Genomic DNA, 144179 nt, shown 5'->3' with positions numbered 1-144179 from the left:
AAAATCCTATCTAGAGATGCTGGGGACTGAACCAGGGACCTTCTGCATGGAAAGCAGAGGTTCTACCACTGAGCTACAGCCCTTCCCTTAAGACAAAGGAACACAGGAGGTTGCCTTATACTGATTCATATCATTGGTCCTGCTTGCTAATATAATCATAATAATATTGCTTGCTCAATATTATCTACACTGACTGGCTCTCCAGAGTTCTCAGTCCTACCTGGAGATGCTGGGGATTGAACCTAGGACCTTCTGCAGGTAAAGCTGATGCCCTATCACTGAGCTACAGCTCTTCTATTAATATAGGAATTGCTGCCTTGTACCATCTAGCTCAGTGCTGGCTACACTGACCCCAGCAGTGGCTCTCTAAGGTTCCAAGCAGGGGATGTTCCCTATCTGGAGATGCTGGGGATTGAACCTGGGACCTTCTGCATGCAAGGCAGAGGCTCTCCCCTTGAGCTACAACCATACCATGCAGGAGGACTTCTATAAGGGCATACATAGCTAGGCTCTCAGCAATTTAGGAACAGAGGAAGCTGCCTTACACTGAGTCAGACCATAGCTAACTTCTGTCTATGCTGGCTAGTAGTGACTCTCCACAAGTGTATTTCCTCCTCCTACCTAAAGGATGTTTGGGACTGAGCCCAGGATCTTCTGAGGCTCAACCACTGAGCTACAATGGCTGAGAATATGTCTGCACGGGTTCTTCAGGTTTCTCTCGCAGCATTCCTCCCAAGTCTCTAGATATTAACTCTTCTTCTCTCTGTCTACATGTCTTAAGAGTATGTATTTCTTTATTTCTAGCACCCAGGGCTGGCTCCAAAGGGTGGCAAGGTTGACCAATTGCTAAGGTCCCAGGAGCAACAGCGTGCCCACTCCCCTGATAGTGCAACCATTATCGGTTTGCACAGAGTGTCCAAGAAGATTGGATGCAGCCAAAGAGAATTTCAAGGAGGATGTGGACCAACTGAAACACACCTACAGGAGGTGATATCTTAATGTCATCATACAAATCCATGGTGCGGCTGCATTTGGAATTTTGTGTACAGTTCTGGTCAACTCACCTGAAGAAAAAAAGAATACTGTAGAGTTAGGGAAAGTCCATAAATGTCATGGACTAGTTGGATGCAGAAGAATGGTGAGGGTAACCACCAAGGGAAGAAGACTCAGAGCCAGGGGAGTGGTAGTAGGACAATGATGAGTTGTTAGAGGGAGAAGATTGGGAAAAGGAGATGTTGGAAGGGGAGGAGGTAACTGTTGGGATATGAGTGCAACACAGCTGCAAACAAGCAGTTCGATGTTGACATCACATGATGTGACAAGTCCTGGGAAAGAATGTACCAGGCAGTTCTTATCAGGACGGTTCACAGAGCTTTGTTCTGTGTGTAATATGAGACCTTCCTGTTGCGTATGTGAAGGAAGTCTTTGTCACTTGCTCGGTGAAGACTGAACAGAACGGACATGTTTTTGTGCAGCTGTAAAGTCAGAAATAAACTGTAGAGATGTGGATTTTCTGACTATCTTCTTCTCTCCTGCTGGTATGCAAGGGGAGAAGGGGGTGTGCACCTTCCACGCTGGGAGATGTCGCCTATAAAGTTCTCCCTGTACTTGCGGGGATGCCAGCCAGGGCAGAACACTGGTAAACAAGCCCCGGGAGCCTGGGAGAGTTGCCAACCTCTCCCGAGGGGGCAAGTTTTCCAACGGTAACAGGGCAGAGTGAACGGGGAGAGTCTGTGCCAGAGGGAAGTCCAGAATTGGGGGCAGAAGCTGAAGCAGGAGCGTGAGAGGAGGGAGGCCAAGAGGCAGAGATGAATCAGGCTGGTGAAGAGTCATAGGTGTCTTCCACTCCTGCTACGATAAACTCCCCTCCCCACTTCTCTCCCAGAACCAGAAGAGGCATGAAAAAAGGAGAGGAGAGACGTGCAGACACAGCCTGATTGCTCGGTGGGAAGCCTAGAGAGGAGGGAATGTAGGCAGCTGTGGGGAGGTGGGGACCTTTGGTCTCAGCAACTGTTTCGTGGGAGCAAGACCTACTGGAGATGGATTTCTGTGCTCATCGGGCATGAAACTCCAGTGCTGATCGTGTTTTTGCTAACAAAGAGTTAACTCCGAGTTGCATGGTGTACCTTGGGTTAAGAACTTTGCTTCAGGATGAGAACAGAAATCGTGTTCCGGCGGCGCGGCAGCTGCAGGAGGCCCCATTAGCTAAAGTGGTGCTTCAGGTTAAGAACAGTTTCAGGTTAAGAACGGGCCTCCAGAATGAATTAAGTACTTAACCCGAGGTACCACTGCCCACCTAGCAGTTCGAAAGCACTCTTAAGTGCAAGTAGATAAATAGGTACCGCTTTATAGCGGGAACGTAAACGGCGTTTCCGTGTGCTGCGCTGGTGCTGGCTCGCCAGCTGCAGCTTCGTCACGCTGGCCACGTGACCCGGAAGTGTCTTCGGACGGCGCCGACTCACGGCCTCTTGAGCGAGATGAGCACGCAACCCTAGAGTCGGACACGACTGGCCCGTATGGGCAGGGGTACCTTTACCTTTACCACTGTATTACCATACTTACTGGATAATGTGTGTGTGGGGGGGGGTCCTGCAACAAAATGTTGCAGCAATGAGAGTTCCCTGTTCACAATCCTCCCCCTGCTGAGTTCTGCAAGGGCAACACTGAAACTGAGGAAGTGTGAGAAGCTGATGGGCAGGAAACCACCCTCTGGGTTGTTGTACAGAGGAAGGCAGGCAAGCAGGTCGGGGCTGTCTGCCGGCAAGCTGAGGTTGATGGGGCAGCGCCCTTTTGGCCCTGGCGGACCAGCCTCCCTTGGATCATGTCCTGGGTAATAGCTTTGTCGCTATCTTGACCTGCCTGCAGGCCTGTGACCCCCTGCTCCATCAATTTCTTAAGGAGTATAAGAGGCGGTTTATTGCAGCTACAGAAACCCACTCCCCCCCCCCCCCGCCCTGGCAACCCTCCTCCTGCTTCTCCCACCTCCCATACAACCCTGAGTCCAGCCTTGTTAAGTTTATGGCCCCCTCCAAAGCCATAAAAACCCACACTCAGCGAAACCCACAGCTCCTCAGGCTGCCGGCTGCCGCCATGGGGAAAGGGAAGGGGGACACACACACACACACACACACACACACACACACACCCCGACGCGCACACCCCGACGCGCGCGCGCACCCTCCCCCTTCCCCCCTCTGCCAGATCAATACGGAGAGCACGAAGCTGACACTGAGTCTCATTAGGGGTTAGTTTTCATCTCTCTGCTCCCTGGCAGCCTTCACATTATCCCATAAAATTTATTTACTATTTCATGAATACATAAGCAGCAGGCAAACGCTGGCTTTTTATATATTTACACTGTATATATTTCACCGGAGAGTTATGTATGTCTCTGAGGCAGAGCAGAGGGAGGAGGCAGGGAACTCAAGCAGACGGGGAGAACAGCTGTGAGAGAGAGGGAAAGGAGAGAGAGAAAAAACGGGGAGGGCGGGGGAAAGGTAGGAGATGGGTATCTGGGCACGTTGGTCCAGTGTCCTACCTCAGCGTGGAGAAATGACCAAATTCGTGGAGAATGAGGCTATCAGGTGCTACTGGCCATGGTGGCTGTGCTCTGCCTCCATAGCTGGAAATTTCAATTTCCTGGAAATTGAAGGTGGGGAGAGAGCTCTTGTGCTCAGATTCTGCTTGCAGGTAACCCATAGGCATCTCAGTGACCACAGGATCCTGTCCTAGATGGGTCACTGGCCTGATCCAGCAGGCTCTCCTTATGTACCTTCCAAGACCTTCTGACCACATTTGTCCATGTCCTTGGTGCCAACATGCACCATGACCGCTGACTACTGTAAAAAGGTAACATTTGCATGTCATTGCTCCACCCACTTTCCCCTCTGGCTCTGCCTATCACTGGCATGTGGCCTTGGAAGGTTACTTAAGAAGGGAATGTGCCCCACAACCCCGGGCTAAATAAGGTTCCTTTTGACATCTTCTCCTGAGCTTTAATAGAAGCTCAGGCCTCCAGCAAGGCTGCAGAGTACAGACCATCTGAAAGACAGCTTGCAGCGTGAAAGGAAGACACTTGCAGACATCTCTTGGCTATCTCCAAGGTGCGGCAAATGCAACAAAACAGAGGCACATTGTCCTTCATGCTGGAGGTAGTGATAAGCCATCGGTAGCTCTTTCCTCCTTGAATTGGCCAAGCCCTCTTTGAAAGCTATCCAAGTTGGTGGCTCCATGAAAGCTCCTTTATCATTTCTGGACACAATTCCTTTCCTTGTCAATGGACGGAGAAAATTCATGGGAGGAGTTTTCAGTCCACCCCTGTTAGAGAGGAGCAAAGAGCTCTGGCGATCTTCTTGATGGAACCCAAGAATGCTGAATTGCTTTTGTCTTTGCATCGGGAGAGCAGGGCCAGATGCCATTGGCCACTTCTTTCTCCTAACCAGACCTTGCCTTTAAACCATCAGTCTGATGGAACAGCACAGGCTTTGTGGTGAAGGGCTGTAGCTCAGTGGTAGAACATCTGCTTTGCTTTCAGAAGGTCTCAGGTTCAATCCCCAGTGACATCTCCGGGCAGGGTTGGGAGAGACTTGTAGAGCCACTGCCAGGTAGTGTAAACCATGTTGAGCTATAGGCCAGCAGTCTGACTCAGGATAAGGCTCCCTGCCTCCCTAGTGGCACGTTCTCCCCATGACCCATCAACTGTATCTCACCTGCAAGCCTGCTATCTTCTGCACTCGCTGAAATCAGTCTGGCCCCCTTCCAGATTGTATCTATCCTGCCTGCTCTTCATCTGCAGTCCCTGCTTCTCTTCCCAGGCCTGCCTGCCTCTCTCTCTGCTTTGCTAACCCAGCCATCGTCCATCCATCAGCCTTCTGGGCCAGCCACATCTTTTATCAATCAACGTCTTCCTCCTTCCGGGGAAAAGGGATAGCTGTGTGTAAGCTACACAAAGGCATTGGCCCACATGGAGCAACATATGTCTGAAAGGAAGCAGAGGAACTTGCCTTACACTGGCTATTTGCACAGTGTTGTTTAGAAGGGACGTATCTCAGTCTGCTTTGCAAACAGAAGGTTCCAGGTTCAATCCCTGGCACCCCCAGGTAGGATTGGGAATGTCCCTTTTTGGACCTTCTGGAGAGCTACAGTCATTGTGGACAATACTGATCTAGATGGAGCAATGGCCTGAATAAATATAAGGTAGCTTACCTGTGTCTTACATCTATTGGCGATGGATCTCCGGAGTCATCTGCTAAAAGATCCCTTAAACTGGAGATGCCAAGAATGGAACCTTCTGCATGCCAAGCACATCCTTTAGCTAGCTACCTGAGCTGTGGCTCTTCCCCATGAGCTCCAACACAGTTGGGAATCTGGTTGGGATGGAGGACTGCACTTGAGAGTGCCAGCAGAATCCAGGGAGCAGGTGTGCCTTGAAGTGGCATGGGTGGGGATGCAAGGTCAAAGAGGCAAGAGGATGGAACAGCTCACCTCTGAGGAAAAGTTTGCAGTGTTTGGGGCTTTTTCGTTTAGGGAAAAGGTGAGTCAGGGATGGTATGATACAAGTCTATAGAATCATACCTGGCACAGAAATAGTGGATGCAGAAATGTCTCACCCCCTGTCTCATAACACTATAACGTGTGGACATTCAATGAAGTTGAGTGTTAGAAGACTCAAGAAGGGCTTCTTTACACTGCCCATCATTCAACTATGGAACTCCCTCCTGCAGGGGAGGCAGTGATGGACACCAATTTGGATGGCTTTCAAAGAGGACTGGACAAATTCACGGAGGATAAAGCTATCAATGGCTGTGCTCTGCCTCCTTGGTTGGAAGCAGGAATGTTTCTGAATACCAGTTGCTAGAAGTTGCAGGAGGGGAAAGTGCTCTCATGCTTGGGTCCTGCTTGCTGGTTTCCCATTGGGGCATCTGATTGGCCACTTTGAGAACAGGATGCTGGCTCTTCTTACATTCTAGGAGGGGACGACCAACAACCAGAGGCAGAATATGGCCAATTGAAGACCAAAGAGTGGTCATTGGCCAAGCCTGACTTGGAAACATTATAGTTCAGCCAGGTCAGGTAGAAACAATGTGCTCTCTGGAGAATGTCCTTACGGTGTATCAATTAGTTTTCTTTCTTTTATATTCCACCTTCTTCCATTGTAGAACTCAAGGCTGTCCAGTGGTACCTCGGGTTAAGTACTTAATTCGTTCCGGAGGTCCGTACTTAACCTGAAACTGTTCTGAACCTGAAGCACCACTTTAGCTAATGGGGCCTCCCGCTGCTGCTGCACCACCGGAGCACAATTTCTGTTCTCATCCTGAAGCAAAGTACTTAACCTGAGGTACTATTTCTGGGTTAGTGGAGTCTGTAACCTGAAGCGTATGTAACCTGAAGCGTATGTAACCCAAGATACCACTGTATACATGTGGACTCCAGGCAGTCACCCATTTATCCACTGACCAGGTCCAGAGCTATTTTGCTTCAGTAAATTTCCATTTGTTGCTCTGCTCCCTTTCTACCTCTGGCATTGTTCACTACTCACACCCGCATGGCCCCTGGTAGAATGCCCAGAAGGGAATGAGACCCTCAGGTTGGAAAAAAACAGCCCTGCCCTATTATCTTGGGAGCTGTAGTTTATGCCCCATACAGCTGGAATTCTCAGCACCCTTAAAAAACTACCACTCCCAGGATTTCCATGGGGGAAGCCATGTGGGTGATGTGGATGTGACCTTAGAGCCACCGTACCTGATTACCATTATGGTGCAGCAGTGAACCTTAAGAAAATAGTAAGACTCCAGCAATCTCATGGGTAGGGCATGGAGGCAAAAGCCCTCCTTTACTGGACATAAGTAGAGCCTTGCTGCTGGTCAGGCCAAAGGCCCATCCAGTATCCTGTTCCCACAGTGGCCAACCAGATGCCTATGGGAAGCCCACAAGCAGAACCTAAGAGCCTTCTCCCCTCCTGTGGCTTAAGACCATAATATAAGAGCAAAGAGAGAGCCTGCTGGTCCATCTATTCCAGCATCCTGTTCTGACAGGGTCAGCCAGATGTGCAAAAATTGCCTTGATTGAGGGGGGTGGAGAGAGATGCTCAGGGACCACCAGTGAGGAGCATCCTGCCTCCTGCCCCTCTGAGCACCAGCCGTTTGACACTCAAGCTGCTCGGCAGTTTGATGGACGAGGAAGTGCTGATACAGCCAGCACTGTCTTCCGACTAACATCGCTCGATACTTTGCCGAATGCATCCATTTATACGCCGTGATATATAAGGCTATCAAGCGGGTGCAGTAATAGCTCCTGTGAGGATTGGGTTGGGCTCCCCTCCCCTCCCTTACCGCGGTCCAGGGAGGAGGCGTAAATTTAGCAAAACAGCTTCACTAACCTTTGCCTGTCTATTATGCCCAGGCCTCTGGGGCCTGGTTGGAAATTCACATGTTGCCTAGGCTGGCCAAGAGTGGAGACGTTGGGGCCTCTGCCTGGCTGTAGCCAGCCCCACATTGCATGGAGGACTGGTCTGCTAGGAAGAATGAGGCACTGCCCCCACCAACCTCACTCTGCGCTGAGCCAGTCTTCACCTGCCTGCCTTCTTACACAAGCAGTCCAGAGGGTGGCCCTAGCTATTAGCAGCCTCCCCTTTCCATGCCCTTGTAGAACTCAGTATGGAGGAGGGGAAAACTAGAACTGGCTCTGCCTGTCATTGGCTCTGGCGCCACCTACTGTTGGCCTCCTGCCTTGCACCCTGCTTTTCCCAATGGATGCCAGGCCACGGCCTTCACTGGCCCTGCTGTGCACCCTCCTTGAGTGTCTTTGGCTTGCTGGTTGTGTCCTTGCCTCCTGCTTGCCTGGATGGAGGCTGTGTGAGAGTGTGCCTAGAAACCAGTCTGCCATCTTTCTCGCTCCACCCACGTTTGCCCCGTGACTGGCATGTGGCCCCCTGAAGGTCGCCCAGAAAGGAATGTGGCCCTCAGCATGACAACAGTCCTCCACCTCTGCCATTTGTTAAAGGTAGAATCTGGTTCCACACCATCATTCTTTCTGCTGAGTAAGTTGCTATGGCTCTTCTGGAGAGATGGCTCTGTATTGTTGCACCAAGCTGGCTCTCACTCCATTCAATCAGTCAATGACTCAGTTCAATGACAGGCAGAGGGGGGGAGATTAATTGGACTTTTTAGTGTCAAGAAAAGGCAAGTAGAGACTTAATCTCAGGGGTGTGGGTTTGAGTCCCACATTGGGTGAAATATTCCTGCATTGCAGGGGGCTGCGCTAGATCAGCCTTTCTCAACCTGTGGGTCCCCAGATGTTGTTGAACTATAACTCCCATCACCCCTAGCTAGCAAGGCCAGAGCTCAAGGATGATGGGAGTTGTAGTCCAACAACATCTGGGAACCCACAGGTTGAGAACCGCTGCGCTATATGGTCCTGTGGACCCTAACAACTCTGCAATTTATGACTGTAAAATTATGCATGAAGAAGAGTTTGGAAGAAGAAGAGTTTGGATTTGATATCCTGCTTTATCACTACCCTAAGGAGTCTCAAAGCTGCCAACAATCTCCTTTCCCTTCCTCCCCCACAGCAAACACTCTGTGAGGCGAGTGAGGCTGAGAGACTTCAGAGAAGTGTGACTAGCCCAAGGTCACCCAGCAGCTGCATGTGGAGGAGTGGGGAATTGAACCCGGTTCCCCAGATTACGAGACTACCACTCTTAACCACTACACCACACTGGCTCTCCACTAGATGGGCCACTCTTCTGTAGCCCACAGCTGGAAAGACAGTAAGATTCCTACCAGAGTGGAATGGCAAACAAAGTTGTTGGACTATGAGGAAATGGCAAAAATGACCAGGAAAATCAGAAATCAGACCAAAACTTCAGCAAAGGATGAAGGAGATTTATATTATATTTGGGAGACCACTGTAAACAGCAGAATTCTTTAGCAGGTCTTAAATAACTCTTGTAACGAAACAAAGTCTTTGGACATAATGGAGAACTGGAAAATTAAAGTGACTTATAGTATGCAGTTGAAAAGGTTAAGTGAACAACCCAAGGAGGGGAGGAGGGGAGGAGGGGAGGAGGGGAGGCTAGAGATTCGGAATAACATGGTGCATTTGTTATTATGTGTGATTTTGAATGTGAATATTAATTTGTAGAACCAAATAAAAACTATTAAAAAAGAAGAAGGATGGGTCACTCTTCTTATGCATATTAGTCGGTTTAATGATTATCACCTAAAGCCCTTGACTGGCCAACAGCCCTCCCTTTGACAGATGAGTTAAACCACAACCCTTCTGGTTTCTAACTGGCAAAATTGGCAGAGAGGCATGGCTTAGCCTGGCCTTTGTGGACACCTCCCTTTCAATCACAGATTACCCTGCGGATGTTTAACCAGCCCGGCCACCGTGGCTTTTTTGTGCGAGGCGTATAACGTTGGCGGCTCCATCTCATCCTCCTTGCGCGACAGCAGATAACATTCTGGGGTCAGTTTGCCCGGTGGGGTGTTTTCCTTGGGGACAGTCTTCGCCGGCTGCCAATATTGTTCTTCTCTTCCAGAAGTGAAGCTTCCCTCCGCCCCCAACCTTTGAAGTCCCCAAGGTGTGGTGGGGGGCGGGGACGGTGGGAGGGAGGGAGGTATGATTCCAGAATCAAATATTCTGATTGTTTTGTGGGGAGACGATGCCATGCCACCCCTGTCCGAAACAAAAGAGGAAATCACCATAAACTGGGGGTGGGGGCTACACACAGCTGAGATTAAAATGCAGCAATTGACTCGGGTCCCTCTCAGCTGTGGGGCAGGCCGAGTGGGATTAGATCTGATTCAGAAAGGAAGGAGATTGTTTTATCGGGGGCGGGGGGGGGGAGAAGGAAGCAGGGCCAGGAAGGGTCTGCTCAGAACACATGTCAAAGCCCATCTTTACATTCCAGTGTCAAACCGTTTTGCTGAGAGAGAGACACGGCAAGGCGAATGGCATTTAACTGCCTGGTGAGAAGAAGGAAGAGGCATTTCGAAATCAGCTGCATTTCAGGGGCTGGGAAGAAGGCAATGCAAAAGCGAGAAGGCAGTAGCTGAGTTACTTGAAAGGCTATGTAACCCCACCATGCAGGACTGGTGGTGGTCCTACTCCAGGTGCTCTAGCTCAAGGAAATTCAGCAGTTATCCTCTAGGAGCCAGGCTTTTTCACAATTCCTTACTAGCAATACATACCCTCCAACATTTCTCTGATGAAAATAGGGGTTAATAATAATAATACCCCGGTCATCTGACTGGGTTGCCCCAGCCACTCTGGGTGGCTTCCAACATATATAAAAGCATAATAAAACATTAAACATTTTAAAAACCCACCTTCCCTTTACAGGGCTGCCTTCAGATAGCTTGGGGGCTGGATACCTCCATACCCTCCAACATTTCTCCAATGATAACAGAGACATCCTAAGGAAAAGTGGGACATTCTGGGATCAAATCAGAAACTGGGACAGCTTATGTAAATCCAGGGGTGTCCGTGGAAAATAGGGACACTTGGAGGGTCTGGCCATATCAATATACCTCCCTCAGTGCACCTACATTCCATTTCTAAACAGTTGATATTCTGTGACATCACAGCAGCTCAGCGAATCGGTTTTGAGCATGGGAGGAACTTGCCAATATCTGCTAGATGGCAAACATTTTCAAAGCTCTCTCTCTCTCTCTTACCCACTCTCTCACAATATCATAGCTCAGTAATAAGAACACCTACTTTGCATGCACAAGGTCCCAGGTTCTAGGTAGGGTTAGGAGATACTCCTGCCCGAAACCTTTGGACAGCTGCTGCCACTCAGCGTGGGCAAGAGTGAGCTGGATGGACCAATGGCCTGACTCTGTATAAGGCAGCTTCCTCACATCTGTGTTAAAAAAAGGCTTCTGAGTCTCACGGCACAAGGCAGAAATTGGAAACATCTGAAATGTATGGATGAGTGTGGAGAATATCTGGCCGGGGTTCCATGGCGAAGAACTTAAGAACAATACAGGACAAAACTGCCTGTGTCTCTTTGCAATTGGATGTGCAGCTAAACAGGCCCCTGCAATTCTAGCTCCTTGCCTCCCGCTAGCTCAGATAGAGAAGTTTGCTCAGGCGGCCTGACGCTGTGCACCTCAGGATGCGCAAGGCTGTTAAACAGCTGCCCAGCGTCCTCCAGGCCACGTGCCCTGCAGGCAGCAAGCCTGCGCCTGCGACAGCTTTGCAGTTTTATCAAGTGCCCAATTAAAATACTCTCACTCTGGTCGAGAGACAGCTGTGTCCTGCAAAGGCTGGGGTGACTTGACGTGTCCAGTCCAGCCTCTCACACTCTCCCATTTGCAGTAACAGGGGCTGCCCTGTTCCCAGACGAGGGTCCCCTCCTTCCTTCTTTCCCGCCCTGCTGAGTTTTCAGCTTTGCACATCAGATACCATTTTTGTCTGAACTGCATGCGGTCATGACGATCGAGGCTGGAGGTTTCGCTCCGCAGGATCATTGCCGACCATTTACATAGCCCCTTTCCCCCCACCCTCCAGATGATTGCTGCATCTCCCCTGAAGTAGAATATGAAGCCCTGCAGAGGCAAACCAGCCTTCTGATATATTGGAAAATATTCCTGCAGAATTGCAAGAAGGGTATATAAGAAAGAGCTCTGCTGGATCAGAGCAATGGCCCATCTAGTCCAGCATCCTGTTCTCACAGCAGCCAACTAGATTGCTCTCCCTTATTGTGGATTCTAGCAATGATCAAACCTGTCCTGCTTTCATCAGACTACGAAGCCCATAATGCAGTGCGATTGTGAAGGACAGACCCCCCTACTGCAAGAAACTGCTCAAGCACTGTACCTGCACACACGCCATACATTTCAAGCACATGGCTTCCCCCAGAGAATCCTGGGAACTGTAGTTTACCCTTCATAGAGCTACAAACCTCAGCTCCCTTAACAAGCTACAGCTCCCAGGAGTCTTTGAGGTAAGTCATGTGCTTGAAATGTATGGCAGGCGCATGGCCTTAGATAATCATCTGCAGCTCTGCTTCATCTTTTCTTCCCCACTGTCTGAGATTAGATTCCTGGTAAGCAAAGGCAGTGTCAGGAGTTCAGCCTACACTCGAGTAGGACTCTGGCAGAGACACATGGCCAATTGGCATGTTCTCTCCCTCCTGTTCGAGTGTTCGGGAGCTTCATAAGCTTTCTTCATCCCGAACATCACAGCAACTGATGCCAACAGACATCGGCACACTTAGGGATCCACAGAGTTTGTGCATCTTGTGTGACAGACCTCAGCAACTCAGCATATTGGCTGATCTACTTTATTTACATATAAACACACACGGAGCACTGCAACATGGCTCCCTCTCTCTCTAGCATCAGACAGCAAAGAGAAAAAACAATAGTCCCGCTTCACGGAACACAGCAACACAAACATCCTGTCTCTGTCACTTCCCACTCTGTGGATTCAAAACATATACCGTCATGTGAAAGACAAAAATCCCATGACTGCAATCATAGATCAGGAATTCTAACAGGCGGGGCCTCCTCAGAGGTGGCACCATGCTTATGGAATGCCCTTCCCAGGGAGACTTGGCTAGTGCCAACTGCGTTATGATTCTGGCACCAGGAGAAAAATGTTTTTATTTGCTCTGGATTTCCAGCATGCAACATTTACTGGTTTAAATGACTGTTCTATCCACCTTGCTGAATTTTTATCTGATCTGCAGTATTCTTTTAATAGTGATTTTTATCTATATTGGAAGAGTGTGTCCTCTTAGCCGATGGCACTTTTTCTTATACAGAGTGCGCAGTGTTTAGCTAGGGAATCTTGTCTAGAGAGCAGACTTTAGTTGTTACAAGCACACAAACACTCAGAGACGCTTGTAGGTAAGAAAATAATAAAGTCGTCTGTTGTAGGAAATGCAAGTTGGATAGAAAAGTTTCTAGTTCTCACCAAACTAATCTAGAGAAGGGCAGGGAGCCATGCTTGTGCCTTTGTTCTCTCAGATGATAGCTCCTGAGTGACCTCTCATCCTGAGATTCAAGAAGTTGTAAAATAAGATGCCTCCTAAGACCTATCAGTCTAAACAACAAAGAGACAGAGAGAGAAGTCAGCATAGAGATCAAGGTATGGAAATTAGGCTAGAAATCTGGAGGTTCCTCACCTTCTCTGTCTTAACTCCATGCATTCCAATCTTTTGCAAGATGAGTTACACCCAAACTTCTAACCATCTACAGTGGTACCTCGGGTTATGTACTTAATTCATTCCAGAGGTCCGTACTTAACCTGAAACTGTTCTTAACCTGAATCACCACTTTAGCTAATGGGGCCTCTTGCTGCTGCCGTGCCGCTGGAGCACGATTTCTGTTCTCTTCCTGAAGCAAAGTTCTTAACCTGAAGCACTATTTCTGGGTTAGCAGAGTCTGTAACCTGAAGCATATGTAACCCGAGGTACCACTGTACCTATTATTCATTCATTCTGTTGCTTTCTCTGTTTTTAATTCCCAGAGTACTGTGCCATGAAGCTCCTGATATAGCTCAATTTCTGAACAAATATGGAAGAGTGCTGTTAGACTTCCTCCACATTATGGAGGCCTGGCTGGCCTCATCTACAAGTCAGGCATGTAGTGTTGCTGGTGTTATAAGAATTCTAAGGTCCCAAATATAAAATAAACATTCCTAAATGTACAAGGCAAACACATACATAAGTATATAAACCACAAGTGTCTGAAATAGAACAGGAGAGCAATCCTGAAGCCATTTTGACTCTTCCAGTGACCTCAAATATTTCTCTGCAAGGAGGAAGGAAATGGCAAACCCTCCCCATTGTCTACTGCTTACCTGTCTAAAAGGCATATGCATGTGTGAATAGGGTGAGCCTGTGACCTGGATTCAGGAATTAAAGTATTTACCATCACAAAAGAATGGCCAGGCTGCCCAGGTAAAGCAATCAGTGACCATTATCAAGTATCCTGGCAAACAGGATTTCTGTTGGAGACCACCTCTTTCTGTGACGTATGTATGATGTTTTCTTGAGTTACAGGGTGGGCAGTTTCAAAAGTCTATATAAGGGCTTGCACACTATTGTTCTGGGTCCCTCCTGCCTCCTGTGTGTGGTCGTGAGCACCCTGCTGCAACAGTTAATAAAGATCAGGCTTACTAGCTGCCTTGCTTCTCAATATTCTCCGATTGGCATCGCTTCAGCCTTTTGGCTAAGATCAAGTGTAGTCTCAATATTCTCCGATTGGCCTCTGTTATTTTCTCCTTCCGATAGGGGACCTACTTACAGACTCTGTACGGGCTCTTGGATACCCCATAAGGGGAAAGGAGCAGTATTTTCTCATAACACTGGTCTCATGCGATGGAACACTCTTCCAGCAGAGATTCAGCAGGCACCCTTGCTTCTGACTCCTAAGAGACTTATTTTCATGTTGATCTATCCAGTCTTCCTCTACCCAGTCTTATGGGTCCACTCTTTTGTGGATTTACTAATTTAATTTATTTATACTCACTCGTGAGAAAGGCTTCAGGAGCAAACCCTGAGGGGAAGTCCCAGCCCATTGCCTTGCAGAAATCTTCAGGAGAGTAGAGTCCTTAAGGCGGTTGCACACCTCCTTTCAGCAACTCCTGCAGCCAAGCTGGTGCCAGATGTATCGCTCTGCTTTCCTTTGGACCACATCAGTGAGGCTGAGAGGGGACAACCCAGGACCTCCATGCACACTGCCCAGGCTTGCACCCCAGAGAGGTCATTTTTGGTGCTGCTAATGCAGGGGAAACAATGCAGGAGGCAGCAGTGATGAGTTACTAGTCTTTGAAGCCACAGCAGGTGCTGTGATTCTCCAGCAGTTTGACTTCACCCTGGAGGTGCACTCAATTGTCTCTCAAGACAGATGGACAACAACAACAACAATATATTTGTGAAATATTGTTGCACACTGCCCTGATGTTATGCATGAGATGGTGGTCTATAAATATTTTACAAATAAATAAATTTGATAAGAAAAACCAACAGCCTTGCCGATTCTAAGGGGGGGAGAAGTCTGGTAGTTTTGAGATTTGGGGGGGGTGTTTGGAGGGGGTGGTGCAACCTTGGGACCCCCTGTGTTCCATATGTGAACTATTTATTTTATTTATTTCCTGAATTTTATATTCTGCTTGATTGTAAAACAACAAAATTATCAGTAAAAACAGTGAAAAACATTTTTTTTAAAAAAAAGCATTCAATTTTTAAATGAATAAATTGAAATTCAGATTAAAATATTTGGAGAGGCTTGCCTAAACAAAAATAAGAGCAGAAGAACAGCCTCCTAGATCAGGCCAATGATCCACTTAGACCAGCATCCTGTTCTCACAGTGGCCAACCAGCTACCCTTAATAGGAAACCAGTAAGCAGAATTCGTATAGTAAAAGCTATGGTTTTCCCAGTAGTGATGTATGGAAGTGAAAACTGGACCATAAAAAAGGCTGATCGCCGAAGAATTGATGCTTTTGAATTATGGTGCTGGAGGAGACTCTTGAGAGTCCCATGGACTGCAAGAAGATCAAACCTATCCATTCTTAAGGAAATCAGCCCTGAGTGCTCACTGGAAGACACATCCTGAAGCTGAGGCTCTAATACTTTGGCCACCTCATGAGAAGAGATGTTAGGAAAGATGGAGGGCACAAGGAGAAGGGGACAACAGAAGACGAGATGGTTGGACAGTGTTCTCGAAGCTGCCAGGATGACTTTGACCAAACTGCAGGAGGCAGTGGAAGACAGGAGGGCCTGGCGTGCTCTGGTCCATGGGGTCACGAAGAGTCAGACACGACTAAACGACTAAACAACAACAAGCAGAATTCGAGCACAAGAGCACTCTCCCCTCTGTGGTTTCCAGCAATTGGTAGTCAGAAGCATTTTTGCCTCCAGCTGTGGAGGGTGGAGCATAGCCATCAACTCATGGTCTTCTCCTCCATGTCTCCATGTCTTCACCATCCAAGTTGGTGACCATCACTGCCTCCTGTGGCAGTTCAATCGTTTAACTATGTGCGGTTTGAAGAAGTGCTTTCTGTTGGGCAGAGAGAGAGAGAGAGAGAGAGAGAGGTTTGGAAGAGATTCTTACTAGCAGAGTTAGCCCAATGGCAATTACTTCGAGCACATTAAAAATTGGTTAGATTTTCATCTGCCCTCATCCACCTTTAAACAAACATTCCACACCAAAACATTTAGGTTAGAATAAATCACAGGCATTTAGCTTTGTAAACAGGTGGACATTTTCACTTCCAAAAGTTTCAGAAGCTACAGCAACCAAATCTCCATCCCCTGGCCGTAAAATAAGAAAAGGGGTTCCAAGCGAATTAAAGGATTTAGTTTCTTTACAATAATAAGATAAAATCATGTGGTCGTTGCAAATGCAGGCAGTAGAAATATCATTTTAGAGAGATTCATTCACTTGTTTTTTCTCTACAGCTGGGAGCCATGCTGCAGCTCCAGCTTCTTTGAGGAAGCTCAGAGAAAGGGAGGAAGCAAAGCCTGCTGGAAGCCTGCTAAGTCTCACCCACTGGCTACTTGAGCTCAAGGCTCAGGTTAACCCTTTCATGAACATGAGCTAATAACTAACTGTTACAACATTCCTCCCCACCAGGTGCCAAAAAGAGTAAAGTGAAGGCACCTGCCTGACATCAATAGGCAGGGAGTTCCAAAGTGTGGGTGCTGCCACCCTAAAAGCTTGATTTCATTATATATATGTAACATCACTAACAACAGAAAGTGTGGGTCTTTGCTCTGAGGAGCTTGCAATCCAAATGTATACAGTAAAGGAAACCAGAGAGGAAGGTTACAGGTAAGAAGGATCAGAATATTTTTCATTTCTGTGGGGGGGAAATTTTGCAGATCTGTTTTTGCCTGAAGTCTGCTTTTATACTTTGAATACATCTGAACGACAAAAATCTCAAACGAAAAATCTTATTTGAATGCATTTGCATAAAAATTGATGCTGTATATAACACATTCTTTCTCTGAAAGTTTCTGATATTCCTATTATAGGTATCATTGGGTTTAACAGTTTTAAGAAAAGAACTGAATCTTGTGCAACTGAATATGTTAAATATTGTTGCCTTAAATCTCACCACCTAACCTCACCAAGATAAATTACAAGAGCAAAACTTGGAAGAGTCATAAAGTTGGAAGGGAACCCGTAAGAGCCATCTAGTCTAATTCCCGGCAATGCAGGAATCACAGCTAAATAATCCCTGTTTAAAAAAACTCTAAAGTTTAGGTAGTTAATTAAAAAAAAAATTCGGATGAGGGATAAGAAAATATTTTGAGAAGCATTTCAAATTTCATATTTCATATTTTGAAAGACACACACACACACACCACTCAGAGTAGAATTGAGTGGAGAAACCTTATGCACCATTTCTGCTGATGCGAAACTTCATTCAAAAAATCAACCATGAATCAGACCATTTTGACAAACTTCTCGTCTTGTTTCAGCTCATTTCTCAACCTGCTTTTGGTGCTGGGGGTAAATATATGTCCCTGAAGTTCAGATTTTTGGTTTTGTTTGTTGGGTCACATAATCAAGAAACTGGGTTCTTGGCTAGCAAACAATAAAGCTCCAGTATTCAGCTCTCGGTTTCACTGTTTGGCTTGTGTGTCCTGGTGGACCAGTGAAAGAGGCTCCAGTGGAAGTCTGATAGTTTAGACCACTGGTCTTCAACTAGTAGGTCAGAATCCTCTCCTGGGTCACAGCCTGAACCAAGGTGGGTCACAACAGGAGCACTACCACCAAGCAGATACAGTGGAACCTCAGTTTTTGAGCGTCTCAGAAGCCAAACGATTTGGAACCCAAATGCTGAAAACTTGGAAGTGAATGCTTCCATTTTCAAACGCGCCTCAGCAGTCAAACAGCTTCAGGGGCGCATTTCTCCATTTTCTCAATGGACTTTGCCAACCGACCATTGCGCCTCAGTTGTCAAACATTTTGGAAGCCAAGTGGTCTTCCAGAACAGATTACGTTCAACAACCAATGCTCCACTGTATAGGGCAAAAGAATAAGCAATGAGTCTCCAAATACATAACTGGGTTTAAGGCAGGTCCTTGGTCTGAAGTGGTTAAAGTCTAATAGTTTAGACTACCTTCAAAACTGGATCAGGGTTTGATTCGATACCCCCCCCCCCAAGGTTTAAACTCCAAAACCCACAGCTGGACAACATCTTTGTTGTCTAGACTGCAGACCCTCCAAATGTCCCTATTTTCCAGGGACAGTCCTTGATTTACAGAAGCCGTCCCAGTTTCTAATTTGATGCAGGGGTACGCATACCTCAAACATTTTGTGAATCTTTGTACTTTTGTCCATTTACTGTATTTATTTTCCCCGAATTGAACTATAAAGTGGTGATTTTCTTGAGTCAAAATGAGAGTACCTCTTAACATTTTTTAAAGACAAAAAAGCACTGGATGTCCCTATTTTCATCCAAGAAAAGTTGGAGGGTATGGAGTTAGTGACCCCTGAGCCATAGGTAACTATACAACCTTTAGTAACTCTGTCCTCCGAGGAGATAAGTACTGGTAACTATACAACCTTTAGAAGACATCTGAAGGCAGCCCTGTACAGGGAAGTTTCTTTTAATATTTTGTGTTTTACAGTGGTACCGCAGGTTACAAACACTTCGGGTTACAGACTCCGCTAACCCGGAAGTAGTACCTTGGGTTAAGAACTTTGCTTCAGGATGAGAACAGAAATCGTGCAGCGGCAGTGCGAGGCCCCATTAGCTAAAGTGGTGCTTCAGGTTAAGAACAGTTTCAGGTTAAGAATGGACCTCCAGAACGAATTAAATTCATAACCAGAGGTACCACTCTATCATGTTTTTATATGTGTTGGAAGTTGCCCAACATGTATAAAAATAATAGCCACGGTTGGAGGCAGCAATGCTGGTATTCAGGGGAAAACCAGAGGAAAGGGCTCTTCAGCATCAGTTTGGCCGCTGTGAGAACAGGATGCTGGAATAGATGGACCATTGGTTGGATCCAGGAGGAATCTTCTCATGTAGAGACATTCTAGGAGGGTGAAGGCAGGGCAACCCACAAAGTCTTGATCGAGGGTACATGGGGCTGGTCACCACGAGAGCTGGACGCGGGGACATATGGGCCATTGGCTTGATCTCGCAAGCCCTTCGTGTGCGCTCATGCATTCCCATGTATGGGCTCACGGTCCTTCACCCCAAGATATTCACAGCCTCCCCCCCGCCATAGCCCCAGATGGAACCATCGCCCGGAATGGAGAGGTTGCTGGAAATGGCAGGCAAGGCAGGCCAGAAGTAATCAACCCGCCGGGCGACCCTTCACCCCTTCCTCGGCGTTACACATGCCCGGGCTAATACACTTGAGTCCAGCTGCTTGAACAGCTGACCCCCCTTCCTCCCCCCCAAAGGCCCCCTTGCTGACAAAAGGCCTATCTTCTCTCCACCTAAATGATTTAAATTCTAATCAAACATCATTTATAGTACATCTCGCAGCCGTCTCCTGGGAACGGCTCCCACGTGAGCTGTTGCCAGGGCAACCAGGGGGTCTCATTTCAGAAATGTCAGATTGCATTATTGTCTTCACACTTCTCTGATAACCTGGTGTCTCTCTCCTCCTCTCCAACATCCCTGTGGTTTTCACTGTCTCCCCCCCCCTTCAACTCCTCCCCGCACCAATCCGCCACCCCCCTCTTTGCAAACCCCTGCATCCCAGGAGAAAATTACCAGCTCTATTTCATTACCTGCTCTAGCCTCCATCATCACCCCTCCTCTTACACACACACACACACACACACACAGACACGCTTCTCCCCTTTGGGGCTAGACTGTGTGGTCTGGTGTCATTTCATTTCACTAGATATGAAAATGAGACATGGATTTTGTGTGTGCGTGCACCAGCGATGATAGCAAAAGCACAGTTGTTCCTGCAAATCTCCCTGGAATCGGGCTGGTATTTTTTTGGGTGGGGGGGGGTCAGGAGGCTACAGGTTCTAGACCTAGTTCCTGTCACCCATGGCTAGGAGACCCAGGAGAAATGTGGGGCTATAGGAGCAAGGTGCCTCTTACGTGGCTTTTAAAGATCCGTTTCAAAAGGGAAAATGTATTTTCAGCAAGGACCAGGGCTGTACATGTGTCATAAGGCTGTGCATGTGTCATAAAACACACACATTTCGAAGACTCCAGGGAACTGTGGTTTGTTAATGGTGCTGGCAATTGCTGCTCCGTGAGGGGTAAACTACAGTTCCCAGGTTTTTTGGGGGAGTATGTGTGTGTGGAATGTGCTTTAAATTTGCAAAAGAGTAGTCTCTGTATAGGAGAAAGACCTCAGAGCAAAAGCGCAGTCTCGCCTAGGAGAAAGACTAGTCAATCCCTCACTTTGATTTACTGCATTTTTTGCCCTACAAGACTCACTTTTTCCCTCCTAAAAAGTAAGGGGAAATGTGTGTGTGTCTTATGGAGCGAATGCAGGCTGCGCAGCTATCCCAGAAGCCAGAACAGCAAGAGGGATTGCTGCTTTCACTGCGCAGCAATCCCTCTTGCTGTTCTGGCTTCTGAAATTCTTCATATTTTTTTTCTTGTTTTCCTCATCCAAAAACTAGGTGCGTCTTGTGGTCTGGTGCGTCTTATAGAGCGAAAAATACGGTAGTCTGACACCTCATTGCATGGGACTGTCCTTTGGTTTGAAGGAGCCCAGAGCAAAATGCCCTCTGCAGAACGCCTCCTATATCAGTGAACCAGCAGTGGGTGCCCAATTTTGCCTCACCAAAGAAGGATGCACAGATTTGCATGTGCTATTTTCCCCCCTCTAAATGCAAATTTAGAAAAAACTCCCCCAAATTAAAATAGAAATACAGTTCAACTTGCTGTACTGAGGAAGGTTGTCCTTCATTTGTGATGATTTGTGCTCACAGCAGTCACACATGAATCTGCTTTCTTTTCTTTTCTTTATAAATTTTTAATTACTTTTTCAACGTATCATTTTCAACAATAATTAAGCGTACTTTATACAATTTTTTTTACTTCCATCAATCACATCTGAAAATTTTCCAATCTATTCTCTTAATTTACATTTATTATTTTCACTATTACAATGAAATCTCATAACTACTATCTCTCTTCTTTCTCTTCTTTGCAATATTTCATATATTTCTCCTTACAAAACTTCTTGTAGTCCTACTAGCGTAATTTGTTGATTACAGTTGCTCTTCAAATAATTTGTATATTTCTTCCAATCTTCTGTGAATCTCTGGTCCCGCAGGTTTCGAATCCTTCCTGTCATTTTATCCAATTCTGTGTAGTCCATTAATTTTGTGTGCCATTCTTCTTTCATCGGTATTTCTTCTTGCTTCCATTTCTGAGCCAACAGTACTCTTGCTGCTCACACACAAACCTGCTTTCAACACCATTGGTGCCTGCAAAAGTTTGCACACCCCATTGCTTCTTGCTGAAATCTGGTAACTTTTTAACATCACAAATGTTCCAGTTATTATTGATGACACTGATATCCTGCCATTCCTCTAAGTTGCTCAAGGAGCTCTCCTCTTCCTCCCCTTTTTAATCATTAGGATGACCCTGCAAGGTAAGCTTAGACTGAGAGACTGTGACTAGCCTAGGGTCACCCAGTGAGTTTTGTGGCTGAGCAGGGATTTGACCCCTGGTCTCCTAAGTCGGGACGCAGGTGGCGCTGTGGGTTAAAGCCTCAGCGCCTAGGACTTGCCGATCGAAAGGTCGGCGGTTCGAATCCCTGCGGCGGGGTGCGCTCCCGCTGCTCGGTTCCAGCGCCTGCCAACCTAGCAGTTCGAAAGCACCTCCGGGTGCAAGTAGATAAATAGGGACCGCTTACCAGCGGGAAGGTAAACGGCGTTTCCGTGTGCGGCTCTGGCTTGCCAGAGCAGCGATGTCACGCTGGCCACGTGACCCGGAAGTGTCTCCGGACAGCGCTGGCCCCTGGCCTCTTAAGTGAGATGGGCGCACAACCCCAGAGTCTGTCAAGACTGGCCCGTACGGGCAGGGGTACCTTTACCTCCTAAGTCCTAGCCTGACACTCTTAACCACTATGCAACACTGCCCTTCTCTTGTTGCACTGGGGCACCAGGGTGTCGCTCCCGACAGCAAGAATGTGGTAACGCTGGAGAAGCATGGCAGAAGAATGTGCAGCACGCCTGGCATAAATTCACACTGCGGCATTATTATTGCATCCATGACATGTTTCAGGCTACGCCTGCAAAATACAGTGGATGCTCGGGTTGCGAATGTGATCTGTGTGGGATGCACGTTTGCAACCCGCAGTGTTCACAACCCGCGTCTGCATGTCTTCGCATGCGCGGGTTACGATTCGGTGCTTCTGCGCATGCGCAAAGAGCGATTTAGCACTTCTGCGAATGTACAACCGCCAAAATCTGGAAGTAACCCATTCCAGTACTTCTGGGTTTTGGTGGTCCATAACCCAAAAAAAAAAAAACGCAACCTGAAGTGGCTGTAACCAGAGGTATGACTGTAATCATAATGATACCAGTCTTCAGGGTCCTATGACCAGGAGGTCTATGGCCCCATTTTTAGCTTGAATTTAAAGTGCTATGATATCATTTTAACAGTCATGGCTTCCCCCAAAGGATTCTGGGAGACTTAGTTCGTTAAGGGTGCTGACAGTTGTTAGCAGGCACACACACCCCATTCCAATCACAGAGGTAAAATTCCCATAGTTCCCTGGGAATTGTAGCTCTGTGAGGGGAACAGGGGGCTCCTCACAATTCTCAGCACCCTTGCCAAACTACAGTTCCCAGGCTGTTTTGGGAGAAGCCATGTTTAAAGTGTCACGATACTGCTTTGGGTGCATAGTGTGGGTGGGGCATTAAAGATCAACTTTGTTGGACTGGTCATGTTGTTCGGATGTCTGATTATCGTCTTCCAAAGCAACTACAGTGGTACCTCGGGTTAAGTACTTAATTCGTTCCGGAGGTCCGTTCTTAACCTGAAACTGTTCTTAACCTGAAGCACCACTTTAGCTAATGGGGCCTTCTGCTGCTGCTACGCCACCAGAGCACGATTTCTGTTCTCATCCCGAAGCAAAGTTCTTAACCTGAGGTACTATTTCTGGGTTAGTGGAGTCTGTAACCTGAAGCGTATGTAACCCAAGGTACCACTGTACTCTATTCCAAACTTAAGAATGGAAAGCGTAATGCTGGTGGTCAACAAAAGAGGTTTAAAGACTATCTCAAGGCAAATCTAAAAAAATGTATAAACACCAACAATTCGGAAACACTGGCCTGCGAGCACTCCAGTTGGGGAACAGCCTTTACCAAAGGTGTCATGGGCTTTGAAGACACCTGAACTCAGGACGCAAGGGAGAAACATGCTAAGAGGAAGGCATGCTTGGCAAATCCACACCATGATCAACTCCCACTCGGAAACCTATGTCCCCACTGTGGAAGGATGTGTGGATCCAGAATTGGCCTCCACAGTCACTTATGGGCTCACTGTTAAACCCGTGTTTATGGAAGACAATCTTACTCAGCTATGAGTGATCACCAAAGAAGAAAAAAGATTTATAAAATGCCATTGGAATGTGGAGCAGTCAGGGCTTGAAGTTGCCCACCCACAGGTAGCACCTTTATAGCAGGCAGATCAGGCACACAGCTTATCATCTTCTCCACGATGGGGAGATATTCCATGTTTTTATTGCCCCCCCCAGCCATTATTTCTAAATTTGCATCTATACTTACGCTCTAAAATTTTTGGGCACACCCCCATAGCACATTCCACAGAAAACCAATCCTTCGCCCTTCAAAATTTAGGAAATGTTCCCTGAGAAAATTACACATTGTTTTAGCACATAGAACAATCCCATCTGTGGGCTCTCTTAATTATTCTAAATATTTCCTCTACAGAAGGAAATATCTTGGAGACCCCTTTCCCAATAGTTCTTTCCCTTACAAACCCTACAAATCCTGTCTTAAGAGCATATTTTGTGTGTGAATAGGGTATGCCTGTGACCTGGATTCAAGAATCGAAATATTTGCCATCTCAAAAGAATGGCCAGGCTGCCCAGGTAATGCAACCAGTAAAACACTCTCAAATTTCTGTGATAGACCGCCTATTTCTGTGATGTATGTATGATGCTTTTAGTGTGGTCTTTGGTTAAGGGGTTGGGCAGTGTCTAAAGTTTTTAAAGAGACTTGCATACCTATGCTCAGGTCTCTCTCACCTCTTTGCAAGGTGGGGGTGGGAACTCTGTTTTGCAACAGAAAAATAAACACCTGCCTTGCTTTTCTGGATCCTGCCTCCATTTATGCTTCTCTGACCAATCATGGACTTAGGGGGCTCAGAGTCCCTTGGTAAGTTGGGCAGCAAAAGCCACCCCCCCCCCCCCATTTTTCTACAACACATATACATTAGATTTTGTGCAGCTTTTGTGCAAACTGGTCTCCTTTTACTTAGTGAGGCATCAGCGGCCAACCTGTTTAAAGGGCACCCCATATATATCTTCCCCAGGGACAAAATAAAGACACTGTTTCATCAGGGGCAGGGACCAGGAAACAAGGATTGTCCTTGGTTAGGGATGGGGGCAGAAATTAGATCCGGTTTGCATTCAAAGGCAAGCCTGCCTGATTTGCACATTCCAGACCAAAGCGAAACCGCAGCCCACCTTCAAATTTTGCCTTTCTCCAAATTCTGCAAGGAAGTTCCTCCAGCTAAGTAAAGTGTGCAAAGCTGCATGGGCGCAAAAGTGTGAGTAAAAAGACATGCGTTCGTGAGAAATGAAATGTAAAAATTCATTGCATTGGGAAAACTGCTTTGCAATTTTGCAAAGTGTGCATTAGGCGGAAACCACAAACAAAAAAGGCCTATTTTCAGCACAGTGAATGCTACAATGCTGATGATTTTTCAAAAGGACTGTTTTTATATATTTTAAAAATTGCAAACTGCTTTGAAAATGTGGTGAAGTAAGCTTAAGCATGGGGAAAATGAGCTGCTGAAGGAAACTAAAAACTGGGAGATCCCTATCCCTAGTAAATAGGATGCATGGATTTTGGGCAAATCCCCTGTTCTTTGGTTGCCCTTGATTTCCAACTCCTTCATTGGCAACCCTTTCCTCATCCCTCCTCTTTCCTTTTCCTTGTGTGTCATGTGCTTTTAAATGCTGGCCCGTAGGGCAGGGCCCTTATTTACACACTGTGTGTGTGTGTGTTAAGAAGAGTTTGGATTTGATTTCCCGCTTTATCACTACCCGAAGGAGTCTCAAAGTGGCTAACATTCTCCTTTCCCTTCCTCCCCCACAACAAACACTCAGTGAGGCGAGTGGGGCTGAGAGAATTCAGAGAAGTGTGACTGGCCCAGGGTCACCCAGCAGCTGCATGTGGAGGAGCGGAGACGCGAACCCGGTTCACCAGATTACAAGTCTACCGCTCTTAACCACTACACCACACTGGCTCCCTGAGAATCTTTTTGGCAAAGGGGTGTGGGGGATTATTATTAATGGCACTAATACAACATATGCCCCCTTAAAATCCCCCAATGCTTTTGGTTCCTGCCTGGCACCTGTGTGCGCCTAGGCACATTAGAAGGGAACACGTCCACTCGCAGACTGGCACTGCCAAGTCAGAGTGGGTGGGCTCTCTCTGATGAATGTGTGCGCCTGTAATGAACCTTCTCTGCAAAGAATAAACCCGCCCTGGCCCAGGCGGTTAATATTTAACTGAATCAAGAGCCATAAATATGGAAAATGGGACTTTTAATTAAATAAGCAGCTTTTAAAAAGACCCTTGGGCCGGAGAGGCTTTTGTTTAAATATGATTGATTGGTCTCCTTTTCTTGTCTGCTTGTTAAAAGTCCAACGAGAGGGGCTGCTTGGTCCCTGTCACATTCCAGAGGCCTGGCTGCTTACAGGGATGTCTTCCAGGTGGGCTGGGCACAGGGGGGCAATTTCTGAAAGAAGGAGAATTTCGTATTTTAGTGGGGAAGGGCCTTAGCTTGGTGGTTGGAGAATCTCCTTTGCAGGCAGAAGGTTCACAGGTTCAATCCCCAACATCTGCAGGTGGGGCTGGGAATATCACCTGCCTAAAATCCCAGACAGCAGCTGCCAGTCAGTGCAGACGATACTGGCCTGGATGGGCCAATGTTCAGACTGATAGATGAGAGCCTCCTATGTTCCTATTTAATTCAGCGCTTCGTTTATAACAGTGAGGACTAGAACCTCATTTTTCTTCCTTTAGAGGAAGGGCTGCAACTCATTTCATTTCACTTTTAATTTGTATACAACCTTTCTATATTACTAAAAAAAGGTAAAAAGGTAAAGGACCCCTGGATGATTAAGTCCATTCAAAGGTGACTATGAGGTTGTGGTGCTCATCTCGCTTTCAGGCCAAGGGAGCCGGCGTTTATCTACAGAGAGCTTTCTGGGCCATGTGGTTTACAAGCTGAAGAAATGACAAAATATACAACCATCACACACCTTACAACAACATGATCCAATGCAAATAACAACAACAACGTAACTTTAACAACTTATATCAAAGTAATATTCAATAATCCATTAGACTATAATTCAGTGGTACCTTGTTTCTGAACGTAATCTGTTCTGGAAGACCGTTCTTCCGAAACGTTCAAAAACTGAAGCATTTTCTTTTGGAAGGATTTACTCATGGAAAACTCAATACGGAAGCCGCTGGCATGTTCGACTTCTGAAAAGCGTTCAAAAACCAAAGCAGTTACTTCTGGGTTTCCAGCGTTCGAAAACTGAAACGTTCAACTTCGGAGACGTTCGAAAACTGAGATACCACTGTAGTACGCAGAAAACAAATATCAGCAAATAATAATTAGGCATAAAATCACTCTTAACAATTACAACAATCAATTACTAAATGATTAGCAATGTAAATAACAGCAATAAAAATAATGCAATAAATAAAACAATACAGGGAAACCACGTTAAAGGATCAAATTGAGTGTCGGCCAGAGGGTGTTAAAGAAGGATCGGACATTTTTTATGTATGCAACAACAGCAGCAAGGATACTTATCGCCAAGCACTGGAAAATCCAAGATTTGCCCACACTGGAAGAATGGCAGATGCAACTGATAGACTATATGGAATTAGCAGAAATGACTGGCAGAATCCGAGACCTGGGAGAAGAGGCTGTGGAGGAGGACTGGAAGAAATTTAAGGACTATTTACAAAAATACTGTAAATTGTATGAGTGTTAAGAAAGATGTAAGATTATTAATAATATGGCACCATTAAGATAGTTAAAAGGAGTATGAAGATAAATGAAAATATAAGAAAAGACAAATTTTGGATAAATATTATGCTAAAATTAAGCTTTTAAGGTTTGGGTAAAACTATCTAAAATTAGGGACACAATATTGGAAATTATAATATAAGAATTGAAACAAGGTGATAAATTGCTGGGTAAAGTTCGAAAACTTAGAACGCAGGAACGAGAGATGTGAGGAAGTCCAAAGAAGTGAAGAAAATGTGGATATTGAAAAAATTATATGTTATTTTGTTTGTTTGTTTTTTGTTGTATTGAGAAAACCTTGAATTGAGAAACAAAGAGATATAACTTGCAAAATTAATGTTTTTTTCAATCCCTGAACTACTACTCTCTCTCTTCCCAGCTGCTTCTGCTGTTCTTATAGTCATCATCTGGGAGAGGCTCCTTGAGCTGGAGGGTGGGGCAGGGCAGGTGGAATAAACCATTCCTTGATAGCCAGCACAAAATCTCTCTTTCCTCAGTAGTAGTGCATCTGCTTTGCATGCAGAAGGTCCCAGGTTCAACCCCCAAGCATCTCCAGGGGTGGGTTGAAATATCCCCTGCCGCAGACCCTGGAAACCCTGAGGCAGTGCCGGATAAACAAGCTATAGCTTAGGGCCCAAAAAAATTAAAGGGGAAAAAACTGGATGTACATTTCCAAATTATAAGATAAAAAACAAATAAAATAAAAGCTACATAGAGCAACAGTGTTTTGTGTTGTGTAGGCTCCTCCGATGTAAGTAATGGGCCCTGCCTGCTAGCCTGCTCCCTAAAATATCACTGGTTTGCTCATTTCTATATATAGGGTGTCTATAATCTGCATGGACCGCTTGCATGGCAACATGTGAAAAGGGCTTTCGATACCTATTAGGTCCATAAATTACCATATAGCATATATTCAACACACAAAAAAGTGACAATTTGTTGTTGACAAAGGACAGCTGGACATATAAAGGGCCCCATAACCTTCCGTAGCTTAGGGCCTCATCAAACCTAAATCTGGCCCTGCCCTGAGAAATAGATGTGAGCATGCTGTCAAAAGTTGTGATGGCTTGAACCCTGGACAGGAATTCATACTGCAACAATTTGCCCGATGTCTCATTTCTCCTTGTAATACATCAGTAAAGAAAAAAATAAACATTTGCAGGTGGAGTGTGCTGCCTTAGCTCTGCACCACCGAACAAAAATTGTATGCAGAAATGCACAAGCCATGTGCTATTCTAAAAATACAGTTGGTTACTTTATATTAAGTCAGAGTATCAGTCCACCCTGTTCAGCTCACACAGACTGGCAGCAACTCTCCAGGGTTTTGGGCAGGAGGCTTTCCCCAAAGTATTTATACACGCAGCCTATGGAACTCCCTTCCACATGGGGCTTTGATGGCCACCAACTTGGATGGCTTTAAAAGAGGATTAGGCAGTTTCTTGGAGGCTAAGGCTAGCCATGATGGAAGCTAACAAATTTATGAGTTTGTTGTGAATAAATAACAAACTAATGAACTTATGATCAATCTTGGTTTGAATTATGCAAAGAATAAATTTTGTTGGGTCAAAGTTAGGACTCATTTTCCAGAGGTACGGCCATACTAAGTTTGACTTGCAAAGCAACTAATTTTGGATCTCAGAAGTATCTCTTAGTCAAATGACCAGGACCAGCCCAACACGTTTTGCTGCCTGAGGCAAAGGTCAATATATCCCCTCTCTCCTGTTTCCATGTGCAAAAGCCAACCAGTTTGGCAGCTGCATCTTACTTTGGCACTGTAACTGGGTCAGGATCCCCTGCTGCACCTGAGAGATGCTGGCTAGATTAGGGCTGTCCATGTGACATATGTTTAAATGTCTCCCCATTAACTTGTCAGCTATTACACCTGAGCTCAGACAACTGCACTGGTCATCGTTTTGCTACCAGGATGAGCTCAAGGTGTTACTATTAGCATGTAAAGCTCTCAACATCATGAGACCAGTTTACTGGCAAGATCACCTTGCCCACTTCAATCAGGTTACAGGTCCCACATAACACCATCTTTTGGTATGGCAACACTTACAACTTTGGAACTCCTTGCTTGTTGACGCCAGGAAGACACCTTCACCATATTCTTTTTGGTACCTGCACAAAGCATTCTTGTTTAGACAAGACTACCCAAATGCTTGGGACGCGGGTGGCGCTTTGGGTAAAACCTCAGCACCTAGGACTTGCCGATCGCATGGTCAGCGGTTCGAATCCCCGCGGTGGGTTGCGCTCCCGTTGTTCGGTCCCAGCGCCTGCCAACCTAGCAGTTCGAAAGCACCCTCGGGTGCAAGTAGATAAATAGGGACCGCTTACCAGCGGGAAGGTAAACAGCGTTCCGTGTGCTGCGCTGGCTTGCCAGATGCAGCTTGTCACGCTGGCCACATGACCCAGAAGTGTCTGCGGACAGCGCTGGCTCCTGGCCTATCGAGTGAGATGAGCGCACAACACTAAAGTCTGGCAAGACTGGCCCGTACGGGCAGGGGTACCTTTACCTTTACCTTTTACCCAAATGCTTACAAAACTGATGTGAGTTTTAATCAGTTTTTAGTCTATTGCCATTTTAACTTTTCATTATTGCTCATTTTTCTTAGGTACAGTCATACTTTGGTTTTCAAACAGCTTAGGTCTCTAACATTTTGGCTCCCAAACGCTGCAACCCTGGAAGTGAGTGTTCCAGTTTGCGAACTATTTTTGGAAGCCAAACATCCGACAGGGCTTCTGTGTCTTCTGATTGGTTGCAGGAGCTTCCCACAGCCAATCAGAAGCCACGTTTCGGTTTTTGAATGTTTTGGAAATCTAAAGGACTCCTGGAATGGATTCCGTTCAACCTCTAAGGTACTACTGTGTGTGTGTGTGTGTGTGTGTGTGTGTGTGTGTGTAAACCGCTTTGAGGTTTGTTTTCTGCAGTCAAGCAGTGTATCCCTTTTATGATATAAAATAAATTGCTGCCCACCCATCAAATTATGAGGCGCCCATTGAAACCAACCAAATAGTCACAGACAGTAAGCTGCCTTGCGATTGTGCTCAGGGCCTTCCTATTGTGTGCCCTGGGGAGACTAGGACAAACCCCTTTGCCGCATGAATCATTTCGAAGTGGACAGTGCCCTCCAGATGTGAAAAGAAAACCCATGTCAAGTTCAAATGGCTTGATGAGGAGTAATTGCCCCCGGCTGTTTTAGGAATAACAGAACTGATAGCACAGAGGATGGAACTTGTGGGGTTGGTTGGTTGGTTGGTTGGTTGGTTGGTTGGTTGGATAGACAGATACACAACTAAGTTCTACTTAGCAGAAGTGTACCTAGGTTGCAGATAGCACTGTGGTCTAAACCACTGAGCCCCTTGGGCTTGCCAATCAGAAGGTTGGTGGTTCAAATCCACACAACAGGGGTGAGCTCCTGTTGCTCTGTCCAGCTCCTGCCAACCTAGCAGTTCAAAAGCACACCAGTGCAAGTAGATGAATAGGTACCGCTGCAGCAGGAAGGTAAACGGCGTTTCTGTGCGCTCTGGTTTCTGTCACAGTGTTCTGTTGTACCAGAAGTGGTTTGGTCATGCTGGCCACATGACCCAGAAAGCTGTCTGTAAGCAAACACTGGCTCCCTTGGCATGAAATGAGATAGGCGCTGCAATCCCAGTCGCCTTTGACTGGACTTAACCGTCATGGGGTCTTTTACCTTTTACCTAGGGTCCCTTGCACCCTTTGGCAAGGAGATGTATCCACCACCCCCAATCACTTTACTTGAATAGATGCATTAGAAATTCCTACATTTTACACAACCCAAGGGGAGCAGAGGAGGAAGGGCAGGAAAAATTCACACACCTTTGTGTCACAGTACAAGAAGGCCATGAAGCTTCTTTTTGAGGTGGAATCTACATGTATATAAAAAGTGTTCTGAAAATGCTATTTTAAAAAGCGTTTTTAAAAATACATTGAATTTTCCATAAGGCTCACCTTCGCCATCTAGTGCCGCATTGTATATTGCACTAAAAACACACTATAAACATTTTATTTGCGGCTATATAGCTGAGTCCACATGGGTCTCATCCCGCTGAGACAGCAGGGCTGTTTTGTCACGCAGGCCTGCATCATATACTCCATAGGTGATTTTGGCGTCCTTCCCTTTGGCGTGCACCCGCAGCAAGAGCTGGTTTCACTGATCCCTGCGCACAACTCTGCTACTCAGAGTAAATCTGAAGGAACCTCAGCTCATCACTTCCATTATTTTTTATGGATATGCTCTGAGCAGGAAGAACATTGGATACAAATCCAGGTGAGGGTGAAATATTGATGGCCAGCAGTCATTCCCAATGAAACCTCCACGCAGGTAGGAAACTTTAAGGCCACATTCATGCCATGCATTGAAAGCACTGTGATGCCACTTCAAACAGTCTCAGCTTCCCCCAAAGAATTCTGGGTGCTGTGATTTGCTAAGGGTGCTGAGCATTTTTAGGTGACCCCCTTATTCCTCTCAGAGAGCTACAATTCCCAGAGTTCTCTGGGAAGATGGATTGACTGTTAAACCACTCTAGGAATTGCACAATGCAGTGGTTCCTAATGAGCTACGTTCTTCAGAAGCCAAGGCTTTTGAAACTATTGACATTTCTACAGTAGTTTTTGTTATGTGAATGGTGCCATGGACCACCAACTGGGAACCACTGGTATATGGTACAGTGGTACCTTGGGTTAAGTACTTAATTCGTTCCTGAGGTCCGTTCTTAACCTGAAACCGTTCTTAACCTGAAGCACCACTTTAGCTAATGGGGCCTCCTGCTGCCACCGCGCCGCCGGAGCACAATTTCTGTTCTCATCCTGAAGCAAAGTTCTTAACCCAAGGTACTATTTATGGGTTAGCAGAGTCTGTAACCTGAAGCGTATGTAACCTGAAGTGTATGTAACCCGAGGTACCACTGTATAAGGTTAGCTTCCTATGTCTTAAAAGAAGGACTGGAGAGCCTCTCTTCTATATGCAGAAGGTCCCAGGTTCAAATCCCCGGCATCTCCAGGTAGGGCTGGGAGGGACTCCTGCCTGAAACCCTGGAGAGCACCTGCCAGTCAGTGTAGGCAATATTGAGCTTGATGGACATGGGGTCTTACTTGGGATACGCCAGCTTCTTTTTCCTCCCTTTTCAATCAACCTTTTGTTCGGAACAATGAGGGCTAGAATCTTGCATTATTTTTGCATATCCGTATCAGAGCTTTGTGTGCAGAAAGCCCCAGGTTCGGTCCCCAGGTAGGGCTGTGAGAGACTCCCTGCCTGAAACCACTACCTGTCAGTGTAGACACTGCTAGTGTAGATGGACCAAGGGCTAGGCTCAGTAAAAAGCAGCTTTCGAGGTTTCCTCTTGGGCAGCCGATGTGATGGAGGGGACTGTAAGTTGCCTCTGGCTCAGCTAAGGTGGCTGGTCTTGCTGTAGCTGTGTGTGTGTGTGTGGAGTGACATTGGAGTTTAGATGCGAGACGGTTACACACACACACACACACACACACACACACACACACACACTGTGGCCCCCTCCTCACACGCTGCTCATCTGTGGTGGTTCGCAGCTACCTGAGCTGAGAAAAAAGAGAGAAGGGGGGGAGAGAGAGGCAACTCATCATCCGAGGGGTCCAGCCACTCGCCCCGTTGCCATGGCAGCAGCTGTGGCTTGGCGGAGGCAGGCATGAGTGATGGCGCAAGGATGTGCCCCAAGGCTCTCTCCATAAAGCCGGGATACGGCAGCTGTAAATCGCCCTCCTCGGAGCCGGTGGGCCTGGAGGAGGAGGCAGCCTCGGCCCTTCCTGCCAGGAAAGAAAACAGGGAAGAAAAGCAAAAAAGAAAGGGATGGGGGGAGAGTGCAGCGAGGAAATATTGAAGGCTGTCTGGGCCCTTTTGATGGAAGGCGCATGCCATCCTGAGCATCTTTGGGGTGTCCAGGTGCATGCATGGATTGTGCAACAGACTGAACGCTGGCCTTGGATCTGGGAAGGAGGGGCATTGTTAGATTGCAGCTCTGCCAGGAATCCATTGTCTTCACTCCGCCCCCCCTTCCTCATCCAATTTCTTATTTCTTTCTCTTCATATGTGGCCACCAAAACTGGGCTGTTATCGTCCCTTCCTTCCTTCCTTCCTTCCTTCCTTCCTTCCTTCCTTCCTTCCTTCCTTCCTTCCCCCTCCCTCCCTCCCTCCCTCCCTCCCTCCCTCCCTCTGTTTCTGCCTCCTTCCTTCCTTCCCTTCTGCCAATGCTGTTTCCAAAGACCAATCCAACCCTTTGGCTTGGTTTTTATGTACTAAGATCAATTCTAATCTCAAATTGTGGGACGAGCCCTGGCTCCGTGGCAAAGCATCTGCTCTGCATGCAGAAAGTTCCAGGTTCAATCCTCAGCAACTCCAGGTAGGCCTGGGTATTTCCTCTGCCCATAAACAAAAGCGATTTGTTGGTCAAAAGGTTCATCAACCTAAAGCAGTAAAATGAATAACCTATGGCATAATGGTGGATTCGTGGAAGGTCAGGTCGTCTCAATTGCAGAGAAAAGTGAAACTGAAAGTGTTAACCATGGGCTGCCTCTGAAGCAGACTCACTGAAATCGACAGAGAGGATTAATTTTGGTCCATTGATTTAAACCAATCAGCCAAAATTGGATGACAGCTTGTGCGGCTCCTTCCAGCAACTCCTGCAGCCAAGCTGGTGCCAAATGTCTTGCTCTGCTTTCCTTTGGACCAAATCAGTGAGGCCGACAGAGGGAGCATTGTCATCGGGGCAGCCCAGGACCTCCATACACACTGCCCATTCTTGCGCCCTGGAGAGGTCACCTTAGGGCTGCTAATGCAGCGGTTTCACCCCTGGAGGTGCACTCCATTGTCTCTTGAGGCAGATGGACGTCTACAACACCAACTTCTGAGTAGAACTTAGGCTACAGCCCTCTGTCTGCTATAGGACTGATCACATTTCAAACCGTCCTCCAGTTGATTTGCAACAACCGGAGGGGCATGGCCCAGTCCAGTCGCTGTCTCTCAGCCTAACCTACCTCGCAGGGTTGTGGTGAGGATAAAATGAGGAGAATTGTGTGCACCAACTTGAGCACCTTGGAGGAAAGCTGGGGTATAAATGTAACAATCATAATAATACAGAAGGTCCCAGATTCCATCCCTGCAATCTCCTGGTAGTGCAGGGAAACTTCTCTATCTGAAACCCCAGAGTACTGCTGCTCAGTCAGTATAGATGGCAGCTCATAGAATTGTAGAGTTGGAAGGGACCCCACAGGCCATCTAGTCCAGCCCTCTGCAACGCAGGAATCTCAGCAAAGGGAAAGGGACCCCTGACCATTAGGTCCAGTCGTGGCCGACTCTGGGGTTGCAGCGCTCATCTCACTTTATTGGCCGAGGGAGCCGGCGTACAGCTTCCGGGTCATGCGGCCAGCATGACTAAGCCGCTTCTGGCGAATCAGAGCAGCGAACGGGAACACCGTTTATCTTCCCGCCGGAGTGGTACCTATTTATCTACTTGCATTTTGATGTGCTTTCGAACTGCTAGGTTGGCAGGAGCAGGGACCGAGCAATGGGAGCTCATCCCATTGCGGGGATTCGAACCGCCGACCTTGTGATCAGCAAGTCCTAGGCTCTGTTGCTTAACCCACAGCACCACCTGCGTCCCAATCTCAACTAAAGCATCCATTATATGCGTACTGCTACCCTATGACTCAGATTTTCAGGAGCTTCACTGTGACCAGTCTTCCCTGTTCCGTAGTATTAGGAGACTGTTGGAGAGGCACCTTTCAGGGAAGGCAGAGCTTGCTACTGGAATACAACTTACCTAGGGATTGGTCCAAGTGTGTGATTGTTGCTGAAACTTGCCCTCTGTTAGTATTCAGCCTGAACCTTGCGAAAGGTTGCCTCGCCAGAGAGCAGAAGGGAGGAGGGGAGAGATCTTTGCCTTTCATTCCATAGATTTATTCTGCATTCTCACTCCCTCGTCGTGAACCCAAGGCATCCTCAACGGACTGACTCAGTAGCGAACAGCTTCCTGTGTAAACTCATGATCCAGAGATTATGAGCGCTAGCAATTTTTGCTCCAGTGGTTTCCCTTCCGTCAAGGCACCATCCTGAGCTTCCTGATTTATTTATTTTTTCTTTGTTGTGTTTTAGTGGGATTTTAGGATGGTGCTCGTACCCAGTGCTTTTTTTTCTAAATAAAAATGTTTAGGGGTACTCTCATTTTCCTACTCACATTGAAATATTGCCCCTCAATGAGGCCAAACTTAGATTCAGGAAATGTTTAGGGGTCTGCGTCCCCCCCCCCCCGAAATAAAGCACGGATCGTTCCTTTGCCTCTTGGCTCTGATTCTCCATGGCACAGATCCTGGCTCCCCTGTGCCTGAAGGCTCATGCCTGATGGACAAAAAAAACCAAGCAGAATCTATCCCGGCTGCTGGGGTAAACCTGCCCCCCCCCAGGTACTCCAAATCACTGGGAAAAACTGCAAGGGGAACAACCCTCTCCACACGCCCCCCCCCCCCATATCTAGGTAAGGAAGAGGAACAGAAACGGCACCCTCTGGTGGCGAGAGAGAATACTGCTAGACCTTCCTAGGAAGTGGCGGCTCCATATTCTCCGGTTAATGTTGCTTGGCCAACTCTAAATTATCACCTCTTCCTGTTGCCACAGGGAACTCCAATAAGAAGGCAGCGGACACAACCATTCCACCTCATATATGCCGCTTACTTTTTCTTCTTCTTTTTTTTTGTAAAAAAGAGGACTTAATAGCTCTGGCATTGTTTGACATTTGGGTTTTACTCACTATAGAAAGCAGCACTAATTACTTCTGCGTCTCACTGCAGCGGCAGCAAGCTCAAGGATTTTTATGGAGTGCCGGAGACAGCTGTGGCAAAGTCCTACCTGCCGCCTGGCGTGGAACTGGTGAGATCCACATGCACCCCAATCCAACACCTCTTGTGCTATCGATACTTAGATCAGCCCAGAGGCAGTATGGTGTAGCAGTTAGTGTGTCGGACTATGACCTGGGAGACCAGGGTTCAAATCCCCACTGGGTGACCTTGCCCCAGTCACCTCTTCTCATCCTAACCAACCTCACAGGGTTGTTATGAGGACGAACAGCTCTGGCAGTAAGTCAGAGGGGAACGGTCGCCAGCAGGAGGCTGTGGGCTCTCCTTCCTTGGAGGTTTTTAAGCTGAGGTTGGAGGAGCCACCTGTCATAGATGCTTTAGCTGAGATCCCTGCATTGCAGGGGGTTGGGCTAGATGACCTTTGGGGATCCCCCTTCCAACTCTACAATTCTATGATTCTATGAAATGGGGCAGAGAACCATGTACGCCACCTCGAGTTCCCTGGGCAAGAAGGTGGTACATAGATGTGATAAATACAATGCAATAAAAACACACCTCAAGTAGGGGGTTGGGGAAGAATAAAAGAATGAAATCATTAGGGCAGGGATGGCGAGCCTCAGAGCTGGGGAGCAACATGGCACTTCAGATCTCTTTGGCCCTTGGGAATCCCCTCGGATCACTCTTCAACATCCCTTCTTTCGCCTGGGTGGAATGTGCCAGTGAACTCTGATGGAGGGTAGAGAGGGCCCTGCTGAACCAAGGGTCATGGTTTTGAGCCCCACCTCGGGTGAAAGATTTCTGTATTGCAGGGGGTTGGACTAGATGACTCTCACGGCCCCTTCCAACTCTTGAATTCTATGATTCTATGACCTGGCAGCTGGATCAAGCCAATAGCCCATCCAGTCCAAGATCCTGTTCTCCCTTTTTGTATGCCACAACTGCAGCTAGAATTTTGTTGGCCAAAAATTGGAAATCACAAGAAGTACCAACAGTGGAGGAATGGCAGGTGAAGATGATGGACTTTAGGGAGCTAGCCAACCTGACCGGAAGAGTCTGCAAGCAGAAGGAGGAGGAGTACCAGGAGGAATGGATGAAATTTAAAGGCTATTTAGCTAAATATGCTAAGATAATTTAAATAGAAACACTTGCAAGTACCAGATTGGTACCTAGGATTTAAATATGTGAAGTTGTAGAATAATATATCTAAAATTAAAATGGAAAGAAAGAAAGATGTTAATTGATTAAGTAAATTTTATGAGAAATTAGTTTTGGAAAACTGTTACAATGATATACATAGAAACTCAGCCAGGGGGATTCAAGGAAGTCACATAACAATGTTAACAGAAGTGGAATTATTATAGCTAGGATTTATGTTTGTTTGTTTTTTTGATGTTTGTTATAAATTTGGAAAATCAATAAAATTTTTGAAAAAGAAAAAGATCCTGTTCTCCCAGCGGCCAAGCGGATGTCGCAATGGGAAGCCCCGCAAGTAGGACCCTAGTGCAAGAGATTCTCTCCCCTCCTCTGAGGTTTCCAGATTCAGAAGTATTGGTGATTCTGGCAGTGGAGGTAGAACAAAGCCATTGTGACTTGTAGCCACTGATCAAAGGCAACATGGTGAGTGGTCCACCAACAAGGAAGCCTCACCAGTTTCAGCAGCCTGCTCAGGAGGACAGCTGAATGGGCTTGATTGACCACTGGCCTGATCTAGCAGGCTCCTCTTATGCTAGGACTGATGGGGTTTGTAGTTCCGCAACATCTGGAAAGCCAGAAGCTCCCCCACTTTTGTCCTACAACAACAACAACAATTTGTTACTTATACCCCACCCATCTGGCCGGGCCTCCCCAGCCACTCTGGGCGGCTTCCAACAAAATATTAAACATTAAAAACTTCCCTAAACAGGGCTGCCTTCAGATGTCTTCTGAAAGTCTGGTAATTGTTGTTCTCTTTGACATCTGGTGGGAGGGCGTTCCACAGAGCGGGTGCCACTACCGAGAAGGCCCTCTGCCTGGTTCCCTGTAACTTGGCTTCTTACAGTGAGGGAACTGCCAGAAGGCCCTTGAAGCTGGACCTCAGTGTCTGGGCTGAACGATGGGGGTGGAGATGCTCCTTCAGATATACTGGACCGAGGCCGTTTAGGGCTTTAAAGGTGAGCACCAACACTTTGAATTGCTTGGGACCTATGCCAATTCCATTCTTGGTGCTGGACATCTCTGCCCTTTTCAAAGCGGGCTGCAGAAGGACTCCCGACGACCGTCCTGGCTGGATCTCCCTCCCCACTCCTTGTAAGATGCCTCCCTCCTCCGGCTCCTCCTTTCCCCAGCCAGGAAGCTGACAATGAAAATTCACACCTCCCGAGGAAATTATCTCCTCCTCGCTTAATTCTCAGGGCCGCAAGAGCTGCCTGGACAAGACTGTGCAAGAGAGAGCGGTGGCAAACCATCCCCCGCTTCTTCTTCTCTCTTTCTTTCTTTTTTTTAAAAAAACGAGGGGAGGGAGCGAATCTTTCAAGGAGAAAATCCCCCACTGGCTCCACAAGGCAGAGGTGGGAATGAGATGCAGCTGTCTCTGGTGGGGCCCAGTGAGAGCTGCCGATTTCACGCTTCTGGATGCAGTAACTGGATTCAAAAGACGGCCAAGCGGATGCTCAAACGCCTCTCCTCTCCCAGCCCCTCGGTGGCTCAAAGAGCGCTATCAAATGGGGAGCAGCCTGTCCTCCCCACACCGCAAGGAGTGAAGGGCACCCACTGCAGCTGGACCACAGCCAAGAAGCCACAGCCAGCTTCCAGCAGAGATGAGCCAAGCTGTCCGTTTTTGTTCCTATCAGATTATTATTATTATTATTATTATTATTATTATTATATCCCAAGGTGGTGCACACAATTCTTCTTCTTATTTTATCCTCATGACAACCCTGTGAGGTAGGTTAGGCTGAGAGAAGGCGACTGGTCCAAGGTCACCCACTGAGCTTCATGCCCAAGTAGGGTTTGAACCCTGGTCTCCCAAGTCCTAGTCCAGCACTCTAACCCAGGCTTCCTCAACCTCGGCCCTCCAGATGTTTTTGGCCTACACCTCCCATGATCCCTAGCTAGGAGGACCAGTGGTCAGGGATAATGGGAACTGTAGTTTCAAAACATCTGGAGGGCTGAGATGGAAGAAGCCTGCTCTAACCACTACACCACACGGGCTCCTGTTAATGCAGGTGGGGGGAATGTTTTGCCCTCTGGACGTTGTGGAACCTTTGGCCTGCCATGCTTGCTAAGGGGTTTCTGGGAGTTGTAGTTCCACAACATCCAGAGCCAATAGTTCTCCACACCTGCATCAGCGCCAGACATTTACAGCTCTCTTATCCCACAGTCACAGATTCCCACAGAGAATCCTGGGAAATGTAGTTTGTGAGGGATTCTTGAGAGCTGTTGGAGACCCATATTCCCCTAACAGAGGTACCATTTCCAGAGTTCCCTGGAAAGAGGGGCGGACTGTCAAATCACTCTAATATTGTGTGTGTGCTTTCCAAAGGTGGCCGGTTGGGAAATGCAGAAACCGGATACTGAGTGAGCCACCGGCTTCATCCAGGATGGCTTGTCTTGCCTATCTTTGGGTGAATTTCTCCAGCTGGACCCATCTCCCAATCTGGACTCTTCTGCAGGGAGACTTTCCATGATGGAAGGCTGCAGCATTTGGGACTTATGAGTTCAGAGGAAAAGCAAGGGAGAGGTGACCTGGTTAGACAGTAATAAAATTATGCATACCATGGAAAAAGTGGATGGAGAAAAGTTTCCTTTCTTTCTCTCCTGATGCTAGAACTCGTAGATATCCCATGAAGATGAATGTTGGAAGAACGTTGGAGCAATTTCTTCACGCAGTACATAGCTAAACTGTGGAAGAGGATACAGTGATGGCCACTGGGAGATGGCTTTAAAAGAGGACAGGACAGATTCATGAAGGAGAAGGCTGTTGATGGCAACTAGCCCAGATGGCTATGCTCTGCCTCCACAGCTGGAGATAGTAAAGTGCTTCTGAACACCACTTGCTGGCAACCACGAGAGGGGAGAGGGCTCTTGAGTTCAGGTCCTGCTTGTGGGTTACCCAAAGGCATCTGGTTGGACCCCACAAGAGAACAGGATGCTGGACTAGATGGGCCATTGGCCTGATCCAGCAGGTTCTTCTTAGTGTTTTAATCTATTCTGGTGTCCCACACAACTCTGGTGCTTCAAACCCTACCAGGATTCCTATTTCTGCTCTTACATCCCTGGCTGCAAATGCTGTGAAACTGAAGGGAGAGCAAAATAATGGAATAGTGAACACTAGTTGGAAGTAAAACAGAGAAACCAGGCAGTGGGAACAAAGGATAGGTTGTTTTATATTAGGACGCATTCCTTAGAAATAAGTTATGTACACATTTTCTCTCTTTCAAAACTATACAAATTATTAAGGAAGGGCAAAAACTGAACTGCGGATAGCTTTTTCTTCCTTTTGCTGGTTCATCAAGCTGAGTTGTTGCTTTTCCTAGCCAGGAAACAGCAGACGAATGAAAATGATGAGTGCCATCGCTTCGAAGCTGCTTGTTCAAAGGACTCTCCTCTTCGGGGTTCACGGGACAGATCCACTTGGCTTCGAGGAGGGGCCAGAAGCCCCTTGTTGCTCTCTCGGCCGTGACTCAGCTCTGAACTGGGGCTGGCGGGGGAGAGAAAAGATACAGAGTGTTACGTGGGTGGCTTGATCCTTGGAAGGGAGCATTCTGCCCAGCAGAACTTGAGCACCAGGGAAGGACCTGAGGAAGCTCATGTAATTAGGACATTCTGACCCAATACCGCGGAGCTGCCCCTCCAGTTTCACCCTGCCCCCAGCCAGCCCCACCTTGCCTGCCTTCTTATTTACAGCTATTCCAAGGGCTGGCACTGCTTGCCTCCTGCTCTTCCGTCTTAGGCCTCATTCACACCAAATGTTTAAAGCAGTGCAATACCACTTTGAACAGCCATGGCTCCCTTCACAGAATCTTGGGAGCTATCCAGGGTGCTGAAAGTTGCTAGGGGACCTCCCCATCACCATTCCCCTTCCAGAGCTACGTTTTCCAGAATTCTCTGGGAACAGGGAATGAAGGTTAAGCCAGACTGTTAGGGGGGTCACATAACAAGCACCCTTAAGCCTCTATCCCTCTTCCCAGGGAACTCTGGGAACTGTGGCTCTAGCAGAGGAATAGGGGTCTCCCAACAACTCAGCATCCTTGACAACCCCCAGTTTCCCCAATCGTATGGCATGAATGTGGCTTTAGTGCTGCCCCTTGCGAGGAGGAGGGAGACGAAGCTGGAATTTGTTGGCTCCACCTCTCAATGGCTCAGGCTCCACCTACGGCATGGGCTTCCCACGTTCTGCCCCACTGGACTCGACAGGCACCTGTCGCCTCTGAAGCACACTGCAGCCGAGAAGGTTCGGACAGACAGAAAGCAGTTCCGCAGATGCAGATCTAGGTGCTTGCAAACTATAAATGCGAAATAATTGGTTTGAGGGCCATTGGCTCTGCAATGACATCCGGCACAGCCCACCACCCCACAACTCTCCCCCCTCCCCACCCAGCAAGAATTGAAGAGCTTGGGGAGGGAAGAAAGTAAAGAAGGAAAGAGGGGAATGCAATCCCATCTGGGCAATGCATCACGCTGAAAACGGCGCCCCGCATTAAAAATTCACCAGCCAGTGAATTTTCAAGGGATTTGTAGTAATTAGATGACAAAATGCTGGCAAATCTCAAGCTTGCCGAAGATGTTACTGAGGGGTCAAAGACTCGACACTTTTGGCTGGGTAATTTGTAAGTGTCAATCACGCTCAGCCATCAGAGGGAGAGGCAAAGCTCTGGCGGCTGAATTCCAACTAAGTCCAAGGCTCCCAGCCCTTTAGTCACTCTCTCCCCTCCACTCTGCCTCCTCCCCGAATAATCTCAGAGGCCTGCATGCAAATGCAGAGGCTTCTCCTTCCCCTCTCAGACTTAATTCATTTATTTATACCCAGCGCCTCCAGAAGGAGAGAGTGCAAATTCCCTGTCTACATGTACCAACGATGCGCGCACACATATTCTGCGGGGATTCGCTCCCACAAGAGGGCCACCAACTTGGGAGAAGATTAGCACAGGTTCATGGGGGGTAGGGTTACCAATGGCTGCCGGCCATGATGGCTGTCTTTTGCCCCCGTTGTCACGAGGCAATTTGGCTCCGAATGCAAATAAATAAAGCAGGGATTGGAAATCTCTGACCCTCCAGACGTTGTTGGACTCCCAACTCCCATCAGCCCCAGCCAGCATGACCAATGGCCAGAGATGGTGGGAGCTGTGATCCAACAGCGTCACTGGTTCCCCAACCCAGTCTTACATTCTTAGGCATCCAGACTAGACTACTGCAATGTGGTCTGTGTGGCGCTGACTTTGAAGACTGTTTTTGAAACTGCCAATGGCCATGGAAGATGTAGTTATGCAACATATCTGGGGATAGAGGTTCCCTACTAATGAGCTAAATCTTTGAGCTTTCCTTCTTCTTTTTTTTAAAAAAAGTACAGCCAAAATAAATTGAGGGTAGCTTGCATGGTACTCTGAAGGTTGTCCATGAGGAGTGCATTCCCAGCTAATGTCAAGTTTCCCACTTCATGCTGAGGTGTGGCACCTATGCTTGACTCTTCCTCTGGTCTGGGACTCTTCCCACTGTCTGAGATTGCTGGGCATTGCTGGCCCAGGTTCCTTATCCTTGCCTTAAGTCAGGGGGATAGGGAACACTGGGGCCTTCCAGATGTTTTGGAACTCCAACTACCACAATCCCTTATTCCCGGCGTTCCTGGCTGAGGCAGATGGAAGTCTTGCAACATCTGGAGAGCAAAAGGCTCCCCCACCTTCTGCCACAAAGCAACGTTGATTCGTTTAATCGGATGCCTACTTGTAAGCACTCTGGTCCTGGACTTGCCTTGATCCCACCTGCTTCAAATGGTGATGGAGAAATCGGTTCTAGTCTCAATCCAGGCACTGGGACCTCAAGCACTGTGGTCCAGGGACACAGAAAACTGCCTCATATGAAGTCACAAATCCGGAGGGCAGTCCCTAAGACAGTTGGATGGCGCCTTGTACGCCTCCTTCCAGCAACTCCTGAAGCCAGGCTGGTGCCAATCATCTTGCTCTGCTTCCCTTTGGACCACATCAGTCTTGTCCTCTGGGCAGCCCAGGACCTCCATACACACTGCCCAGGCTTGCAGCAGGTCACTTGGGTACTGCCAACACAGTGGCTTGACTTCACCTACAGGCACACTCCATTGTCTCTCAAGACAGATAGATGCCAACAACAACCGAGTCAGACTGCTTTGGTGCATCAAGCTCAGTGTTGTCTGCATTGACAGAGCCACTGCCAGGCAGGGGGACTCTCCTAGACCAAACTGGAGACACCAGGGATTGAATCTGGGACCTGCATGCAAAGCAGATGATCTGCCACTGAGCTATGGCCCATCCCTTTACAGACACAGGAATACAGAAAGGTACCTAGGCAGCATCTTAATAAGCAGAGACATCACCTTGCCGACAAAGGTTCATATTGTTAAAGCTATGGTTTCCCCAGTAGTGATGTATGGAAGTGAGAGCTGGACCATAAAGAAGGCTGATCGCCGAAGAATTGATGCTTTCGAATTATGGTGCTGGAGGAGACTCTTGAGAGTCCCATGGACTGCAAGAAGATCAAACCGATCCATTCTGAAGGAAATCAGCCCTGAGTGCTCACTGGAAGGACAGATCCTGAAGCTGAGGCTCCCATACTTTGACCAGCTCACGAGAAGAGAAGACTCCCTGGAAAAAACCCTGATGTTGGGCAAGATGGAGGGCACAAGGAGAAGGGGACGACAGAGGACGAGATGGTTGGACAGTGTTCTCGAAGCTACGAACATGAGTTTGACCAAACTGCGGGAGGCAATGGAAGACAGGAGTGCCTGGCGTGCTCTGGTCCATGGGGTCACAAAGAGTCGGACACAACTAAACGACAACAGCAACAGCCTTATACTGAGTCAGGCCATTGGCCTATCCAGGTCAGTATTACCTGCACCTCAGAAGGTGGCAGGCTCTCCTTCATCAGAGGCTTTTAAACCAAGGTTGGATGGCCATCGTTTGGGGATTTTTCAGTTGCAATTCCTGCTACCACAGGGGGTTGGACAAGATGAGCCTTGGAGATACCTTCCACCTCTACAGTTCTGTGATTCTGTGAGAGCGGACGTTGCTGTGACTCAGCTGAGCAGGCAGCGGAGAGAGCCAGGAAGAAGTTAACCAGGGCCCCAGGCGCCAAATGGGAAGCCCCCGCCAAGGCTGCTAAGCTGTCAGCCTGCCAGCCTTGCTCTCTCCTCCGTCTGCTAACAGAGATGCCTATTATTTTGCTGGCACCCTGGCCCTGGTTTGCATATTTCACTGATTCAGGTCACATCGCCGTACACACACATGCCACAGCCAACGTCTGTTGATATTCTCGGTCTCTCGCCCAGCTCCAGTTTGAGGTGAAAGCCTTCCTTATTAGCCAATTTGGATACCCATTTACTGTGAATTGCTCAGCCTGATTATTATTCATGAATGGATAAATCTGAAATCTCAGCTCCCTGCTACGCCATTTCTCCCTCTCCCGAATGAATACGCTTGGAGGGGGGAAACAGGGAGGCAGAAGTGCCGCTCGTTCTCCGGGGCGCAAGGGAGGGGGGGTGCCTTCTTCCCTGCAGCTCCAAATTGGGGGGGCATTAAACCCTATGGGATCCGATGCCCCCCCAACTGAGAAACACGTGGATTTTTAATCCCCACCCCCAAATATAAAGGGAAGCGGCATGGCAAAATGCATGTTTGCTCCTAACTTGGCAGCGAGGGCAAAGGAGCTTCCTGGATATATAACCCGAGGTTTGGAAATGAAGGTACTGTCTCTATGCACCTGATGCCTCCCTGCAGGAAGCACAGGCAGCTGCCCTGTAATCCAATTAACACAGCCCCTTGTTTAAACTTCCCGCTTCCCCACCCCACCCCCTTTTATTTTTGAAAGGACAACCTAAGACATGGCCATCCTCAAAAGAACCACCTGAGGCCCCTCGCACTCCCATCGCAGAGGTTGTGTGTGATCCGTGCTGCGCCTGCCCTCTGATTTTTCGAGTCAAGGCCTTGGTGTTAACTTTCCAAATACCAGGAAGGGATCCTCAAGCCTATTACAGTCGTACCTTGGATTCTGAACACTTTGCAAGTGGAACGTTTTGGCTCCCAAATGCCGCAAACCCATAAGTGAGTGTTCCGGTTTGTGAACGTTCTTTGGAACCCTAACATCCGATGTGGGTTCCATAGCTTCCGACTGGCTGCAGGAGTTTCCTGCAGCCAATCAGAAGCCGCGCTTTTGTTTCTGAACGTTTTGGAAGTCGAACAAACTTCCAGAATGGATTCCATTCGACTTCCAAGGTACGACTGTATTATCCTCAGGCCTGTTGCTGCTGCTGCTGTTGTTATGCCTGATCAGGACTCAAGGCAGCTAACAGGTAAAATAGGAACAGCTGAAACATAGGGGGGAGGGGGGGGAGAAGCAAACATTTTAAAAAACCTAAACATTAATAAAGTCAGAACTCTCTCTCTCTCTGATCTATTAAAACATAGTTAATTACAATGAAAACAACACAGCACCAGCCCTTTCCTTAGAAGACCAAGTCCCCCAAAGCCTGCTGCAATAAAAAAAGTCTTCACCTGGCAGCAGAAGGACAAGGAGAGAGCCAGTCTGACTTCCCTAGAGAGGAAGTTCCACAGTCTGGGAGCAGTCACCGTGAAGGCCCTGTCCTGCAGCCACCTCGAGCCTGCCTGTGAGGGTGGCAGGATACAGCCCTCCAGGCCTCTCTCTAACTGGCCAATGGAACTCTCCCCAGGACATACCCCATCTCCCCAGACCACATACATTTTCCCAGCCTTGCTTTCTATCCTCTGTTAGTAAGAAGGTAAGAAGAGCCTGCTGGATGAGGCCAATGGCTCAGCAAGTCCAACATCCTGCTCTCTCAGTGGGCCCAGAAAATCCCTTTGGGGGCCCGCAAGCAGGACCCAAGCACAAGATCATTCTCCCCTTCCTGTGGTTTCCAGCAACAGGTGTCCATAAACCTCTGGCGATGAAGGCCAAGCACAGCCATCATGGCTGGTCACCACGGATAGCCTTGTTCTCTATGAATTTGTCCAATCCTCTTTAAAACCATCCCAGTGGGTACTCCTGTGGGAGTGAGTTCCGCAGATTAACTCTGCATGAAGCAGTCCTTCCTTTTATCTGTCCTGAACCTTCCGACACTCAGCTTAATCAAACATCCACGAGTTCTACTGTTATGAGAGAGGGAGAGAAAAACTTTTCTCTACCACTTTTTCAAACCTTGCTGGGTTGTCTCCTGGCTTACCTGGATGGAGAATGGGGAGAGAGAGAGGAATGTGTACAGAAGCCAGTCAACTGTACAAAGGGGGCAGCAAGTGCATTGTTTGCTTTCCCCACTTTTGCCTATGGCTATGCCCACCAATGCAGGCACCTTGCCGCTTATTTGAGCTACTGACCTTCCCCACTGATCCCCAACTGCCTCCTCCATTGACCAAGTAGGTGGGAAAAGATCTCTCTCCGCCTGAGGCTCTGGAGAGCCAAGATCAGTCACGCCTAAGACAAGCCCTGCAGGATCAGGTCCAAGGCTCATCTGGTTCCAGCATCCTCTTCTCACGGTGCCCAACCAGATGCCGTGGGGAAACCCTTGAGCAGGACCTGGGAGCAACAGCACTCTCCCCACTTGCGATCCCCAGCAACCGCTGCTGAGAGGCATGCAGCCTCTCTCGGTGGATGCAGAACATAGCGGGAGGGGCTAGTAGTCATCATAGATAGCCTCCTCCTCCATGAATTTGTCTAATCCTGTTTCAAAGCCACTCAAGTTGATGGCCATCACTGTCTCCCCTGGGAGTTTCATTGTCCACGAGTCCTAGTGTTATGTAAGAGGGAGGAAAGCTTTGCCCTATCCCACTTTCACTGCACCAGGCACCATGGGATTAAAGACCATCTGAAGATGGTTCAGAAACTTCAGCAAATTTAGGCAGCCCAGTTGGACTGCAAGGATATTGCCCCTAATCAACATCTGATAAGCATGAGTCCTTCCCTGGCTGATGAACAAAAAAAGTTAACTCCTCGACCGCCACCACATCTTTCCCACCTCTGGAACCCAGACATTGGAAGGCAGCCCTGTGGATGAAAGTTTTTAACGCCGAATGTTTTGCGGTGCTTTTATGTTTTGCTGGAAGCCGCCCAGAGTGGCTGGGGCAACCCGGTCAGATGGGCGGCATATAAATAATGAAAGAATAATAATAATTATTATTATCATCATGTTTTACCTTCCTGCTCGTCTCACTGAAAACAGGAGGGAGGATTTTTAATAACTCCAGAGGTCCGTTAACGACAGGCAGATATAAGTCTTAAAAGCTCCTTTATTCTGGATTGCCTCAAGCAGGTGTGGGGAACCTTTAGCTCTCCAGATATCTCTTCCGAACGTAGAAATAACCCTTCTCTTTCGAGTAATTAACAACAACAACAACAATCATTGAAGCAAACAAGCCAACTGGAGTGTAAAATGTGAAGGGGCAGGATCCAGCCTTCCAGATATATAAAAGTGAATTATTATTATTATTATTATTATTATTATTATTATTATTATTATTACTACTACTACAATAATAATAATAATAATAATAATAACAACAACCTGCACTGCCTCAGTGTTATCTTCAATACAAGAAGAAAAACAGCCAACCAGCCAGTGCTCTTAAAAACTACTTAAAAACTCTTAATTAAGATTGAAGTTTCACCCACTCTGGTGTAATTAATGAATTATCTTGCAATTCCCTCCCCCACCACTAAATTCAGTGTGATTAGAATATTTCAGGGGAAGAGGAGCAGCATTTATTTATTTATTTATTTATTTATTTTAACGCCCGCCCCCCCCCCCCGCACACCGCCCCCAAAACTCATCATGGAGGCCAGAGTCTCCTTTTGACAAACTGTCAACAAGTGGTCCTTGCAGCTGTGTGTGCAATTGTCCATCAGAAGAGTTTCCTTTTATACTCGTAACAAAACAAAACACAACACTTTTTTAAAAAAGCCCCAAACAAACCCCTGGTGAAAGGAGATAAAAATCATTATTGAGGTGTGTGTGTGTGTGTGTGTGGTTTGAGATATTAAAAGTCTTCATCAAGGCTGGAAAAGGGGGGTGGGGGTGGAAACAAAACCAAACCCAATCGTGTGCTGCGGGTGGGGAGGGGGAAATCAAACGGTTAAATTGATTTTCATAAAAATGCAAACTTCAGAAAGCGCTCTCTGTTCTCTTCAACCCCTCCCTCCTCACCGCCCCCCCCATCCCAACCTCTGGTGCCTTTGAACATCTGACTGGCAAGCATTTCATATTTCAATCTCAGCAGAACAAATTGAATTAGATGTTGAAACCAAGCTCGCCTCTGTACGCGAAAGCCTACCTGCTCTGCCTGCACTAATCCTTTGCCTTGCTACTGCAGGGGAGGCAGCTGGGGGGGGGAGGAATCCACCCTGCTATGGAAGACGGTATGGGGAGGGGAGATACATGCTGCCTGTGGCTGAACACTTTTGCTGCATGCTTGTTAGGGGTGTCCGTCTCGCTCGTTATTATCCATGAGCATCACTTGCAGCTGGGAGTGCTGGAGTGGGAGGCCGGGAGGCCAACAGTAGGTGGCGCCAGAGCCAATGATAGGTAGAGCCAACTCAATCCTAGATGGGTTGCCTGCATTTGTATCTCCAATGCAGTGTACATGGTTCTCTCTCCCCCTCCTCATTTAATCCCCACAACAAGCCTGTGGGGTAGGTTAGGCTAAGAGGCAGGCAGGGACTGGTCCCTTCCCCAAGGTCCCCTAAGAGAGCTCCGTGGCCAAGAGGGGATTTGAACTGCTCTCCGAGGCACTAATAGACCACTCTCCACTCTTAGCATTTATATGGGAGCCAGGGCTAGGCGATATCTGGTTTTCAACATTGCGATATATCACCAGCTGAACATTGCGATATACTGATATATCACGATGTCTGAAATAAGGATGGAGCTATGTAGAGGCATTGGCTGGCTTCATGGTTTTTACGGCAATGTGATTTTTGCATAACACACACACACCCCACGATTTGCAATATATTGCCAGGTCAAAAATTATGAAACCAGTATCACGATATGGACTTGAAACTTTTTTTGAACTACCTATTGATAACATCGCCCCGCCCTAAGGGGTGCATTCATTTCAGTACACGGTTCTCAGTGAAGAATTGCCACCAACACCAGCTGAAGATTGACCTACGTTACATAGTGTGTTGATTAGAGTTGGCCACCGTGGTCCCCCCCCTTGGATGACTCCAACGCCTATCATCCTTGACCATTAGGGCTGATGGGAGCTAGAGTCCAATGGCACTTGGCAGGCACCATGTTGGCTGCTTCTGGTGTAAACCCAGAGGGAGGGAGGTCAACAGGAGGTGGCGCCAGAGCTAATGACAGGCACAGGGAATGAAATTCTAGTTTTCTCCCCATCCTCCTCCTCCTTCTCCTCCCTGCTGAATTATACACCTCCTGGACTGCTTGCAAGTAAGAAGGCAGGCAGCTGGGGGCTGTCTGAGAGCAGACTACTAGCCATGATGGGTACATTCTCCAGTTGCTGGAGGGGAGAATTGTTCTCATGCTCAGGTCCTGTTTGCAGGATTCCCAGGAGCATCTGGTTGGTGACAATGAGAAGAGGATGCTGTGCTAGATGGACCTGATCCAGCAGGGCTCTCCTTGAGATGTTCTTGAGACTGAGCTTGGTGGAACAGTGGCCCAGGAGCCCAAATGGACCAATCATCTCCACCGCTTACAAGGGCCAGAGGCTTGTAACTCAACTTCCTCTGGTGTTTTCTCTTGAAATTTAGCATGGTGCAAAATTAGCAGTGCCTACTGATGTACAGAAATGGCTGTGAGCGTATGTGGGTTGTTGTTGTTCTAAAATAGGGATGTCCAACCGGTTGACCATGATCAACAGCTCAATCCCCTGGTGATAGCAGTCGATCGTGGTCTTATTTTCCTCTGCTGGGGAAAAAGAGCACGATTGCATTCATGCATGGTGGCAAAAATGGAAGATGGAGTTATCGCTGCTGGTGCGTTTGGCAGAACTCTAGCGCCCCCCCCCTCTAAAAAAAAAAAGCTCAACAACTTTGGGTCCCCCCATGGGTTGATCACTGCTAGTTTTTTCCCCCAGGAGTAGATCACAGTCTCTTGGGAGTTGGACGTCCCTGTTCTAAAACAAGGAAAAACATTTTGTCCCCAGAAGTGGAAATAATTATCCCAGATATTTGGGGGAGGAAAACATCTTTTACATACACTTGGCAAACAAAGCAGGCTTCGCTGAGAAGCGAGCAAACTCTGTCCTTAAGAAACAAGAAGGTTACGGATCATAATGCATGTTGGTGCAGAAACGGATTTAGACCCAGTCTTTAGGGGAATGTTTAGAGGATGCGGGTGGTTCTGTGGTCTAAACCACAGAGCCTAGGGCTTGCTGATCAGAGGGTCGGTGGTTCGAATCCCGTGACGGGGTGAGCTTCCGTTGTTCGGTCCCTGCTCCTGCCAACCTAGCAGTTCGAAAGCAAGTCAAAGTGAAAGTAGATAAATAGGCCCTGCTCCAGCGGCAAGGTAAACGGCATTTCCATGTGCTGCTCTGGTTTGCCAGAAGCGGATTAGTCATGCTGGCTGCATGACCCGGAAGCTGTCTGTGGACAAACGCCAGCTCCCTCGGCCTATAGAGCGAGATGAGCGCCCAACCCCAAAGTCGTGGGCGACTGGACCTAATGGTCAGGGGTACCTTTACCTTTAGGGGAATGTTGGATCAGCCTGGGTCACCCCATCCATAAATACATAAGCAGAGCTCTGCTGGATCAGGCCAATGGCCCATCTAGTCTGGCATCCTCTTCTCACAGTGGCCAACCAGATGCTTGTTGCAGGACCTGAGCACAAGAGCCTTTTCCCCTCCTGTGCTTTCCAGCAAGTTACGTTCAGAAGCATCACTGCTTCTGACTCCTGCAATCTCTGGCTGCCGTCAAGGCATCTCTCCCTCTGTGATGGTTCAGAGTTTCCCCACCTCTCCCCCTTTGAGGTGCCATCACTGATCTGCATGGAAGACGGTCGCAGACAGCCTGCAATGGTGCGAGGAGCCCCCCAGCCAGCACCCGCATTACCTGAGACCATGTGCCCTCCCTCCCTCCTGCTTCTGGCCTATTGCTGTGTGGCACTCTTGCTGATGGGGTGGCCGCAACTTACTCCCCACCCCCTGGCAGATTACTGGGCTTTTTTTTGGAGACCCCTTGGCGGCGGGGAAGCCTCTCGAGTGGCGGCTCAGGGCTCCATCTGGCCAACAATTGCCTCTCGAATACACCTGCCTCCGTGGTGGGAGGCATTGGGGGGCTCTCGTGATGAAAGGGAAGCTGCCGGCTAATCCCCGCCAGGTTAAGTCGCAGCCACCTTCCCACTGCGCTTCTGGAATAAGCACAGGGCCTCTGGAAGAGCTCTTAATTTCAGGGTGCCTCTGGATGCCTCTGACTCTGACATCTTCCTCTGGAGAGCACAGCTTGGATTCGGGGAGGGGGGGTGGGAAGAGAGGGGAGGGAGGGCAGCAGCCAATCTCGATGAGGGCCAGCGCTCAATGCCAGCAGCAGCAGCCAGAGGGAAGGCTTGGGGAACGTCCAGGGTGTCCAAATATCTGAGAGCAAAACACTGCCTTCTGGCCTGTGAGGAGGCTTCAGTGAATGAAGGCAGGCCTTTCACCATAAGCCCAATCAGTGGCCCAGATTATGAGGCTTGCCCATATGGGCGTAGCCGGGGGGTGCAGCTGCCCCCCCTCCAAATCAAGTACAGTGGTACCTCGGGTTACAGACGCTTCAGGTTACAGACTCCGCTAACCCAGAAATAGTACCTCAGGTTAAGAACTTCAATTCAGGATGAGAACAGAAATCGCGTGGCAGCAGCAGGAGGCCCCATTAGCTAAAGTGGTGCTTCAGGTTAAGAACAGTTTCAGCTTAAGAACGGACCTCCAAAACGAATTAAGTTCTTAACCCGAGGTACCACTGTAAATCAATAAAAATACTTAACTAACTAACTGACCAACTGAGTCGCAGATAGCTCGGTTCTGCCCCCCCCCACCGAAGTCCTGCCCTCCCCCATCATATATCCTGCCTATGCCCATGCTTGCCCACCTGTCATGGTTCTGCAGCAGTCCAGGATGAAATGGCAAGATTTGGGACAGGCAAAAGCAGAAATTTCTTCATGCACTGCACAGTTAAACTTTGGAACTCACTCCCACAGGAGGCAGTGACAACCAACACTTTGCAGGGCTCTGCTCTGCCTCCACTGTCAGAGGCAGCCATACTTCTGAATGCCAGATGCTGGAAACCACAGGAGGGAAGAGGGCTCTTGTGCTCAGATCCTGCTTGGTGGTTTCCCAGAAAAGGCATCTGGTTGGCTAATGTGAGAACAGGATGCTGGACTTGATGGGCCACTGGTCTGATCCAGCAGGCACTTCTTATGTTCAATATTTATTGAATTTACACCCTGCCCTTCTGTCCCCCCCAAGGAGGCAAACAGGCACACAATTCAAAAGCAAAAGCAACCTGAAATGGCTAAGATGTTATAAATTAAGACATCTAAATATGGTAGAGGAGGACAGCGCTCCCCCAACTTTGCAGTCCCCCTCAGGGTGGGGTGGGGGCATGAGGGAAAACAGCAAGCATGACTTCCAGAATCTAGGTCCTTCATTTTAGAGAGAAGGAACGGTTTCTTCTGCTTTCTTCAATTGTTGTTGATCAGAGGAGCTTGGCCCACTAGGGGAAAACTGGACAATGCCCCACCACGTTCGGACTGCCCTCAACCAGCCCCCACTTGCCTGCCTTCTTAACTGCAACCAGTCCTGGGGGCAGGTTTATTATTTTTTTGAACTGATATACCACCCTATATCTGGAGGTCTCAGGGTGGTTTCAGAGGTCTCAAGGCTGTTAGTTTCCTCCTCCTCCTACTTAATCTCTGTATTCTCCTATTTTTAATTCAACAGGGAGAAGGATATGAGGACAAAACCAGGACCTGCTTGTTATGGGCTCTGGCTATTGTTGGCTCTAGCCCCACCTACTGGTGGCCTTCCTCCCTTCTGCCCAATCGGAATCATCCGCCATTGCCTGTAAGTCTGGGGTGCCCTACTTTGAGCTGAAGCCTTGTTGCTCCAGGTCAAAGGCAAGCTTCCAAACATGCCTGGCTCTTCTGCCATCCTTTATACTTGCCCACATCCACTTTCACCCCCGGTACTGTCCCCCTGCCCAAAGTTGACCACAGGGGAATGCAGCCCTTAGGCTTCAAAAAGACTGTTGACCTATTGGCAACATTATCTCCCACCTTCCCTCCAGGAGCTTAATCTGACGTTCAAGATTCCTCCCCCCTGCATCTTTATATTTCACAATGACCCTACGAGCTAGGTTAGGCTGAGGGGCTGAGACTGTGGTCCCCAGGTCACCCAGCATGCTTCACGGCTGAGCAGGGACTTGAACGCTAGTCTTCCAAGGTCCTAGTCCAGTGCTGTGACAACTACACCTTACTACACCCACCTGGCCTTAGCGGAATGATAGGAACAAAAGAGGTTTACAATTGGATAGAGGATCCTCTCTTACACCTTCTCTCAAGTAGCCTTCCCTGTTATCAAGTTAACAGTAGAGAGGAAGAAAGAGAGAGATCCCTCCCCTTACCTCATCGTTTTGGGGCCAGTGGCATTAGCTGCTTTCCTCACCCCCTTCATCCTCCAGCTTCTCCAGGATTTCTTCCAGAACAGCTGATCGCTTTGTTTTCTTTGCGGTCGGGGAATCTGCAAAGGGCCAAGTGAGAAAAAGTTGAGGTTGTGTTGAGGGGGAAGCAGGCAGCTGTCGCTTTGTGCTCCCAGCAGCCAATCGGCATGAAGACATTCCAGCTAGGACTGGGAATGTGTCCCACCTGAAACCTTGTTCTCTGGCAACACAAAGTTGGGTGGGACAATCGACAGGCTCAGTAGAAGACAGTTTCCTTTCCGTATGTTCTGCCAACGAGCTTTGGCCCTTCCCAATGGGGTACAACCCATCAGAATATTCCCCTTCGAAGATCCCCACATCTGTTATGGATGTTTGGCAACTGCGACGTATGTAACATGACCTCTGGAACTTTTTATTCATTGAAGAGGTCGTGATGTGCTAACTGGTCCTAACCCCAACCCCAACCTTTTCTGTGTTTTATATTCTATGGATTTTCTAGCAAGAATCTCCAGAAGAGCACACATGGTTGTTTTCTCTGCCTTTCCCTCCCCCAGTGTGAACAAATGAATCAATTTATTTCGGTCGCTGACCAGAGTGTTCTCCCAATGAAGCTCTTGCCAATCGCTTCTCTGCCGCAAGGGCAGCAAGGTGATGCCACTGCACAAAGACCGCCAGAAACCGAACCTGCCGCGGCATAATGAGAGCTCGGCGGTGGCAGCAGCAGCAGCTGATGGCGGTGGTGGGAAGAATGGGGAGCTGGTGTGCAGATGCAGGGGAACCCCCGGGCAAGCAAGCCAGGCTGTGGCTCTAAATTCGGGAGAGGAAACAGCTCCCCATCCCCCACCCCCAATTCAGGTGGGGGTGGTGTTGGTAACATGGCAGGAACTGAGGCAGAAGGGTCACCGAGTCCGGTCCCCTCCTGCCGCGGCTCTCTCCGCAAGGCTGCTCCAGCCAGCAATCAGAAAAGACCCTCCAGGCAGTAACAGATGCTGCTGCCGCAGCCCAAATGTGGTCACCTCTGGGGCTGCGGAAGGGCAAGGCAGGGTGGCTGCAGCTAAGGATGTAAGGAAGGTCCCCGTGGGGTCAGGCCAGAGGCCCACCTAGCTGGCGCCCTGCCCACCAAGTGCCACGCGGGAGCTTGCAAACAGGCCACAAGGGCAAAGAGCTTAGCCTGCAGAGACGGCAGCGTTCAGAGTTGCACTCTGCTGTTTCCTGACTCCGACGGCTACGCCCTGTTGGAGGCAGCAAATGCTTCCGAATACCAGCTGCTGAAGACCACAGGAGGGGAAAGGGCTCTTGGGCTTGGGGGTCCTGCTTGGCGGATTGCTACAGGCATCTGGTTGGCCACTGTGAGAACCGGATGCTGAACAAGATGGGCCACTGGTCAGGCTCGCGCAATTCCGCTGCAGCGCCGCACTTGGATTTCCCTGGCTGTGGCCTCACGGTCCTGCCTTTATCTTTAGGTGGCTTTGCCTACTGCCTCAGAGCAGCCCATGAGGAGCGTTTAAGATGCAGGAGGAAAGAATTGCTCCCTGCTCTGACTGCTCACAGGGACGCGGGTGGCGCTGTGGGTAAATGCCTCAGCGCCTAGGGCTTGCTGATCGAAAGATCGGCGGTTCGAATCCCCGCGGCGGGGTGCGCTCCCGTTGCTCAGTCCCAGCGCCTGCCAACCTAGCAGTTCGAAAGCACCCTCGGGTGCAAGTAGATAAATAGGGACCGCTTTCTAGCGGGAAGGTAAACGGCGTTTCCGTGTGCAGCTCTGGCTCGCCAGAGCAGCGATGTCACGCTGGCCACGTGACCCGGAAGTGTCTCCGGACAGCGCTGGCCCCTGGCCTCTTGAGTGAGATGGGCGCACAACCCCAGAGTCTGGCAAGACTGGCCCGTACTGGCAGGGGTACCTTTACCTTTACCTTACCTGACTGCTCACTGCTATGAACTTGAAATATTTCGTGGGCACCACACACACACTTTTCCCGAAGGGGTGGAACAGGACCTCTCAAAATCCCCACTTGCCGGAGGGGAAACTGAGGAAGGAGCTGAGAAACTGGCTGGGTCGTAAAGCGGAAAAGAAGAGGACGTGTATTCCTGCCCCCTACACCTGACCGACAGCCATTAGCACCACAACCACACTGCAGAATGTAGAGCCCCACTAAGTATAATTAACGGCCAAAGGAGGGCCTTCTGGCAGTTCCTTCACTGCGAGACGTGAAGTTACAAGGAACCAGGCAGAGGGCTTTCTTGGTAGTGGCGCCCGCCCTGTGGAACGCCCTCCCATCAGATGTCAAGGGAATAAGCAACTATCTGACGTTTACAGTGTTTCCCAACCTTGTGCCTCCAGATGTTTTTGGCCTACAACTCCCATCATCCCTAGCTAGCAAGACCAGTGGTCAGGGATGATGGGAGTTGTAGGCCAAAAACATCTGGAGGCACAAGGTTGGGAAACACTGGTTTAGAAGACATCTGAAGGCAACCCTGTCTAGGGGAGTTTTTAATGACTGATGTTTTAATGTATTTTTAATCTTTTTTTGGAAGCCTCCCAGAGTGACTGGGGAAACCCAACCAGATGGGCAGGGTAGAAATAAATAAATAAATGTAGAAATAAATAAATAAATAAATAAATAAATAAATAAATAAATAAATAAATAAATAAAAATTATCCTCCTCCTCCTCCTCTTAGCATCTCTTGCCTCACTGTGACACCTTTGGCTTTCTTGCCTTTTACCCCCACCGTACTTTCCTCTGCTCACTCCATCTCCATTTCCTTTTGTTTCTCAGCAAATTATTCTTTACCCTTCTTCTCTAGCAACACCTTAGAGCTTCTTCCTGCTTCTAGACTCTGAGAGCCGCCCCCTCCCTGCCCATCATTTATTGCATGCTTTGCCCACATTCCAAGACTGGCCCTTCTCCTGGAGACTGTTCGCCAGCATTCCGTGACCTCACACTATTTCAACCAATCCTGGGTGCTGGTGGGCAGAATAGGGGGAAATGAAGTCTCCCCACTCCTTCACCAAACTAAGTTTGGTTTAACTTCTGCAGGGCAAGTGTCAGTGATGGAATGTGGAAAGAGCATGCAAAAGGTGGCAAACAGGCTTCTTTTGGGGGAAAACCTAGGGAAAGGAAGAAAAACTAAGCAGTTGGCAGAGGAGTAAAGGTGAAAACACAAAGCCATATATATATATATATATATATATATATATATATATATATATATATATACTTTCGTAGATTTTCACGGGTACAGGAATGCAGGTTTTGGTGTCCTCGGGTGTCTTCCCGTGTAAAAGTTGGGGTGTCTAGGCGACGTTTCGACGAGGTCTCACTCGTCATCTTCAGGCTGGTGCTTTCGGCTTCTTGTTACTGGAACAGAGCGGGATCTCAATGTTTGAGTTCCTATAAATACTGTAGAGGGGGTGTGGTGTCTAGCCTCCAATGTTCTGGGCAGAGAGGAAGTTCCCAGGCTAGTGTGCCTTTTCTTCTTTTGTTCCTTAATTACTTGAGAGATACCTTGAGTGATTTCTTGAGTGATATCCTGAGTACCACTTAGGTGGGTCATTAGGTGTGGATTAGTTGCTAAAGTCTTTGTGTCTTGACCTCTTGAACTTTGTGAAGAGTTTTCCTGAGAAGATGGCTGTATTGCACTTAGTTGTGCTTTGGCTTGGCTTCGTGTATAGGGGCGAGCTGTGGTTTTGTGGCTTGTGTCAGCCAGATCTGTGTAGGGATTGCAGGGGGGTGCAGCATCCGGAGGTGCCACCATGGATTGGCTACTGGATGGTGTCAGTAATTCATCTGTGGAGAGGGTCTGGGTTTGGGTCTGGTGTGGTTGATTGGTGTTGGCGTTCTGTGTGCCTCTGGATCTGGTGTCAGTTTTTGTGGGGAGGGCTAATTTCCAGATGTCTGGCAAGCGGGATGTGTCGTCACGCTTGTTCATGTTGTGAGGGTGTTTCTCTATCTCGATGGCTTCCAAATCCTGAGCCTCGAAGCCATCGAGATAGAGAAACACCCTCACAACATGAACAAGCGTGACGACACATCCCGCTTGCCAGACATCTGGAAATTAGCCCTCCCCACAAAAACTGACACCAGATCCAGAGGCACACAGAACGCCAACACCAATCAACCACACCAGACCCAAACCCAGACCCTCTCCACAGATGAATTACTGACACCATCCAGTAGCCAATCCATGGTGGCACCTCCGGATGCTGCACCCCCCTGCAATCCCTACACAGATCTGGCTGACACAAGCCACAAAACCACAGCTCGCCCCTATACACGAAGCCAAGCCAAAGCACAACTAAGTGCAATACAGCCATCTTCTCAGGAAAACTCTTCACAAAGTTCAAGAGGTCAAGACACAAAGACTTTAGCAACTAATCCACACCTAATGACCCACCTAAGTGGTACTCAGGATATCACTCAAGAAATCACTCAAGGTATCTCTCAAGTAATTAAGGAACAAAAGAAGAAAAGGCACACTAGCCTGGGAACTTCCTCTCTGCCCAGAACATTGGAGGCTAGACACCACACCCCCTCTACAGTATTTATAGGAACTCAAACATTGAGATCCCGCTCTGTTCCAGTAACAAGAAGCCGAAAGCACCAGCCTGAAGATGACGAGTGAGACCTCGTCGAAACGTCGCCTAGACACCCCAACTTTTACACGGGAAGACACCCGAGGACACCAAAACCTGCATATATATATATATTATACAGATATCTCCTTTACTATTTCCCAAACTCAGAGAAGGATCAAGTGAACAGCAGAGGCTCACTGTGAACATTCTTTGCAAAACACGCCCCCCCCCTTCTGCACTTCCTCCGCAATTTTAGAAAGCAGCTCTCCATGTGGGGAACAGCTGTTCAAAGCCCGATCTCAGCCATCAAAACACCCATCTCAAACAAACAAATAAAATGTACTTGCAGGACTCGGGGAGAGGGTGTAAAATAAACACATAGGACAAGCTGCTGCATTTTCTTTTAGCATTACAGCTGCTTCCGAAGATAAACAACAAGTAAATGTCACAAAACATCAATACGGGAGAAATTAACCTGACAAAAGCCGTGCTTTCCCCTGTTCCGTCCTCGACCAAACAATTTTGCATTTCTGGAGTCCCCCCATCTAATGATTTTTTTTATTTTTCCAATTAATTCCTTGACAGAATGCCAGGACCAAGTTGTACTTCTGGTCTTGTACTTTTTTCGAATGTTGCGGGAGATGGAATAGGCGGCGGGTGGGTGGGGGAGTGACAGGAGCCCTTCCTATCCCACCAACGACTTGACGTAGCTTTGTCCAAGCGTCAGAGCTGAGAGCCAGGGAAGGCGTCATTTGGTGTGCCCACACCTGTTTTAGGGCTGGGACAAGATTACGATTTGGCTGCATGCATTTATTTATTTTTTAATGGAGGTAAAAGTCATGTCTTGTCTCTACAGATTTGCTAACTCACTCTTACTAAAAATAAAAAAATCTGATTGGGGGGCTAGGTGGGTGGATTTTCATTTTAACAAAAGAACCTAAGACGAGTATGCTGGATCAGGCCAGTGGCCAATCTAGTCCTTCTTTCTTCTTTGGCAATCACTTGTAGCCAAGTAAGATTGTCTTCCATAAACACGGTTTTAACAATGAGTTCATAAGTGACTTTGGAGGCCAATTCTCCTTCCTCTTAGCACATTTCTCCCTTGCGTCCCAAGTTTGAGTGTCTTCAAAACCCATGACATATTTGTTCTCCAACTGGAGCGCTTGCAGGCCAGTGTTTCCCAGTTGTCAGTGTTTATGCTACATTTTTAAAGATTTGCCTTGAGACAGTCTTTAAATCTCTTTTGTTGACCACCAGCATTACGCTTTCCATTTTTAAGTTCGGAATAGAGCACAGTGGTACCTCAGGTTACAGATGCTTCAGGTTACATACGCTTCAGGCTACAGACTCCGCTAACCCAGAAATAGTATCTCGGGGTAAGAACTTTGCTTCAGGATGAGAACAGAAATTGTGCTCTGGCGGTGCAGCGGCAGGAGGCCCCATTAGCTAAAGTGTTACCTCAGGTTAAGAACAGTTTCAGGTTAAGAACGGACCTCCGGAACGAATTAAGTACTTAACCCGAGGTACCAGTGTAGTTGCTTTGGAAGACGATCAACAGGCATCCACACAACACGACCAGTCCAACGAAGTTGATGTTGAAGAATCATTGCTTCAACTCTGGTGATCTTTGCCAGCATCCTGTTCTCACAGTGGCCAACCATAAGATGCTGGCAGAGAACCTGCAAGCAGGAGATGAGCCCAACAGCACTCTGCCCACCTGAGATTCTCGGCCTAGCGCCTCTGACAGTGGAGGCATTGTGGCTCATAGCCTTGTCCTCAATGCATTTGTCTATTCCTAAGCCATCCAAGTTGGTGGCCATCACCGCCTCTTGTGGAAGTTAAGTTCCATAGCTTAAATTTGGCTTGGAATCCATTTTATTCCCTCCCCCTTGATTTTTTTCCTTTCTCCTTCTGTGTTGGAACTCCTATTTGGGGACTTCCCTGGCTTTTTTCTGGCCCATGTAGGACCAGTCTGGATAGTAAGCCTTGGTGAAGACTTGATGTTTTTATCCCCAAAAAGTTTTTTATTGAGTTTCCACTGAAATGAGGCTGCATTTTAATGTTTAAATGTTGTATTTTAATCTTGTTTTTTTTTTTTAATCTGTATTTCAATCAATTGTTTTTATATTTGGTGTTAGCTGCCCTGAGCCCGGTCTTGGCTGGGGAGGGCGGGGTATAAATATATATATATATTTATTATCATTATTATTATTATTAACTATCCAGTTAAGCATGAAGAATGCATGAAGAAGTCATTTTGTTCTATCTGTCCTGATTCTTCCAACATTCAGCTTCATGGGACACCCACGATTTCTAGCATTATGAGAAAAAACTTTTCTCTACCTACTCTCTCTGTGCCATGCATCAATTTATAAACTTTTCACATGCCTCCTTTTACTTGCCTTGTCTCCAAACTAGAAAGTCCCAAGTGATCAGGAGCCTAGTTATGTCACCCCTTGCCTGCAGAGCTGGCAGCCTCTCACCCTTTTTCAAACACCCTCCCTTGTGGAGTGTTCCCTCAGTCTCCTCTCACCTCTTCTTGAGAGTCATCTGGGCAGCTGCTGCCCCTGGTCTCTGAGGTGCCCCCTTCCACCCCAAAGAGAGGTGCCTCCTCACACTGCCCCACAGGAGCCTGGGAAGCCCTCCCTGGCCAGCCCCAGAGGCACCATTCACCTGCAGAGCTTGTAGCCAGAGCTGCTACAACAAACAGATGTGCAAGCCCTTGGGAGGGAGAGAGGCAAGAGGGTATCAGAGGAGGGAAGGAAGAAAAGAGGGACAGAGGCCAGTGTTGCCCGTGGCACCCCTGACCATCATTCATGGCACCCCAGGGGGCCATGGCACACAGGTTGAAAACCACTGCTTTATAGTTTAATTTTTTGATTGTTTGCTTTCTTTCTCTTGTTTTGCACTTTTTTGCAATAACTTTTAAAAAAGAAGTTTCTTAACCACTCTCTGTGCAAAGATTTCAGAGGAGTTGTGTGTGCCGTTCTGCACAAAGACCCTTTTGCAACAGCTTCATTATTACACAGTGAAAAATGAAAACAGGGGACTCACCACAAGTTACAAAACTTTCTGGATAACCATCTACCACCTTCCTATACCCATGATCCGGGATAAGAAATTGTGCTATTTGATTGTTATTTTGCATGCATTGCCTAAACACCGGATCCTGGCTTACGGTAATTTATCTGCAGGGTGGGTTTGTTTGTTTTTTAGCTGAGCTTCCTTACTTTTTAAAAAATAAAATATTAATTATTTTTTTGTCTGGGTGTGCTGGAACAGATATATGCCCAATGGCTCAACCAAAAATCCACCTATATCTGTAATCAATAAAGTTGTGGCCGTTGCTACTCCAGATCATTATCTGCTTACGTTTATTAATCACATCTTACATTTAACCACTGCCTGGTGGGGGGCTGCGGCACCGTGACTGGGCCCACAATAAACTTACTTCCTTTTTGGTGAGTTTTCCCAGAAAAAGCATTGTTTATCTGTATGGCGTTGCTATATGTTGAAAGAATTTAATAAAAATTGGGAGGGGGAGAGAAAAGAAACAACACAACACAACACAACCAGGCTTGGATGAAGCACTTCTGGCAAAATCTGCTCTCATCATTTCAGCGCCTGACATATGAAAAAGAGACACACCCGCCTCCCCACATCCTGGACTCCCACGACCTCCCAAGCTTTCCATTTGCGTCTCGTCCCGCCCCCCTCCGTCCAAGGCGTGCTCGCTTCCCCCCCCACCCTCCATCCCAAGCCTCAGCCGGGCCTGAAAATTTCCCCTCCTGTCAGTTTAATTCTTTGATCGATGGGGAAGAGCAGGATGCTTGGCCTCGCGCAGCTGGCCTCCCAAGTTACCCCTGGCAGGAGACCGCCGGCCCTGCTGGTGACGGCTGAGTGAAATGTTTGTGGAGCGCACGGAACACAAGTCAATAGTAATTTAGCGGGATTGGGAGCGGGCACCTCCTCCGCACGAACCGCGGCTCCCGAGAGGGGGGAAGTGTGCACAGGATTATTACTGGCTCACTCGGAAATATTTCCAAAACAAGCCTCCGATTAAAGGGGGTGGGGGTGGGTGGGGAGGAAGGGCGGGGGGCCACAGGAGCCGGCGGCTGCCGTGCTCGGCACTAAAATGTCTCTCAAAACCATCACGGAGCTCGCAAGCGGAGAGAGAGAAATTCAGGCAGTCACGAAGGAAGCTGGTTGCTCAGCTTGGGAGCAGAAGGAATGGGCGAGGCTCAGGATTTGGAGGAAGCCTTGCTGGGTTCTGGAAGGGATAGCGGTGCTCTTGAGAGGCCTTGCAATCCAGAATATGGACGGTAAGGCTGTCCGGGATCACTAGGTACAACGGCTACATTCTCCCTCCTGTGTCAGAGGTAAGATGTCTCCAAATACCAGCTACCTCTGGATGCGAACGGGATCCCTTCTGGAGCCCTGTTCGCTTCATGAGCAGAATGCAACCCGCGTCTGCGCATGCGTGGGTCGTGATTCACTGCTTCTGCACATGCGGGTGACATCATTCTGAGCGTCTGCGCATGTGGCGAAACCAGGAAGTAACCCGCGTCTGCGCATGTGTGGGTCGTGATTCACTGCTTCTGCACATGCGGGTGACATCATTCTGAGCGTCTGCGCATGCGGCGAAACCAGGAAGTAACCTGAACCGAACGTAACAAGAGGTGTAACCTCGGGTTAAGTACTTAATTCGTTCTGGAGGTCTGTTCTTAACCTGAAACTGTTCTTAACCTGAAGCATCACTTTAGCTAATGGGGCCTCCCGCTACCGCCGGAGCACGATTTCTGTTCTCATCCTGAAGCAAAGTTCTTAACCTGAAGCACTATTTCTGGGTTAGTGGAGTCTGTAAGCTGAAGCGTATGTAACCTAAAGGTGCCACTGTACTGGGAATTGCAATTGTGTTGCTGAGGTTCTGAAGCTGACTGGGTGACCACTGCCACCAGCCATTGGCTCTCAGCGCAACCTGCCTCACAGGGTTGTTGTGGTGATTAAATGAGGGTGGGGGACCACGTACACCACCTTGAGCTCCTTGGAGAAAAGGTGGGTTATAAATGCAATAAATAAATAGATGAAGAAAGCAAAGTTCCCATGCGTAAGATCAAGGAGACGCAGCAAACTGAGCTCTTGCAATGCCAACGTTCAACAGAAGTCAGGTTACGCCAGTGAGGCCAACGAACGGTACTTGGGGATGTCACTTTTAGAAAGCTTGGGGGGACACAAGGTGCTCCAAGGCAAGATTAAGAGACATCGAAGCCAGTCCCTGCAACACAATGAGAGGAACTTGACACCGACTTCAACAGACAGGTATGGCTCAGGAGGACTGGTGTGTCTCGTGCGTATAAGGATTTGCCAGTATTTTGTTTAAGAATATATCCCCCACTTTAGTATTAAAGAAAAACGCTTCAGTGGCGTACAAAACTCAGCAGTGCAAAAATATTGATTGCCACATCATTATAGCGGCGGATAAAACACAAAGCCCCAAACTGCTGAGCACGGGAGCCCAGCTTCAGTGACCAGATTCAGCACCTTGGGGGCAGGGGAAGCCTGGGCAAATAAAAAAGTATTTAAAAGACAATCCAAAGCAAATTAATAGAGGGGGAATCCTGTACGGTGGAACGGAGAGAGCTCCAAAGGCGCTGGGAAAGTCAGCCAGGGAAAAGATGTCAAGTTTTTACAGGATAACCACATATTCAAATAACACAAGTCGGGATATATATGAACTAAGTTGGAAAGACAGAGGAAAACGATAATAGCTGTTCTGAAGCTGAGGTTTCCAAGGAGGTCCATGGAGGCACAATTCCTCTCTTGAGGGTCTACATCCTCTGAACGTCCCCCACCCCATTCACTGCCACCTTCGTCAAAACCCAAAAGAAATACAAAGGTGCAAAGTGGATTCCCTGCAAATTAGGGTTGTCGTGATGTGAACAGTTCATGGCTTATCTGCATCAGAGGTGGAGAACCTCAGGTTCTGGCCAACCTTTGGAATGGTACCCAAGCCACACATCCTCCTGAGTCTACACCCCATCACTGTCCCTGCTTTGCACTCTGATGCTTTTAACTGGTTGGAATGACTCCTTGTCCTGTCCTGTGTGAGTGTCTGGAAGAGGTTGGAGGATGGATAGCGGCTAACAGATTGAGGTTGAATCCTGACAAGACAGAAGTACTGTTTTGGCGGGACAGGGAAAGCGTGGGGGTGGAGGACTCCCTGGTCCTGAATGGGGAAACTGTGCCTTTGAAGGACCAGGTGCGCAGCCTGGGAATCATTTTGGACTCACAGCTGTCCATGGAGGCGCATGTCAATTCTGTGTCCAGGGCAGCTGTCTACCAGCTCCATCTGGTACGCAGACTGAGACCCTACCTGCCCGCAGACTGTCTCGCCAGAGTGGTGCATGCTCTGGTTATCTCCCACTTTGACTACTGCAATGCGCTCTATGTGGGGCTACCTTTGAAGGAGACTCGGAAACTGCAACTAATCCAGAATGCCGCAGCTAGACTGGTGACTGGGAGTGGCCACCGAGACCATATAACACTGGTCCTGAAAGACTTGACTCCCAGTACGTTTCCGAGCACAATTCAAAGTGTTGGTGCTGACTTTTAAGGCCCTAAACGGCCTCGGCCCAGTATACCTGAAGGAGCTTCTGCACCCCCATCGTTCAGCCCTGACACTGAAGTCCAGCTCCGAGGGTCTTCTAGCGGTTCCCTCACTGCGAGAAGTTACAGGGAACCAGGCGGAGGGCCTTCTCGGTAGTGGCGCCCACCCTGTGGAACGCCCTCCCACCAGATGTCAAGGAAATAAACAACTACCTGCCGCTTAGAAGACATCTGAAGGCAGCCCTGTATAGGGAAGTTTTTAATGTTTGATGTTTTATTGTGGGTTTAATATTCTGTTGGGAGCCACCCAGAGTGGCTGGGGAAACCCAGCCAGATGGGCGGGTATAAATATGATGATGATGCCTCTTGCGTGGAGATAGGTCACGTCTGCTTTTGCCACAGCCACTGCTGGCACGCGGACCCCAGGAGGCCATCTGTGAGAAAACACGGCCCTTGGGCTGGGGGCAGGGGCAGAAATCCCTCACTCCAGATAAACCCTGGGGAAAGAGCTCTGGTTCCTATGTGCTGCCTGCCCCAGTAAAAGACAATCCTCAGCCTCAAGGAAAGCAGATTGGGGCTGGCTCCCTTTTTGCCCACGGAAGCCAGCCCTTCAGGGACAAGTGGCACGCTGCCAGCTGCAGAGGTCGCAGCGTCCAAGGTGAGTGGATAAGTGCACTGACCTTCTGCATGGAGTGGTCTGCCAGCAACAAAAGGGACCGACGATGGAAGGAGGGGGGCAGAGAGGAAAGGCAGAGAGGAGCATGTAGCCAAATACTAAAACCCATTTCCTCCGACCCGAGAGAACAGCAAACAAAGATTTTTCGAGCAGATACCTCCGGCACCATTATGCTCTGTCCAACGGGTTTCTAGGTACTGCAGCCGGGAAATGGGGGCTGAAAGCCTCTCTCTGCTGCGGGCCTGCTGTTTGAAATGCCCTATGGATGAATAGCACACAGCTAGCAGCGTTCGCTCTCTGCCCCCGCTTGCACTTGGCTTTTCTGCCAGCATCTTTCTCTCCCCCCCCCCCAAAAAAAACCCCAAACACATCCCCAGAAGCATGTTCCCTCTTTGTTGGCTTGGAGAAGTGAGGGACAGACACGAGAAATAAAAATAAATAGTAGTCTAGGCTTTGGCGGAGGGGAAAAAGGCGATGCATACAATTAGTTGTTTGCAAATGTGTAAAACCTCACCAGGAAAGCGGGTGACTTGTTTCCTGCCTTTCAAAATTAAAAGCACTGGTTTCAGAAATGCATTTAGCACTCCATAGTCTGTGGGGGTTTCCTTCCGTTGCTCTGTGCATACCTCAAGGCCGGCCCTACCATTGGGGGAACATGAGTGGGGGATATTTGGCCCATCAAATGTTGCTGAACTGCAACGCCCAACATTGCTGGCCATTGGCCATGCTCGGTAGAGCCGACAGAAATGGCCATTCATACGGAGGGCCAAAGGCTCCCCACTCCTGCGTTAAGAAAAGTAAGGTGGCTGCCTCAGGTACGATATGCTGGGGGGTCGGGCTGGGCAGGGAGTGGTGGTGCAGTGTCAGAGAACAGAGATCTGGGCACCGTGCATGGGTTGGCCTGTCCACCCTAAGCCGGTCTGCTGTCTTCAGGTATGGTGGAGGATGCTGCCCGATCGTAATGACGTCAGGTGTTTGAAAGAATTGTCCAAGCTACCTGTCAAAGTCAGCCCATAGGGCTAGCGGGGTGGAAGGAAAATAGCGACTAAGCAGGATTGAGCTCTCTGCCCATCAGCTGATATGCAGGTAGTTCAATCCTGCTTTCTGCAAGGTGCAAGTGCGCTAGTGAGTTTGCTGTAGGGAACTTGCTCGTGTACCTGAAACAAACAGGATTGAATTCTACACCCGCCATCTCGTGAACAGGTAGTTCCAGCCTGCTTTCCGCACGGATTGTGTATGAGATGCGTGGTTTTGGGGGGAAAGGCTTTGTGGGCCATATAGAGAGGCGTGGTGAGCCAAATCTGACCCGCAGGGCAGAGGTTCTCAACCCCTGGCATTGGATAAATTGATTCTGAGTTGACCCCCCTAGGCCTCATCTACATAGGATCCTGATTCTGTTTCAACACCTTCCTAGATCTTGTGTGGATTCTCTCAACCTCAAGTCTGCAGTGGTAGGGTTCCAACGTTTACAACAACATGTGTGGATCCCATTTTTTCAGCCTGAGGGCCACATTCCCCTTTGGGCAAACTCCCAAGGACCATGTGTCAGTGGTGGGCGGGGCCAGAGGCAAAAGTGGGCGGAGCAAGAAACACAAAATGTTATCTTTGTGGTTTCAGCGCAGGCCCCTATACATCGTCCCTCCAGACAAGCAAGGGAATTGACATCAGCTCTTTTCCGAGAAGTGCAAGGTGGGCAGGGGGAGATTGAGCCAAAGGAAGACCATTGATCTACGTCTTATTCCCTGTGCTAGGTTGGGGGGGGGGGAACGAGAGCCTTACACTAATATTTGCCAACCAGTACATTTGCACCTGTCAATGCTTGTCGATAGCTGCGTCGGACAGCAGTTTCCGTCTCTGGCCCTGTCAATGCTGGGACTCTGATCCAAAGAGACTAATCCACCGCTCCTCAGAGGAGCCTTCTCCCTTTCAGTAGGACTGCACATCCCCGTCAACAGAGGCAGCACAGCAGAAGCAGCGGCTAACTGGAGGGAGCTATGTGGGGCTTTGTGAATCCAGGTTTCAGGGCCCTCTTTAGGAAGAGAAGGGAGAACTTGATGGTGTAGTAGTCAGAGCATGGTAGGCAAACTAAGGCCCAGGGGCCGGATCCGGCCCAATCGCCTTCTAAATCTGGCCCACAGACAGTCTGGGAATCAGCATGTTTTTACATGAGTAGAATGTGTCCTTTTATTTAAAATGCATCTCTGGGTTATTTGTGGGGCATAGGAATTCATTCATTATTATTTTTTCAAAATATAGTCCAGCCCTCCACAAGGTCTGAGGGATAGTGGACCGGCCCCCTGCTGAAAAAGTTTGCTTAGCCCTGGGTTGGAGTGTTGGACTGGGATCTGGGAGAGATAAGGGTTCAGATCCCCACTCCACGAAGAATCTCGTTGGGTATGACCTTGGCCCAGTCACTGCCTCTCTCAGCATAACCTACCTCACAGGGTTGTTGTGAGGATGGGATGAGATGGGGGAGCCTCCTTGAGATTAGGTGATAAGATGGGAGAGTACAACTGCAGCTGTTGGAAGGCAAAATGAGGCCAGTGAATGGGACCAATCTGCTACAAATACAGTCATACCTTGGAAGTCGAACGGAATCCATTCCGGAAGTCTGTTCGACTTCCAAAATGTTCAAAAACCAAATCGCAAGATTCTGGTTGGATGCAGGAAGCTCCTACAGCCAATCAGAAGCCCCGTCCAACATTTGGCTTCCAAAAGAACGTTTGCAAACTGGAACAATCACTTCCGGGTTTGCGGCATTCAGGAGCCAAAATGTCTGAGTTCCAGGGTGTTCAGGATCGAAGGTACGACTGTACTAGAAGCCGGACACAGGAATGCAGGAGGCTGCCTTATACTGAATCAGGCCATCAGCCCATCTTGGTCAACGGCCCACACTGACTAGCAGCAACTTTCCGGGGTTATACTGAGTCATACCCTTGGTCCATCTAGCTCACTATAGTCTGCACTGACCGGCAGTAGCTCTGCCTGTCTGGTTTCAGGGGTCACTCCTGAAATGAAGATGTTGGGGATTGAACCTAGGACCACCAAGCTGCAGCCATTCCCCCCCCCCCCCCCGAATATCCACGTGCACAACCTAATTCGAGCTATGGCAAAAGGGCAATAGGGTCGGGGCAAAGCTTGAACAAGTTGAGAGAAGAGCCATTCCTTATGAAGAACAGTTGAGGGAGCTGGGTATGTTTAGCCTGGAGAAGAGAAGACTAATAGGTGATATGATAAGCAGCTTTCAAATATCTGAAGGTCTATCCCTTGGGAGATGCAGGAAGCTTGTTTTCTGCTGCTCCAGGAGGTAGAGCCCAAATCAAGTTACAAGAAAGGCAATTTCGATGATACACTGGGGAGAAGTGTCTGACAGTAAGAACTGTTCAACAGTGGGACAGGCAGCCTCAGAAGGTGGTAGGACTCTCTATCATTGGAGGTTTTCAAACTGAGATTGGGTGGCCTTCTGCCAGGGATTCCTTAGCTGTGATCCCTGCATTGCAGAGGGGTGGACCAGATGACCCCATGGGTTTCCTTCCAATTCTACAATTCTGTGATTTCATTATTCTAGGTGCAACAATCTACAGTGGTACCTCGGGTTACAGACGCTTCAAGTTACATACACTTCAGGTTACAGACGCTTCAGGTTACAGACCAGAAATAGTACCTCGGGTTAAGAACTTTGCTTCAGGATGAGAACAGAGATCGTGCTCTGGTGGCGCAGCAGCAGCAGGAGGCCCCATTAGCTAAAGTGGTGCTTCAGGTTAAGAACACTTTCAGGTTTAGAAAGGACCTCCGGAACAAATTAAGTTCTTAACCTGAGGTACCACTGTATTGCCACAGCTCGGCCCTGACAGACAATGGCTTGCATGTTACAAAAAAAGCAGTATACAAATTCCACTAAATAATAATAATAGTAATCAGTGGAAACAAAATCAACAGAAATGACAACTGAAATAGTACATATGTGCTACAGTACCGTGAAAATGCTCTGCCGTTTTCCGCCTCAGGGCCTCCACTGTTTCCTCCGAGTCAGCCCATTCCAAGACCAGCCTCCTGCCGTACAAATGAGTGCTGTGGCAGAGGGCGTTGAAGGCTCTCTGTGGAAAAAGAAAGCAGGAAGGACGCTGTTCAGGTGGTTTTAAATAAATGTTGTCACCACTGCACCTCTCTTGTTCTGTCCTCCCCACAAATGTAGAGGTCGATGGAGCCCCGGTGTGCACCGAGTTTCCTTGGTAGGTGAACCGAATTGGTTCGGCTGGGCTTCCTGGTAAAGGAGCGTTTTCGAAGAAACAAGATCCATCACAAACTGAGCCATTTGAAAGATAAAGGGGGTGCATTTTTTCCTAAAAAGGCATTTTCTGATAGCACCTTCCCCCAAAAGTGTATGTACATGGTTGAAAGATAGGGAGTGAGGCTGGAAAGCTAGCTGCTCAATGCACAATATAAAGCTTGCTGCTTGAGACACAAAGGAAAGCTAGCTGCTCAAGTTGCAACAGAAAGCTACCCACTGCCAATACAATAGATGTCTGCATTGATGTCTGAGCTAGATGTCTGCATTGAGTGACAGTGGCTCTCTGGGGTTTCAGACAGGGGTCTCTCCCAGCTCTAGCTGGCAATGCCTTGGACTGAACCTGGGACCTTCTGCATGCAAAGCAGATGTTCTAAACCAGGCATAGGCAAACTCGGCCCTCCAGATGTTTTGGGACTACAACTCCCATCATCCCTAGCTAACAGGACCAGTGGTCAGGGATGATGGGAATTGTAGTCCCAAAACATCTGGAGGGCTGAGTTTGCCTCTGCCTGTTCTAACCACTAGGATACACCTCATCCTGGTGGGCAACATAAGGAAGTGCCTTGGACCACCCAGCTTAGTAGTGTCTGCACTGACTGGCAGAAGCTCTCCAGTGTTTCAGACTGGGGACATTCCCGGCCCTACCTGGAGATGCCACCTGGGACTTCTGGAACCCAAGGCAGGTGCTCTACCACTGAGCTACGCCCCTGGTCCTTCCCTTGGGCAGAGAGGACTCCTGCTTTTCTGCTGGAAGTTCTCCCGAGCCCAAGGGTGGAAGAGTCTTTGATGGGAGAGCTGCCACTGGAACATCCATCTCAGAGGCAGCCAGGCCTCACATCGTGTCATCAGGAAGATGGTGATGGGGTGATTTGGGTCATTTCTTGCAGACAACATGACTGTAGTGTTACCATAAAGCACCAATGCAGCAGCAAGCAAAGGCTATAGCAGGCAAGTCAGCTGCTTGTGGCTGGAAAGCCAAACAGGATGTTTGTGCCTGTTGCCATGGGAACAAAGGGGCAGTCCATTCTGTACTGAGCACCGGGTGTTAGCTCAGTGTGTGTGTCATATGACCAGTACTGGAAGTACATGGGTGGAGTTTATTCTTACTGCTGTTGAGTGCAGACATGTTTCTCTGTACTGATGTAAGAGACAGAAATAAAGGATGTAAATAGATTTCTGTCTGCTTCTTTCCCCTCCCTGGGGATACCAAAGGGGAGAGAGAAGAAACGGTGTGTTCTTCTCACACATCTGGGAAGAATCGCTGAGACCTCGCCTGCTTATCTGCCGGGAGTAGCAGCGGGGAGGTCGACAAGGAATATCTGCCGGTGCCTACGCTGTGGCACATTCCTCTGACCCAGGCAGAATTCCAACATATAGGTGGGCAGAAAAGGAGCTAGCTGGGGTTTGGGAAGAGGCCTTTCCTGGAAATGGGAACTGTAGAGAAGGCCTTCCCTGGGCATTGGAAAGGGTGCCTTTCCTTGGCACTAGCTGTGTCCTCTTCCGGAGAATGGAAATACTTTTTTTTTTAATTTGCTTAAGGTTACCTTCTCCTGCGGTTGACATTCCTTGCAATGCCGCAAGCTTACGGTTGTTTTTATTTGCTGCTGCTGCTGTTGTGTGCGTGTTTCTAAATGCCTATTTTCACACCGAAATGTTACCCAATTAGCAGCGCAATGTGTTGGTTTAAATAAACACCGCTGTGGGGTGGAGGCAGAGGAGAGGAGAGGAGAGGAGAGGAGAGGAGAGGAGAGGAGAGGAGGAGCCAGCAGCAGGGAGTTGCAATAGCTGTTTATGTTGGCAGAAAGCGTCTCGTCCCCGCCCTGGCAAGTAACTGTGGCTCTAATTGTAGGCTCTCATCTACTAATTTGTACTTTTTAATTTCACACTTCCCAGCATCGCGTACGAGAGGGAGAGCACGCGAGGTTGCGTTGCGCAAACCTGCATGCACATGAAGCCTTGACAGCTGGGCGCCTCCAGATTCTTGAGGTCTCACCCAGGCGGAGTGTCATGTCAGTTCCAAAGCCCTACCAGTTTCCATTCAGCTTTTCACAGCCTTAAGAACAGGTGGTAGGAATGCTCTCGGAACCATATTGCACCAGTGGTGGTGTAATGGTTAGCATGTTGGACTAGGACCTGCAGAAGCAGGGTTCAAATCCCCAATCAGCCACGAAGCTCACTGGGTGAACTAATACTATGTGCGACTCCATATTTAGCGAGAGCGAGAGCTAAACGGAGCTTTGTGATGCCTCTGAATTTCTATCCCTACTTGCAGAAAGGCGACAGACTTCTGGGAAATGATACATGATGAATTTAAAAAAGATGTTTAAAATAGCCAAGAAGCCTGAAGCATTTCTTCTGGGGATTATAGGGGCAGAGATTCCAAAAGCTGTTTAGGTACGCTCCTATCATAGCCAGAATTCTGTATGTGCAGAAGTGAAAGGAAGTCTCAATGAAAGAAGAATGGATTTTAAAGTTAATGAACTGGGCGGAGATGGCGAAGTTGACAGCAAAAATAAGAGACCAAGAGAATGAGAACTTTGTCGAAGAGTGGAGGTTCTTTTCAGACTACAGTGGTACCTCAGGTTACAGATGCTTCAGGTTACAGACTCCACTAACCCAGAAATAGTACCTCGGGTTAAGAACTTTGCTTCAGGATGACAACAGAAATCGTGCTCTGGTGGCGCGGCGGCAGCAGGAGGCCCCATTGGGTAAAGTGGTGCTTCAGGTTAAGAACAGTTTCAAGTTAAGAACGGACCTCCAGAACGAATTAAATTCTTAACCCGAGGTACCACTGTATTTGAGAAAAGAACTACAGAAATGAAATGAAATTGCGAGTGGGATATTTGAATAATGGGCAAGGGAAGGAGAATAAATAAATGATTTTAATACAAGCTATAATACAATAGAAAATAAATGGCCATTGTAGCAGCAGATAAAGGAATGCAACAGGAACATCACGGAGCATAGCTGTCAACCTTTTTTTTGCCGTATTCGGAATAAGAAAATTTCCCTTTTAAAAAGGGAAACGTTGACACATATGTCGCAGAGGGGGAAGCCAAAATGTAAGAAATTATTATACTGGAAGGGAATTAAATAATGTCAAACTTTGTGAACCCCCCCCCTAAATAAATCATTATTAAAAAATGAATTTCCATTCCGGGGGGGGGGGGGGTTGTCCTTTCCTTAATGTGCAAATGTATCGGGTGTCAATTTACATGCAGTGCCCAACTTTAAATATCTGGGTTACTGTTGGTGCTGCACATGTTTTATTTTTAAAAATGCAATATACAAAGCATCCATAAACATGGGTGTACAAGCAAATCTCCACCTGTCAGACTGTTCAGTCTGTAAGGTAAAGGTAAAGGGAGCAGCGCACGGAAACGCCGTTTACCTTCCTGCCGGAGCGGTACCTATTTATCTACTTGCACTTTTGACATGCTTTCAAACTGCTAGGTTGGCAGGAGCAGGGACCGAACAATGGGAGCTTACCCCGTTGCGGGGATTCCAACCGCCAACCTTCTGATCGGCAAGTCCTAGGCTCTGTGGTTTAACCCACAGCACCACCCTCTGTCTGTATTGGGGCTTAAATCCCACACACCTTGGGAGTCTTGTTGGCATGACTGTACATGTAGCTCACAGATGCAAGGAGGGAGGGAGGGAGGCAACTGTCTGGGTTCCAGAACTGCCATAGATCAAGGAAGCAGGCCGCCCGAGTTCACCTCCCAGGGGGACAACAGCTCACCAGATCTAAATGCTCTTAATTTGGGGGACAGGGCCACTCTGCCTCTCAGCTCCCCGTTGCCCTATTAAATGCTCAGCCCAAAGAGCCTGGAGGCAAAGACCATTAGCAGGACACAAAAGGCAGACAACATTAGGCTGTTGATAGATTTCCCATTCTTCCTAAAAAACAAAGACTCATCAGCGCTCGGGTGGAGGACGTTCCCTGCAGTGCCAGCTGAGCTCCTCCTCCTGCTGCTGCTGCTGCGAGAGGTCTGTGCCTCACTCCTAAATGGGCGGTTTCTTGGTCCTTCCGAGCAGCTGAATTTTTAATACTGCCAGCGCCAGGCCTCCGCTCTGGGCAGCCACACAGACTAGGGCCGGGGAAAAGAGGAACGCTTTGCAATGATGATGCTGAAACAGATCCCATATTGATATCTTTTCCTGGGGTAGCCAAAGCAGTGCCCTCCAGATGTTTAAGATCAGGCCCGTCCAACTCCCAAGAGAATGAGATCTACTCCCAGTATAAAAAAACTGGCAGTGTGCTACCCATTGTCAATGAGGATTGACCAGAGTTGCTGAGCTGTTTGGGTTGTTGTTCAGAGTTGTTGAGCTTCTTTTGGGGAGGATTAAAAAGAGTTGTAGGGGACGCAGGTGGCGCTGTGGGTTAAAGCCTCAGCGCCTAGGACTTGCCGATCGAAAGGTCGGCGGTTCGAATCCCTGCGGCGGGGTGCGCTCCCGCTGCTTGGTCCCAGCGCCTGCCAACCTAGCAGTTCGAAAGCACCTCCGGGTGCAAGTAGATAAATAGGGACCGCTTACCAGCGGGAAGGTAAACGGCGTTTCCGTGTGCGGCTCTGGCTCGCCAGAGCAGTGATGTCACGCTGGCCACGTGACCCGGAAGTGTCTCCGGACAGCGCTGGCCCCTGGCCTCTTAAGTGAGATGGGCGCACAACCCCAGAGTCTGTCAAGACTGGCCCGTACGGGCAGGGGTACCTTTACCTTTACCTTTAAAAAGAGTTGCGGGACGTGGGTGGTGTTGTGGGTTAAACCACAGAGCCTAGGGCTTGCCCATCAGAAGGTCGGCGGTTTGAATCCCCGCAATGGGGTGAGCTCCCGTTGTTCGGTCCCTGCTACTGCCAACCTAGCAATTTGAAAGCACGTCAAAGTGCAAGTAGATAAATAGGTACCGCTCCGGCAGGAAGGTAAACAGTGTTTCCGTGCGCTGTTCTGGTTTGCCAGAAGTGGCTTAGTCATGCTGGCCACATGACCTGGAAGCTGTACGTTGGCTCCCTCAGCCAATAAAGCAAGATGAATGCTGCAACCCTAGAGTCAGTCATGACTGGACCTAATGGCCAGGGGTCCCTTTAACTTTACCCAAAAAGAATTGCATAGCTATTTTTAAGGGGAAATGACATACATCGCTCACATCAAACTCCAAAACCTGACAAACAGTGACCACTTTACGCAACGGAGGGATAGAGCCAGGGGATAGGATAAGGATCCCGCAATCGACCAGGAAAACCAGCGGATCTACTTGCCGATCACAGCCGACCACCTGAACATCTCTATTTTACATTATAACTACCATCCTCCTGGACCATGGGCCATGCAGTCTGAGGCTGAGGTTGTAGTCTAAAACTTTTAGATCAGTGGTGTCTCAAAGTGGAAGGAACCATTCTCTGTGGGGGGTGGGCAGTGGCATTACCCAGGCAGGGAGCCAAGAGGCAAGGGGGAAGCACAACATATGAACAGGTTGCTTATAGATGTAGACTTTGTTCAGACATCTGGAATGAGTTTATACAGAATATAGTAGGTTATTATCAACCATACACATATTAGGTAAAGGTAAAGGGACCCTTGATCATGAGGTCCAGTCGTGGCCGACTCTGGGGATGCAGCACTCATCTCACTTTATTGGCCGAGGGAGCCGGCGTACAGCTTCCGGGTCATGTGGCCAGCATGACTAAGCGGCTTCTGGCGAACCAGAGCAGCACATGGAAACGCCGTTTACCTTCCCGCCGGAGCGGTACCTATTGATCTATTTGCACTGACATGCTTTTGAACTGCTAGGTTGGCAGGAGCAGGGAACAAGCAACAGGAGCTCACCCCATTGCAGGGATTCGAACCGCCAACCTTCCGATTGGCAAGCCCTAGGCTCTGTGGTTTAACCCACAGTGCCACATATTAGGACAATAATATTACAGTCATACCTCCAAAGTCTAACAGAATCCGTTCCAGAAGTCCATTTGACTTCCGAAACATTTGACTTCCAAAGCACAGCTTCTGATTGGCCCCAAGAAGCTCCTGGAGCCAATCGGAAGCCACGGAAGCCCCGTCAGACGTTCAGCTTCCAAAAGAAGGTTCGAAAACCTGAACACTCACTTCCGGTTTTAGATCATTCGGGAGCCGGAACGTTCGACACCCAAGGTGTTTGGGAATAGAGGTATGACTGTATTCATATTTCTATATAACAATGTATAGAAATGTAACTGATTCTGTTTGGTGTATTATACTATATCTTTCTTTCTTAATTTTTTAAAAAACTTTCTTCTCTTATTTATTTTTATTTCATCACTTTAGTCTCTATAACTTAAAATCTTTTAATAAAATATTAATTTCTTTTTTTAAAAAAAGAGGCAAGGGAGCAGCAGGGGGAGCCTAGAGGTAAAAATGACTATCAGACTTTTAAAAGGCGGGTATTGCTGGCTCATGTTCATCTGTTTTGTTGAATTAATTAAACTGAGTAGTTTTTATTGGATTCTGAATAGATGTGCAAATAATTGTTCCTGTTTTGAATGTTTACTGCGTTGCTACCTTCCTTAGAGGCTCTTGCAAACCACTCTTCCGGATAATGCTTTTTATAGGGTAGGGAATTCTGGGGGTGAGTTTATAGAGCCAAGGGGGCGGTGGCCTAAAAAGATCGTTTGGGAGCTCCTGATGCAGAAGGCACCAAATTGGCTACCCTGGTGTTATAGGGTTAAGAACGTAAGTACAGAAGACGACCATGCTGGCTATCAGGCCAATGGCCCCTCAATTCCAGCACTCTGTTCTCAAAGCAGCCAACCAGATCAGGCGTCAGCAAACTTTTTCAGCAGGGGGCTGGTCCACTGTCCCTCAGACCTTGTGGGGGGCCAGACTATTTTTTGGGGGGGAGGCGGGAATGATGAAGGAGCAACACGAGTCCTGGTGGCTGCTTACCCGTTTACCTGCTTACCCGCAGCGGCAGGACAAGGAGTGGTGCCCAAAAGGGCTCCAGAGAGGGGCTGCTTATAATGCAGCCGCTTGAGCGCTGCTGCTGCTGCTGCTGGCACCAATAAAGCCTAGCCCCCTTCCTCCTCTAGGCAGGGCGGGGAGAAGCCAGGAGGAGGGAGGGAGGAGGCACCACCAGCGCCGCCATGTGAGGGAGAGGGAGGCAGAGGGAAAGAACATGCGTGCTGGTGATCCACACGGTGATTCCTGGACTGTCCGCAGACCGTATCCAGAAGGCAATTGGGCCTCATCTGGCCCACGGACCTTAGTTTGCCGACCCATGAGATACCCCAACGGGATGCCCCAAAGCAGCACCTGTGTGCAGGAGAACCTCTCCCCGCTTTTGACTCCCAGCACTGGTACTCAGAGGCATGCTGCCTCCATCAATGGAGAGAGAACAAAGGCATCATGGCTAGCCACTGATAGTCTGATCCTCTGTAACAAACTGCTTATAGAAATTAATTCGCTCTGATTCGTTGGGAGGTGGATTAGGCGACTCTGGCTTTCGGCCTGATTTGTTTGCAGGGGAGGTTAGGCGATGCTGCGCCGAAACAAGTGTGACCCCCACACTTTCTAGGGAATTTCCCCGTTACCTTCCTTAATTGGCACGCAAGAGCGCCATATCGGCTTTAAATGTACGGGTAGGATTTGGCGGCACACGACTGAATCTCACCCCAAGATCAGCCACAGACCAGAAGCGCCTCTCACTGCTCACCTTAGCGTCCTGCTTTGTGAGGAAGTCCACGAAACCGAAACCACGGTGCTTTCCTGTGCCAGCCATTTTCTTCGGCAGGCGAACGGTTTTCAGTTCTCCAAAGGTACTAAAAGCAGGGGATTGGGGAGCAAGGGAGAGAACAAGAACAATAAATAAATCAAAAGCAATAAATAATCAAGAGCATAAAAGGGGGGGGGGTTTACCTCCCTTTCAACACATGCTCACAGGCAGCGTTAGAAACTCAAGATATATAATCTAATTGCCAAATAGCACCTTAAACCTAGGTGTCCAGGAGCCTTTTTTTGTTCCAGTTACAGATAGGTAGCCGTGTTGGTCTGCCATAGTCAAAACAAAAAAAATTTCCTTCCAGTAGCACCTTAAAGACCAACTAAGTCAGTTCTTGGTATGAGCTTTCGTGTGCATGCACACTTCTTCAGATACACCTTTTTTTGTTGTTATTTTCATTTCTATACCGCTTCGTATTTCAAAGAACAAATCTCAAAGCAGTTTACAACACACTGAAACATCAAATAAAACCATCCAGAACGAAACAAATTCAAGCTTGAAGGAAAGTATTTCAGATCCTTCTCTAAGTGACGTTTTGCTTTCCGCAGTCGCCACCGTCCTGGCATCCAGAGATTCCCATGAAACGTTAGGAAGGACTTTCTAATGGTAAGAGTGGTTAGACAGCGGAACTGACTTCCTCGGAAGGCGGGGGTCTCTCCTTCACTGGGGGTTTCTAAACATGGATTGGATGGCCGTCTGTATGTGATTCCTTGGCTGCTATTCCTTCAACGTAGGTAGTTGGACTCGTAGACCCCTGAGGTCACTTCCAACTCTACAATTCTATGATTCTAATGAAGGGGTCAGCAACCTTTTTTGGCCGTGGGCTGGTCCACCATCCCTCAGACCATGTGGTGGGCTGGACTATATTTTGGGAAAAAATATGAACCAATTCCTATGCCCCCAAATAACCCAGAGATGCATTTTAAATAAAAGGACACATTCTAGTCATGTAAAAACACACTGATTCCCGGACCAGCGACACGCTGGATTTAGAAGGTGATTTGGCTGGATTCAGCCCTGGGCCTTAGGTTGCAAACCCCTGCATGGACAACCCACCTATCTGCTTGAGCAAGTGCCTTCCTTACAGTTGACAAAGAATGTTGGATATGTGACCCACAGAATGAAAAAAGACACCCCCCCAGCCCCACTTTGTAGGGAAGTGAGTTCTTTCTTTGTAGACCTATAAAGCCCTATCTCAAGCTTTTTTAATCCACGGCACCCTTGACCATCTACATTCTTTCTGTGACACCCGTGTGGGGCTCAGAAGCCCAGTTATGTCGCCCTTGCCTGCAGAGCTGGCAGCATCTGGCCCGTTTTCGAACACCCTCCCTTGTGGAGCGTTCCCTCAGCCTCCTCTCTTCTTCCCTCTCCTTGGGAGTCCTCTGGGCAGCTGCTGCTGCTGCCCCTGGTCTCTGAGGTGCCCCCTTCTGCCCCAAAGAGAGATGCCTCCTCATATTGCCCCACAAGGTCCTTGGAAGAGGATGCTCCTAGCTTTAGTGGCCCAACGGAGACTGACCAAAGGTGAACATGTGGCCAACACCTTACGTTGGGAGGCAGCAGTGGCAGGAATGGGCGCTGCTGGGCCTGCATGGTGCTCCCAGGCAGGCCTTGCACACAGCAAGAACAAGAAACGCCAGTGCCCGGCCTCCCACTTGCCCGTCCGTTGCCAACAGCAAGGGTTGGTGGACTGGCTGGCTGGGCTCCCTCACCCGCTTGTTTGCTAACTCTGATGCTGCCTCAGCTCCTGGCCACCAGCACCCCCTGGCCATCCCCAGATGCATCATTCGCCTGCGGAGCTTGGAGCCAGGGCTGCTGCAACAAACAGCTGTGCAAGCCTTTGGGAGGCAGAGACTTGAGAGGGCATCAGAGGAGGGAGGGAAGGAAAGAGGGACAGAGGCCAGTGTTGCCCAAGGCACCCCTGACCATCATTCATGACACTCCAGGGTGCCACAGCACACTGTTTGAAAACCCTTGCCCTATACGGTTTGGGCCCAAAACTATTGTTTTCAACTGGTTTGAGTCCCAACTTGGGAGAAAGGCAAGGTAGAAATGCATAAATAGAGCCCAATGAATTATATACGCCTCGCTTTACGATCCAATGTGTGCATGTGGTACCAGGGTGGGGGCAGCAGCCTACCTGTCCCATAGATTTTAACTGCCCCCCTGCTCCACCTTGAAATTCCACTGTGATGTTTTCCCCCCACTGCCAAGAACTAGTCGCTTCTTCGCCAGGTCTGCTTATCAACACCTATGCACAAATTGGGAACAATGAATATTTAATGCATGGGCTCCAGAATAAGAAGGGAGGGGGGATATTTTTCTTCAGCAATCTCCACGCTAGCGGGGCAGGGTTGGGGGGGGGCGGCAGTTGGCTGGGCCAGTGCACCGGCTGGGAATAAACGCGGTAAAGTGCCGTAAACGCTCTCGTGAAATGATAGAAGCTAAATCCGGGGAGTTAACCTGCTGCACTGCCAGCATGACCAGGCATCCATCTGCCGAATTTCCTCGGGATGCGCCGTGTGTAAGTAGGGCATTATGAAGCCTCAAAATGAATCTGCACGTCTCCCTCCTCCTCCGAGCCTCCCCCCTCTCCCTGCCTCCCTCCCTCTTTTTCTTTGAAAGCAGCATTAACGAAAACACAAAACAAACTAAAACAAGGGAGAGGCAGCGGCGGCCTCGGAGAATCAGCAGCGCTGTCGGGAGGCTAAAGCAGCGGGAACCTTGCACGTAATCTTCCAGGAGTCAGGGAAGGAAGGAAGTAAACAAGAAGCCGAGGGTCTTTGTTGTTAAGCAGGTCATTGTCGGCTGCAAAGTTGAGACTCCTACAACACCCCTTCGGGCGTTCTGCCGGCATGGAAGGACAGCGCATGATTGACTTCGGAGCCCTTGATAGATCTCTCACCCGCAATTTCATATGATCTGCCTCTGAAGCCATCTTCAAGTGTGGCAGCACCGACCCGTTGGAACTCCCCACCTCTTGACATTTGGCATACACTCCTTTTTGGCACCCGTTTAAAACATTTGTCTTACCGGTCTACCAGTCACGGATAATGTTTACATATGTTTTAATCTCTCTCTCTTTAGCTTATGGATTATTTTCATTATCCTTTGAATGTTTTTTACTTACTGTGATACCTCGGGTTAAGAACTTAATTCGTTCCGGAGGTCCGTTCTTAACCTGAAGCACCACCTTAGCTAATGGAGCCTCCCGCTGCCGCACGATTTCTGTTCTCATCCTGAAGCAAAGTTCTTAACCCGAGGTACTATTTCTGGGTTAACGGAGTCTGTAACGTGAAGCGTCTGTAACCTGAAATGTCTGTAACCCGAGGTACCACTGTATCTGTATTTAACTGTTTTTTACTGATAAGGGCCAGTACAGTATACAGTGGAACTTCGGAAGCCGAACGCCTTGGAACTTGAACGTTTCGGCTCCCTAGCGATCAAAAACTGGAAGTGATTTTCAGAAGCCGAATGTCTGGCGTGGCTTCCGATTAGTTACAGGACACTCCTGCAGCCAATCGGAAGCCGCGCCTTGGTTTTCAAACTGTTTCGGGAGTCAAACGGACTACCAGAATGGATTAAATTTGAAAGTGAAGGTATAACTAGTGCTTAAGCATTTGGACTAGGACCTGGGAGACCAGGGTTCAAATCTGTACTCTGCCCATGAGGCTCATCGGGTGACCTTGGGCCATTCACTGTCTCTCAGCCTAATCTACTCCCTCACAGCACTGTTGTGGAGAATAACTGATGAGGGAGCGAGGAGGACCATGTATGCCACCTGGACTTCCTGGAGGAAGAAAAGCTAGGATATATATATGGATGGCTCAGTTGGTTAGAGCTTGGTGCCGATAACACCAAGGTTGCAGGCTTGATTCCCATATGGATGGGAATCCTGCATTGCAGGGGGTTGGACTAGATGATCCTCGGGGTCCCTTCCAACTCTACCATTCTATAATTCACGAAATAAATAAGTAAAATAAAAATACAATTTAACACCTTTTTTTTTTTTAAACGGCTTCGAGGTTTTAATACAATGAAGCAGTATATAAATTTTGTTAAATAAGTAACACAGAAACAAATACATTTAAGCTGGCAGTCATCACCCCATCTTGGGGCGGTGAGTTCCAAAAGCTAATTCTGCATCATATAAAGAACCGATTCCCTTTTTCTGCCCCGTATCAAGGGCTCCTAAGTCACTCGTGGAGTATTTGACCAGGATGTGAAATGACCCCACGTATGCAGTGATGCAGAAGCAAAGCTTCTTCATATGTCAGCTAAATATTGTGGAGGAGAGTATAGATGCTGTGAGAAACAATGGGGGGGTAGCCAGCACTGCTTTCTGCGGTCCCCCACCCCTACTTACAAGAAAGGGCTGTTGTTTCTTGTCTGAATCACTCTACAATGAAGCTGGTGAGGTTAAGAACCTGGACCCAAACGCTGACTGCTCTCGCTTAACTTTGCCTGCAGAGAAAGGACCTGGGGTCCCTTAGACCCTTAGGCAAGGAGCTGCATTTGGGGGACCCCCCCCCCAAAAAAATCCACTTTACTGCATGCCTTTGAGCTGCAGTGTGAGAATGACAGGAAGCTTCTCCTGCCTTTGATCTCGCAGAGATAGCGGCAGAGCATCGCCGCAAGCATATATGTCATACATCCCACAGTCTGACAGATTATTTTTGTGTGCGCACAAACACATGGGTCTGCACCCCCAGTAGGGGCCAGTTTTGCCAACTCCTAGGCACGCCACTGTTTGTCTGAATCAAGCCCTTTCGGATCTCATCCAAGAATGTAGCCAAGCTAATCTCTAGTAGCAAAACAGAGAGGCCTCATCCTGACGTGCTGTCAATTCTCCTCTGCCGAAGCCACAAGATTGTAAGCTTTCACTTCCGACTTGAAGTAACCGGGTTTTGGTGACATCCGAACCCAGATGTAAACTGTGGTCAGCATTAAACTTATGATTTAGGTTAGTGAAACAAAGACAACTTCTAAATGATGGTTAACAACCCTGGCTTGTTTCTTCCCGGGGTCCACAGAAGGGATTTAATGGGCACATGGCAGAATTTGTTTTATTTTACTCCATCCTAGGTTTTGGGGGTGGCAAAAAAAATACAAGGAGAAGATAGTGCTATAAAACTATGCCCAAATTGTCTTCACCTGAGAAGGGAGTACACCGGTAAGACTATAAACTCTCAAAAGGAGTAGACAAGTCCTGTAGGTTTGAGCAACACTGCTCTAAATCATAGTTATAAAACTAACCTTGGGTTGGGTTAGTTAAAAAACAGCATCCTCTTGCCCAAAATTCTACTCTTCTAGATGCAAGGGATTTTTCGTTCTTTCCATGGAAGCGTGTTCAAATTATGACAGCTCCTGCTTGCAATTTGAAGCAATACAGTCCTGACCCAAGTTGATGGCCTCAGTGAGAATAAGGCAGAAGTTATAACCCAAAAGTATATATGGGGGGAGTGAGGGTTGTATAAGAGAGAGAGAGAGAGAGAGAGAGAGAGAGAGAGAGAGAGAGAGAGAGAAGGGAAGAGGTTTTCGGGAATCAACTGTTTTTCTAGGGAGCCACAGGAAGGGGAAAAGATTCCAGGAGGCATCCCTACCCACAGAGCCAGAGGGAACAATGGGGTAACCAAGGACTCCTTGTCCAGGGACACCCCCTCCCTCCCCCACTGTGTTGATAATTAGAATCCATAACACGGCCATTGACATCCCCAAGCTGCGAAAAAAACGGAGGGGAGGGGGGATGCTTTAATGCCCCCCCTTCCTCTCCAAGCCCAAACAAGCCGCTAACACCTCTCTTTTCCAATTACGATGTTCACCTTTTGAGGAGTGGGAGAAGGCACCAATTACCCTCTCCAGAGGACAATGTGCCCTGCCTGTGAAGAATAATTTATGTTTTGATCAACAAGAAGAGTTCTCACGTTCCTAATTTGTTTTGTAGCATGGGATGGGGTTGGGGGTCTGTGCGCACATGAGTAGAAAGGGTGTGCACCGGGGGTGGGTGGGGAACCTTCCCCCCCCCCGGAACCCAGGAATAATTATGGGCCTCTTGAGCTCTGGCAGCTAAAATGTGCACAAGCCCCTGTTTGTATGCAGATGCGCGCAGGTGGCAACAGGGAGGGGGTTGGATACAGTGTGTTTCTGTGTGTGTGCGCGCGCGTGTGTGTGCAAGGCTGGACAGTAATTTGTTAAAGGGTCCTAGCACTGCACATGCAAATCAATGCATTCAACGGCATGCACCACAACAACCCTGGCACAGCAGAGATGCAGTGTGGTGCAGTGTCGAGAGCGTCGGACTAGAACCAGGGTTCGAATCCCCAGCACTGAAGCTCGCTGGGTGCGACCTTGGGCCAATCCCTGCCACTCAGCCAAACCTACCTCACAGGGTTGTCATGGGGAATGGAGGAGAGGGAGCTATGTATGCTGTCTTGAGGGATATGAATGCAATAAGCAAATACAGGGGTACCTCGGGTTACATATGCTTCAGGTTACAGACACTTCAGGTTACAGAGTCTGCTAACCCAGAAATATTGCTTCAGGTTAAGAACTTTGCTTCAGGATGAGAACAGAAATCGTGCTCTGGTGGCGCAGCGGCAGCCAGAGGCCCCATTAGCTAAAGTGGTGCTTCAGGTTAAGAACAGTTTCAGGTTAAGAACGGATCTCCAGAATGAATTAAGTACTTAACCTGAGGTACCACTGTAAATAAAATGTGTGAATATTTTGTTTTTTAAAGGCGCAGGATACCTGTATGCGACTTAGAAGGATACAACAACTCCCCAATGATTTTATCTGTACTGGGGAGGTGTGGGGGAACCTCTTCCAGTCTGAGGGATGTGCTCCTCAGAGGGCAAGCTACCAGAGTGCTGCATGCCAGGGGCAAAAGTGGGTGTGGCCAGAGGCAAAAAAGGTGTGTCCTGAAGACCAGAACAGAGAGGAAAGGAGGGTCACATTTGACCGCTGGACCCAAGGTTCTCCTGCACCGCCGACTCATACCTATTAATAGGCATTATCCAATATGCGTTGTGAGAGGCACAACAAGTATGCTGTATTATACAAGGGAAGGCCCTCGGGCCCAGCTAGCCCAGAATGGCTTCTTTTTTTCCTGACAGGCAAGTGGATCTGAGGGAAGAGAGAGAGATTTTGTGCTGGCCACCATAGCTTCTTCCACTTGCCTTGCCCCTAGGAACCTTTCCTAGACCATGACTTTGAGAAAAGCAGGAACAGCTGGGAAGAGAGGAGTACAGGGGTTATTTTTTTAAAAAATTATAAGTTGTGTGTCCCTGTTTCTCAAGTTGACCCTTTTACACGGTTTTGTATGCTCTGTGGTATTTTATGCATTGTGACTTGCCATTATTTTATTGATTATTGTTGAGTAATTCTTTATTCTGTTAGGTGTAAACTGTTTAATTACTATTATTTCTTGAAATTTAATTTTACTGTTTGCTTAGGACTTGCCGATTGTATGGTCGGCGGTTCGAATCCCCGCGGCGGGGTGAGCTCCCGTCTTTCGGTCCCAGCTCCTGCCCACCTAGCAGTTCGAAAGCACTCCTAAGTGCAAGTAGATAAATAAGTACCGCTTTATAGCGGGAAGGTAAACGGCGTTTCCGTGTGCTGCGCTGGTGCCGGCTCGCCAGAGCAGCTTCGTCACGCTGGCCACGTGACCCGGAAGTGTCTCCGGACAGCGCTGGCCCCCGACCTCTTAAGTGAGATGGGCGCACAACCCTAGAGTCGGACACGACTGGCCCGTACGGGCAGGGGTACCTTTACCTTTTTACTTTATATTCTAATGGATTATTGAATGTTTCTTTATTTGATACGAGTTGTTTATTTGGTATAGGTTGTTGATTTGATCAAAGCCGTTTTATTTATTTATTTTATGTAAGCTGTTTATTTTATATAAGTTGTTGGTTTTAAAGTTACGTTTTTATTGCGATTTTTTTTTTTTTTGCATTGGATCAGATCGTTATTGGGTATGTGATCTTTTGCTGTCTCTTTTGTTGTTTCTTCAGCTTCTAAGCCGCCTTGTGTATAGTTTAGAATATAAAATATAGAAAAAGTGTGTGCAAATCAAAAGCGAAACAAAATGAAATCTGCAAGGTGAGTTGCTCACCTAGTCTTGCAAATGCATGCATCTATTTAACAAAATTGCACTTGACTGCAATAAAGCCTCAAGAGAGATTTACAAGCGTGCACACACAAAATCACCTTTTTAAAAAAAACAACAACAACAGGTATTTAAGAACTTACAAACATAGGAAGAACTGCTGGATCAGGCCAATGACCCATCTAGTCCAGCATTCTGTTCTTACAGTGGCCAACTAGATGCCCCAATGGGAAACACACAAATGGGACCAGAGTTCCAGAACACTATCACCCACCCTGCAGTTTGCAGGAACTGGTAATTCAGAGGCATTCACTGCCTCCAGCTGTGAAGGAAGAGAAAGGGCATCAGGAATGTTACTGCCTCTTCCTCTAGGGATACAGTAGTACCTTGGGTTACATACGCTTCAGGTCACATACGCTTCAGGTTACAGACTCCACTAACCCAGAAATAGTACCTCGGGTTAAGAACTTTGCTTCAGGATGAGAACAGAAATAGTGCGGTGGCGGCGCTGCGGCAGCGGGAGGCCCCATTAGCTAAAGTGGTGCTTCAGGTTAAGAACAGTTTCAGGTTAAGAATGGACCTCCGGAACGAATTAAGTACTTGACCCGAGGTACCACTATATATCCAACCACACAGCTTTATTGCAGTCCATAAGCCCAAAATACATGGATATATATGTCCAACCTTCTCTTAAAACCACCCAAGTTGGTGGCCATCATTGCCTCCTGTGAGAGTGGCAGAGTTTAAACTATGCGCTGGCATGAAGAAATACCGTATTTTTTGCTCTATAAGACTCACTTTTTCCCTCCTAAAAGGTAAGGGGAAATGTGTGTGCGTCTTATGGAGCGAATGCAGGCTGCGCAGCTATCCCAGAAGCCAGAACAGCAAGAGGAATTGCTACTTTCACTGCGCAGCGATCCCTCTTGCTGTTCTGGCTTCTGAGATTCAGAATATTTTTTTCTTGTTTTCCCACCTCCAAAAACTAGGTGCGTCTTGTGGTCTGGTGCGTCTTATAGAGCGAAAAATACGGTAGTTTTCTTTTTGCTATCCTTAATCTTCTCTCTCTCTCTCTCTCTCTCTCACACACACACACACACACACACACACACCTTCATTGGACGGCCCAACAACCCACGGCTGCTGTGACTGCGCCTTGTTCTCCAATCTCCCTTCTTCTGCATCTGCCATCTTCCAAAAAGACAATCCAAAGCAAGAACAACAGGATGGAGCCAGGGAGGGGGAAAGAAAGTTTCCAGCCAGCTCTGGAGGATTTAAAAGGCAATCCAGGAGTCACAGATGGCAAACGAGCCATTGGAACAGATTTGCTCAGCAATTCCACTTCCCCAACCTGCCCACCTCCTCCCCCCCCCCCCGCAGTCTCTGTGGCACATTCTGCGTTCACAACAGCGTGCATGGGACTTCACAAGTAAAAAAGCAACAACAGAAAAAAGCAGAAATGAAAAGAACAAACACATTCTGACGACACTGAGCGCTCCCCTCCATAAATCTTTATTATTAACCTGATTATCTGCAAAGCATTCTCTTCCGATGTGGTACAGAAGAACAAGCTGGTTTTTTCCACAACGGGAAGAAGCAGCCCGTTCAAATTGTGTGTGTGTGTGTGTGTGTGTGTCTTCAAGCTCAGCAAAGGATGGTGGGAGCTGCCCTGGGAAGGGTCTTAAATAGGCTCCCTCCTCAATCACACCCTCCCAAACCAGCCAAGGCTTTCCCTGAAGGCAGTGGCAAGGCAGCTGCAAGTTGCCACTTTAAAACCCAGTGTGGCAAAGTGGTTAGAGTGCTGGACTAGGACCTGGGGGACCAGGGTTCGAATACCAACTCAGCCCTGAAGCTCACCGGGTAGGTGAAATTGGGCCAGTTATTTCCTCTCAGCCTAACCTACCTCACAGGGTTGTTGTGAGGACGAACTTGGGGGGGGGGGAGGATAAGCATGTACACCACATCGAGCTCTTTGGTGGAAAAGGTGGGATATAAATGCAACAAACAAACAAACAAACAAAAGCATTTCCAAACCACTTAAAAATCTAACCACCAACTGGCTTGGCACCCGCAGCCATATTCTATTTACTTGCTTATTTACTCACTCATTCATTCATTCCTGCAGGGATGGCTCCATCGGCAGGGCATGAGACTCTTCATCTAAGGGTCGTGGGTTTGAACCCCATATTGGGCCAAAAATTCCTGCATTGCAGAGGGTTGGACTAGATGACCCTTGGGGTCCCTTCCAACTCTACCATTTGTTCATTTGTTTGTTTGTTTGCAGATTTAACAAAATAAGACATGGAAATAAAGATTATTAATAATAATAGATGAATAATACTAATAGTGACCAACCCCCTCCCCCAAACTCACCACCCATTTATATTACAGATACAGATACTCTCGCTTCATGCATTGTAAGCTCAAGTTAATATAAGCCTCCTGCACATCCCATAGGTTATTCACATGTCTGATGTCTACATGAAATTTGTTTAGACGTTGCCCGGGCAGCGAGACCCTGAGACCGTGCTAAGTCTCTGTTTGTGAGGCCTACAAGATTGGAGGGATTCGAGCAGAAACACAGTGTTAATGTTAGTTTTCAAGAAGGGAGAAAAATAAAGATATTGTGGCGATGCTGAGAATTAAATACAGTGGTACCTTGGGTTACATACGCTTCAGGTTACAGATGCTTCAGGTTACAGACTCTGCTAACCCTGAAATAGTACCTTGGGTTAAGAACTTTGCTTCAGGATGAGAACAGAAATCGTGCTCTGGCGGCGCGGCAGCAGCGGGAGGCCCCATTAGCTAAAGTGGTGCTTCAGGTTAAGAACAGTTTCAGGTTAAGAACGGACCTCGGGAACCAATTAAGTACTTAACCCGAGGTACCACTGTAAGTTCTTAACCCAAAGTACCACTTTACTGGCTTTAAAAAAACAAAAAGAAAAGAAAACACTCCTTTATTTCAAACAAAGCCCAGGGAAAAAGCAAGTTTCGGTTCTACGGCTGGCAGAGGCTTTGTGGGCCTGGATGAGCCATGAATCGCAATCCTGCAGCCCCACCCACCCCCTGTCCCTGGCGGTGGGGGTGAAGATGGGCTTCATCTCTGCAAAATGCATCCCATTGCCACAAAATCTCTCTCGTTTTTAACCACTGCAAAAACAGCAACACCCGCCCCTCTGCAAACTATCTTTAAACATCTCTGCTTTCCACCAATTGGATGATTAGAGAGGGATAATAGCTGATTTTCTCCATCCTATCTCATCCCTTTCTTCTCAGAAGGAAGGAACGAGTGTTCTGCCCAATAGGGCGAGCTTTTTTCCTCTGCCAAGGTTCCCATCCACGTTCAGTACCAGCCCCTTGGCGTAAGACAGTTAAATGAAACATGCAAGGCAGAAAATGCTCTCTCTCCCCACCTCTACCCCTCAAAAATGGCCCCCTCCCATCCCCGCCATCCCACCCTTCGCTCTTCAGATGACTCCAGTTCAGCTAATCCCATTACAAGAAAATAACGTGGATAATTCAAGCTAATGAAATCATTACAAGGATGCAGGCAGCCAGAGGTGGACATTGAGAGCTAATTTAAACACTCTTTCTCCAGCGTTGGCGCAGGAAATATCTGTAGGTGGAGGAGAAAGGAAGGAGGAGGGGAGGGGGAACCCCCTAAAAAAAAAGGCAGCCCTCCTCTCTCATTATTGCAGAAGATCTGGGCAGCAAATTCAAGGGGAATGGTCTGAACCATTTCTCCCCCCCCCTTCCCCATATTACTATGATCACGGTCATCAATAACGTCTCCTTGGTAACCTGGGGGGGGGGGGGATAATGAATGAACGATGTGCAAAAAGGAAAGGATGGGAATATACCTCCTGACACGCTACAGCAAGCCTGTTCCCTGTCTGCAGGAGGAAAGAGCGGAAGCTTTTCGACACAGCCAAACATAAGAACTGAAGAGGAGGCTGCTGGATCAGGCCAGGGGCCCATCTTAGTCCAGCATCCTGCTCTCACAGGGGCCAGAGCCAGATGCCTGGAGGGAGACCTCAAGCAGAAACTGGGATTCAAAACCACTGCTGCCCAATTGCGCAGGCAGAGCATAGCCCATCATGGCCAGAAGCCGTCGATAGCCTTGTCCTTCATGATTTTCTCCCGTCCTCTTTTAAAGTCAGCCAGGCTGACAGCCGTCACTGCCTCCTGTGGAAGGGAGTTCCTCAGTATAACAAGGCGCAGAGTGAAGAAGTCCGTCTTCAATCTTCCAGCGTTTGGCTTCAATGGATGCCCATGAGTTGTGTTGGGAGAGAGGGAGAAAAACCTTTCTCTATCTGCTCTCTCTGTGCCATGCCTGGTTATATAGTCCACCTAAGTCAGGCATAGGCCAACACGGCCCTCCAGATGTTTTGAGACTATAATTCCCATGTTAGCTAGGGATGATGGGAGTTGTAGTCCCAAAACATCTGGAGGGTAGAGTTGGCCTATGCCTGATCTAAGTCCACTGAAATCTACAGCAGAAGCCTTCTCAGGTGGATGGACAGTGGTTTATGATTAACACACAACTCTCATCCATCTGCAACTACTAACATAGGATGCTGACTTATATTGAGTTGGGCCCGTGGCCTATGTGGTTCAGTATTGTCTACACTGACTTGCAGCAGTTCTCCAGGGTTTCCAGGGGAGAGACTCTTTCCGTCCTACATAGAGATGCTGGATATTGAACCCAGGACCTTTGGCATGCGCTGATGCCCTTTCACTGGGCTACAGCCCTTCTCCGAGAGTGGCTGGATTTCACAGTGGTTGTGAGTTTGAGTGTAAGATGACTCTGATGTTATCCCCTCTACCCTTGAAATGTTACAGATGCTACCAGTTCTGCCAGACAAGATGCAGGAATGAACCAGAGGAAGTGCTATTAAAATGCTCTGAGTATAGCATTTCAAGAATCTCAACTTTTAATTTAAAACAAAATACAAAAAAACCAAGATGCTAGTCCTTATGACTGAGAAGATATTCTGGAATGCGGATCAGTACAGTCTGCTTAACAAACCTCAAACTGGAAGGAGCAAGCCCTTGTGAAGCAGTTCTCAAACAACTGCCTCAGAAAAAGGCATGGAACAACAACAACAAAAACAACAAGTCCACTGGTTTGCAAGATATCCCTTTAAAAATTTGAATAAAGTTTCATCGTGTCAGAAAATAGCAGAACTCTGAAGAGTTGGGGAATTTAAGTTATCTAAATCCACCCAGCTTGCACATTGCATATTGCCAATGAATCCAAGATGAAAGTGTATTGAATAAATAAAATCTGTAAAATTCTAGGTATGTGGTTATTTTGCAAATCCTTTAATGCTTTTCTGCTCTCAGAATTCCCACCCACCCCATTCCACCAAGCTGCAGCGCTGGCAGTAACAAGATGCCAGACAGAGAAACCAGCACCATTTGGTTCCTCCAGTGTTTGAAACTCCCATTGTTCTAGGCGAATTTTGCGACAGGGGATTTCATCAGCGCGTGCAGGTTCTGAGCTCTGGGCGCAGTACTGCGCCTAAGATTTCAGATTAAGACTGCAAAGTGGAAAGAAAAGAGTACCTTTTTCTGCCTCCTCACTTCCAGCTACTCTCTGAAGACTGGAGAAGAGACCCTCTTAAGAATATCAGGGGCGTGGGCAAGGGAAGGACTAGACCATGTGAAAAATGAACATAATATTTCAGCTGCAGTTCATTCATTTTCAGCTTTGTATTCTCGTTATTAAAAAAGAGTGCCTAGATATTCCGTTGTTGCGCCCATAACCTAGGTTTAATGTGCCATTTAGCTCCTAGCTTTCATACTCAGTTTCTAACACTGGGCTCCTCCTCTCTTTGAACTGTTTCTATTCCAGCTGGTTATACAAGAATCTTGCACCTAAGAATTAGTGCCCATGCTTAATTTTTCCTCCTCCCTCCAAACCCGTTTTCCTCTTCTGCCAACCTGAGGGGAGGGACTGCCTTGCTAATGAAGCTTCGGAGTTAACAATGCTTTAAATAAATGTACCGTATTTTTCGCCCAATGGGATGCACCGGCCCATAGGATGCACCTAGTTTTTTTGGGGGGGGGAAATAAAGGGGAAAAAATTATTCCCCCACCCAGCCGCGGGAACTCCCGCAGGGCTGCCCAGGCTGCGGATAGCTTCCTGAAGCGCTGGGCACTCTGCTTCAGTGCGCCCTGTGCTCCGGGCAAGCAGGCTGCTATCCGCAGCCTAGGGAACCCTACAGGAACTCCCGCCCGGCTGCCCAGGCTGCAGATAGCTTCCCGAAGCGCGGGGCGCTCTGCTTCAGTGCACCCCGCGCTCCAGGCAAGCAGGCTGCTATCCGCAGCCTAGGGAGCACTGCGGGAACTCCCGCGGGCTCCCCAGGCTTACGGATAGCTTCCTGAAGCCTGGAGAGAGAGAGGGGTCAGTGTGCACCGACCCCTCTCGCTCTCCAAGCTTCAGCGAAAGCCTGCATTCGCCCCATAGGATGCACACACATTTCCCCTTCGTTTTTGGAGGGGGAAAAGTGTGTCCTATAGGGCGAAAAATACGGTAATTCAGTTTCTTTAAATGGTGCAAACTATTTAAACCTTTCACCCTCAGAGTAGGGGATTCATACCCACTTGTCCCTTGATCTGTTATCAGACCCTAACTCCCATCATCCCTGATGGGCCACGTTGTGCTGGGGAAGATGGGAGTTGTAAGAAGCTCTTCTGTGTCAGTTGATAAAAACATGGCGTTGATAACGCCAAAGTTGCAGGTTCGAGCCCCAAAAGAGACAGCGGCATATTCTTGCTTTGCAGGGGGTTGAACTAATATCAGGGGTCAGCAAACTTTTTCAGCAGGGGGCCGGACCACTGTCCCTCAGACCTTGTGGGGGGCCAGACTATTTATTTTTTGGGGGAGGGAATGAACGAATTCCTATGCCCCACAAATAAACCAGAGATGCATTTTAAATAAAAGGACACATTCTACTCATGTAAAAACACGCTGATTCCGGGACTGTCCACGGACCGGATTTAGAAGGCGATTGGGCTGGATCTGGCTCCCGGGCCTTAGTTTGCTGACCCCTGGACTAGATGATCCTCAGGGTCCCTTCCAACCATACCATTCTATAATTCTAAACCTTCTCCAGTTCTGCTCTTTGCCAAAAAATGCTCCCCGCTCTTTCATGATTAGTTTAAGGAATTTCTCAGCCACCTTCAAAGTGCAAACATCTTCCCAGCGTGGCAAGCCGTATTTAAACATTTTGTGGCAAACATCAAAAATTCACCATTAAAACAGGCAAACAGAATTAAATCAAGCCAGCCACACACACATAATTACAAAACGCTAAGTCACACTTAACAAAAACAACTTACAGGAGTGATGGTGAAGCTTTTCCATCCCAAGGGCCGCATTCCCATCTAGGAAGACTTCCAGGGCCACATGGTTTGGGTGGCCAGAGGCTAAAGTGGCCAGAGCAGTGGATGAAAATGTTATCTTTGTACAGCAGACCAGTTTCTACACACAGCCTTCTACACTCCCATAACAGCAAGAAAGAGAGTCACACCACTGGGGTTTAAGAATGCATGCCAGCCAGGCAAAACATCTGGGAGAGTATGAAGAAGGTTCTGACAAGGGGTGTGGCCCGAGAAGAGTCCTGAGGGCCAGATATGGAAACACGGAGAGCTCCATTTGGCCCTCAGGGCTGAGGTTCCCCACCCCTGACATACAGCAACACAAATGAATGAAAAGCAGAATCGCTTCTTGAAAATGTTCAAATCACAGCTGAAAGAAAACAAGGAGGGAGTCGAGCGTACCTCTGAGGAGGAAGTTTCACAAATACGGAGCCACCATTAAGAAGGCCCTGCCCCTTGCAGCCGCCATCCTAACGCCCGTTGCTTCTACTCAGAAGAGGAACATAAGCAATCATGCCTTTTTGACTGGGTTGTTTGCAAAAGCTTGGTGGCCAAGCATCTGATATTTAAGATGTTTTCAAAGTGTGTGGCTGTGTTTTTGCTTTTTGGAGGTTTTATTGCTTCGTCTGGTATTGTGGGATTTTTCTTTCTTTCGCGATATCTTTATCTCTGCCTATATGTACTGTATTTAGAAACTCTTTAATAAACCATTTATTTATTTTTGTTAGTCACTTTTCAGGCACACATCCTGGCAGAGACTCATTCATCCATTTTAGAGACTGTTATGGTATAAAGCAGTCTTTCTCTTTTCTCCCTCTATCCTTCTCTCTGCGAATGAAATAAACAGCCCCTACCACTGCCTCAGCTACCACAGGGGTGATGGGGGAAGAGAAAGAGTGGCACGCTTAGCATGAGTGCTGGCTTTAAAAATCCCCCTCCAGTAGAACCATCTGTTTCTGCCTCCCTCCCACTTTTGACCCGTTTTTTCATTCATCCTGCAACGCACGTTCCCCGAAACTGGCGAGGTGTCACAAGGCAAGCAAGGATCGGGCAGCCTCTGAATAAAATAACCAAAAAAAAGGCAGCCGTGAGATATCATAATTAGAACGGTCATTAGCGGCACACTCAGCAGAGGGTCTTGCAAATGAAGTGTAGATTCGGGTCTCTTTTCAACCTACCGGGAATATGAACAATCAGTCGGATTAGTTAATGGGACCAGTTGCCAGGGGTGGCAGGAAACGAAAAATGACACTTTTTGCCGACAAGTTTTTTTCCTTTTTTTAACATGCTGCTAAGAAAGCAGGTGACATCGGAGAAAGAGAGAGGAGCTACTCTCTAATCTTCAATTCAAGCCCCAGACCAAATGACTATGTCCTTATTTATCACATTTAGATATTTCGCTCCAAAATAGAGAGCACTTCCCACCCTGTTTTATCTTTACAACAACCCTGTGAGGTAGGCTGTGTGTGTGTGTGAGAGAGAGAGAGAGACAGAGAGAGAGAGAGAGAGAGAGAGAACATGTGGCAGTGATAAGTAGGCCTGATACATCGCCCATGATCGTTTTGAGGGCCAGAGAGAAATGGCGCCCTCACGCAGAGGTATATTGTGGGTGAGGCTTTTCTGTGCATTGCCTTCTCTACTGCCTCCTTCCTCCCTGTGCCGGACGCTGGTGGTGGAGGGACCTGAGGCCGGGTGGCGAAGGCTGCTTGTTCCTCCCTCCGCTTTTCAACATCACAGCATATCACTATACAGTGGTACCTCGGGTTAAGTACTTAATTCGTTCCGGAGGTCCGTACTTAACCTGAAACTGTTCATAACCTGAAGCACCACTTTAGCTAATGGGGCCTCCCGCTGCTGCGTGATTTCTGTTCTCATCCTGAAGCAAAGTTCTTAACCTGAGGTAATATTTCAGGGTTAGCGGAGTCTGTAGCCTGAAGCGTATGTAACCTGAAGCGTATGTAGCCCGAGGTACCACTGTATTGCAATGTTTGGCTAGTGATACATCGTGATGTTGAAAAGCTAACATCACCCAGCCCTAGCGATGAGAACAGAATGCTGAGCTAGACAGGCCTTTGGGCTGATGCAGGAGGTATTTTGTTGTGTTCTTATTATGGAAAGGGGGGGGGTGTATGTGTGTTTGTTCACAACAAATGTCAGAATCTGGGTTAAAATCTGCTGGTTCAGCCTAGTGACCCATCTAGTCCAGCATCCTGTTCTCACAGAGGCCAACAACAGTGGGAAGCACACAAGAAGGACCCGAGCCACAAGAGCGGTTCTTCCTGACTGTGGTTTCTTGCAATTGGTTCTTCTGAAGCATGACTTCCTCCAATGGCTTTCAAGGAGGATTAGACAAATTCAAGGAGGATAAGCCTATCGATGGCTACTAGCCATGATGAGGATGCTGTGCTTTTCATCTGTGTTTGGGAGACAGTTATGCTTCTGAATACCAGTTGCAAGAAGCCACCAGAGAGGAAAGTGCTCCTGCGCTCATGTCCTGCTTGAGACTTTGCCATGGGCATCTTGTTAGCCACTGTGAGAACAGGATGCTGGACTAGATGGACCACTGGCCTGACCCAGCAGGTAAAACGTAAAGGGAACCCTGACCATTAGGTCCAGTCGTGACCGACTCTGGGGTTGCAGCGCTCATCTCGCTTTATTGGCCGAGGGAGCCGGCGTACAGCTTCCGGGTCATGTGGCCAGCATGACTAAGGCGCTTCTGGCGAACCAGAGCAGCACACGGAAACACCATTTACCTTCCCACCAGAGTGGTACCTATTTATCTACTTGCACTTTGATGTGCTTTCGAACTGCTAGGTTGGCAGGAGCAGGGACCGAGCAACGAGAGCTCACCCCATCATGGGGATTCGATCCGCCAACCTTTTGATGACCTTCTGATCAGCAAGTCCTAGGCTCTGTGGTTTAACCAACAGCGCCACCTGCGTCCCTCAAAATACCTCTGAGCTGCAACCCTTTTGTAGTTCTGCAATAGCTAACTCTGCAGGATTATGGGGGGGGAGCAAGAGAACCTGTGGATGGGGAAAGGGGGTTAAACAGAAATGGGAACGCAGATCTGAGGTGGTGTTGCAGAAAGAATATATGAACATGAACACACACACACACCCCCCCAAGTGATGACATGCATAAGTGAATGTGTAATCGCAGATCCACCAAAGCTGTCACACTGCCTCTCCTCAGCGAAAAGTGTGATCTCTCTCTGGTGGAGCCAGTTCACACATAGGCAGCTGCCAGTCATCAGCTGAGAGCCAGTCGGACCGAGACTGGGGAGAACCTAGGTTCAAATCTCCCCACATGTCATGCATTTTGCTGGATTGACCATCCATACTTCAGAGGGACAGTTATCCTGGGGAGGGGGCTGTGATGCAACAGCTGATCTGGTGTCTGGGTAAGCAGTCAAAGGCAGATGCAGATGTTGCTCTGGGAATGTGGGCAACTGGAGGGCATGGGTTGGGCTGGGTGCAATTGTTAGATCAGGTCTGAGGTTGCTAGCCCCCTTACAATCCACTGGCAGCTCACATTGTGAATTGTGTGCTTGGGTGTTTATTTAGGGAAGGGCAGGAGCTACGTGGCAGAGCATCTGCATTGCACACCAAAGGCTTTAGGTTCAACCCCCAGCATCTCCAGGTTGCTTCAAAAGCCTCCTGCCTGAAAGCCCAGAGAACAGCTGCCCATGACTGGAGAGCAGGCAAGGGGACAGAAATGCAGTGGTACGCTTGCAATGGTCACAGCAGCACCCCTTCTAATATTATACGGGAATCTTATGGTTACAGAATAATAGCATTTAAGGATGCATTGCAATGTTCCGGGGCCACCGCACGCATAAGTGAAATCGCATAATGTGGGGAGTATCCCAATTTAATAGTGAGGGGTGCCAGGAATGGGATGTGGATGTGCAGCAGAGGCGTGGAAAAGGCACCTCCCACCCTGGGGCAGCACTCCCAAGCAACTTCCAGGCAGCAAACCCAAGAAAGGGAAAGCCAATTTATTTATTTCACAGCGACCTGCATAGACCTGATTGCACACGAATGGGATAGCTGTACAGATCTCCATGTGTTGCCTTTTCAGCTAGACCTACTATTTTCTGGAACGTGAACCCGGAGAAACAATTTAGAGTGCTCCAATTTCTGCTTTCAGAGTGACTTAAGCTGTGCTTTCCTTGAAGTCCCATTGTACATAACAGAACTTGCACCCCTTTCTCTTGTCCCTAACTACCAGGATCAGTGGTCAAGGATGATGGGAGTTGTAGTCCCAAAACATCTGGAGGGCCGAGTTTGCCTATGCCTGCTCAACAACTCCCATCATCCCTGGTTGCTTGTTAGGGATGATGGGAGTTGTAGTTCAGCAACATCCGGAGGGACGGAAAGTGTCCCATGCTTGGTGAAGACAATGCCGAGATAAGACAGACCAATGCTCAGATTAAATATAAGGCAGCTTCCCAAGACTTAATAACCTGGGCCAATTTTCTCAAAATTGGAATCTGTGCTGCACTGTCTCAGCTCCCGGCCAGCCCCTGCCTGCCCGCCACCCTTATGCTTTCAGTGCCCCTTAAGGCTTAGCTTTGGAGCATACCTCCCCCAGAGTGATCCTAGGAGCCCACCCTCAGCGACTGACTCTCCTCCTTTCACTCTGATTGGCTCCACTCAGCACGAAGGGTGAGAAGGCTTCTTCTCAGTGGCTAAGAAATGTTCCCCTTTCATGCTGATTAGGTGGCTCTGGAATGCTGGATACAGGGGACTCTGCTGCAGAAATAGTGATGGGTCCACCAACACCTCCCTCCTGGCAACCTTGGACCACTATATGGGGAAGCTTTGGCCCACTGGATGTTGCTCAACAACAGGCATAGGCAAACTCGGCCCTCCAGATGTTTTGGAACACCCATCATCCCTAACTAACAGGAACAGCGGTCAAGGATGATGGGAGTTGTAGTCCCAAAACATCTGGAGGGCCGAGTTTACCTATGCCTGCTCAACAACTCCTCCCATCATCCCTGGTTGCTTGTTAGGGATGATGGGAGTTGTAGTTCAGCAACATCTGGAGGAATGGAAAGTGTCCCACGCTTGGTGAAGACAATGCCGAGATAAGACGGACCAATGCTCAGATTCAATATAAGGCAGCTTCCTAAGACTTAATAACCTGGGCCAATTTTCTCAAAATTGGAATCCATGCTGCATTGTCTCAGCTCCCAGCCAGCCCCTGCCAGCCCGCCACCCTCTCCAACAGCCCACTCCCCGAATGATTACTTCTTGACAGCTTCTCAGCCGCAGCTGGAGCGGAGAATGACAGGCAGAGACAGGTACGTCTGCGTTGCTACAACTGTCACAGTAATTTAGCACTCCAGAGCGGCTCCCACGGAATAATTTAACCAAGGAGGAGGTGGGTGAATGGGTAGGGGTGGGTGCTGCTGGGTGGTGTTGCCCAAGGGATCTCAGTTGTCCTGCTAGCATAGGACTCTCTTCCCTTCGCCCCTGTGCCCATATCTAAGGAAAGGGGTAGATTTGGGAGGCTCCGTGCTTAATTGTGATGGCCTGGGACTCAGGCTCGTAACCAGAGGAGTCTCAGTCCGCACTGGATCCTTTGCCTCAGGCGGCATCTGAGCCAAGTCTGGGGCCTGATTCCGAAGAGCCTCAGTCTGCACACCCCTTGCAACAAGCACCAGCTGGGCCGAGTCAGGGGCCTGAGCCTGCCCTGGCTCCAGATACGGGGAATACCTCGTTGCCTTCAGCTGGGTAATCACTTACAGCTGCTCCACTACCAGTTGGGTCAGGAGAAGCTGAGGCAGCTTCTGGGTCTAGTAACCCACTGACATCTCCTGAGCTGCAGAGACTAAGGTCTGAGAGAAAGAGACCTGAGTACTCTCAGGAGGAGTGCTTGCCTTCGGGCAAAACAGGGAGGTGAGTCACCGGGGGATCAGGACCGCCCGTTACCCCGACAAAGATAAAGGGCGGTCGGACCCCGCCCCAGGTTGCAGAAGCAACATTGCTAGTACCTGCCTGAGACCCTGTACCTGACCTTGCCTGGTTTCCTGCCTCATGTCCTGCCTTGGCCCTGTCGGACTGACTCCTCGCGGAACCCCTGGATTTAGGACCGGACCTGGACAGTGTTGCTCGGGTTACTCCCGGGCCCAGCACATTAATAACCAGAGAAATGAAGGCATTATTAAGTCTACAAACAGGCGGCCAAGGCAAATCAAACCTGAACTGGGCCCTACTTCCATGACCTGGACTGGGTGGGGAGGGGGAACAGGAGGGGGCGTGGCCACAGGCCCCTCCATGTCACCAACTGAACTGTCAACTGTGGCGCCGCCCTCACCTTTGCCGTCCCCTTCATCAACCATCATCGGAGGGGGGTGAGTCTCTGCCCCACCACGGGTGGGGAATTCTGGTCTTCAAGAATCGTGGGAGGGGGCTGCTGTAAGATTGATGGCAATGTGCTACATGTTGGCGAGGGCTCCTGAGGTGGCATGGCAGGGGAGCCAGCCCGAAGGCCCCCCCCCCAGGGCCAAGGAGGGTGCCCTGGCTGGTGGTGGCCTGTGCCATGCTGCATAAAGTGGCAAAGACATGGAAGCTGCCCGTGGATATTGAGCTGGGACCACTTGGTCCTGTAGCTGGGATGTGGGCTGGGATGCTGGGATGCTGGGGTCTAAGACCACCCCTGCTATGACAAGGATCCAAGAGCTTTAGAGGTGGAAGTAATCTAGTCCAATGTCCTGCAATGCAATTATCATAGGCTCCTTGTCTCTGAATGGGCAACTGAGGCTCATATTTAATTGAATTACTCACCCTGGAATACAGTTTGGGAGTCATCGTACTAGTTATTACAGGAGCGGTTTCTGGGGAATTTCAGCAGCGAGTAATTGTTCAGATGTAATGCAACAGGTTACTTACGCCCATCCATACCTGATTTGGTCACTGAAACTGAAGACAAGTTTTACAGAAGCCAGGTGGCCACATGTGGGTCACTATAGTGACCAAACTGCAAAAGAATGAACCCAGGAGGGAGGTGTCCTTATCAAAAATTAAATGATGCTTTCTTTTTTCTTTAAACTAAGTAGACTTTGAAGAACTTTACTTTGTATAATTCCAGAAAACGACTTTGGCTAGATTAATTATTTTAATGAGGGGAACAGGGAAAACGTGCACAGAAGATCAAATAAATGCAAATCCACTAAGGTTGTGGGGATTCTCATTAAGTATTTCCATTAAAGAAATGGCAAGATCTTGGAATGTGAAATAATTCTCCAAAAGAAAAGGAAGAGGTTGCTCGCTCTCTCCTTCAGGGCTTCAAAGCCAGGAAAATGGGCACAGAAAACTGAACCGGAGCCAGAAAGATCTGGCACAACCTTAGAAGAGAAATGAAAAAATTCTCTGTCATTAGCTCATCTGCCACAGAGGCAATCGTTCTTAATGGGGTTTTCCGAGTAACGTCTACTACATATTTTGGAAAGTTGTTTGCTTGCTCTGCATTTGGACAGCTCTCAAGATATCATAGCCAAATCTGCCATGGCAGTTCCTAAGATCAAGGAGCAGGGTTTTTTCCCCTAATGTTTCTATACAACTGGGTCCTGTTTTAAATCAAGATGGCAGACTGAAACTTTCAAAACACCACTGATTATATAACAAAATCCTGGGAGAAAAGAGCAGGTTTCAGTCTATGTTGCAATACAACTGGACGCCATTTTGAACCAAGATTGTGAATCGAACCTTCAAAACTGCACTGATTCTGTGGTTTCTCAAAATTCCTAAACAGCACCAAGTACATTGACTGTAACATTCTTAACAGATAAAATAAAAGGAACCACTTATAGAATACTACAGATGTTAGAATGATCTATCAAATTGTTAGATGACTTTTTTTTAAAAAAAAATGCACTCTATATTATTCTACCGTTTTTATAATATGGTACTAAAAAGGGACCACACCTTTCCTTGTGCCTATATAGGAGCAACTGCTATTAATTTTAACTTTTCTGCAATTAACCTGCATTAATTTACAAAGCCCTGAACAACTTAGGTCTGGGGCACCGCAGGGACCATCTGTCCCCTAATATCCCAGTTCGATGACTGAGATCATCTGTAGGAACATTGTTGTCCATTCCCTGAGGCTCATTTGATAGCAACAAGAAACCGAGCCTTTATTGCCATTGGCCCAATCCTGTGGAATACTCTATGTCAATAGATTCAGCAGGCGCCTTCTGTTTCAACTTTCAAAAGCCAGCTGAAAACTTTGCTATGGTGTCAGGCTTATTTATGCAGGCAACTAAGAATACTTCTTTCCATAACAGCTGATTTCTGATCTTAAAATTTGTATGGCTTTATGCATGGCTGTTGCAAACCACCCTGATTTCTTTAAGGAATAGGTAACTGCTTGGCCACTATGAGATAAGGGAGCTGGGGTAGATGGGCCTTTGGACTGATCCAGGAGGATTAGACAAATCCATGCGCTCTACGTGGGGCTACCTTTGAAGGTGACTCGGAAACTACAACTAATCCAAGATGCGGCAGCTAGACTGGGAGCGGCCACCAGGACTATATAACACTGATCCTGAAAGACCTACATTGGCTCCCAATATGTTTCCGAGCACAATTCAAAATGTTGGTGCTGACCTTTAAAGCCCTAAACAGCCTCGGCCCTGGATACCTGAAGGAGCATCTCCACCCCCATCATTCAGCCCGGACCCTGAGGTCCAGCACTGAGGGCCTTCTGGTAGTTCCCTCATTGCAAGAAGTGAAGCTACAGGGAACCAGGCAGAGGACCTTCTCAGTAGTGGCGCCCGCCCTGTTAGAATGTCAGGTGTCAAGGAGATGGGTAACTATATAACTTTTAGAAGACATCTGAAGGTAGTCCTATATAGGGAAGCTTTTGAATGTTTACTGTTTTATGGTGTTTTTATATATGTTGGAAGCCTCCCACAGCGGCTGGTGCAACCCAGTCAGGTGTGTGGGATACAAATCATCATCATCATCATCATGACAGCTATGTTCACCTCCTGCTTTGAGGCCTTCCCACTTTTTGGTCACTGTGAGAACAGGATGCCTGGCAAGGTGGGCCATCAGCCTGATCCAGCAACAAATCTCTTCTTAGCTTCACTGTCCATGCTGGCTAGGAACACTGGGACTTGTATTCCGCCATGTTGGCTATACCTATCAGAGTCTCAACTCCACCACCCCAAAAGCAGTGATGTGAAAAGACTATCCAGGGGCCATTAGCACACATCCTATTGTTTATTTCTTCTGTGGGCCCCAGCGCTTGGAGAAATACAAACAGCCCTAGCGGCCTTTGAAACAGTTTAAGATGGTGGTGTTGCGAGGTGCTTGTTTGGGGTGGGGAGCATCTACTTTGCCTCCTCCCCTCCGCCATTAATCAGACTTTAATCATATTCAGCATGATGCCAGAGGTGTCTGCAGCCAATAAGAGGTGATGGCAGCCAGCTGCACTTTACTGACAGAAGCTGTCAAAACAGCCTTGCAAACAGGAGCTGGAGAAGGAGGGGGGAGAGCTCGATGATAGTGCGAAAATGAGATACAAAACAAGGGGGCATGGGGAAAGGTGTGGGGGTATAGCTGCTCACCCCCCCCCCCAATTTGAGTAACTTAGGGATAAAAAGGAAATATCCAAGCAAATGTTAAAGATGCGGTATAAACACTTAATCGTCGGTGGAGGTGGACACATACAAACACAAAGGGGTACCAGGTGGAGGAAGAGTGGTGGCTGCCACAGGCAGATAGTTGAAGACATTGCATCGGTGCTCCAAACATCCCTGCAGAAGAGATCAACTCTTGTTTCCATTATGCAGGTGAGGGAATCGAAGCTTTGAGAGGTCATGACTTACCAAATGAGGCTGGATTCTGAGATTTGTTGTGGACAAACCCAGCCCATAAGAAGCCCAGAGCAGACCAAAGAACTATTTAGTCCAGCATCTTGGTCTCTCACAGTGGCCAACCAGGTGCCCCAATGGGAAGCCCACAAGCAGGTGGTGAGGGTGGGGGCAAAAGTTCTCTCTCACTGCTGAAGACCAGCAGCTGGTCTTCAGAAGCATACTGGCTTGGTCAGGGAAGGTAGAACGCAGCCATTGTGGCTGTTTTTGATTAGTCTTTTAGTCCTGTGCGACTCTTCATAACCCCATGGACCAGAGCACGCCAGGCACTTCTGTCTTCCACTGCCTCCCACAGTTTGGTCAAACTCATGTTAGTAGCTTCAAGAACACTGTCCAACCATCTCATCCTCTGTCGTCCCCTTCTCCTTGTGCCCTCAATATTTCTCAATATCAGGGTCTTTTCCAGGGAGTCTTCTCTTCTCATGAGGTGGCCAAAGTATTGGAGCCTCAGCTTCAGGATCTGTCCTTCCAGTGAGCACTCAGGGCTGATTTCTTTAAGAATGGATAGGTTTGATCTTCTTGCAGTCCATGGGACTCTCAAGAGTCTCCTCCAGCACCATAATTCAAAAGCATCAATACTTCGGCGATTAGCCTTCTTTATGGTCCAGCTCTCACTTCCATACATCACTACTGGGAAAACCATAGCTTTAACTATATGGACCTTTGTCAGCAAGGTGATGTCTCTGCTTTTTAAGATGCTGTCTAGGTTTGTCTTGGCTGTCATCACTACCTCTTGTGGAAGTGAGTTCCATAGTTCAACTACGCAGAACTTTCTTTGTCTGTCCATCTAATTCCTATGCATTCAGACAACTCATAATGGTATCGTAACAAAATTTGGCGTGATGGTTCCTGAGACTGAGGAGCAGGTTACCCTCTATGTTCGGCTACAAATTGGATGCCATTTTGAAGCAAGATGGCAGATCCGAACCTTTCAAAACTCCAATGCTTTTAAGAAAATTTGGCAGGATTGTATGCCATACCCAACAGCCTTAGAATGAAAATAGGTGTCATCATCCCCCGGGCATTAAGAAGTAGGGCTGGGCGATATCTGGTTTTCAATATCGCAATATATCATCAGCTAAACATCATGACATACCAATAGATCACAATGTCTGAAATAAGGATGGAGCTATGTAGAGGCATTGTCTAGCTTCGCGGTTTCTCCCCCATTGTGATTTTTGCATAGCATGCACACATCATGATTCACAATATACTGCCAGGTCAAACATTATGAAACCAATATCATGATATGGACTTGAAACCGGTTTTGGACGACACATCATGATTCACAATATATTGCCATGTCAAAAAATATGAAACAGATATCAAGATAGGAACTTCAAAACAGTTTTGGAAGATATATCGCCCAGCCCTATTAAATAATTATCCATGTATAAATCTCAGTGTTTTTTGGTTTCTAAGAAATCCTAAGCAATGCCAGGAAGTACTGTCAGCTAGCATATATAAAATACAAACACAGATAAGGAAAAAGATTTAATCTTCTCCTTGATATGCTTGTTTTCTTCTCCTTAATATGCTTGTTTTATTCATACAGGAAGTTTTTGTTTACATAAAGGAAAGAAGATTTTATCTCCTATCTGTAGCCAAAACATAGGACAACCCAGTACTGTAAATGCTTAGAGATAAGAACATGAATAAATGTATGCAGAAGAGGTAGGAAAATCGGACTGGTCTTTCTCTACACCAGGGCTGGCCAATACAATAGCAGCTTCAAGTTCCCATACGCCTGAGCCAGCATGGCCAAGAGTCAAGGGTGATGAGAGTTGCAGTCCCACAGCCAGAGAGCAGCATGCTGACTACTCATTCTCCGTACAGCCATGTAGGCATGGTTCTAGTCCTCAGGGAACCACAGGTAAAATTGCAGGCTACAAAGAGGGGAGTTTTTAAGGGGTATAAAGACCATACATAGCAGCTTATGAGGGCAGGTGTTATAGTCTCCGACAGCATTGGTTCCCAAGTGCTGGTCCACAAACCACAAGGGGTCTGTGGCACCATTCACGTAACGTAACAAAAACTACCACAGAGATATCAAAATTTTGAAAAGTAGGGGGTCCATGGCTTGGCTTTTGAAAAACAGGGGGCCCACAGCACTTGGGCCTGTCCCACAGGGTTCCTCACTCCTCTCAGATAAATATATGGAGCTGGGTGTTACCTTGGTGTAGGAGGTTATATGCAAATACAGTGGTACCTCTGGTTAAGTACTTAATTTGTTCCAGAGGTCTGTTCTTAACCTGAAACTGTTCTTAACTTGAAGCCCCACTTTAGCTAATGGGGCTTCCTGCTGCTGCCATGCCACCGGAGCACGATTTCTGTTCTCATCCTGAAGGAAAGTTCTTAACCTGAAGCACTATTTCTGGGTTAGCGGAGTCTGTAACCTGAAGCGTATGTAACCCGAGGTACCACTGTAAAATACAACAGCACCTAATTTCTCAAGAGGATATGCCTTCCTGCAACCTGCCATGAAATTTTGGAGTAACCAGTTGTGTAGCTAAGAGGGGGTGGGGGGAAATTTGAAGGGAGAAGCACAACACAAGGCACCCAATCCCACCAGCTTCCCAGGTTAAAGGTACTCAGGATGGGGAAGAAGCAAAATAAATAAATAACCCCCCTTTTTTTAAAAAACAGCCAAAGCTGCTCCTTCAAGAAAGAAAAAAAGAAATAAAGAAAAAAGCATCCATTTGGCAGGGAGGCCGTGTGCACCTTCCCCACCCAGCCCCTGCTAGGCTCCACTGGAACAGACACGATGCAGTCCTGCGTGACAGCACGAAATTAATACCATTTTGGGGGAAGCTGGCAGTGAATAATGAGAGTCTGAAATACCTTGTTTCCTCCGTTCGCCTCTTTTAACCCTTGCACCGCTGCAGCTCTCTAGCAGGGCCACGGCATGAACACCGCCCAGTTTGGGCAATTTGTGGGGAGCACCGGCGAGGGTCCCAGGTAGTTGTTGGGAGTTGGGTGCGAGAATGGGGACCACTGGGAAAGATGCTCTCTACCTGTGGGTCTCTTCTCCTTCTGAGTGAACCTACCCTCTCTTCCTTCTGTTATCTCCACTGCCTTCTCACCTGCCCACTGCCCATGGAACAACCAGCACCATCTTCCACAGAGAAAAAATGATGAGCAAATGAACGATGTTGCAGTGTTTTTAGTTTAGAGAAAAGGAGGGCCAAGAGGCAACGTGACAGAAGTTGATAAAATTGTGCAGTGCGGAGAGAAAGTGGACAAAGTTATTCTCCTTTTCTCATGACACTGGAACTCCTAGACATCCAATGAAGATCAGTAATGTCCTCTGCGGATTTGTGCGATGCTCTCCAGACCGGTGACTGGGAGTGGCCGCCGAGACCATATTACACCGGTCCTGAAAGACCTACATTGGCTCCCAGTACGTTTCCGAGCACAATTCAAAGTGTTGGTGCTGACTTTTAAGGCCCTAAATGGCCTCGGTCCTGTATACCTGAAGGAGCGTCTCAACCCCCATCGTTCTGCCCAGACACTGAGGTTCAGCTCCGAGGGCCTCCTGGTGGTTCCCTCCCTGCAAGAAGCGAGGTTACAGGGAACCAGGCAGAGGGCCTTCTCGGTAGTGGCGCCTTCCCTGTGGAACGCCCTCCCATCAGATGTCAAGGAAATAAGCAACTATCTTACTTTTAAAAGACATCTGAAGGCAGCCCTGTTTAGAGAAGTTTTTAATGTTTAATGATGTATTGTGTTTTTAACATTCAGTTGGGAGCCACCCAGATTGGCTGGGGAAACCCAGCCAGATGGGTGGGGTTTAAAAAATAAATTATTATTATTATTATTATTATTATTATTATTATTATTATTATTATTATTATTCTGACTGGCAGCAGCTCCCTAGATGGGAGTTGTTCCTATCCCTAACCTAGGAGATGCCTGGAGCTCCATGGAAAGCAGAAGATTCAGGGAGGATTTAAAAAAAAGGGACTTTTTCATGCAGCTCTTAGTTAAACTATGGAACTCGCTTCTGCAGGAGGCAGCGACGGCCGCCAACTTAGATGGCTTTAAAAGAGGATTGGACAAATTCATAGAGGAGAGGGGTATCAGTGGCCATGATGGCTGTGCTCTGCCTCCGTGATCGAAAGCAGTGATGCACCTGAAAAACGGTTGCTGGAAACTGCAGGAGGGGAGAGGGCTCTTGTGTCAGGTCCTGCTTGCAGGTTTCCCCATGGTTGGCCACTGTGAGAACAGGGTGTGGGTCTACATGGGCCCACTGGCCTAATCCAGAATCCTCTTCTTACTTTCTTCGACCGCCCGTCCTTCGCCTTCCCTTGCAGATTGGGAACCTGATTGCCAGCCTACCTTTGACAACATCACCTGCCTCTGATTCTTTCGACTTTGGTCTGTCTGTGCCAGAATGGGACCAGCTGGTGCCAGCTGTCTCAGAGCTTGGCTGAAGACACACACACACACCCCCCCCACAAATATATATTAGGCATTTTAAGAACTCAGCCACCGTCTACCTGCATTTGCACCTAAAACTACCAGGGAGAGTTTTCAATTCTGCTGCCAGCTAGAAAAATCCTTTGCCCACTGCCATTTCGATTGCAGTCACCGCAGGAGGAGAAAAACTACTTCTGAGAAGTGTTCATTTCAGTGTGCGTGTGTTTTGCAGGAGGGAAACGAAGCCACTGCTGAGTTTTGTTTAGATGCTCTTCTGGAATATATATCTTTGCTCTAAAGCCCAGAGTGAAGGAGCTGCCCGGCACAAACAACTGACAGCAAGACTCCTTGTTCTCTGGAGCGAGGCTGTTATCTGTGGGTCTGGGCTCCTCTGTGCATGGAACAAAAAAGAGAAGGGGAAAAAACTAGCTGGCAGCCAATGCAGTCAGACCAGGTTGGCGTTATATGCTCAAACTGCCTTGCCCCTGTCAGCAGCCTAGCTGCTGAATTCTGCACCAGCTGACGTTTCCAAACTGTCTTCAGAGAAAGTTCCACATATCTCACATTGCGGCAAACTAAGCCAGAGGTTAGGCTATCGCTATCCCTGTCCAGAAAGGGGTGCAGCTAGGCCACAGAGGCCACCTGAGCCTCAAGCGACAGAGATGGATCCAGCAATAGCTCCAAGTTATGGACCCGCTCCTTCAGAGGGTGTGCAACCGCATTAAGAGCAGCCCAGACACTGAGATCCAGCTCCGAGGGTCTTCTAGCGGTTCCCTCACTGCAAGAAGTGAGGTTACAGGGAACCAGGCAGTGAGGGCCTTCTCGGTAGTGGCACCCGCCCTGTGGAACATCCATCCATCAGATGTCACGGCGATACGTAACTATACAAGCTTTAGAGGACAACTGAAGGCAGCCCTGTATCGGGAAGTTTTTAATGTTTAAAGTTTTACAGTGGTACCTCAGGTTACATACGATTCAGGTTGCATACGCTTCAGATTACAGACTCCGTTAACCCAGAAATAGTGCTTCAGGTTAAGAACTTTGCTTCAGGATGAGAACAGAAATTGTGCTCCGGCAGCGCAGCGGCAGCAAGAGGCCCCATTAGCTAAAGTGGTGCTTCAGGTTAAGAACAGTTTCAGGTGAAGAACGGACCTCTGGAACAAATTAAGTACTTAACCCGAGGTACCACTGTATTATGTTTTTATATACGTTGGAAGCCACCCAGAGTGGCAACCCAATCAGATGGTCAGGATACGAATAATAAAATTATTAATATTATTATTATGAGCAGGCTATGTTATGTCTCAGACACCTGATGAAGTGAACTGCCCACTAACAGTGCCTCAGCCTTATCTGGATTGAGCTTCACTTTAATGGCTCTCATCCAGTCCACTAACATGGCCAGTCCAGCACACCAACTTCCAGACCTGCAGATGTCAACATAACCTTGAGGCTGGACTACTGCATACCCTCCAACATTCCTCCGATGAAAATAGGGACGTCCCATTACATAATGATGATTTTACTATTTATATCCCCCACATCTTACTGGACAATAGGGACACTTGAAGGGTCTGCTACTGCAATGGGCTGCCCTTGGGCCTGGTTTGGAAGCTCCAGCTGATGCAGAACATGGTGGCCAGACAGCTGATGGGGCACATAGCTGACCCCATTGCCAATATATTTGAGGTCTTGTGCCACTACAAAGCCTGAATAACTTAGGTCCAGGGCACCTTAGGGATCGGCTTAACCCTTACATGTAAACTTGACCACTAAATTATTGGCAGTCCTGTGGAATAATCTGCCAACAGAGTTTCTGCTTTAGTCTTTAAACTCCTGCTGAAAGCTTTTCTATCGCCAAGCTTATATGCACGGGCAATTCAGAAAACATCTGCACGTAACAGTTACTCGATATCCGATTTTAAATGTTTACATGGTTTTCGTAATCGCTTTGATATCTTTTCTGATGAACAGCGATCTTCAAGCATTTTAATAAATAAATAACAATAAACATTTTGATGTTTTAAGCAAAATGGTATTGGTCTAAGCTACAGCTACCTAAACCGCCAAACACAGCTGAGCAATTATTTGTTTAAGATACTTAGATGCTGTCCAATGACAAAAGATCTCTGGGTGTACTTCAGCAGAAGTTAAGAACACAATTAGGTAACAAAAGACATAGACCATAGAATCAAAATGCAGCATGAAAGCCAGCAATCACAGACTGCATGCGCAGAGCTTAATAACAATAAAAGGCAGAGGTTTTCACAAGAGTCAGAAATTTCGCAAATCCTTAAAACTCCAAATAAGCAAATAAAAGCAGAATAAATTACCAGTTGATATTACCTGGAGCCACGCACAAGCAAAAGAAAACCTGGTTCCAACACCCCCCCACCCCATACCAACAGAAACCCAGGAAAATGGGAGTGAGATTCCCGGGGTCACTGTGGCTAAGTCCCATACAAAATTTGCACATGTTCTCACCATAAAATCACATGAGATTATAGGAAGTTGCCTTATATCAAGCCAGACCATTGATCCATCTAAGTTAGCAGTGTCAACACTGATGGAAAGTGGTGCTCCAAGGTTTCATCCTCTCCCAAGTTTTCAGGTTCCCGATCAAAGGGGCGATTTCCAAGCACATTCGGCTGAACATGGGTAGCATTGTCCTGCAGACTTACAAGCTCAATGCACGAAGGGGGGAGGCTCAAGCTCAATGTTTCAAGGGGGGAGGGTGTGGCATGCAGGAGGGTCCCTGAGAATCACATACAGCTCCATCTATTTAGAGCCCTTGCTCTAGCAGTCATCCGCATTTTAGGTCAATGGGCATAGCTGGATTTTTGAGGTCGTACCATGGGGTGGGGGACGCAGGTGGCGCTGTGGGCTAAAGCCTCAGCGCCTAGGACTTGCCGATCGAAAGGTCGGCGGTTCGAATCCCTGCAGCGGGGTGCGCTCCCGTTGCTCGGTCCCAACGCCTGCCAACCTAGCAGTTCGAAAGCACCTCCGGGTGCAAGTAGATAAATAGGGACCGCTTACCAGCGGGAAGGTAAACGGCGTTTCCGTGTGCGGCTCTGGCTCGCTAGAGCAGCGATGTCACGCTGGCCACGTGATCCGGAAGTGTCTCCGGACAGCGCTGGCCCCTGGCCTCTTAAGTGAGATGGGCGCACAACCCCAGAGTCTGTCAAGACTGGCCCGTACGGGCAGGGGTACCTTTACCTTTACCTTTACCATGGGGGTGCCACCCACTCTGGTAATTTCTCTCGCCTGCTCCTGTACACACACACACACACACACACGGACCCTACCCCTTGAGACAGAAAAGAGAGAGAAAATGCCCACGAAATTCACTTTTGTAGGTATCTGAGTAAGAGCCTCACCCGGAAGAGTTAACCTGAGCCTTGAAAAGCACATAGAGCTGAAAGATGAAGCGAGAAAGAACACCATTCTTGCACCTCCCTCCTTCAACGCTCTGAATTTTACAAGTTTTGCTGTATCGTATTTCGAACCAATTATCTTTCCCCTCCCTTTATGTTGTTTGTATGCTGATAAATGATTTCCCTCTACCCACCACCCACCCCACGTAAAAATGCTTTGGACTCATAATAAACCATTTAAAGCACCTGGAGACCCTCCTTTGTTCTTTAAACCAGGTCAAAGCACTTGTCAATCAAGCTGGGCATTGATAATTCTGACTGGCAGTGGCTCTCCAGAGTTTCAGCCAGAGAAGGGTCTTTTCCTGTCACCTGGTACCTGATCCTTTCCCCCTGAAGATGCCAAGAACTCAACTGGGGTCTACGTGCAGAGAAAGTGCTCTGACACTGAACTATGACCCACTCCCCCTACCTAGTGTCTTTCCTCCCTGGCTCCTAAAATAACCTCTGATCCCAAGCACTACATTTTCCTACCTCATTCATTTCTCTCCATGCTATACCTGCACTAGAATCGTGCTGAGTTCCACAGTTCTAAATGTAAGATGGGGACTGAATGAAGCTTCTACTCCTGCCAACTTTGCTCTCTTGCCTTTGACTGTCCCTTACTCAATGGAGGAGGGAAAGGCACTCTGCACATGCTCAGAGAAGCCTTTTTTGTGCACGTGGGAACCTAGTCAGACTAATGGGTGGTTAGCCAAGGGAGCAAGCAAGGAAGCAGTTCCTACCCCCGGTTCTTCTAAAACGGGACATTGGCCAAGCTCTCTTTAACCCCTCGTTTCCCAATCCCAATGTTTCTACACACACACACACACACACACTGCAAGACTACTGCTAACTCCTGTCCACAAGCAGATATGCAAGGTGAAAAAAGGGATGGGTATATGCCACTGTCATGCAAAAGGGAAGGACTCCACCGATGCCCCTCTCGGCTCATTGCGCCTGGGAGCCTTCTCCCCTGTTTTTCAGAGCAGGCAGAGTAATCAAAGGGCAAAAGCAGCCATCACCAGTCCTTCGGCCCTCACTTAGTTCAAAATGCAGCAGTCATTGCAAAAGAGACAGAGAAATAGTCACCCGCTAGGAAATACAAGAGCGAAAGATAGATTTGACACCAGTCCTGAATTTTCCTGGGTTTCACAGGCAGGGGGCGAAGGGCGCTGGTCTTTGTATTCTGGCATGTACTCAGAAGGTCCCCGAACAAAATCAAAACCAAAACCAAACCACTGGGTAAATTCTAAGTCTTCAGCCTTTACACACTGTCAGCACAGGAACAACAACCAAAAACTAAAAAATAAATAAATTAAAAACGCTCTGGAGGGTGAGAAAACGACACATGCGTTTTTTGGGTCCACCAAGATGCTCTGAGCCAGGCTTGTGGCTTCTGAGAAAGGTACAAAGGCGAGGGGCACCCTTTTTGCTCCGAGCTGGGAAGCAAAATCCTATGTGTGCTTTGTGCTCCCTCTCCCTCTGCCATCTCGCAGCCACCCCCAGCTAATTTGTAAGCTTGCAAATCCTGGTGGGGAAATGAGCCCTTCCTCCAGCTCAAACAGAAGGGGAAAAATAGCAAGTGCCCACAGAGGAGAGGAAACGTCTCTCCAGCCATTCCCATCATCAATGCAGGGGGGAGCATCCCTGGCCCAGGCCAACAACCATTTCTAAGGATGCAGGTTAAGGCAACAGACGCCGGCTTCCACACACACAAGAACCTTGGTTTCTCCCACCTCCACCTGACCAGAGCCTTTAACCTCCACCGGCCGCTATCATTGCCTAGCAAAGAGCCTTCCAGGGAAAGCTTGAGCTCTCCTCTCCAGCAAAGGCTAAGAGTGCCCCCTGGCGGTCCGGCAAAGGAAGAGCAGTTGGTACCCACACAACCCTTTTATTCACAGGGGTGTAAAAAGCATAGAACCGCGGTGATACCAGGGTTCCCCGTTGAAGGGGTCTTGGGGGGAGGCATTGGCCATACGCCGAGAGGTTGTCATTGCTCTCCCCCCGCAACGGCAGCAAAACGGGGGGCGGGCTCTCTGCTTGAACACACGTTTCTCCAGAGCCAGCCCAATCCCCACGCATTCTGGATAACCCTGAAGTCTCCCAGATCCCTGGGCGGGGAACTGGGAAGGATAAACTACACCTGAAACTTAATAAAGTTGTGGGCAATTTTAATCCCATAGCATGTTGTCTTGAGCCATTATTCTGCTCGGGGGTCGCCTGGGGTTGGGGGGACTCCGCCTGTCCACGCAATGACCGCTCCCCACATCAAATGGGGGGCACCTTTTGTGCGGTCATGCGTGCCCCCCCTCCAGATCCCAGTGTGGCACCTGGTAGTTTGGGCTGGCTTCATCCTCCCCAGGCTGGATACCTGGAGGTCTCCGCCTACCCCAGCCATTCGCCCAATCCTGCCTGGGGAGGCATTGCCAGGGGATTGGCCAGGTAAGGGGTCAGGCTTGTTAAGAGCAGGGAGGGGCCCTCCAAAGGTCATCCAGTCAAACCCCCCTTGCAATGCAGGAATCACAACCTGCGGCAGCTGCTGCGCACAGGGACTGGTGGGGCAGGAGGCAGGGAGGTGGACCCAGAAGCAATGGCAGATGGCAGAGCTAGCTAATGCTAGCTTTGGCTCCATCCTCCTTCCTGCTCAGTTCCAGAAGGGCACAATTGAGGGGAGGAAGATGCCCCAAATTAGGCCAATGGGTCAATCTCTCTCAATATTGTTGACACTGATCGGCAGCAGCACCCAAGGACATCTGATGGGTGGAAGGGAGAGGGGGGGGTCTCTATTTTCCAACCCAACAATGGGGTCTCTTCCAGACTGTTGTAAGGGAGAGACAGAAAACCAGAGGGTGCAGAGGTGGAACGGCGTATCATTGAAGAGATCGTGGCAGGTAGGAACCCTGAACGAGAGTATACAATTCCATAACAGGCAGTGGTAGATCACACCCACCTCAACACCCTGTTAAAGGCAACCCCTCTTTGTTTTCAGCCAGTTCAACTTGGCTAACGAAAGCCACAGCTTGTGCCCTTTGCTAGTCCAGGGAGCTGCAAAAGCCAGTGAAATAACACAGGCAGGAGTCCGGAGAAAGGAAAGACGATCGTGATAGCACTGTACTGAGCCAACTGAACAAGAACAGCATATAACTTGAGGGGGAAATACTCCAGGCCTTGTTCATAGCAGGAATACATTCAATGAAATGTATAAAGACAAAACTCCCTCAGAACTACACAGCCAATCAGAGCACACTATGTGAGGATCATGCCGCAGTAATTGATCCCTAAGCAACACCTGCACTTGCCCCGCTCTGGGCTAGGTGACTTGAACATGAACAGAATCAACAAATCCCTACTCTTGCACTTCTAAGACACGGGACATGGAATGTGGCTACAAGAAATACCTCCTTACCTGAAAAGCTCTCTGATTTCTTTCACGGTTGCCTGGAAGGGGATATTACGCACTAAAATCTTGGAGCTCTTTTGCTTCTTGCTGGTTTGCTTCTTCCGGGCCGAGACCGCAGCTGACCTGATGGATCAAAAGAGACAGGGGTGAGCTCATCCCTCCATCACCCCCAGGATCTGCCTCCTCCCCAACTACAGTGGTGCCTCGCAAGACGAAAATAATCCGTTCCGCGAGTCTCTTCGTCTAGCGGTTTTGTCGTCTTGCGAAGCAACCCTATTAGCGGATTAGCGGTTTAGTGCTATTAGCGGCTATTAAAGGCTTAGCGGCTAAAAGGCTATTAGCGTCTTAGCAGCTTAGAAAAAAGGGGGGGGACAAAAAAAACCGCAAGACTCGCAAGTCGTTTTCGTCTTGCGAAGCAAGCCCATAGGGAAATTCATCTTGCGAAGCGCATCGAAAAACGGAAAACCCTTTCGTCTAGCGGGTTTTTCGTCTTGCGGGGCACCACTGTAACAGGAGTTTTTGTCAATGTTGGCACTGCTAAGTTTCCTCGAGGTGCAAGGGTGTACAGCTTTGCTCCAGACCAAGATCACCACCCTGGGCTGAAGCAGCAGCATAGATACCAAAGCCAGCTGGCAAAAGATGCCCAACTCCACACGTCCATCAAATAGGAGAATCCACTGAAAAGTTTCGGCTCTTGGGAACTCCTGATATGGATGGTGGCGGCTGCCGGAACCTCAACTGCCCCCAAACACAAAAAGCTTACTGGGCTTGCAGCTTTCAAGTTTGTGTAAAAATATGTGGAGTAATAATAATAATGATGATGATGATGATAATAAAATTTATACCCCACCCATCTGACTGGGTTTCCCCAGCTACTCTGGGTGGCTCCCAAACGAATGTTAAAAAAACAATACAGCATTAAACATTAAAAACTTCCCTAAACAGGGCTGCCTTCAGATGTCTTTTAAAAGCCAGTTGGTTGTTTATTTCCTTGACATCGGATGGGAGGACATTCCACATGGAGGGTGCCACTACTGAGAAGGCCCTCTGCCTGGTTCCCTGTAACCTCACTTCTCGAAGGGAGGGAACCGCCAGGAGGCCCTCGGAGCTGGACCTCAGTGTCCAGGCTGAACAATGGGGGTGGGGATGCTCCTTCAGCTATACTGGGCCGAGGCCATTTAGGGCTTTAAAGGTCAGCACCAACACTTTGAATTGTGCTCACAATGTCCTGGGAGCCAATGTAGGTCTTTCAGGACTGGTATTACATGGTCTTGGTGGCCTCTCCCAGTCACCAGTCTAGCTGCTGCATTCTGGATTACTTGTAGTTTCCAAGTCACCTTCAAAGGTAGCCCCACGTACAGAGTATTGCAGTAGTCCAAGAGGGAAATAACTAGAGCATGCACCATACTGGTGAGTTCAGCACTAGCTGAAAAAAACAACATAAAAGGCCTGCAAGACCTGGAAAAAAACCATGCTGTTTGGTGGGGTTTTATCTCATATACAACAAATGCACACACAGACAGGACTCCCTCTCCATAGTGCAACGTGAAATTAAGTCTCTCCCGGATACACTGCACTGCGGGGGGGGGGGGGGTTGCACCTCTATTAGGTTTATTGTATTGATTTGTTCAATTTACTTCAATAAAATTGGGTTGGTTTGTTTTTGTTTTTAAAGCAGGAGCTTTAGTTTGGGCAAGGCTAGGAGCAGGTTTCGATCCTTGCACTTCAGGGGGTTGGTCTGGATGACCCCTGGGGTCCCCTTTCCAACTGTACAATTCTAGGTTCAACTCCCAAGTCAGAAACTTACTTGACAGCTCTTTCGGAGATCTTCACTTCCAGCTGATGACCATCCACGGAGCAACCCTGTAAGAAAGCAAAGACTGCTAAGGGGGAATGCAAGAGACCTCCAAGTATAAGACACCCAAAGCCGCCTTATATCTAGAATCAGACCACTGGTCCATCTGGTTCAGTTTTGTCTACACTGACTGGCAGTGGCCCTTCAGGGTTTCAAGGCGAGGGCCCTATCTGGAGAGGCCAGGGATTGAACCTGGGACTTTCTGCACGCAAGGCAGATGATCAACCACTGCACTATGGCCTTTCCCCAACTTAGGAAGCGGACTTACGCCAGGTCAGACCATTTGTCCATCTATTCCAGTACTGCCTACTCTGACTGGCAGCAGCTCTCTCAGGCAGAGAACAGTCCTTTCCTGATGCCTGGTCCCTTGTAAACTGGAGGGGCCAAGAATTGAACTCAGGACCTTCAGCACATCAAGCACGCACTCTTAACAAGCTACAGTCCCCACTCTCTGCATGTGGAAGAGAAGAGGCGTTCGGACATTACCTGTAGCTGTTTGAGGGCTTTCTGAGCATGCTCTGGTTTCTTGTATTCCACAAATCCAAACCCCATGGAAAGGAGCGCTCCTGGAAAAGAAGTGCAAGAGGTGTTGGGGGCACTGGAGGGGAGAGAAAACATTACCTACCAGTTTTAGAGGAACAGAAATATCGGAAGCTGTCTAGGCGAGAGACCACAGTGACATGATGACTGGTGTTTGCTGATAGGGCAGAAAACAGGGAGGCCAACAGTAGGTGGCGCCAGAGGCAATGGCAGGCTAAGCCAATTAATTCTTGGTTTGTTTCCATCCTCCTGCTTGCTCAGTTCCACAACGGCAAAACATAGAAGAGGAAGTTGACAGCAGGGTCCATCCCATGGGCTGGTTTTTACGTAAAAAGGCAGGCGGGTGGGGTAGTGCCCCACTCGCTCCAACAGACCAGCCTCCACTGCACCGGCCCAACAAGCTGAAACTTTGCTGGTGGTGCTGCCACTGGGGTTGGCATTGAGCCATGACAGGGTCTCCCCCCTTTGTGCAATGCCCTCCCTGGCGAGGTGCATCTATCTCCCTCACCGTTGACTTTCAGGAAGACTCTCAAAAACATCCCTGTTTACTGAGGCATTTGACAGCTAAAATATCTTGTTCCTGGCAACCCTGTGAACCAGTGTCTTTATAACGCTTTTAACAATTTCTAGATTTTTAATTTTACCTTTCATTCTTGGTTTGTTTGCTACCCTGGGCTCCTTCAAGATGAAGGGCCATATACACACTGAAATGCTAATAATAAGCATCATCATCGTTTATATTTTGATACAGTCGTACTTCAGAAGTCGAACTCCTTGTGAGTTCAACATTTTGGCTCCCGAACGCCGCAGACCCAGAAGTGTGTGTTCCGGTTTGTGAACGTTTTTTGGAACCCAAACATCTGACGCGGCTTCCAATTGGCTGCAGGAACTTCCTGCAACCAACTGAAAGCCGTGCCTTGGTTTCCGAACATTTTGGAAGTCGAACGGACTTCTGGAACGGATTCCGTTTGACTTCCAAGGTATGGCTGCATTGTTGTGTTATGTTTTTATATTGATGCAAACTGCTGTAATAAGATTCTTATGACACAATGATATTTTATTTATAATTTTAGGGGGGGGAATACATAAGTTGGTGCTTTTGTGGCAGTACTTGATGGTACCAAGTAATGTTGACTCTTTTTCTGCTGCTCATGGCATCCATCCTGCTATAGCAACCCTCTGACCAAGATATGAGTTCCAGCACCTGTTATTTTCACCAAAAAAGGGGGGGGGGACGCACCCTAGAGCAGTTTTTGCCAACCTGGACTACAGGTGCCAAGGGCTAATTAATTGGACAAGAGGACGTACCAGCTTTATCTTTCTTCTTTGAGATGGCGCAACTCTTCACGGCTCCCACCTTGGAAAAAACCTGGAAGGAAAAAGTTGTTTAACCCCAGAGGAGGGAAAAAATAAAAACAATTTGCAAACCACCCAGAAACTAATGCTAAACTTGCACCACATTCCAGTATATTTATGGAAGCGGCTTTTACTTCACGTAAAAAAAAGCTCAGATATAACGCAGACAGCTAACAGTTAGGAAAACTGCAGACAAACAGAACAGACTTCTGTTGTGAATGCAAAATAAAAGTTGAAGTTCCTGCCTTTGGTCAGAGGCCTGGGGAATAAACACAATGCACTCAGCCATTAGACACACACCTCTTGTAGAGTCTCCTCTTTGGTGACAAAGTTGAGGTTCTTTATGAAGAGTGTGCACCCAGGAATGCTTTCCTCCTCTTCTTCCTCATCCTCCTCTATTTCAGCTTCCACTGGCTGCGGCTGAGCTCCTTGGCTTCCACAATCACCTGCAAAATATCAGGCAGGATCACAGCCATCGCCACCTAGCAGCCAGTTACTCAGATTTAGTTTGGATTCCCACCCCTCCTAAAAAGAGGGGACATTATAACAAGCTTGCAACCTGGTGGTTAGCAAGCATTGCAGTTTACCCACTTTTTCAGGGACTCAAAACAGGCAGGTGGCACAACTGAACATTGACACTCCTGAATGTTAAAGAGGATTCCAGACAGGCAAAAGAAAGTACTTCCTTTGCATGCCACAATTGCGGAATTTGTTCCCATGTGATGTTGTGACAGCAACCAGCTTGGATGGCTTTGAAAGAGAATCAGACACATTTGTGGAGGGTAAGACTAGACAGGGTGCTACCAGACAGGGGTGGCAGTGTTCTGCCTCCACTGTCGGAGGAAGCATTTATTTATTTTATTTGTTTTGTTTCATAAAATTCACATGCCGCTTGATTTGTGAAAAGAAAACGCTCAAAGCGGTTTGCAAGAGGAAAGAAAAAAAATTGAAATTATCAGTTGTTGTTTTTAAAACTATCTAAAACCTGGGAAAAAAATTAAAATCAAGGATAAGTGAATGAAAACACATGTAACTACATGTCTGGATAGGTTCGTCTACACAAAAACATTTTAAGCGGGTGCAAAAAAAAGAGCACAGGGAAGGCGCTGGCCTGATTTCAAGAGGCAGGGAGTTCCAAAGTGTAGGTGAAATACTGATTTCTTACAAATGTGGAATGGGTGTCATGTTGCACCTGGTACAGACAGAAGAGATCCCAAAGGTAAACTGTCCCCAAGCTGTTAAGGGCTTTATATACAGTGGTACCTCAGGTTACATACGCTTCAGGTTACATACTCCGCTAACCCAGAAATATTACCTTGGGTTAAGAAGTTTGCTTCAGGTAAGAACAAAAATCGTGCTCCGGCAGCACAGCGGCAGCAGGAGACCCCATTAGTTAAAGTGGTGCTTCAAGTTAAGAACAGTTTCAGGTTAAGTACGGACCTCCAGAACGAATTAAGTACTTAACCCGAGGTATACCACTGTACTAATAATAACACCTTGAACTTGGCCCAGTAGCAAACTGGCAATCAGGGCAGGTCTGTAATATGCTGACAGTGTCGCACTCCTGTCAGCAATTGTGCATTAACCGCAGCTTCCAGATCCAGGGAAGCCCCACATAAGTTTTGGAGTGAGGTGGAGAAGCACACTGGGGGGCAAGGGGAACACGACAAAACCCTTCTTCCTCTACACCAGCCATATTTGGCCTTCAGTCCTCCAGATATTTCTGAACTACACTTCCCAGCATCTTTGACCACTGGACTATGCTGGCCGGAGACAACGTCTGAGGCTGAAGAAGCCCGCTCTACACACTTCTGACCTGACGCATCCAGGCTGAACATTTGCAGAGCGCTTCTCTCTGTGTTTAGCCCCAAACCGGGGAACCTCAGACCCAGCCCCCCCCCCAAGATGCAAGATATTTAAAAACATAGTCAAACCAACGATTCATGTCTTGCTAGATAGGCACACAGTAGGAGCTGATGCTCACAGAGTTTTCCTGCAAATTTGCTAGAGAGAGACTTTATGAAAGACACTCTCACCGTGCCCTGGCAGTGGGAGGGCATAGCTATATGTAGTTTCCTACCTGCCTGGGCATAATCTCTTTCTGATCTCTTTCCACCAAGCCAGAAACGTGAAAACATCTGCACTGGAGCTCAGGCTCCATCTCAAACAAGACTAAAAAATGTTTTTGTAAACGAATTGCGGTTTTAGGCTGCCGGAACAAAGCAGTTCTTATTCTTCAACAAATATTCTGAGTCAGTAAATGTTATTTTCTCCTTTTACAAGACTGTTTATGTCAATATTGTTTTGTGGGGAAGAAAAGGGGGGGGGGGAATACCTGGAGAATCCAGTCTGCCTTAAGGCATTCTGGATTATTTAAAACTAAAAGGCTAAAACTAGCCTATCTAAGCTTCCTTTTAAGCTGCAAAAGGGATGCCACTCTGCTGAACTCACAAACGTGAGGAAGGAAGGATGATATCTAATAAATATATCCTCTCCTAGAATCTATTCAAATCCCAACAGGAAATTTGTCCCTGAACTTTGATAATGCTTGAAAGATGAAGGGTATGCAGCTATAGAAACAAGCCTACTGCACAAACGAGGGGGTGGGGTTTCATTCGTTGCTCCACCCACTTTTGACTCTGACCGTGCCCACTGCTGGAATGTGGCCCCCAAGAGGTCTCCCTGAAGGAAATGTGGCCCTCAGTCTGGAAAAAAAGAGTCCCCCTCCCCTTTATTTAAAGCCAGGCAAAAATTCCTATTACAGGCCTTTTCTAAATGGGGGGGGGGGGGGAACGACCCTAGAGAGGCAGCGAATTAGCAAACATAGACATTCACTTTGTTGATTCTCTGGAAAAGAAACCAGATTAGAGCCATGGGGAATGAAGACACCCCCCCTTTCCCCCCAATCTACCGTTTCCACAATAATAATAAAACGAAGTCAGCCTCACGGAGCTCTTTTGTAATCAGACGGAGGAATTTACTGCCACTTTCCCCTGGGTGCCAGAGGCTGGCAGCAGAGACCCTTATCGGCCGCGAGCAGATTTCTGAGGGCTGCGGCGCTAAAAGCCCTTTATCTAGAGGTGAGGGTCCTGGCTATGGGAAAAGGGGAATTTGCTTGCTGGGGCTGGCGTGCAGAAAGGACGTGTGGCTTTGCCTCCGTGCCTCCCTTCTCCTTTGGGAACGAGTACATACAAGCAGGAGATGGTGGGGGTTTTTTTTAATGTTTTTAAAATTAGTGGGGGGGAGCAAAACGCAAGTTGATAAATGAAAACAGAGGAGGGTCGTGTTGCCGAAATCAGGGCATCTGCAGCAGAGCTGGGAATTAAAAACATAAGAAGAGATCCCTGCTGGATCAAGCCAGTAGCCCAACTGGTCCAGCATCCTGTTCCTGGACCTGTGGGAAAACCTGCAAGCAGGATTCAAGAACAAGAGAAGACTCCTGTGGCTTCTAGCAACTTTTATTCAGAATCATCGCTGCCTCGTGGAGACAGAGCTTCGCCATCATGGCTAGCAGTCCTCTCCTCCACAAATTTGTCTAATCCTCTTTCTCAAGCCATCCGAGCTGGCACATCCTGTGGCAGGGAGTTAATTATGTGCTGCATGAAGAAGTACTTTTAACACACCAACAGGGCCTGCCAACCACAGATTTGCTCCTCCTTCTGCCCTCTCTGGCAGAGTCACCCCCAGGATGTGGTCAGTGAGCCTGGGTTGTACCTGACCAAATTCTTTTCAGCAAAGCGGCAACGAAAATAATGGGCCAAAGTTAGGTCCTATTGGCAGCATTTTTTAATTTCATTATTAAATTTCTTCACTGCCCTTCATCCGAGGATCACAGGGCGGTTTCCGTATAAAAACACAAAAATACGTAACATAGTAACAGACAAAAATGATACCCCCCAACCCACAAATTTAAAAGGCTATAGGTAAGCCTGTTAGGAGAGGAATATACTGTATTTTTCCGTGTATAAGACTAGGGTTTCCCCCCTAAAAATTAATGTTGAAAATTATTGGGCACCTTATACACGGATAGTGCTGAGGGTGGATTTCCTTAAATCTGAGTCCCCCAAAATAGAGAGTGTCTTATACATGGGGGGGGGCGTCTTATAGATGGAAAAATACGGTAATTAGGCCTGGCGCCTAATGATATGTAATGAAGGCGTCACACGAGTCTCCCTGGGGAGCCCGTTCTTGTCTTGCCCCTTTTCAGTCTTCCACATGAAGAAGGGCCTCAGATGATGATTGCATTACATGTACATTCATTTAAAGCTGCAGGATTGGACCCTGAGGAGCTTGGGCAAAGCATCTTTTAGAATTCCCTCTTCCTCTCTAGGAGGAGAGTGCTGCAGGATTCCAGCCTGCAATTTCTTCAGGAGGGAAAAGGTGACCGGCCACAGAGCAAGTGGGAAGTGGGGGTCTGGAGGCAAACCATTTAAAAACAACAACAACAACAAAAAACCCCACACATACATTAAAAACAGACACTGCATACCAGTTCCAGACTGTCCATCGCCTTCCTTCTTCCCTCCTGGAATCTCGGGTTCTCTCTTTGCAGGGCTGGAGAAGACACCCATAGGTGCCCATTCTAGATACAGGGGGATATTCTTGAACTGAGTGGTGGGGAGAAAAATATCAGTGTTTGTAAAAAAGGAAAGGTTCTGACCTCCTTTTTACTCCTTTGCCTAGTCTTCAGACCTTAGTTGGCACAAAAGAGTCTTTGAGAAAGAGTATTCTTGCAGAGTATTGCTGCTTTTATTCTTAAAAAGTCTTCTTCTCCAACCACGACCAACAGCTTTTACACACACACACACACACAAACCAAATGCAAGCAGCTTTCTATCATCCAACCAACCCACACCCAACACAACCACTGACCACTCTATATATCTAGGTACAATTTGGTGAAAGGTTGCCTGAGTCATTGTAGGCCGCTGACTCATGCTGACTTAGTTCTTTTAGCATTAAAGAAACAGCGGCCAATTTTTAGCCGTGACAAAAAATTGCCATTAGTGCAAACAGCAGAAATGAGAAGCCGCTGCTTTAAACTTCCTAGCATCCGGGCTTGTAAATTGTTATTTCAGTTTCTATTTTCGTATACCCCACCTTTCCTCCAAAAAGCTCGACATGGCACACTCTTCCCCATATTTCTCTCACAACAACCCTGTGAGGTAGGTTAGGCTGTGAGGTGATGGCTGCTACCCAAGGTCACCCAGTGAGCTTAATGGCCGATTGGGGGGTCTGAATCTTGGTCTCCCAGATCCTAGTCCGACACTCTTAACCACTGCACCACACTGGCAGTCAGATTCATCCCAAAGGTTATTATTTTTTTGCTGTTAATTTTTCTCGTAATCTAACCCACTCCATCTCCCATCTAAGAATTCTCAGACAATGGTGGGTGTTTTCCAGGACAAATGTCTACGTAGGTGCTCTCAGAAGCGAATCCCAATGGGCTCAGTTAATGGATATCATCAGCAATGTCTAGGCAACACGATGACCATGTACACACACAATAGACAATCTTTATACAATTCCTTCAAACCATAACAAGTACAAAATGAAATATTTAGTCTCAAAGACTCTCATTATTATTTGAGCACTGTTTCACAGCATTTGATATTTTCATTTACATACATTCATTCAATATAAGATGGGTTTATGAAGCAATTCCATATCCTCCCACCACGCTGACGAAGAATTCTACGAAACAGTAGTCAATATCCGGAATCACTGTTCAGTGTTGGAAATCATATTTGCTGAATATACAAAGCTTCACAGCTTGTCTTTCAAAGTCTGGTACCTCGCTTCATTTAAAGATTTTCAGAGACTTTGAGACTAAAGATTTCATTTTGTACTTGTTATGGTATGAAGGAATTCTATAAAGATTCTCTATTGCATATGTACATGGTCATTGTGTTGCCTAGACATTGCTGACATTCTCTTTGCAACACAAGGGTTTGTCCAGTTAATGGATGTAACAGATATAAATAAGTAAGCAAACAAAATTAAATTAAATTAAATGTAGTCGGGGAAGGAGTTAAAAGTCAGAGCTCCACAGAAATAGCCCTGCGGGTGCATAGTGTTCCATGAGGCTACTTGGGCGGTGGGCAGCCACCTTGGCTAAGCCCAAGCTATGCACAATTATTCATTTATTTACTCAAGGAGCAAAAGGTGGTTCTCAAAACACACACCCCCCAGCCCTCCTCATTTCATCTGCAAACAACAGCCCTGTGAGGTAGGCTAGGCTGAGAGGCGGTGACTGTGGTCCAAGGGTCACCCACCGTGGCCTTCATGGCTGAGCAGGGGATCTGAACTGTGGTCTCCCAGGGCCTAGGCCAGTGCTCTAACCACTACACCACACATCCTCACCTTCGAGTAAGCCAGTTTCGTGAACGCCCGCTTAGCTTCGGTAGGCTCCAGGAACTCCACAATGGCTGTCACCCCTCCTTCGGGGAGCAGTACCCGGCCAAGACTGCCGTGAGCCCCGAAGGCATTCTCTATTTCGGCCGCCTCTGTTCCAGCAGGCAGGTTCTTCACCAGAATCACGGTCTTGCTCCGCTCGCCGGCAGCCTGGAGGAAGAAGAGGGAAGATCGTGACTGCCCTACGAAGGAAGCTTTTGCAACGTTTGGGACTTCTTAGGCTGCAGAAGAGGCAAGTTAAGAGGCAACACAACAGAAGTTTACAAAAACTGATAGAGAAAAGTTTTCCTCCCTCTCTCATCGAGCCAGAACTTGTGGACGTCCAATGAAACTAAATGTTGGAAGATTCATGTAGTAAGGTTAAAGCTTACTGGGAAATGATATACAATGAATTGAAAAGGATGTTCAAAATAACTTTTATATAAAAAACAGAAGCTTTTCTTTTGGGACAGAACTACCAAACTGTATAGAAATTTATTTATGCTGCTACAGAAGCAAGAAAGTTACTTGCCCAAAAGTGGAAAGAAGCAGAAGTCGCAGAAAAGAAAGAATGGATACAAAAACTTATGGAATATGCAGAAATGGCAAAACTTACTGGAAGAATAAGAAATCAAGATAACAAACTGTTTATAAACAGAATGGGAATGGTTTATTGGATACTTACAGATGAATTGTAAACAGATAAAAACATTAGCAGGATTATTGTAATAACCTGCAGTTTTATAAGAGTATATATTTACAGGAGACACTTAAATGAGCAGGTTAAATGAATTTGGATATGCAGAAGACAATAAAAAATAAATTTAAGAAACCGCAGAAAGTGGGGGAAGGAAATCAATTTTTGAAATGTTAAATGGATTGTAAAATTAATGAAATGTATAAACTTGAAAGGTATAAATTAAAACTTTTTTTAAAAAAATTTGGCAGATTCGGGACAGGTAAAACCAAAGGTCATCTCTATGCAGTGCATAGTTAAACTATGGAACTCGCCCCTGCAGGAGGCAGTGATCGCCACCAACTTGAATGGTTTGAAAAGAGGATTAGACAAATTAATAGAGGTCTATCAAAGGCTACTGGGGACGCGGGTGGTGCTGTGGGTTAAACCACAGAGCCTAGGACTTGCCGATCACAAGGTTGGCGGTTTGAATCCCCACAACGGGGTGAGCTCCCGTTGCTCGGTCCCTGCTCCTGCCAAGCTAGCAGTTCAAAAGCACGTCAAAGTGCAAGTAGATAAATAAGTACCGCTCCAGCGGAAAGGTAAACAGCGTTTCCGTGCACTGCTCTGGTTCGCCAGAAGTGGCTTTATCAAGCTGGCCACATGACCCGGAAGCTGTACACCGGCTCCCTCAGCCAGTAAAGCGAGATGAGTGCCGCAACCCCAGAGTCGGTCACGACTGGACCTAATGGTCAGGGGTCCCCCCTTTATCAAAGGCTACTAGCCAGGATGGCTATCCTCTGCCCTTCATAGCTGAAGGCACCAAGGCTTCTGAATCCCAGTTGCTGGAAAGAACAGGAGGGAACGCTCAAATCCTGCTTGCTGGTTTCCCACGGGCTGTGGCCATTGTGGGAAAAGGATGCTGGACTAGATGAGCCATTGGCCTGATCCAGCAGCCTCTTCTTAGAATGGAAAGCAGGCGAAGGATTCATTTCTGACCGGGCTCCAAAATGCATTCCACCTGGCCTCCCAAGTTATCCAGCACTTTCTGGGGTAAGAAAATGCCTCTCCTCCCAAGTGAGACAAGCAGGGTGTGTGCCTCTCTACAGGAACATACTGGGTGAAGGCCATGGGCTTGGTAGGAGAGCATCTGCCTTGCATTTAGGTCCCCAGTTTGATCCCCAGCATCTCCAGTTAGGGCTGGAAGAGTCCCTTGTGTGACTCCCTGGAGAGCAGCTGCCAGTCCGTGTAGACAATCGCTAGCCTAAATTGACCGGTGGTCTTCCTCTGTATAAGGCAGCTTCCTCTGTCTAAAGGGAAGGGCTGTAGGGCTCAGTGGTTAGGATGCCTGCTTTGCATATGCAGCGTCCCAGGTTCAACCCCCAACATCTGCAGGTAGGGCTGTATGTCCCTGGCGGAAACCAGGGAGAGCTGCTGAAATTCAGTGCTGACAATACTGAGCTAGATGGGCCGATGGTTTGACAGTATAAAACAGTTTCTTATGCTCCTGTGTCTTGAAGGGGAGAAGCCATAGCTCAGTGGTTGAGAATTTGGCTTTGCATGCAGGTCTCAGGTTCAATCCCCACCATCTCCTGCCAGGGCTGGGAAAGGCTCTTCTCCTGAAACCCTGGAGAGCTGCTGCCAGCCAGTGTGGTCAATAATGAGCCAGTGGTTTAATTTACAATACACATTTACAGGGAGGTAAATCCCAGTAGAGGGGCAATTCTGACTGGGGGGAACTCCCTGCTTGAAACCCTGGACCGCTGCTGCCAGTCAGTGTACACAATATTGAGCTAGATGGACCAATGATCTGAACTCAGTAGAAGGAACACCTGCATGTTCCTCTCCCAGGGGCACATGATGTTTACCTGGCTGAAGGAATCCAGGCTGACGCCGTTGTCCAGCAGGAACTGTCGGACCCTCTGAACAAGCTCCGTTTCCCCCAGAGCCACTCTCACGGCCACACTCCCCTTGCCTTCCTGCCAAGAGACAATAATATCATTCATTTATTTCATAAAATTTAGATACGCCACCCGATCTTTTTTAAAAAACAACAACCTCAAAGCAATCTACAAACAGACAAAAACAACTGCAACATCTGAAAGAATTAAAACCAGAAAGAAACTAAATATGCACCAGAATTATAGATGTCTGGGTAGGCTTGGACTAAACCAAAATGAGTACACAGTGATGGCGCCAGCCTGATGTCAATAGGCAGGGCGTTCCAAAGTGCATTGCACTAGATGACCCTTGGGGTCCTTTCCAAGCCTACAATTCTGTGATTCTACATAGGCAACATGTTCCCCTTGTTCTCCTGGCAAGAGAGGATTTTAGATACATAAATAGATATGGATATTGCCATTAACGTAGCTGAAAGACGGGATAGAGGTTTTAAAAAATGATATATAATGAACTGAAAAGGATGTTCAAAATAACATTTATTTTTTTTTAAAAGAAAACCAAAGTTTTCTTTAGGGAATCAGGGGACAGAACTGTATAGAAATTTATTTATGTATGCTACTAGAGCAGCAAGAATGTTACTTGCCCGAAAGTGGAAAGAAACAGAAGTCCCAGTAAAGGAAGAATGGATACAAAAACTTATGGAATATGCAGAAATGGCAAAACTTACTGGAAGAATAAGAAATCAAGATAACAAACTGTTTATAAAAGAATGGGAATGGTTTGCTGGATATTTATAGTTGAATTGTAAACAAATAAAAACATTAGCAGGGTCATTGTAACAGCCTGCAGTTTTACAAGAGTATATATTTACAGTAGATAATTAAACAAGCAAGTTAAACGAATTTGGATATGCAGAAGATATGAAAAAATAAATTTAAGGAACTGCAGAAAGAGGGGGAAGAAAGTCAGATTTTGAAATGTTAAATGGATTGTAAAACTGATGAAATGTATAAATTTTAAAAGCATAAATAAAAAACAATAAAAAATTATTTTTTAAAGAGAAGACTCACGTGATCAAACACTTGGCTCTTCGTGGCATTGTACTTCAGCGCAACAGCATCGGCGACCGCATTCACTCCCATGAAAAGGGTGTTCCAGTTATGAGAGCTATATTCGGGGGGGGGGGGGATAAAATAAATAAATGAATAAATAAATATCCCATTCGGTGTCAGTTTTGGAACTGAACTGATTTTACATATGCACTGTTTAAAACCTCTTATGAAATGAAGCATGGCATTTCGCAAGGCTAGGACTCGTGAACAACCGGTGAAGCTGAATGCTGGAAGATTCGGGCCATCTTCACGCAATGCGTCATTAAACTATGGAACTCCCTGCCACAGGAGGCAGCAATGGCCACTAGCTTGGATGGCTTTCAAGGAGGATTGGACAAATCCATGCCGGACAAGGCTATCAACGGCTACTAGCCATGACGACTATTAGGGCGGTTCATAAAAAACTTTTTTTAAAAAAAATGTCTGCTCCAAAAACGTCTTACTACATTAGGGATTATATATCTGTATCTGAAATTGCATGCATATCAGTTCATATCTTGACCCTCCTCCGCGAAAATAGCTGTTTACTTGGCCATTTTCCTATGTCGTAAATGCTGAAATTTCAATTAAGTGGAGCAGGGTCAAGATATGAACTGATATGCATGAAATTTCAGGCTTGTTATGTCCTGATGCTGTATGTTTCTAATTGCTTTTTAAAAATTGTTTTTATATATGCAATTCTTTTGATTGTGTAAACCGCTTCTGGTGCAACAGAACAGCGTGACGGAAGCCAGAGCGCACGGAAACGCCGTTTACCTTCCTGCCACCTATTTGTCTACTTGCACCGGCGTGCTTTCGAATTGCTAGGTTGGCAGGAGCTGGGACAGAGTGATGGGAGCTCACTCAGTCGCGGGGATTCGAACCGCCGACCTTCTGATTGGCAAGCTCAAGAGGCTCACTAGTTTAGTCTACAGTGCCACCTTCACCCATATGTATGTTTCATAGAGATTCATTTTTAAATTTCTTCAGGGTGCCTTGTGGGAAATGATTCATAAATAAAATAAATACAGTGGTACCTCAGGGTAAGTACTTAATTCGTTCTGGAGATCTGTTCTTAACCTGAAACTGTTCTTAACCTGAAGCACCACTTTAGCTAATGGGGCCTCCCACTGCTGCTGCACCTCCGAAGCACAATTTCTGTTCTCATCCTGAAGCAAAGTTCTTAACCCGAGGTACTATTTCTGGGTTAGTGGAGTCTATAACCTGAAGCGTATGTAACCTGAAGCGTATGTAACCCAAGGTACCACTGTACACAGTTAGTAAGATTAGCAATAAGTAGGCAGCACTGGGGCTTAACGCACACAGAAACAAACCTGGAACTGCTGGCTTTGTCCTTGGATGCCTTTTGCTTCTTGTAAGACGACGCCCCAGCAGCATCTGAATCCTCCCCTTCTTCCTTCTTAATGGTGGAGGGCAAAACGTGCAGCATCCGGCCCTAGGAGAAAAGACAGCAACTCTGGAAATCCATGCCACATGAAAATAGACAACATAAAGAAAGAAAAAGAAAAAACCCTTCTCAAACTCTGGCCCCACTTCAGCAGCATCCTCCAAGTCTTCGGTGAACAGGAATGTTCTTAAATGATGTCTACTGAATGAAGCATTTCACCAGGGAAGGTGCTTCATAAAGGGGGAGCCACCACCATGAAGGTCCCGTTATGGGTCAGCACCCAGAGGCAGAACCAAAACCAAAAGGAGCTTCCCTTCCAACCACAGAGCCTGAGATGGTTCCAGGCTGGGTCTTTCCCATTCCTTGCAACCTGATCCTTAAAAAAGAAAAATTGAGAAACCTGGGATGGAACTTGTGGATTTCCTCACAAAGTGACAGCCCATCCCAAATCAGTCGTACCTGGAAAACCTGCCCATCCACTTCTGCAAAGGCTTTCACGGCATGTTCCGGGATCATGTAGGTGATGAAAGCAAAACCTTTGGGTTTCTTGGTGAGACTGTCAATGGGGAAATGGATCTCAGAGAGGGGCCCTGGAGAGAACGAGAAACAAACACACATTTCCACAAAGAAACTTTTGTGGCTGCAGAACGCAGCAGCCAAAGAAGACACAATGCAGCGCTGAGGCAACAATTGCACCATAGATTTAAAGTGCTGTGATATCACTTTAAAAAAACTGTGGCTTCCCCCAAAGAATTCTGGGGGCTGTAGTTTGCGAAGGGTGCTGAGGGTTACTAGGAGACTCCTGCTATTTCCCTCACAGAGCTAGATCTCCAGAGCAATTTATTGTTCAACTGCCGAAGGCCTACCATATTTGGAAAATATTGCTTCCAAGTCTTCTTCGGTGCTGGAGTAGGGAAGGTTCCTCACAAAGAGCCTCCCAGATTCGGAGAGGTCTTCCTCCTCTTCATCATCCTTCTTCGTCCTTTGCCAGACCTGGGGCAGGTGTTTTGAAGGGAGTTTCGCCTTCCCAGCGCTCTCTTCAGGAAATACCTCGATGTACCGCCCACCTGTGAAAACAAAGCACAGACAGAGGGGAGAAATAAATATAAAAACACACAGCGCCAAAGGAAAACAGAATAAGAGAGAAGAGGAAAGAGGCAAACCTAGGTCCAAGTTCAAAGTCATCTGCAAAGCTCTGATTATATTGTACCCAAATGGTACCCAAGTTTGTAATGTGTTTGTGACATTCACACACTATAATTTTAGACATTTATCTGAGTATCAGGAAAGAAAAGCATCTTTGGCAAACCTAGAAATTCAGAAACTAAATTGACTATTAAACCTCCTCGTGGATACATACCCATGTATTCGTGATTTCGTTTCAATGCTTTCTGCACCTCTTCCTCGCTGTTAAAATCAACAAACACATAACCTGGGAGAGGGATGAAAACACACAGGGAAGAACGTTATGACGTTTCATTTAGGTCTTACAAAGAGCAGATTTTACGTTGGGGCAGGAGAGGAAGCTGCTTTATGCCGAGTCAGGCCATTGGTCCATTTAGCTCAGCATTGTCTACACTGACTGGCAGCAGCTCTCCAGGGTTGCAGATGGGAGTCCTTCCCCAGTCCTAACTGAAAATGCCAGAGATTGAACCCAGGACCTTCTGCATGCAAGGCAGACGCTCTGCCATCGAGCGATGACCCTTCGCCACAAAAAAAAATTCCCCACATCAAAGGTCACTTATTATGGTGCTTGGAGACCTTCAGGTGACAAGCAACTAGTATGTTTAATGAATGAAATGAATGTTACCTGTCTTATTCCCATGGGCATTCCTTGCAATCCTGATCGCCACTGGCCGGAGAGGCACAAGAAACTCCTTGATGTTTTGCTGCGGAGAGTAGAAGTTCAAGTCAGTTCACGGGGGAGCTGTTAAAAAGGTAAAGGGACCCCTGACCATTAGGTCCAGTTGTGACCGACTCTGGGGTTGCGGCGTTCATCTCGCTTTATTGGCCAAGGGAGCCGGCGTATAGCTTTTGGGTCATGTGGCCAGGATGACTAAGCCGCTTCTGGCGAACCAGAGCAGCGCACGGTAACGCCGTTTACCTTTCCGCCGGAGCAGTACCTATTTCTCTACTTGCACTTTGAGGTGCTTTCAAACTGCTAGGTGGGCAGGAGCAGGGACAGAGGAACGGGAGCTCACCACGTCACGGGGATTCGAACCGCCAACCTTCTGATCGGCAAGTCCTAGGCTCTGTGGTTTAACCCACAGCGCCACCCGCATCCCTTGGGGAGTTGTTAGGCGGCCCCTATTCCCCACACTACAATTCTCAGAGTTTCTTGTGAAGAAGAATTGACTGTTCAGCCACAAGGGGAACTGTAGCTCTGGGAGAGGACATGGGGTCCCGCAACTTCATCATCACTATTCTATTTATATCTCACCTATTCCCCAGGCCGGGACTCAAAGCAGCTTGCAAAAATTAAAACAACGGTCTGGCTTCTCTAGAGGGAAGAGTTCCAAAATCTGGAAGCAGACACCAAAAAGGCCCTTCTCCTGCAACCCCACCAAGCATGGTAAGAAGGCCTTCCCCAAAGATCTCAGAGCTCGGGCAGGTTTGCATGGGATAATGCATTCCTGCAGATAGCCCGGACCTAAGCAATATATAGCAAACTACAGTTCCCAGGATTCTCTGGGAGACGTCAAGGCTGTTTAAAGTGGTATCACAGCGTTTTAAATGAATGGAGCGATTGGAGCCCTAGATAAGCTCCTGCAAAGGGCACCTACCTCTGTGACGTTGAACGGGGCGCCTCGCAGCTTCACCGTGTAGGGAGTGGTAGGCTCATTTGCACCAGCCGGAGTTTTTGCCTGTGCGAAGAAAGACACATGTCATCAACGAAAGTCTAAAGAGGTATTTTTTGGTGGTTCCTTTATAACCTCTCTAGGTCAAGGCATGCTGGAACACAACACAAACCGCCTAATATCAGGTCAGACAATCCGTTCAACATACCCAACACCTGCCTGGTTTGCACATCAACAGTGAGTGTGGACTAAGACCTGGGAGGCCACAGTTCAAATCCCAACTCAGCCATGCAGCTTACTAAGTGACCTTGGGCCAGTCGCTGCCTCTCAGCCCAACCCGCCTCGCAGGGTTGTTGTGAAGGTAAAATGGAGAGGAAGAGAACTTTGTATGCCACCTTGAGTTCCTTGGAACTCAAAGAAACAGAAACTAGCCTACTGTACAAAAGATAAAATTTACATTTATTACTCTGCCTCCCCCTTTAGACTCTGGCCCCGACCACTGCTGCTATGTGGCCTCCAGAAGGTTGCTGAGAACGGAATGTGGCCCTCGTCTTGAAAACTCTTCCCTTCCCTTAGACCAGTGTTGCCCAAACTTGGATCTCCAGCTGTTTTTGGACTACAACTCCCATCACCCCTAGCTAGCAAGACCAGTGGTCAGGGATGATGGGAACTGTAGTCTGAATAAGCTGGAGACTCAAGTTTGGGAAACACTAAAAGGTAAAGGTAAAGGTACCCCTGCCCGTACAGGCCAGTCTTGACAGACTCTGGGGTTGTGCGCCCATCTCACTCAAGAGGCCAGGGGCCAGCGCTGTCCGGAGACACTTCCGGGTCACGTGGCCAGCGTGACATCGCTGCTCTGGCGAGCCAGAGCCGCACACGGAAACGCCGTTTACCTTCCCGCTGGTAAGCGGTCCCTATTTATCTACTTGCACCCGGAGGTGCTTTCGAACTGCTAGGTTGGCAGGCGCTGGGACCGAGCAGCGGGAGCGCACCCCGCCGCAGGGATTCGAACCGCCGACCTTTCGATCGGCAAGTCCTAGGCGCTGAGGGTTTAACCCACAGCGCCACCTGCGTCCCTTTGGGAAACACTAGTCTACACTATAAGGAGAATGCCATCTAGGGTTGGCTTGCGGGTCTACCTGGGATGCAGCTTTCAATTTCTTCTTCTCCTTCGTGACACTTCCCTGTCCCTTGATCTTTTCATCCAGCCCAGGTCCCGTTGCGAGGACAGCGCCTGGGGCGTGCTTCTGGTGGGGCTCCTCATCCTCTGCCTCCTCTTCTCCTCCATCAAAGCCCCTGCTGTCTAACTCCTCGGTCTCACTCTCCTCCCCAGACGAAGGCAAGGACCCATCGCCCTTCACCACTTTAGACCTCAGGTAGTCCATGTCAGAGAGCTCCTGCCTGGCCGCCATCTTGCCCTCAGAGGTTTTTCCTGCAAGTTGGGAACAAGGGGAAGGAAGAGAGAGTCACCTCCTTGTGTGCTTTTTGGGGAGTCTACCTGGTAAGCAAAGGACTTGCTCACAGAACAATATGGCTTCAGATTTAGAGAGGGAGACACCCATTCACCTCCCAGAGCTACAATTCCCAGAGTTGCCTATGAAGAGGGACTGACTGTTAAACCACTCTGGGAATGGCAGCTCTGTGAGGGTAACAGAGAGCCTCTCCGAACAAGTGCCATCACACTTAAGGAATTACAGTTAAGGGTGCTGAGAGCTGAAGACCCCAATATCCCAGGGAACTCAGAGAATTGTAGCTCTCTGAAGGTCCCCTGACCACTTTCAACACCCTATAAACAAAGTGCAGCTTCTAGAATTCTTTGGGCCTGTTTAAAGTGGTAGAGTAGCACTTTCAATGTGTGGTGTTAATGTGGCCATAGAGCAGGCATAGGCAAACTCAGCCCTCCAGATGCTTGGGGACTACAACTCCCATCATCCCCGACCGCTGGTCCTGTTAGCCAGGGATGATGTGAGTTGTAGCCCCAAAACATCTGGAGGGCCGAGTTTGCCTATGCCTGCCATAGAGGGAGCAAGTCTCACTATTAGTAAATACCTATAGCAGCAGGGAGGGACGCGGGTGGCACTGTGGGTTAAACCACAGAGCCTAGGACTTGCCGATCAGAAGGTTGGCGGTTCGAATCCCCGCAATGGGGTGAGCTCCCGTTGCTCAGTCTCAGCTCCTGCCAACCTAGTAGTTCGAAAGCATGTCAAAGTGCAAGTAGATAAATAGGTACCCCTCCGGCGGGAAGGTAAATGGCGTTTCCATATGCTGCTCTGGTTCGCCAGAAGCGGCTTAGTCATGCTGGCCACATGACCCGGAAGCTGTACGCCGGCTCCCTCAGCCAATAAAGCAAGATGAGCGCCGCAACCCCAGAGTCGGTCACGACTGGACCTAATGATCAGGGGTCCCTTTACCTTTTTATAGTGGCAGGAGGAGAACTTTTCCCCCCTATAAAGATCTGCTAATCCACTGGGAGGAAGCAGTCAGAGGCCTCGGCACATGGTGGACGGTGCCAGAGCCTGCTACAGGGCCCCCCAACAAACGAAAACAGAAGCAAATATCTCCAAAGAAAAAGAGACCCCTCAGTGGTGGCACCATGGCCGTTAAATGCTCTCCCTAGAGAGGCCGCCCTGGCACCTTCCTGTGGTCTTTTGCAAACCTGTGAAACGATTTTTTCTCCCAGCTTTCTTTTTTAAAAGAAACCAAACAAACCAATTTTGACAAGTACATAATTTAGCTTTAAATATATTTTACTTCCATGCAGAGTTTAAACATGGGATCAATGGACTAATCCAATAAAATTCCCTTGTGTTCCAGTGCCATTTGTTCATTTGTGAGATGAGTACTTTTGAACCATCTGGTTTTCATCCCTTCTTTCTTTTAGGAAAGCCTTTTATGCTGCAAACAGTGGCATTGTATTGTAAATATTCGTTTTGCATTCATATTACACAGGCCCCTTCACTGCATTGTGTTCAACACCTGCTGGAAACTTTTCTGTTTAGACATGTAATTTTATTACATCCGTAAATATGTTTAAAAAATGTGCCGGCTCTTATCTTGATATTTTTTTTGCGTCTACTTGTTATTAAAGTATGTTGACTCTATTGGTACCGTATTTTTCGTCCTATAGGACGCACTGGCCCATAGGACGCACCTCGTTTTTCGGCGTGGGGAATGAATAAAAAAAATTTATTCCCCCCCCCAGCCGCGGCTGCCGCCCCAAGCCTTGCACACGCCTGCCCGAAGCACGGGGCACCCTCCGGAGGGCTCCCTGTGCTTCAGGCAGCAGGCTGCCGCCCCAAGCCTTGCGCGCCCGGCGGGAGCTTCTGCCGGGCGTGCAAGGCTTGCAGACACTCGCCCGAAGCACGGGGAGCCCTCCGGAGGGCTCCTCGTGCTTCGGGCGGCAGGCTGCCGCCCCAAGCCTTGCGCGCTCGGCGGTATCTCCTACCGGGCACGGAAGGCTTGCAGACACTCGCCCGAAGCACGGGGAGCCCTCCGGAGGGCTCCCTGTGCTTCGGGCAACAGGCTGCCGCCCCAAGCCTCGCGCGCCCGGCGGGAGCTCCTGCCGGGCATGCAAAGCTTGCAGACACTCGCCCGAAGCACGGGGAGCCCTCCGGAGGGGTCCTCGTGCTTCGGGTAACAGGCTGCCGCCCCAAGCCTCGCGCGCCTGGCGGGAGCTCCTGCCGGGCGCACAAGGCTTGCGGAGAGGTTCCTGAAGCCTGGAGAGCGAGAGGGGTCGGTGCGCACCGATGCCTCTCGCTCTCCAGGCTTCAGCGAAAGCCTGCATTCGCCCCATAGGACTCACACACTTTTCCCCTTCATTTTTGGAGGGGGAAAAGTGCGTCCTATGGGGTGAAAAATACGGTATATCCTTATTAATATTTTACATTGTTGTGACATAAAACAGTTGGAGGTATGCGGGTTTACAAAAAAAAGAATTAAAAATTGATATAAAATTGCTTAACTAAATAAACGTTTTCCATTGCTTTGTAAATATACATATATATTGTGCATACATATTTATTGGGCTGCATCCAGCAGTATGAGTAGACCTACTGAAAACAATGGACATGGGTAACTTAGGCCTATTAATTTCAACAGGTCTACTTTGAGTAGATCTTAAGTTGGCTATGCAACCTGTTATATATTTTCATTTCTGTTTTATGGGCTCCACCAAGAAATCAGCATTACCGGGCAGCCTTTTAAGATATCAGTTTATATCCACCTAAGCCATATCCACAAGCAGAGTGGACCCATCGAAATCAATGGGCCAAACTTAGTCATGTCCATTAATCTCAGTGGGTTTCCTCTGAGTAGGACTAATATTGGTTAGGACTAATGAGATACTGAACTAAAATAAATAAAGCATCTTGCTCTATGAAGGAGGATTATACTGAAGGCAAATGAGCATATGGTCACAAATCCAATACATTCAGGACTGGCACAGTCCATAAGAAATCCAGTTGCAGCAGACTTAAAACTTTAAGTAACTTACAAGAACTTATTATAAGACTAAACCTTAACGCTATAGCATACAGAACACTAGAACCAAGAGGTAGAAAGAGAAAGTAAGAAACCCAGGCTCCTCCTGGCCTGACTATAATAGTCAGCACGACCTTGGCAGAAAGGATAACAAAACCAGTTTAAGCCAGCTGTACTCAGCTTCCCAGGAGAAATAACCCAAACTAGAGCCTTCTACCTGTTTCTTTCACATAGAAAGCAAACTTCCTAGAACCCTCTTGAATTAAGCAAAACAAGAAAGATCTCTACTCATCAGATCCATACTTTCTGTACTAAGAAATGCAAACTGACAATTCTGTACTCATGTGGCGTTGCAAAAACCAGGAAAATGACACTCATCCTTCTTCCCCCTCCCCCCTCAAAAAACACAGGTAATTAATGTGTTAAACCAGGGGTTGGCAACCTAAAGGCCCATTGGCCACAAGCAGCCCATGGGGGTCGTTGAACTGGCCCATGGACCCCTGCCGCCCGGCTCCTGTGCACCACACTAAACCGGTGCAGAGCAGAGCGGGGACTGCCTTCCACGACACTGGCCGGCTTCCCATTGGCTGCAGGAAGCTCCTGCAGCCAATGGGAAGCTGCGCACGCCTCCTCCGCACCGGAAGGAGTGCCGGAAATAGCATTCGTGCATGCATGCATACTCTGGCCCACCGCGGCGTCTGTGGGACCATGAACTGCCCCAAGCCACAAAAACTCCTGTGTTAAAACCTAATTAAACTGGGCACACCACAGCTCAATTCGGTTCAGGACGCAACCCCCTTCTCCCCTGTGAGGCTTGGAGTGGGTGTGTATGCATGCACAGCCCTGCTGTTCTGCTATACTAACTAAACCAGTGTTTCCCAAACTTGAGTCTCCAGCTGTTTTTGGACTACAACTCCCATCATCCCTAGCTGGCAGGACCAGTGGTCAGAGATGATGGGAATAGTAGTTCAAAAGCAGCTGGCGACCCAAGTCTGAGAAACACTGAGCTAGAGTCTCCTTGCAGAGCAAAGCCACTTGTGAGATGCAGAGTCTCCCAAACAAGCCCTATGTCCAATTACCTCGGGTAATTCCCTCCTCTTGTTCCTCCTCTCCATCCTCGGCTTCCCTCTCGCTTAGGCTCTCCGACCCGTCGGAGTCAAAGTTCAGATAATCGTCCGTCTGCTTGGCTTTGCTCTTCTTGGGCTCCTCCACTTTGGCATCGTTGGACCATGTGGCCGCCTTAGACCGCTTCTGGTGCACTGCCAGGAAGTCTTGAAACGTCTCCTCTTCTTCCAGCTGTCAAAAAGGAGAGATGGAAAAGGGGTCACCAAGGTCAGAGAGAACATCAAAAGCTGGCATGAAGGGGCTTCCCAGCACTGTAGCAGAGTCTGTCTTTCATGTGCAGAAGGTCCCCGGTTCCACCCCCGGCATTTCCTCTTTTCCCCCCAAAAATGTCAAAAACAAGTTTTTTACACACACACACACTTGTTTACATTGAACCATAATTCATATCCATATCTTTATGGGGTTCCCTGAACCCCCAGACTTCTCTCCCCCCCCCCCCCCGCCTTTGGCTTCCAAAATTTATCTTCCTTTTTAAACTGCATCTAATTGCCTTTAAATTAGACATGGACATGGGTGGCGCTGTGGGTTAAACCACAGAGCCTGGGACTTGCCGATCAGAAGGTCGGCAGTTCGAATCCCCATAACGGGGTGAGCTCCCGTTGCTCAGTCCCAGCTCCTGCCTACCTAGCAGTTCGAAAGCACGCCAAAGTGCAAGTAGATAAATAGGTACTGCTCTGGCGGGAAGGTAAACGCTGTTTCTGTGCGCTGCTCTGGTTCGCCAGAAGCGGCTTAGTCATGCTGGCCACATGACCCCTGTACGCCGGCTCCTTTGGCCAATAAAGCGAGATGAGCGCCGCAACTCCAGAGTTGGTCATGACTGGACCTAATGGTCAGGGGTCCCTTTACCTTTACCTTAATTACCTTTATCCAAATTATTATACAGTGGTACCTCAGTTTAAGAACAGCCCTGTTTACAAACAATTCGGTTTACAAACTCCGCAAAACCGAAAGTAGTGTCCCGGGTTGCAAACTTTACCTCGGTCTAAGAACGGAATCTGAACGGTGGAAGGGCACCGACAGCAGGAGGCCTCATTAGGGAAAGTGCACCTTGGTTTAAGAACGGTTTCGGTTTAAGAACAGGATTAAGTTTGTAAACCAAGGTACCACTTTAATTCATTTTTATCCTTTGTCTTTTTAAGTTACAGTGCTATGTCAATCCTGCTAATGTTTTTAAATCTTTACAATGTTCTTTAATATATTCTATAAAGTTATGCCCTTCTCCATTAATTTTTTTATCCTCTTGGTGCCTGATCTTGCCCATCAGCCTTGCCATCTCCACATATTCCATCGTCTTCATTATCCATTCTTCTTTCGATGGGGCCCTTTCTTCTTTCCATCCCTGGGCCAATAGTATTCTAGCCACGGTTGTCACATACATAAACAGTACTTTCTTATTCTTCGGTAATTCCACCCCTGGCATTTCCAACGTAGCATGCTTTATGGGAAGTTGGCAGTGAATCTGGTCAGACTAGGACCTGGGAGACCAGGGTTCAAATCCCCACTCGGCCATGATATATTTACTAGGTGATCTTCTGCCAGTCACGGTCTCTTAGCCCACAACCAACCTCCCAGGTTTGTTTTGGGGGGATTAAGTGAGATGAGGGAGAACCACATGCACAACCTTAAGCTCCTTTGAGAAAAAGGTGGGATATAAATGCGGCCAATAAATAAATAGCTTATGCTTGCCTCCTTTAACTCCCCCGGTCGATTCTTCTTTTTCTTTTTCTCCTGAAAAATATGGGTTTTTAAAATGGTTACTTTAAATGACAGGAGACATTTAATACCAATTTGCAGTCAGCTCTCAAGAGAATAAAAGACAGGGCCAAGAAAACCAAACACCAGAGGTTTTCCTTAAGATATTTTTGACAAAGTTATTTTTTTAAAAAAATAAATCTTACTTGTTTTGCTTCTTTATTACCAGAACTTTTTGTAAACTTTTCAGGAGCTTCCTTTAACACTGGGGGCTTGAGAGAGTGTTTGCTCCAGGCTCTGGGTTTCTGTGGGTCCCCAAAAGACTTACAAAATTCAACCTGCAAAAGAATAAAAAATGGTTATGGCGCAGGTCTTTATGATTTGATGGCACATTAGACTCAAGTAAATACGGTATATATGAACTTTCACACAACATAAAGGCTACTTCCAGGAATATAGTGCATGTATAGTACTAATTTCTGTAGGGGGCTTTCTGGAAGAAAATCACAGAGAGATTAACACTAATGCTATATTATTTTATATTTCTGGAAGTAAATCATGTGCAGATATAGGCAAGGAAACAACAGGGAAATGGAGTAAGCTGCTGTGTGAATGCAGTCTTAGTTGGATGCAACCCACTCCAGATTTTATTTTATGTCTTCCTGATTGGCAGCTAGGTTCAGAGTAGTGCACAGCAATCCCGACTCTTTCTCCCCACCTGGTAAAAAAACAAAAAACCTCAACATCCTGCCCCATTACTTGACATTATAGTGCATCTGAAAGACACCTCACCGTCACTCTGGCTGTGTCTATGAAGCTTTTGTTGAAATGGGCAAGGGCCACATTGGCTTCCTCTTCTGATTTAAAGCCAATAAACCCAAATTTGCGGAATTTGCCATCCTTGGTGAATTTCAAACTGCAGTCAGTCAGCGTGCCAAATGCAGCAAAGAGGTTCCGGAAGCGCTCTTCCTTCATCTAGAGGAAACAGATTTGTTCAAGCAGTGTTAAGAACACAACATGTTGGTAACGGGGAACTCAAAGCCCTTCAGGTCTTGCTGGACTAGAGCTCCCATCACAGGAAGCTGCCTTACACTGAGTCTGACCATTGGTCCACCTACCTTAGTACTGTCAACACTGACTCACAGTGGCTCTTCAGAATTACAGGCTAGGGTCTCTCCAAGCCCTACCAGGGATTGAACCTGAGACCTTCTGGAAGCAAAACAGATGTTCTGCCACTGAGCTGCGACCCTTTATCCCTAGCAATGGGGCTGGTGGGAGCTGGGATTCCAAAACCATCTGGAAGACCACAGGCTCCCCATCCCTGCAGCAGACAGTCTGTGGGCAGGAGGAGTCTTCAAGCCACTGTGGGAGGCTGGAAGTTGGGCTAGGTAGATTTTTGGTCTGATCCATCAGGCTTGTTTTTATAATGAAGTGGCAAACATCTGGGGCTATTGCAGCGGTACTCAACTTGTGGGTCCCCAGATGTTGTTGATCTACAACTCCCATCATCCCTGAGCTCTGGGCTTGCTAGCTAGGGGTGATGGGAGTTGTAGTTCAACAACATCTGGGGACCCACAGGTTGCGAAAGGCTGGTTTAGAGAAAAGGTGAAGAGGAAGCAGCACAATAGAGATGTAAAGGATTATGCATGATGTAGAGAACACCCCCATCTCCCGTAATGCTAGACATCCAATAAAACTGAATGCTGAAGCATTCAAAAAGAAGAAAAGAAATTTATCCCTGCAGCATAGTTAAACTATGGAATTCTCTCCCACAACAGACAGTGATCAACACCAACACAGATGGCTTTATAAGAAGCTTAGACAAATACTAGCCCCAATGGCTGTGTGCTAATTCCACTGCCAGAGGAAGTATGCCTCTGGATACTAGTTGCTGAGAATCACAAGCAGTGGGGAGTGCTGCTGTGTTCACATTTGTGCCTTAAGGACATACAAACATAAGATCCCCGCTAGGTCAGGCCAATGGCCCATCTAGTCCAGTAATCCTGTTCTCAACCTGGTCAACCAAATGGCTGTGGGAAAGCAGGATTCGAGCCCAAGAACAACTCTCCCCACCTATGAATCCCCTCAGCTGGGAACCAGAGGCATAACGCCTCTAGCACTGGAAATAAAGCATAGCCATTATGGCTAGTAGCACGCAGCTGCCGTGATCCATCAGACTGTTATGCTCTCGGCACAGAGTCCCTTTACCCCACGCGAGCCACGTCCACACCAGCCCAAACTGCCTTCTGCACACCGCCTCTCACCCCGTTCGGCAGGTTCTTCACGATAAGTCGCGACATCTTGAAACAGCTGCGTTTTCTCCCCCTCTTTCAGGACCGGAATCCAGCGAGAACCGCTTCAAGGGAGCAATAACATTACTCCTGGTAGCCACGCCGCTCCCTGGGCGCCGCCATGTTGCGATACAGCTCGAGATCACGTGACAAGAGGCTCCACCCCCACACTAAAGCGCATGCGCGGCGGAGGAAAAGCTCCTCCTCTGTTAAAGCGGCTGAGGCTAGATTGGGAAGTCACCCAAAGGGGATGCAAAGCAAAAATGACGGCTGGTCACCACTTCCGGTTCTGAGTGGAGTTTCTGCGGGGGAAATCCTCGCAAGGGAATAGGACCGGGGGACCATAGACATATAGAGTGACTTCCCTATTTTGCAATCATAGAGGCAAAACCAATCAAAATAGAAGAGACATATAACAACTGATATCCTTTTGAATGTGTTGTGCAAGCAGGGATTCTCGGTTTCTTTTTTATTTTTATTTTATTATGCATTTTGTGTTTTTTTATATTGGGGTGTTTTTTTGGTGAACCGCCCTGAGATCTAGGGATGAAAGGCAGCAAAGAAATATTATAAATAAATTAATAAGAATAATAATTGGTAAGCAAATGAAAAGTCATACTGCATGAGTCTAGTGCTGCATTGAAAGCCCCCTTTAAATGTTTGTACACCTGTGCATTGTCGTACTGTTGTATTATGGATATCTAGTGATCTTTGAGACTTGTGGGTGAAGGGCATATTTATGTATTTCCATATAGTATAAATAGCAACTTAACATTAACGGATGGAGAAGTCGTGGACATGGTTATAAGGTGCTTTGGGATTGGCTGAGAATACTAATTTCTACCACCAGGGGGCATTAAAATATTATATTCCTTTCCCATCAGTGGGATTTCTTACCTGCCCTACTGTATTTCGGAATCTGTATAATCCACCTGAGAATAAACAGTCAAATATATACGTATTTCAGGGAAGCAATTTTGTGTCTGAAGCTTTTATTGACACAAAATTGCTTCCCTGAAATACGTATATATTTGACTGTTGTGTAATAATTGTGTACTATTTATGGCTGTAGAGATATACCCCGCTCCCTAAACACACTTTTCCAATTTCTGTTATTTCTGCACAATTTATTCTCAAATGTTTGCCATTTGGATTATTTTTATTTTTTTTATTTTTACTGATCTTGTTTGCCAAGCGGTTAGAGTGTCAGACTAGGATCTGGGAGACCAAGGTTCGAATCCACACTCAGCTTGTTTGGTGGCCTTGGTTGGGCCTGACACTGCCTCTCAGCCTCAACTACCTTGCAGGATTGTTGTGGAGATTAAATGAGGACGGGGAGAGTCATGTGGGTTATGAAAGCAATAAACAAATCAATCTTCTTCTTCTTCTTCTTCTTCTTCTTCTTCTTCTTCTTCTTCGGCAATCACTCGTAGCCAAGTAAGATTGTCTTCCATAAACACAGTTTTTAACCATGAGTCCATAAGTGACTGTGGAGGCCAATTCTGGATCCACACGTCCTTCCACAGTGGGGACATAGGTTCCCAGATGGGAGTTGATCACGGTGTGGATTTGCCAAGCGTGTCTTCCTCTTAGCACGTTGTTCCCTTGGGTCCTGAGTTTGAGTGTCTTCAAAGCCTATGACACCTTTGGTAAAGGCTGTTTTCCAATTGGAGCGCTTACAGGCCAGTGTTTCCCAGTTGTTGGTGTTTATACTACATTTTTTAGATTTGCCTTGATACAGTCTTTAAACCTCTTTTGTTGACTACCAGCATTACGCTTTCCATTTTTAAGTTCGGAATAGAGTAGTTGCTTTGGAAGACGATAATCAGGCATCCACACAACATGACCAGTCCAACGAAGTTGATTCATTGCTTCAACACTGGTGATCTTTGCTTCTTCCAGTACACTGGTATTAGTTCGCCTGTCTTCCCAAATAAAAATTTTTGGAGACACCTTTGATGAAGCAATAAACCTGTGGTGGTTTTGGCAAGGTGGTGTTCCACACAGTCTCCAGGTGGTGGCAGTATTCTGGTTTTAAAACCTCATGTTCTGCCAAGCTTTGAAGGTGAACATGTTGATTCAGTCAAATTGAACAAGAAGCTGTTTCCCCCCTTCCCCCCCAAACCCTGATGATTAAAGGCACTAATTGATTGCTGCAGGACATTGGTTGTGGCTAAGTCGCTGATA

General features: G+C 47.8%; 1 protein-coding gene across 1 annotated transcript; it reads right to left on the bottom strand.

Annotated features, from left to right (window-relative positions):
* Positions 1-40398: 40398 nt before the first annotated feature.
* On the bottom strand, positions 40399-142167 carry RBM19 (RNA binding motif protein 19). The gene is made up of 25 exons (XM_083717081.1): positions 141966-142167; positions 140494-140676; positions 139908-140039; positions 139696-139737; positions 137964-138180; positions 133545-133837; positions 132391-132471; positions 131418-131496; positions 130968-131039; positions 130474-130674; positions 130067-130197; positions 129534-129655; positions 128179-128275; positions 127075-127185; positions 124501-124701; positions 122627-122744; positions 118438-118583; positions 118090-118150; positions 116728-116807; positions 116194-116249; positions 114393-114509; positions 77713-77818; positions 69717-69837; positions 53849-53964; positions 40399-40736 (listed from the first exon to the last, which is right to left on the bottom strand). The coding sequence occupies exons 1-24, from the start codon at positions 141999-142001 to the stop codon at positions 53873-53875; spliced, it is 2895 nt and encodes a 964-aa protein (XP_083573207.1). The 5' UTR covers positions 142002-142167; the 3' UTR covers positions 40399-40736; positions 53849-53872.
* Positions 142168-144179: the final 2012 nt, after the last annotated feature.

This window comes from Podarcis gaigeae, assembly GCF_964106915.1.
Source record: "Podarcis gaigeae genome assembly, chromosome: 16".
Taxonomy (NCBI): Eukaryota; Metazoa; Chordata; class Lepidosauria; order Squamata; family Lacertidae; genus Podarcis; species Podarcis gaigeae.
The sequence above is the reverse complement of the archived record's forward strand: the minus strand, read 5'-3'. Positions and strand labels throughout refer to the sequence as shown.

What these genes read in the sequence shown, in the direction of transcription:
- RBM19 (XM_083717081.1), bottom strand. Translation starts at nt 142,001, where the DNA reads ATGTCGCGACTTATCGTGAAGAACCTGCCGAACGGG. An exon ending in AATTGAAAGCTGCATCCCAG is followed by an intron (nt 132,472 to 133,544) that starts GTAGACCCGCAA and finishes TTCTTCGCACAG; the next exon opens with GCAAAAACTCCGGCTGGTGC. An exon ending in AGAGCCAAGTGTTTGATCAC is followed by an intron (nt 127,186 to 128,178) that starts GTGAGTCTTCTC and finishes GTCTCTTGGCAG; the next exon opens with GAAGGCAAGGGGAGTGTGGC.